Source organism: Salmo salar, chromosome ssa20 (genome assembly GCF_905237065.1).
Source record: "Salmo salar chromosome ssa20, Ssal_v3.1, whole genome shotgun sequence".
Classification (NCBI taxonomy): Eukaryota; Metazoa; Chordata; class Actinopteri; order Salmoniformes; family Salmonidae; genus Salmo; species Salmo salar.
The window spans coordinates 38947142-39091320 of NC_059461.1; the positions used below are offsets into that span (position 1 = coordinate 38947142).

General features: G+C 43.9%; 6 protein-coding genes across 12 annotated transcripts in view; 3 read left to right on the forward strand and 3 right to left on the reverse strand.

The window, feature by feature from the left end:
• Positions 1-2142: 2142 nt before the first annotated feature.
• Positions 2143-11517, forward strand: LOC106580580 (synaptobrevin homolog YKT6). 2 transcript variants are annotated; one of them, XM_014161793.2, is made up of 8 exons: positions 2143-2307; positions 2816-3037; positions 3324-3406; positions 4674-4774; positions 5079-5183; positions 5310-5375; positions 5679-5780; positions 8271-11517. In XM_014161793.2, the coding sequence occupies exons 2-8, from the start codon at positions 2934-2936 to the stop codon at positions 8304-8306; spliced, it is 597 nt and encodes a 198-aa protein (XP_014017268.1). In that variant the 5' UTR covers positions 2143-2307; positions 2816-2933; the 3' UTR covers positions 8307-11517. The 2 variants fall into 2 exon arrangements, with proteins under 2 accessions (XP_014017268.1, XP_014017267.1); XM_014161792.2 differs by having other exon boundaries at positions 2145-2307; positions 2812-3037.
• Positions 11518-11808: 291 nt separating this feature from the next.
• Positions 11809-20867, forward strand: LOC123729155 (uncharacterized). 3 transcript variants are annotated; one of them, XM_045703308.1, is made up of 6 exons: positions 11809-12097; positions 13052-13103; positions 14092-14160; positions 14796-14856; positions 18897-18981; positions 19396-20867. In XM_045703308.1, exons 1-6 carry the CDS (start codon positions 12081-12083, stop codon positions 19442-19444), a joined length of 333 nt encoding a protein of 110 aa, XP_045559264.1. In that variant the 5' UTR covers positions 11809-12080; the 3' UTR covers positions 19445-20867. The 3 variants fall into 3 exon arrangements, 2 of the variants coding, with proteins under 2 accessions (XP_045559264.1, XP_045559265.1); XM_045703309.1 differs by lacking the exon at positions 14796-14856 and having other exon boundaries at positions 11811-12097; XR_006760923.1 differs by lacking the exon at positions 14796-14856 and having other exon boundaries at positions 11834-12145.
• Positions 20868-45594: 24727 nt separating this feature from the next.
• pold2 (polymerase (DNA directed), delta 2, regulatory subunit) lies at positions 45595-59265 on the forward strand. Its single transcript, NM_001142711.1, is given in 11 exon segments — positions 45595-45698; positions 46031-46271; positions 46372-46493; positions 46615-46738; positions 47001-47115; positions 47407-47605; positions 47785-47865; positions 47988-48145; positions 48423-48550; positions 52427-52528; positions 58556-59265. Coding segments are annotated over 10 exon segments (1425 nt in total). The 5' UTR covers positions 45595-45698; positions 46031-46036; the 3' UTR covers positions 58717-59265.
• Positions 59082-86101, reverse strand: LOC106580579 (adipocyte enhancer-binding protein 1). The gene is given in 24 exon segments (XM_014161790.2): positions 59082-60194; positions 60290-60456; positions 60686-60785; positions 60881-61020; positions 61279-61409; positions 61510-61947; positions 62208-62380; positions 62555-62604; positions 62607-62730; positions 63026-63222; positions 63319-63442; positions 63633-63724; positions 63843-63987; positions 64182-64266; positions 64351-64490; positions 65216-65325; positions 65537-65614; positions 67013-67078; positions 67742-67819; positions 69853-69936; positions 70979-71593; positions 71748-71795; positions 72342-72542; positions 85262-86101. Coding segments are annotated over 24 exon segments (3993 nt in total). The 5' UTR covers positions 85497-86101; the 3' UTR covers positions 59082-59822.
• A 20718-nt stretch (positions 86102-106819) lies between these two features.
• On the reverse strand, positions 106820-119436 carry LOC106580578 (ELMO domain-containing protein 3). 3 transcript variants are annotated; one of them, XM_014161788.2, is made up of 14 exons: positions 119333-119436; positions 118090-118583; positions 117451-117511; positions 117232-117306; positions 116553-116627; positions 116367-116436; positions 115883-115945; positions 113501-113589; positions 113252-113375; positions 113026-113148; positions 110518-110648; positions 110306-110382; positions 109951-110078; positions 106820-109872 (listed from the first exon to the last, which is right to left on the reverse strand). In XM_014161788.2, the coding sequence occupies exons 2-14, from the start codon at positions 118128-118130 to the stop codon at positions 109655-109657; spliced, it is 1275 nt and encodes a 424-aa protein (XP_014017263.1). In that variant the 5' UTR covers positions 118131-118583; positions 119333-119436; the 3' UTR covers positions 106820-109654. The 3 variants fall into 3 exon arrangements, with proteins under 3 accessions (XP_014017263.1, XP_045559266.1, XP_014017264.1); XM_045703310.1 differs by having other exon boundaries at positions 117451-117616; XM_014161789.2 differs by lacking the exon at positions 117451-117511.
• An 18751-nt stretch (positions 119437-138187) lies between these two features.
• Positions 138188-144179, reverse strand: part of LOC106580600 (steroidogenic acute regulatory protein, mitochondrial) — a 10520-nt gene continuing 4528 nt past the window's right edge. For both annotated transcript variants that reach the window (XM_045703311.1, XM_014161841.2), the window contains exons 5-7: positions 139764-139948; positions 139513-139606; positions 138188-138823 (exon numbers count right to left, since the gene is read on the reverse strand). In XM_045703311.1, coding sequence (XP_045559267.1) covers positions 138701-138823; positions 139513-139606; positions 139764-139948 — 402 coding nt within the window. In that variant the 3' untranslated portion in view covers positions 138188-138700. The remainder of the gene's footprint in view (positions 138824-139512; positions 139607-139763; positions 139949-144179) is intronic.

Below are 144179 nucleotides of genomic sequence, written 5' to 3' on the forward strand. Positions count from 1 at the left end.
CTTCCAAGAACTCTCTTTCACAGTCTCCATGCTCAATGTTTTTAATCCGTTGCCCTGGAAATCAATTTATCTGGACACTTCTGGTATGGAAAACACTTAGCACTGAGGAAAGTGGCCAAGTGGGAATTGTTAAATGGAGCAAAATTACTTAGGGAAACAAAGAATGGGGGTGCTGAGAAATGACAGTAGCCTAGGCGAGGCTTAGGTCATCATGGCCTGTCCTGTTGTTGACATTTTACCAGTGTTGGGAAAGCTACTCTGAAAATATAGTTTACCAAACTACTACCCCCTGGGCACACCACGTCATATCAACGTGGACAACTGGATAATATTTGATTGAGACATTGACCAATGAGATTACAACCTACACTGAGTGAACAAAACATTAGGAACAGCCTTAATTCACATGGATTCTACAAGGTGTCAAAAGTGTTCCATGGGGATGCTGGCCCATGTTGACTTCAATGCTTCCCACGGTTGTGTCAAGTTGGCTCTAGATGGCCTTTGGGTGGTGGACCATTTTTGTTACACACATTTAACTGTTGAGCATGAAAAACCCAGCAGTGCTGCAGTTCTTGACACACTCAAACTGGTGCGCCTGACACCTACTACCATACCCTGTTCAAAGGCACTTACATTTTTTGTCTTGCCCTATTCACCCTCTGAATTGCACACATGCACAATCCATGTCCCAATTGTCTCAAGGCTTAAAAATCATTCTTTAACCTGCTCCTCATCTTCATCCTTACTGATTGAAGTGGATTTAACAAGTGGGATCATAGCTTTCACCTGAATTCACCTGGTCAGTCTATGTCATGGAAAGAGCACAAGTTCCTAATGTTTTGTGCACTCAGTTTATATTCACCCTTTCAAAAAGACAGCCAAACATATGCTGAATTCCGAATGTGTTGTCAATATGCTGTCAACCAAATTCCAATGAAAAACAATGTCAGATTTTTGGGTTAGTTGTCACCTAAATGTGCTATCATTGCACTTTCAAGCATTTAACCTCTCTTGGGTAGGGGGCAGTATTTTCACGTCCGGATGAAAAGCGTGCCCAAAGTAAACTGCCTGTTACTCAGGCCCAGAAGCTAGGATATGCATATAATCGGTAGATTTGGATAGAAAACACTCTAAAGTTTCTAAAACTGTTAGAATTATGTCTGTGAGTATAACAGAACTGATATGGCAGGTGAAACCCCGAGGACAAACCATCCCCCCCCCCAAAAAAAATCAGCCTACCTAAGGCCAAAAGGTTGATCAGTAGGAAAGAGGGTCAAAGAAGTGAAAGCTTATCAGTGATGCTGAGGTTTGAGAGTCTTGCTGGGAAAAGTACAGAAAGGATTCCTTAGTTTCAACGTTAGAGAATTTGGATCATTTGCAGTGCAGTGTTTTAAATGCCAAAGAATGGGACATGCAGCTGCTCAATGTAAAGGAAAGAAAATATGTGCCAAGTATGGAGGGGCACATGATTACGGTGAATGTGGAAGCAATGTGAAGGTTAAGTGCACTAATTGTGAGGAGAACACAGTGCAGAATTTGGTGGATGCCAGGTACAGAGAGAGGCTCAGAAATATAGGATCAGTCATGATGTATCATATGCAGAGGCCATAAAACATGTTGGTAGATCACAGTGGGGACTGATGGAGTTTACATGGATGTTCCTGAAGTAAGTGGACCTACTGTCAGGGCTGGGGCTTCTGATGGTCGTGGCATGGTTTTGAGGCATGTTCAGAAATCTTGTGCTCATTAATGTGCGGTGTCAAATGACACTTTAATAATGAATAAAGTTGACTTCATAGGTTTTATTGGTAAGGTTATCAATATAACTCTGGTTGTGGAAAGCAGAAATGTCAGGTTGAAGGTTTTTGTGGAGACTCCAAAAGAGATATTGGGGTAACAGATGTTACTGTTGAAATAGTTGTTGACATACTGAACAGTCCTAAGGGTGGAATGTTTCAACATGATATATATCTAGTTCTATGGGGTTGGGGAGGGTGTGGTAGAAGTTTGGGATTTATTTGGTTGTGAATTTTATTTTCATGGTAGTACAGAATTGGCAGATCATTCCAGCACAGTAGGTGGCGGCACGCACTTTAACGAATGTTTCCGGACCGCCATGATATCATAGAAGAAGAAGATGAGGCGGTGTTGCATTCCGGAACAATTATACTGTGGGACATTGCTTATGTCGTGACGTGGTTGGAGTGGCTAGAAATAAACTGCATTAGTGAACGATCTGTAGTTATGGACTAATTCAGTTGGTATTTTATTCTCAACATATGTCAAACAGTGCAGTCTTATCTGGTAAGTACGACAAATTAACTTTAGCTAACTCTGTCGTCGAAAGAACATCAGTTGTTGTAACGTTAACCAGCTCTCCATGAAGTGGGATCGCATTTAGATTCATTCCTCCACTGTCAAATTGCTCCTCATCTCGCCAGGAAACTAAAATAAATAATTTAGCTATCTAACTAGCAATCGGTGTGAGCTAACTAACCAGCTATATTGATGAAGATACAGTATGTGACGAAGCGTTGCATGTCGACTTATTTCAAAGATATGTTTAACTAACCCTTGTTCCGTCTGTGATTCTATCGTGGTAATGTTAACTAGTTTAGCATTCGTTTAGATTGTAGAATATGTGGCACTGTGTGTAGAATATGTGGCACTGTGTGTAGAATATGTGGCACTGTGTGTAGAATATGTGGCACTGTGTGTAGTAGGCTATCTTACAGAACATGTCCTTTGTGGCTATATGCTTGGTTTGCTTTGGCTCATGTGATTTGAATTGTTTCCCCTTCTTGGCAGGCAGGCATTGAGACCTCTTGGCATTGTGGTGGTTGTTGTTTTGAGGCTTCTGCGCGGGGACACGCCTATCATCCCCAGCCCTGTGACTCTCTGTCCCTGTGACTCTCTGTCCCTGCATCATCATGAAGCTGTACAGCCTCAGCGTCCTCCACAAAGGAGCGACTAAATCCAACCTCCTTAAATCTGCCTATGACCTATCCTCCTTTAGCTTCTTCCAACGCTCCAGGTGGGTCTTCCTCTTGGCACCTGGGTACATTTTAATAGTCTAAAGGGGATTCCTTCCCTCAATCTCCACTGATCTGAAGACAGGATATATGAAAGCGATGGACTCCGACTGGGAGTATTCGGTCACCTGTCCAGTTCTTGTACATCAGTGCAGATGAAGGAGAAGATGACAGCCCTCTCATTAATAGTATCCTATCTTAAACCTGTCATGGTTTAACAGAATTCATTAGAATTGACAAGCACACCAACACTATTTTCACCATTGTCTGTGTGTTTGGTTTTGGCAGTGTCCAAGAGTTCATGACCTTCACCAGCGCCTTGATTGTGGAGCGTTCTGCACACGGCAGCCGAGCCTCAGTCAAAGAACAAGGTGAACTCCTGACTCACTGGGCCATAACATTTGGCGGTGTTCTGATTATTATTATTTATTTATTTAACCTTTATTTAACTAGGAAAGTCAGTTAAGAACAAATTCTTATTTACAATGATGGTCTACCAAAAGGCAAAAGGCCTCCTGTGGGGACGGGGGCTGGGATTGAAAATAAAGTAAAAAATATAGGACAAAACACATACCACTACAAGAGAGACAGCACTGCATAAAGAGAGACCTAAGACAACACTGCATAAAGAGACACCTAAGACAACACTGCATAAAGAGAGACCTAAGACAACACTGCATAAAGAGAGACCGAAGACAACACTGCATAAAGAGAGACCGAAGACAACACTGCATAAAGAGAGACCGAAGACAACACTGCATAAAGAGAGACCGAAGACAACACTGCATAAAGAGAGACCTAAGACGACACTGCATAAAGATGACACTGCATAAAGAGAGACCGAAGATGACACTGCATAAAGAGAGACCGAAGACAACACTGCATAAAGAGAGACCGAAGACAACACTGCATAAAGAGAGACCTAAGACGACACTGCATAAAGAGAGACCTAAGACGACACTGCATAAAGAGAGACCTAAGACGACACTGCATAAAGAGAGACCTAAGACGACACTGCATAAAGAGAGACCTAAGACGACACTGCATAAAGAGAGACCGAAGATGACACTGCATAAAGAGAGACCGAAGATGACACTGCATAAAGAGAGACCGAAGACGACACTGCATAAAGAGAGACCGAAGACGACACTGCATAAAGAGAGACCGAAGACAACACTGCATAAAGAGAGACCGAAGATGACAACATAGCAAGGCAGCAACACATGATAACACAGCATGGTAGCAACACAACATGACAACAAAATGGTAGCAACACAACATGGTAGCAGCACAAAACAGGGTACAAACATTGTTGGGCACAGACGGCAGCGCAAAGGGCAAGAAGAGACAACAATACATCACACAAAGCAGCCACAACTGTCAGTAAGAGTGTCCATGACTGAGTCTTTGAATGAAGAGGTTGAGATAAAACTGACCAGTTAGAAGTTTATTCTGCTTGTTGCTGAAGTGATTGTCCTGTTCTGCATTTGTGCTGTGGAAGAACCCCGCGTCCATGTTATAAGTTAAGAAAGATGTAAACGCGGGTAACGGTGGAGTCTGGAGAAAGACGTGCTCACAGTGCTGTCTTCGACCTGCTAACAGGAGGTTATTCCTATGATTCCTACCCTCTCCCTCTAGAGTACCTGTGCCACGTGTATGTGAGGAATGACAGTCTGAGTGCAGTGGTGATAGCAGACAGCGAGTACCCTCAAAGGGTCGCCTTCACACTACTAGACAAGGTGGGTAGAGATGATGTGCGGAGAGATACATTATTCTCTTAGCAACAAGTGGAGAATATTACTCTCTGGTCTGGGTCTTGTTCGTCTCAAGTTTTCTTCCGGAGTTATTGCTCCTCACCAGGCCCTTTCGGTATCTGTTTCAGCATTTAATGCAGGGGTCCTCCAAATTAAGAAGAAATTGTGTATGATTATAGACGTATTCTCATAATTTGCAACCCACCTCTCACATGACCAGGACCCATTTGGGGTCTTGACCCATAGTTTAAGAAATCCTGATTTAATGGTTTAATGTTTGATCATGCAGGTGCTAGAGGAGTTCTCCAGACAAGTGGACAGCATAGACTGGCCATCTGGAAACCCCGAAACCATCAACTACAAAGCTCTGGACATCCACCTGGCCAAGTATCAGGTACACATGGCATCCTGTCTCTAAAATGACACACAGCAAACATTACACATACAATGAAACAACTTTGAAGAACACTTGAATATCCATGGTTGTGATAACACAGACTCCGTCAAACTATCTCCTCAGAACCCCAGAGAGGCAGATGCTATGACCAAAGTGCAGGCTGAACTGGACGAGACAAAGATCATTCTGGCAAGTCTCTTCAGTCGACACTCCCTGACATAACCACATCTCTGAGAATCTCTCACATAATGGGCAAAGTTGAGATAAGCTCATATAATTGCCTCTAGCGTAAGTCAACTGTTTGTCAGTTGGAGGTTTGTGTGAAAAACTGGCTCTACTCTGGATTCTCAACCTTACTTTCTTTTGCTATGGACTCTAAGATGATTTCCCCCATATAGGAAGCTGAAACTTGCACTACTGCATGTCTAACACTGATAGTGCCCGTGGTTGGTGTGATGCTGTATATGAAGTGTGGTGTGATTGTCTCTGCAGCACAACACCATGGAGTCTCTGTTGGAAAGAGGGGAGAAGCTGGATGACCTGGTGCAGAAGTCTGAACACCTGGGGAACCAGTCTAAAGCCTTTTATAAGACTGTAAGTGTTGTAGTGACTGGACTGAGTTCTCCGCTTCAAACTGTCATTGCATGTTAGATGAAACTTGGGCTACTTTTAGTGCAACTTTCATTTGCAAGGCTTTATAAAAACGGAGTGGCTGCTGATCCGACTTTTCTTCTTGACAGTTTAGAAGCTTCTGCATGTGAATGATTCTGTACTTTACTTTCTACTGCTCTATTCGTTCGGTAGCTCAGAGAACAGGCTACTCTGGTGAATGGTGCTCTGTTAGTTATATCAACGCTGAATCAATGTCTGCAAGATCACATAATGATAGTTAATGATAGTATCCTACATAACAGAACCAAATATAATGGCATAGTATAATGTTACTGTAACAACACCTCATTTCTTTAGATTTTAGGATGATTGTGCGAATCGTTGCATTTTTCTCTCGTGGCCAAAAACTCAACAGCGCGTGCCACTAGGCAAAGTATGTGCTTTGATTAAAACTAAACACAGGTATGCTACAGTTGAACACCATTTGCTCTAATATTTGCTCACTGTACATCATTCAAAACAACAATGTAGGCTACTTTGAAACAACACTGTGGAATTCAAGATCTAAATGCATTTCCTTATGAAACTGATTCAGATCAAATAGTTGGCGTACAGATTCTGCATGGATGTTTCACCTGTAAAACGTGAATTATAGTTCCAGATCGACAGTCAGAAATGTGAAGGGAGGGTGACCACAAATGTGTGTGTAAAGAACGTGATTCAGATCTTCAGCTCTGATGGAAAGGGATCCGGGACGGGGCGGTTACTTACAGATCCTCTGCCTTTTTAAAACTCTTTATTACGACTAATTTTCATCACGGAGGTAGCCTCCTCAGTGTGCAATTGATATACACTGCTCAAAAAAATAAAGGGAACACTTAAACAACACAATGTAACTCCAAGTCAATCACACTTCTGTGAAATTAAACTGTCCACTTAGGAAGCAACACTGATTGACAATAAATGTCACATGCTGTTGTGCAAATGGAATAGACAACAGGTGGAAATTATAGGCAATTAGCAAGACACCCCCAATAAAGGAGTGGTTCTGCAGGTGGTGACCACAGACCACTTCTCAGTTCCTATGCTTCCTGGCTGATGTTTTGGTCACTTTTGAATGCTGGCGGTGCTTTCACTCTAGTGGTAGCATGAGACGGAGTCTACAACCCATACAAGTGGCTCAGGTAGTGCAGCTCATCCAGGATGGCACATCAATGCGAGCTGTGGCAAGAAGGTTTGCTGTGTCTGTCAGCGTCGTGTCCAGAGCATGGAGGCGCTACCAGGAGACAGGCCAGTACATCAGGAGACGTGGAGGAGGCTGTAAGAGGGCAACAACCCAGCAGCAGGACCGCTACCTCTGCCTTTGTGCAAGGAGGAGCAGGAGGAGCACTGCCAGAGCCCTGCAAAGTGACCTCCAGCAGGCCACAAATGTGCATGTGTCTGCTCAAACGGTCAGAAACAGACTCCATGAGGGTGGTATGAGGGCCCGACGTCCACAGGTGGGGGTTGTGCTTACAGCCCAACACCGTGCAGGACGTTTGACATTTGCCAGAGAACACCAAGATTGGCAAATTCGCCACTGGCGCCCTGTGCTCTTCACAGATGAAAGCAGGTTCACACTGAGCACATGTGATAGACATGACAGAGTCTGGAGACGCCGTGGAGAACGTTCTGCTGCCTGCAACATCCTCCAGCATGACCGGTTTGGCGGTGGGTCAGTCATGGTGTGAGGTGGCATTTCTTTGGGGGGCCGCACAGTCCTCCATGTGCTCGCCAGAGGTAGCCTGACTGCCATTAGGTACCGAGATGAGATCCTCAGACCCCTTGTGAGACCATATGCTGGTGCGGTTGGCCCTGGGTTCCTCCTAATGCAAGACAATGCTAGACCTCATGTGGCTGGAGTGTGTCAGCAGTTCCTGCAAGAGGAAGGCATTGATGCGATGGACTGGCCCGCCCGTTCCCCAGACCTGAATCCAATTGAGCACATCTGGGACATCATGTCTCGCTCCATCCACCAACGCCACGTTGCACCACAGACTGTCCAGGAGTTGGCGGATGCTTTAGTCCAGGTCTGGGAGGAGATCCCTCAGGAGACCATCCACCACCTCATCAGGAGCATGCCCAGGCGTTGTAGGGAGGTCATACAAGCATGTGGAGGCCAAACACACTACTGAGCCTCATTTTGACTAGTTTTAAGGACATTACATCAAAGTTGGATCAGCCTGTAGTGTGGTTTTCCACTTTCATTTTGAGTGACTCCAAATCCAGACCTCCATGGGTTGATAAATTGGATTTCCATTGATTATTTTTGTGTGATTTTGTTGTCAGCACATTCAACTATGTAAAGAAAAAAGTATTTAATAAGATTATTTCATTCATTCAGATCTAGGATGTGTTATTTTAGTGTTCCCTTTATTTTCTTGAGCAGTGTAGTAATTGCTAATCAATCACTCTCTGTTTTCTATCCCACAGGCACGGAAGCAGAACTCATGCTGCGAGGTCATGTAATGACTGTGAACCGTCCTCTTAGACACATCTCTTGGCCTTTCTGCTCATCCTACAACTCCCATCATGCCCCAGCCTCCAGGAGATAGAATGGCCTCCGCTCAGTCACTGGGAGGGCACAGAGGCAGTTGGGTGGGGGGGGGGGTGATTGGCAGGGGAAAATTATTATATTTATTTGCTTCATTGTAACCTCTCAAAAGGCATTTTGAGGTGGTTCATAGCCAGCCAGGACGTGGTCAATAATCAATAACGTGTTGTTTGTATCTTTCGTGGTTTGTTCTTTGAAAAAAGTCTTAAAGCGTTTCCTGAATTTCAGACTGTATCAGAATCTTGCGTTTTGAAGGAGGAGAGATTAAGTTCTCATGCTTGGCTTTAAAGCAACCCTGACAATCTCGCTCTGTTCTATGTAGTAACTTGCAGCTAACGTTAAACGAGACTTCTGGAACACATGATCTGCTGCTGTTCTCGTAAAGGTCTTGTAGTGTCGTCGTATTTTCTTTTCCCACTAGATGGTGCTGTTTCCTCACATTCGTAGTTCAGGTATATTCAGTTACATATTTAAAGGGCCTCTGTATCCTGGAGGAATTATATTCTGTGTAATGTGATTTGGGTGAGCAGTGGCTGTTTGTAACTGGCTCTGAGACATCAGAACTCCATGATGAAATTGCTAATTTCCACAGAATGGTTTAGGGTAGTGATTTAATCTTATTAAATCATGTTGTTTTTTTGTGGAGGCATGTGAAAACTTTGAAACATTTCCAGGTTTTTGATTGGTATTGCTTGTGCAGATGGGCTTGTTAAACTAAATTGGGTAGCCTGTACTTAGAAAGCAGTGTGTAGTGATGTCTTGAGATACTAAGCCTTATTGAATTATGGGTTACTTTGAAGTCCTGCTGTGTATGAGTATGTCGTATGAAAGGCAGGTCTTGCAGTGTCCTACTGCAGTTGCGCTGTAATCCCTCCAAAGCTTTTTTACATTTTGTGTTTCACAAAGTTAGCTAAACAAACCAGTGTTTCTTGTCTGGACCAATGATGTATACAAAAACTGGATTGTTGACGCTATGTATTGGCTATTGAGAGGCTTTGAAGCCACTGGTTGGCCATATTGGTTCTCCCCAGTAGGAGCAGTCCTCCATAGGAATTATTGAAATTATACAGTATTTCAATTACATTTTTCAAGGACAAAGTTACATATATTTAAATATTGTTTTGTTGTAACATTAGTAATCTCAATTATACTTTAAGGAAAAACATTTTTTTCATTTTGTATTTTTATGTTTAGCTCACATAATTTAAAAGTATGCATTTAAGGTGTCTGTAGTAGAATACATGTGTAAAAAAAAACAAATGTAGACATTAATAAATGCATTTCTATAGATTCCAAAATATTTTTTACAATGCTGGGGGAGTGCCAAGATGGCGAGACGGTGGCTTCAACACAGTGCCCCCTATCAGTCATGTAGTGTTTATCTAAATCATTGGTCTGTCTGGATGCAGTCTTAAGACATGGCTCTCACAATGAATCAGCCATCAGCCATCCACCAATGGGTTCTGATCATAGAGATAGATATAAGACTCCTCTTTATAGCTGTGCCATTATAGCGTCTGTCACAGCATGGGCAGCGCCATTGAGGCTGCAACCCGTAGGAATCCCCACCCAGTCGACTACTTTAAAATGGTGGAAGTATGGTGGAAGCCCTCAATGGCACTGCCAATGCTAAAATGGCATTTTGGCCACTAGAGGCCTTTATCATTCTCAATGGTTATGATCCTCCATAAGAGCCAATTTATGCTTGATCAGAAAGTGTGGTCTGAAACTCCGTATGGAGGGTGTGACATCATTGCAGAGCATCCGGAGGCACACTGAGGCCAAATTAAGTTCTGTACCGCATTGCTGTGGGCCTCCCAAATGTTTTAACAATGCAAAGGGCATTGAGGCGGCAGGTAGCTTAGTGGTTAGAGCGTTGGACCAGTAACCAAAAGGTTGCTAGATTGAATCCCCGAGCTGACAAGGTAAAAATCTGTCGTTCTGCCCCTGAACAATGCAGTTCCTAGGCCGTCATTGTAATTAAGAATTTGTTCTTAACTGACTTGCCTAGTTAAATAAAAATAGCTCTGCATTGACATGATTGGTTGATGCTAGGTAGTGGCGGGAGGTCCTGTAAAAAAACAAACTCACTTCCGCAAGTATGAATTGCCTGATTTCTGCAGAGGCCGTAAATGCTGCATGGCCATTGCAGATGATGGATTGATCACGCAGCGCCTTTTAAGCTCTGACCCGTCATGGACGTGCTTGCTCAGCTGTTACATTGTTGCAACTTGATTGACGAGGGACTATTTGTAAAGAACGGTATAGAACAGACAAGATTCCCCTTTCAGCATAACACTGAATCAGGTGTGTTCGACAAACATTTCTATCAAAGCTTTCTGTTTCATTTAACTGGCTCAGCATTGTGTGAAAAACACACTCCTCACAGGCCAACATCCCAGATAGCACTCCTTACAATCACTACCGTAACACTCATTTGGCTTTGGATGGTTTTTCATTGTGTTCCCAGACTCCAGAGGACAAGTTGTGAACAATGTGAGATGGAGAGAGGCCTTTGATATTTTAGATTTAGTTTATCTTGCTGCTTTATTTTGTCTTATGACCTGATTTTGTGTGTGTGTGTACGTGTGTTTGTGAACGTCTGTGTGCAAATACATAATTAGTCTGTGACCTGAACTGCTCTTATTGCTTTATGGCACAACTTCTGTGTAATAGTAGGCTGACTACACTCCCCATAATGTTGGATCTTAACCTGCTTCTCAGTTGAGTGGGGCAAACAGATAGTTAACTTGACACCAGTGTTTCCAATAAAGGACACTTTGATGACTCTTGTACACTTATGATCAACTCCCCAAAAGAAGGAAGCCAAGGGTGAACAAAAAAACATCTGCTCTGAGGAATTTTGTTCTGTCAACGTCTAAGTTGTGCTGAAAACTTAAATACTGTTACAAATGCTGTTAAAATTTAAGCGATTTGTTTCTCCACTTTAAATTTCATGTCTAATTGGGAGAGAGATGTTCTGTAATTTATTTAGTTAAATAGCACATCATGGAATTGGAAGCAAACATTGAAGATGTTGTATTAAATATTTTTGACATTTATTTTGCTAAAACACTGTTTACAGAAGTTGTAATATTGCCTAGATAAAATACAAAAGGCCTTGAACAGACGTGTCCTGTAAATTCATTGTTTTAAAATGTAGTGTTATAACCAACCTGTGGGAATCATTTTGTAATAAACCAATCAAGCAAACCAAATAGGCAAGATATAACAACTAATAGTAATGGTAATCATGATAGTATATTTAAAACCAAATACTTTTAGACTTTACTCAAGTTGTATTTTACTGGGTGACTTTCACTTTCACTCAAGTATGAAAATTGGGTAGTTTTTCCACCAGTGTGGATAGGGTAAGCCTATTAATACAACAACTCGAGAAACATCAATCTGATTAAATTATATGTATACATCACAATAGGTATTTTTATCAGACGAATCAAGGCTGTACGTCCCATGAACACAACTCTCTCCGCCCTCCTGAAGATCGCAGTCAGCTGATGAAAAGTGTTTTGACGGAGCGAAGCCACGGAGCGACAGAGGGTTTCCTGGTGAGCTCGCAACCGACCAGCGGCAAACGAGAGGAGCGTCATCACTCCCTTTAACTTCACTACACACGCGTGCAAAAATGTGGACGGGGCTGAAAAACCAGACCAAAATTGTATTTAGCGATGGAAACACCTCGGAGGTAAGAGTATAACAAACTCATCGTAGGCGAATAAACAAATAAAAACAGGTAGGTCGTCCAGTATATTTACATTCGATATTTTTAAAGAGACATTTGTAGCCTGCATGTTTTCATGGACGTGCTTTCTCAGCTGTTACATTGTTGCAACTTGATTGACGAGGGAATATTTGTAAGGAATAAAAGTAATTTACTGAACCTATTTTTTTTTTTCCTACGACGAGTATCCCTGCATATATTAAAGTGTTTTATATTGGTCTGCAAACTGCCTATGCGATTATTCGTATTTCTTGATGGGAGACTTTCATGCAGGCTGTGAAAAACCCTACAGATGTTTTGGAAACTCTGTCGCTGGCTCAGTTCTTATCTTGGACAAACAATCATGGCGCGCCATAGGCCTAGTTTAATTTTCCATTCTGCAAGACTTCCTCCAATGTTTTTGCTGAAACCAGATTTTATGTGTTTACTGTGTCTTTTTAAAAAGTGGCCAAGGGCAGTTTTTGTCATTTTTCTCCAGGGAAGGGTGACTGCAAGCTGACTTAAAATCACACATTTTTGAGTGTTGCCTGAGTTGAAGTAGGCCTCTGAGTTGGATCAGAGTGCAACTGTCAACAGGAGATGAGTCTGAGGACATGCACAGACAAGCAGATGCTACTGAATGCCTCTGTTGGGATTTTCTTCCAGGAACTTGTGTCTCCACTCTCCAGCACAGGAGGCTGCTGAGGGGAGGACGGCTCATAATAATGGCTGGAACAGTGCAAATGGAATGGCATCAAACATCTGGAAACCATGTGTTTGATGTATTTGATACCATTCCACTGATTCCTCTCCAGTCATTGTCTGGAGACTGTTCTCCCCAATTAAGGTGCCACCAACCTCCTGTGCTCACCAGTACTGTGTTTTTCGTTGGGATTATGTGTGTGTCCTGTACGTTTTCAGTCTGTCTCTGTCTTTCAGAGAGCTGTTCCAATGCACACATGGGTCTTCGCTACATATGAACAGCGCAATGGTGAGTGTGTATCAGTCAGGTTTGGGGTCAATTTCATTAAAATTCCAGTCAATTCAGAAAGTAAACCACATTTAAATTCCAATTTTTCCTATTTTAAAAGCTTTGAAGAGAATGGGAATTTCAGTGTACTTCCTGAAATGGCTGAAATGGGCTCAATGGAAAACATTGGCTTTCCATTGCATCTATAAAAACGCCAAGCTTCGTCTGAGATTTAACACATCTCCTCGACACTTACATCACAAGAAAGATAACTTTATTTTGTTGGGTGTTCATGGTTTTTGTGGAATTTAAAAAAGTAATTTCATACATTTTGAAATGTTTACAAATTAGGTGCGCTGAAATGAAAGCAACTACCGAAAAGAAACACTTGGATTATATTGATATGTCTGATCACACAAATAATGTAAAGTATGTATAGATGGGTATAATCTAGAGCCAAGCGTGTTGATTTTAAATCTGAGGGTATCCTGCTATTGAAACACTTGTTGAATTATGCAAGAGGACTGGACAACAGTAATTTGAGGCAGTCAAGACGGCACAGGTGAGAGCAGGTGGGCCTAGAAGACAGCAGGTGAGTGTAGGTGGGCCTAGAAGACAGCAGGTGAGTGTAGGTGGGCCTAGAAGACAGAGCAAGTTTTTGGTGGTTACAGCCCTGTTCCACCCATTTATGTTAATGTATTCATATATGCAAACTCATTTAGCCATATGCAAATTAGGCACACAAAAATTAAAAAACATTACATTTAAGTTGAATAACTGAATTCCCACAAATCCCTGAATTCATTCATGATTTGTCCGTGCCAGTAAAATGTTTAATATGCTATAATTCTGTCAATATATAAGGGATTTTATCAATTCTAAAAGTTTGGAGAATCTTCATCCCTTGTCCAACTGTTGCATTTATTAGAAACAGACAATCTTAACATTTTTGATGACTGTTGCTACACACAGCAAATCTCATTCAAGCGTTATTTAATATTTTTCTTAGAGTCAACGGCCATCCCTCGTCCCTCATACACAGAAGACCCCCAGCCCAGAGGCAGTGGCATCATCCCAGGTGAGACTCATCACTTGTTTGCATTGACAAAGGCTAGTCTGTTACCTTGGTGCATTGATGTGTCAGGCAGATTAAACAAGCTGTAGCTCAGTGCCTCTCCCTTCATCTCTTCTTTGGACAGTCAGTAAGTCTATCTGGATCCCTCTAGACATAGACGATCCAGATACATGCTGACCAAATGTCAAATAATGACCAGGCTGAGGTGACCTCATTGTGTCACCATGGCTCCTGGCTTTTTAAGTGTGTTTTTAGTCTAAATTGGGGAAAGTTTAGCATTCCTCTCTCTCTTTGGCTTTTTTGTTGAGGAAAACAGTGTTTGGGGTGGGTCATGAGTTCACTCTCTTGCTATCCTCTTATCTGATTTTAGGGTTTCAGTTGGAACATGCTCAATGTTTCCCTGGTGGAAAATAAAACACTTAATCAGACATGTGTCAGGTGGTCAGACCCAGGCAGGCCAGAGGTTTGGAAGACAGCATGACATTCCGCTAGCCACAGTAATGGTCAGTAATTGTTAATGGTCAGCCAAGGGGCAGTGCAGTGCTAAGTGTCGTCTCTGTACTGCTGCAAACAGTTACATGTCCTGTCGATGAGTTTGAGCTGCTCTGTTAAGATGCCTTTTCCATTTGATGTTGCAGGACGTGTGGTGGCTAATTTCTGCATTACCAAATGAGGAGAGTTACAAAAACACCAGTCCGAGTTAACTACATCTTTAATACTTAAGATACTTTTGCAAAAGCACTTGACCTTCAATGATGCCATTGAAAAAGGAAGGTCCCAACACAATGACTACTGAGATATTTTATAGCAAATATCCGCCCCCCTTTGACATGACAAACCACAGACATTTAGGAACGGTTCACAAAGAAAGACTGTTTACTTTAGAGAGGAGTATCTACAGCCACATAGCATTCGCTATAAATTAACGTTCAGTTTGATCCCTAATGACGAGGTTCTAATCTCGTCCCAGGTACTTCATAGAACAAAAACACCATTTCATCCAATGGCATATATCAATTGTCAACTCTAGATACTCCCATCTCAAGCAAACCCCCTCCTGACCCCACTCCTGGACAAGCTCACTGAGGGGAGTGACCTGCGCACAGACATTGTGGAGACAAATAATTGGTTCCCCATTAATCACGCCATCCCTTCATTTACATTTAAGTCATTTAGCAGACGCTCTTATCCAGAGCGACTTACAAATTGGTGCATTCACCTTATGATATCCAGTGGAACAACCATTTTACAATAGTGCATCTAAATATTTTTTTTTTTTGGGGGGGGGGGGGTTAGAAGGATTACTTTATCCTATCCTAGGTATTCATTAAAGAGGTGGGGTTTCAGGTGTCTCCGGAAGGTGGTGATTGACTCCGCTGTCCTGGCGTCGTGAGGGAGCTTGTTCCACCATTGGGGTGCCAGAGCAGCGAACAGTTTTGACTGGGCTGAGCGGGAACTGTGCTTCCTCAGAGGTAGGGGGGCCAGCAGGCCAGAGGTGGATGAGCGCAGTGCCCTCGTTTGGGTGTAGGGACTGATCAGAGCCTGAAGGTACGGAGGTACCGTTCCCCTCACGGCTCCGTAGGCAAGCACCATGGTCTTGTAGCGGATGCGAGCTTCAACTGGAAGCCAGTGGAGAGAGTGGAGGAGCGGGGTGACGTGAGAGAACTTGGGAAGGTTGAACACCAGACGGGGTGTGGCGTTCTGGATGAGTTGTAGGGGTTTAATGGCACAGGCAGGGAGCCCAGCCAACAGCGAGTTGCAGTAATCCAGACGGGAGATGACAAGTGCCTGGATTAGGACCTGCGCCGCTTCCTGTGTGAGGCAGGGTCGTACTCTGCGAATGTTGTAGAGCATGAACCTACAGGATCGGGTCACCGCCTTGATGTTAGTGGAGAACGACAGGGTGTTGTCCAGGGTCACGCCAAGGTTCTTAGCACTCTGGGAGGAGGACACAATGGAGTTGTCAACCGTGATGGCGAGATCATGGAACGGGCAGTCCTTCCCCGGGAGGAAAAGCAGCTCCGTCTTGCCGAGGTTCAGCTTGAGGTGGTGATCCGTTATCCACACTGATATGTCTGCCAGACATGCAGAGATGCGATTTGCCACCTGGTTATCAGAAGGGGGAAAGGAGAAGATTAATTGTGTGTCGTCTGCATAGCAATGATAGGAGAGACCATGTGAGGATATGACAGAGCCAAGTGACTTGGTGTATAGCGAGAATAGGAGAGGGCCTAGAACAGAGCCCTGGGGGACACCAGTGGTGACAGCACGTGGTGTGGAGACAGATTCTCGCCACGCCACCTGGTAGGAGCGACCTGTCAGGTAGGACGCAATCCAAGCGTGGGCCGCGCCGGAGATGCCCAACTCGGAGAGGGTGGAGAGGAGGATCTGGTGGTTCACAGTATCAAAGGCAGCAGATAGGTCTAGAAGGATGAGAGCAGAGGAGAGAGAGTTAGCTTTAGCAGTGCGGAGAGCCTCCGTGACACAGAGAAGAGCAGTCTCAGTTGAATGGCCAGTCTTGAAACCTGACTGATTTGGATCAAGAAGGTCATTCTGAGAGAGATAGCAAGAGAGCTGGCCAAGGATGGCACGTTCAAGAGTTTTGGAGAGAAAAGAAAGGGATACTGGTCTGTAGTTGTTGACATCGGAGGGATCGAGTGTAGGTTTTTTCAGAAGGGGTGCAACTCTAGCTCTCTTGAAGACGGAAGGGACATAGCCAGTGGTCAAGGATGAGTTGATGAGCGAGGTGAGGTAAGGGAGAAGGTCTCCGGAAATGGTCTGGAGAAGAGAGGAGGGGATAGGATCAAGCGGGCAGGTTGTTGGGCGGCCGGCCGTCACAAGACGCGAGATTTCATCTGGAGAGAGAGGGGAGAAAGAGGTCAAAGCACAGGGTAGGGCAGTGTGAGCAGGACCAGCGGTGTCGTTTGACTTAACAAACGAGGATTGGATGTCGTCGACCTTCTTTTTCAAAATGGTTGACGAAGTCATCCGCAGAGAGAGAGGAGGGGGGGGGCAAAGAGCTTCCTAGGGTTAGAGGCAGATGCTTGGAATTTAGAGTGGTAGAAAGTGGCTTTAGCAGCAGAAACAGAAGAGGAAAATGTAGAGAGGAGGGAGTGAAAGGATGCCAGGTCCGCAGGGAGGCGAGTTTTCCTCCATTGCCGCTCGGCTGCCCGGAGCCCTGTTCTGTGAGCTCGCAATGAGTCATCAAGCCACGGAGCAGGAGGGGAGGACCGAGCCGGCCCGGAGGATGGGGGACATAGAGAGTCAAAGGATGCAGAAAGGGAGGAGAGGAGGGTTGAGGAGGCAGAATCAGGAGATAGGTTGGAGAAGGTTTGAGCAGAGGGAAGAGATGATAGGATGGAAGAGGAGAGCGTAGCGGGAGAGAGAGAGCGAAGGTTGCGACGGCGCAATACCATCCGAGTAGGGGCAGAGTGAGAAGTGTTGGAGGAGAGCGAGAGGGAAAAGGATACTAGGTAGTGGTCGGAGACTTGGAGGGGAGTTGCAATGAGATTAGTGGAAGAGCAGCATCTAGTAAAGATGAGGTCAAGCGTATTGCCTGCCTTGTGAGTAGGGGGGGGAAGGTGAGAGGGTGAGGTCCAAAGAGGAGAGGAGTGGAAAGGAGGCAGAGAGGAATGAGTCAAAGGTAGACGTGGGGAGGTTAAAGTCACCCAGAACTGTGAGAGGTGAGCCATCCTCAGGAAAGGAACTTATCAAGGCGTCAAGCTCATTGATGAACTCTCCAAGGGAACCTGGAGGGCGATAAATGATAAGGATGTTAAGCTTGAAAGGGCTGGTAACTGTGACAGCATGGAATTCAAAGGAGGCGATAGACAGATGGGTCAGGGGAGAAAGAGAGAATATCCACTTGGGAGAGAGGAGGATTCCAGTGCCACCACCCCGCTGGCCAGATACTCTCGGGGTATGCGAGAACACGTGGGCAGACGAGGAGAGAGCAGTAGGAGTAGCAGTGTTATCTGTGGTAATCCATGTTTCCGTCAGTGCCAAGAAGTCGAGGGACTGGAGGGTAGCATAGGCTGAGATGAACTCTGCCTTGTTGGCCGCAGACCGGCAGTTCCAGAGGCTGCCGGAGACCTGGAACTCCACGTGGGTCGTGCGCGCTGGGACCACCAGGTTAGAGTGGCAGCGGCCACGGGTGTGAAGCGTTTGTGTGGGCTGTGCAGAGGGGAGAGAACGGGGATAGACAGACACATAGTTGACAGGCTACAGAAGAGGCTATGCTAATGCAAAGGAGATTGGAATGACAAGTGGACTACACGTCTCGAATGTTCAGAAAGTTAAGCTTTACATGGTTTAAGAATGGGTAAAGACTTTCACATATGAAGACAATATTTCATTCTGTCCTCCTCTCTTGCTGATATTCTGCATAGCAACAGAGACATGTAAAAAACAAGTCTGACCTCTCCCCTCTCTGGGCCCCAAGTGACTGAGAGCTAAGGGAAACGGACACTTTCTAATGAGTCCAAAGGACACTTTCTAATGACAAGTATCTCACATAAGCATATTATACTAATAAACCATCTTAATTATCTATGTTACCCAACTAATTCTGATTCATCCACCACAGACGTGACAGGGTAGTGTGAGGGTAGCATATTGTATGTGATGGAATTTCACCGAATTTCTTTTTTTTCTTTTTGACACTCAAAGCCATCTGTGACAGTGTATACTTCCTAAATGTGTGAACATAGATTTCTCTCCCTAAATCTGTCTGTGTGTAGGAGCCATTGCAGCAGCAGTGTTCATTGGTTTCGTACTGGGTCTCTATGCAGTTCTGTGGAAGTGTATGGTCTCACCACCCCAAAGGTAAGGAACAAGAAACCAATCTGAGCATTCTCATGTGACATTGGTTTGAAAAGGAATACTTGTCCAGGCTTGATAGGATAACAGTGGCATCACGATCTTATCTCGTGGGTCAGGTTTTGGATCTAGTCAGACATTGCCACCATAATAATCTTTATTTCTCAAATAGTAACCAGTAATGTCAGTTTATTTAAAGTTAATTCTAATTACTGTCTGATGTAATCATCTCTGTTTAAACACAGAATTGTTTATTTACTTATTTGGACACCATAGTTTAAGATTAAAGTGGATCATTTTACCCAAAATGACATTGTATAATAATTTTTTCAATCTCAAGGGATTCAGAAATGATTAACATTTTATATTTATAGCGTTTTCTGAGTTAGTCACTAAGTAACAGCTGAACACTCAACATAGGAAGAAGAGGAGGGTGAGAGTTAGAGACAAGAGGAGCCAAGTATGCTGACTGACCATCAGGATCTCATCTAGGCCATCTGGCCAGAGGATCCAATGGATTCAACTCATGCATCAAACCCCGGCCAGTCAAACGGACCCAGAAAGATCCACTCATACTGACTTGAGTCTCTCATCAGGATGTTCCTGAACATCTGAGAGGAAATGGAGATTCAGAAACATTTGCATAAAGCTAGGGGATGGCATATTATGGATCTAGCATATCGTGGTCAGAGGATGGACCGGAATCTAAGGATCCGGTCAAATGGATCTAAAAGGATCTTCTAAATTGCCTTAAGAGGATCCACTCAAATGGCTAAAGGATCCAACTGAAGTGCATCATAGAGCATGAACAAACAATCTGAATCAGTTAAGCTGGGGTCTGCAGACCCATCAAATGTAAACATTTTTGTATGTACATTTTTTTAATAATAATAATAATAATAATCTGTATTACTAACAGGTTAAACACATTTTTTGCAAGGGATCTGTTGAATTAGTTTAGAGTGTAATACAATAAAATGTCATATTATTAATATACAATTTATGTTCTTAAACCCTGGACATTGTGGGCCTGGGAGGCTCACAGGGATATTGGCATCTACAGTACTCCACCAATTATACATTTTTCAGCTCAATAACCCAAAGTGTGTGTGTGTGTATATATTTTAAATTGAAGTTTTCTTTCTGCCTCATGGGAAAATGTGTAGAATTGCAGAATATTTGCCCCATGACAAAATATGTAGAAATATAGGAAATGTCAAGAGGCTGGCCTTTTAAAAGGTTCCTTCCCAGGACCGAGCCTTGGTTCATCCGACCATGCTCTGCCGAAGTCATGGTAAAACACCTTGCATGCTATTTTTCTCACTCAAGTTGTTCTGATTGAGGGCGTTCCTTATATATTTGCTATCACAAAAGGGGTCCCCGGACCCCAATAGTTTGAGAAATCTAGGATCTAGGATCCACTGTATGCCACAGTGCAATGCCTCCGTGAGATGCTGACTAACTGAAGCGTAGCTACACTGTTGTGTCTGCGGGTCACTGACAGTTGACAGTGAACTCTGTACTACTGAGGAAGGAGGCAGCACAGGTCACTGTTCTTCCTATCGGTCAACAAGCCTACTGGCCTGGCAAACATGTGGGTATGTTTTTTTTTCTTTGTGTGTGTGTGTGTGTGTGTGTAGCTTTTGATTAGGGTTGACTACATGTGTTGTAAAGTGTCTATGAATGGGAAATTTGCTAATACTTTTTATATTTGGTTGTGCATGTAATATGACGGCTTTAGGTGAATGATTGAGCTGGAGTTTTTGTGTATTTGAAATTCTTTGATTTGAGTGAATGGTCTTATGATATCCATGTTTTGCCATGTTACATTTCCTCAGGATGTGACTTACTGTTCCTTTCATTAAACTGTGATTTGTGTTCTTGCACCTTTACTGAGTTTTCCTTTTACTTTTATCAGAGTTAAATCTGAATTTACACCCGAATTACTACTTAGTGTTGGGATGAATGTACATTCACTGATTAACAAACAATGCAACGGAATACTAGGAAAGGAGAGGTTTTAAAATGAATCGGCTCAAAATTAGCTCTATCAAATACTAATAAATTGTGTTACTGGGAGGTCCTGAAGTCATACAAAACTAGATGAATCTAAGAAATTCAAGTCTTAAGTCCTTTGGGTTTTATGTAAATAATAAACTTGTAAAATGTTCACTGTCCTGTTGTAGTTTTAATGGAGCGTGGCCCTCAACCACAAAAAGGTCTATATTTGGTCTCTGCTGTGTTTAGCACAGTGGGTGCACGGTATGAGAGGTTCCTGCAGGGCAGTGGGGGATTCATCGTGGTGTGGGGTGTTCTTGTTGCTCCCTCCTGTCCATCCAGACGCCGCTCCGCTGCATCCAGCGTGGAGAAACTAAACTTCTGGAACAGACTGATGAAGAACAGGAAAAGCTCTATCCTGGCCAGACATTCCCTTAGGCAGGGATGCCACACACCCTCTCTAGGTGAGGTTAAGATTACCTGCAGAGAAGATCATGCTTACTTAGGGATGCCACAAACCCTCTTTAGGTGAGGTTAAGATTACCTGCAGAGAAGATCAAGAATGCATCCCGCTTACTAAAGTGTCCGTCAGCATCCAGAACGTGTTGTGGGTTGAAGATGTCTGGTGTCTCCCATTCAGCCTGATCAAACAGCACTGAGTTCAGGTTAAGCATCAATGTTGTGCTCTAGAAGCAACAAATATATGAACACTAACACACAACTGCCCTACACACAACACTGAGAACACACACACACACACCTTTGGTATGAGGTACCATCCAGCATAGTGTCTCTGTAGGCCATCCAGGGTGCGTTGAGAGATATAATGTTGCTCATCCTCTGGATTGCTGGATAACATCTTCCGTGTATGGAATACTGGCTCTGGTAGACATGTTAGGCCCGTCCTGCCAGCCCAATACTTTCTATCTAAGCCTGGACCTTGTGTCTGTGTGTCACAACAGAGGGCTTAACACCAATCGTCAACAGGTCCAATAAATGTTAATATTAACTCATCTTTCATGACGGAGGCACATACTAGTTTTAAAATGCCAATCCATGTTGTCACAGGCTCACCCTGTATGTGTGTGTGTGATTATACAGAGCAGGTCTCAGAGCAGGGTGGAGGTGGTCTCAGAGTAGGTCTCAGAACAGGGTGGTGGTGGTGGAGGTCTCAGAGCAGGGAGGTGGTCTCAGAGCAGAGTGATGGCGGTCTCAGGTCTCAGAGCAGGGAGGTGGAGGTGGTCTCAGAGCAGGTCTCAGAGCAAGGTGGTGGTGGTCTCAGAGCAGGGAGGTGGAGGTGGTCTCAGAGCAGGGAGGTGGTCTCAGAGCAGAGTGATGGTGGTCTCAGCAGGTCTCAGAGCAGGGAGGTGGAGGTGGTCTCAGAGCAGGGAGGTGGAGGTGGTCTCAGAGCAGGGTGGTGGTGGTGGTCTCAGAGCAGGGAGGTAGTCTCAGAGCAGAGTGATGGTGGTCTCAGAGCAGGTCTCAGAGCAGGGAGGTGGTCTCAGAGCAGGGAGGTGGAGGTGGTCTCAGAGCAGGGTGGTGGAGGTGGTCTCAGAGCAGGGAGGTGGAGGTGGTCTCAGAGCAGGTCTCAGAGCAGGGAGGTGGAGGTGGTCTCAGAGCAGGGAGGTGGAGGTGGTCTCAGAGCAGGGAGGTGGAGGTGGTCTCAGAGCAGGGAGGTGGTCTCAGAGCAGGTCTCAGAGCAGGGAAGTGGTCTCAGAGCAGGGTGGTGGAGGTGGTCTCAGAGCAGGTCTCAGAGCAGGGTGGTGGAGGTGGTCTCAGAGCAGGGTGGTGGAGGGGGTCTCAGAGCAGGGTGGTGGAGGGGGTCTCAGAGCAGGGAGGTGGAGGGGGTCTCAGAGCAGGGAGGTGGAGGTGGTCTCAGAGCAGGGAGGTGGAGGTGGTCTCAGAGCAGGTCTCAGAGCAGGGTGGTGGAGGTGGTCTCAGAGCAGGGCGGTGGAGGTGGTCTCAGAGCAGGGTGGTGGAGGTGGTCTCAGAGCAGGGTGGTGGAGGTGGTCTCAGAGCAGGAAGGTGGAGGTGGTCTCAGAGAACACAGCACCAGGTTGGCCAGGTCAAACCCTGTGCTGTCAGCAGGAAGACCAATCCCAGCATCAATCCCAAATGAACATTTTCAAAACTCATCATTGGGGGTAAATAACGTCCGAGTAATAGAAAGAGCCGCTTAAATTCTCTGTCTATGAGGAAGGTGTCTATGTAGTCTTGTGGTGCCTGGGGTCCAGGTCCCGCCTGTGTCCCTCCACCTCCTCCCTGATGAAGGCTTCCATGGCCTGGTAGTGGCTGAAGATGGCATTGTGAGGTCCTTGGAGGTGCTTCATTACGCCAGGGATTGTCTCATACAGCTACAGGGATTAAACATGGAGCTTCAGTGGGTTTGTACTACAGGTGTCATACTGCTGGTGTTCTACTGCTGGTGTCCTCCTGCTGGTGTCTTCCTGCTGGTGTCTTCCCTGGGTCTATAGGGATTCCTCTATCCGCATGGCCTCAGACAGGTAGCTCAACAGGGTCTGGAAGCTGGGGTCGCTATAGTCAAAGCGGCTCCCAAACATCAGCTGGCAGATGATATTAAACAGAGCGTTGTTCAGGAGATGCAGATGCACAATCGAGAGCATCCTGTCGGGCTGTATCACAGCCTGGTACGGCAACTGCACCGCCCTCAAACGCAAGGCTCTCCAGAGGGTGGTGCGGTCTGAAAAATGCATCACCGGGGGCACAGTATCTGCTCTCCATGACACCTACAGCCCCCGATGTCACAGGAAGGCCAAAAAGATCATCAAGGACATCAACCACCCAAGCCGCCGCCTGTTCACGCCGCTACCATCCAGAAGGCGAGGTCTGTACAGGTGCATCAAAGCTGGGACCGAGAGACTGAAAAACAGCTTCTATCTCAAGGCCATCAGACTGCTAAACAGCAATCACTAACTCAGAGAGGCTGCTGCCTACATTGAGATGCAATCACTAGCCACTTGAATAAATGGATCACTAGTCACATTATACAATTTCACTCTAAATAACGTCACTTTAATAATGTTTACATATCTTACATTATTGTATCTTATACCATCTATTACAACAGGTGTGGACCTTACAGTGAAATTCTTACTTACAAGCCCTTAAATTCTTACCTGCATTGTTTTGTTAAGTATTTACTAAGTAAAAAATATGTAAAAAATTGAAAAATAACTCATAATTAAGGAGCAACAATAAAATAACAGTAGCGAGGCAGGGGGTACCGGTACAGAGTCAATGTGCGGGGACACCGGTTAGTCGAGGTAATTGAGGTAATATGTACACGTAAGGTAGAGGTAAAGTGACTATGCATGGATAACAAACAGAGTAGCAGCGGAAAAATTGGCGGTGGGGACAATGCAAATAGTCCGGGTAGCCATTTGATTAACTGTTCAGGAGACTTATGGCTTGGGGGCAGCCCGTCAGGAAGTCTAGGATCCAGTTGCAGAGGGAGGTGTTTAGTCTCAGGGTCCTTAGCTTAGTGATGAGCTTTGAGGGCACTATGGTGTTGAACGCTGAGGTGTAGTCAATGAACAGCATTCTCACGCAGGTGTTCCTTTTGTCCAGGTGGGAAAGGGCAGTGTTGAGTGCAATAGAAATTGCATCATCTGTGGAACTGTTGGGGCGGTATGCAAATTGGAGTGGGTCTAGGGTTTCTGGGATAATGGTGTTGATGTGAGCCATGACCAACCTTTCAAAGGACTTCATGGCTACAGACGTGAGTAGGGTTGCACATTTTGTGGAATATTCAGAGGTGAAAACTTTCCGTGGGAATATATGGGAATTAACGGAAATATATGCAAATTAATATTAATACCATTTAAATGTAGATGTTTTTTGCATTGGATATATTTACCGTATGGAGACAGAAACAGAAACATTTTACCTTATCATAAGTAGACATAATTTCAAATGATTAAATCCAATTTAGTTACGAATTGAACTTTAATTAAATGAGTTGACTCTTCACATGGGATAATTTCACTGAACAACAAAAGAAATGGAATATTGAATGTTCCCAATGATCCATCGCATCTCCCAAAAATGTTTTCAACATACATCTGTAAAATGATAGTCTAGAAACAAAAGCTTTGGTTGTCTTCCGCTTCAGGCTTCCATGTCTTCTCCCTGGACCTCATCAATGTCCACCTCTTGAACATCAGACTCTGAGGCCTCATCTTCACTGTCACTTTCCAACCTTGTTGAAGATGGCTCGTTGTTAGGCTCAAAAAGCCTCAGATCTGCTCGGATGGCCACCAATGTTTCAACCCTTCTATTGGTCAGCCTGTTGCGTGCTTTGGTGTATGTGTTCCCGAACAAGGACTAGTTGCGCTCTGAGGCGGCTGATGTTGGTGGGATTTGGAGGATGATGGAGGCAACAGAGGAAAGACTGTCATATTGCATCTCCATCCCAAAGCCCTTGCTTGGAAGTGTACTTTGCCAGACTGCCAAGAACCTTGCCCTCATCCAGATCAAGGTGGCGAGACACAGTAGTGATGACACCATAGGCCTTGTTGATCTCTGCACCAGATGGGATGCTCTTGCCAGTATACTTGGGGTCCAACATGTACGCTGCGGCGTGTATGGGCTTCAGGCAGAAGTCTTCAAGCTTTTTGATGCATTTCAGAACTGCAGTTTCCTCTGCTTGGAGCAACGGATTTCTTCTCTTACATCTGCAAGCAGAGTCTGAACATCAGACAGAATGGCATTGTCTCCCTCAATCCGTGCAATGGCTACTGCTATAGGTTTCAGGAGTTTCAGACTGCTTACCATTCTCTCCCAAAATACATCATCCAGGAGGATCCTCTTGATGGGGCTGTCCATATCAGCAGACTGTGATACGGCCATTTCTTGGAGAGACTCCTTCCCCTCCAGGAGACTGTCAAACATGATGACAACACCACCCCAACAGCTGTTGCTGGGCAGCTTCAATGTGGTGCTCTTATTCTTCTCACTTTGCTTGGTGAGGTAGATTACTGCTATAACTTTATGACCCTTCACATACCTAACCATTTCCTTGGCTCTCTTGTAGAGTGTATCCATTGTTTTCAGTGCCATGATGTCCTTGAGGAGCAGATTCAATGCATGAGCAGCACAGCCAATGGGTGTGATGTGAGGGTAGGGCTCCTCCACTTAAGACCAAGCAGCCTTCATGTTCGCAGCATTGTCTGTCACCAGTTCAAATACCTTCTGTGGTCCAACGTCATTGATGATTGCCTTCAGCTCATCTGCAATGTAGAGATCGGTGTGTCCGTTGTCCCTTGTGTCTGTGCTCTTGTAGAATACTGGTTGAGGGGTGGAGTTGATGTAGTTAATTATTCCTTGCCCACAAACATTCGACCACCCATCAGAGATGATTGCAATACAGTCTGCTTTCTCTATGATTTGCTTGACCTTCACTTGAACTCTTTTGAACTCTGCATCCAGCAAATTAGTAGATAAAGCATGTCTGGTTGGATGGGTATATGCTGGGCAAAGAACATTCAGAAATCTCTTCCAATACACATTGCCTGTGAGTATCAGAGGTGAACCAGTTGCATACACAGCTCGAGCAAGACATTCATCAGTATTTCTTTGACAACGTTCCTCCATTGAGTTAAAAAAAACATCTGATTCCAGGAGTACTATGAGCTGTTGCTATCGATAAGGTGTCTGATTCATAATTTTCACCTCGAATAGAAGTAGAGGGACTTTTGTCAGAGGTTGCCAATTTGTAAGTCGCTCTGGATAAGAGCGTCTGCTAAATGACTTAAATGTAAATGTTGCTTGTTGTGAGCGCTGAGGGAACGTTATGCACTTGGTCAGATGATTCTGCATCTTTGTTGCATTCTTCACATATGATTTGACACAGTATTTGCAAACGTACACAGCTTTTCCTTCTACATTAGCTGCAGTGAAATGTCTCCACACATCAGATAGTGCCCGTGGCATTTTCCTGTAAGGATTAGAAAAAAATGAGTAAAAAAAATTAAAACTACAATTCCATGTACAGATAAATAGTTAAGCAGTAAGATTAAACAACTCCTTTTTAAGATAAATGTTTTAAAATTAAACATGTATGGAAACAGGTGAATTAATACTCCTCAGTTAGCAGGTTCAAGCAAGCTAAAACTCCCATGGTAGCAAAAACTAACTAGCAGAAATTGTTAACAAGTTAGAAATTATTTAAACACACTTTGCTGTAGGCTACTATTTACTAGTTAACAAAACATTATGTCATATAAAATATATTCACCCCACCCAGTATTGTAATCAAAACTTACCAGAAAGCATGTAGTCCTTGGCTCAGATAGTGTAGTAGTGTGGGCTCAATAGCATCTCATTAGTGTGCAAGATCTTGAGAATCAGCTGTACATGTGATGGAAGAGTACACTGTACATGCAGATGGTTGCAATTCCATTGAATTGGGGATAGTTTAACCAACATATGCCACAAGACCTAGAATTGCCTCATGTGTATTCTACAAAAAAGGTTCACTGCTATAAGCTAACTTTTTTAATGAATTTAAGCAAAATTTCCAGGCTTAACTTCCCATGGAAAATTTCAGAAATTTCCTGGAAAGTTTCTGACCCTTTGTAACCCTAGATGTGAGTGCTACAGGCCGGTAGCCATTTAGGCAGGTTACCTTAGTGTTCTTGGGCACAGCGACTATTGGTGGTCTGCTTGAAAGTTGTTGGTATTACAGACTCGTTCAGGGACAGGTTGAAAATGTCAGTGAAGACACTTGCCAGTTGGTCAGCACATGCTCAGAGTGCACGTCCTGGTAATCTGTCTGGCCCTGCTGCCTTGTGAATGTTGACCTGTTTAAAAGGTCATACTCACTTCGGCTACGGAGAGCGTGATCACACAGTCATCCAGAACAGCCATTAAGCTCGTCTGGTAAGCTTGTATCAGTGGGCAGCTTGTGGCTGTGCTTTCCTTTGTATTCCATAATAGTTTGCAAGCCCTGCCACATCCAACGAGCGTCGGAGCTGGTGTAGTATGATTCAATCTTAGTCCTGTATTGACGCTGGCCTGTTTGATGGTTCATCGGAGGGCATAGCAGGATTTCTTATAAGCTGCTTGAAAGCGGCAGCTCTATCCTTCAGCTCAGTGTGGATGTTGCCTGTAATCCATGGCTTTTGGTGGTGGTATGCATGTCCGGTCACTGTGAGGATGACGTCATTGATGCACTTATTGATGAAGCTAGTGACCGATTTGGTGTACTCCTCACTGCCATCGGAAAAATCCCGAAACAAATTCCAGTCTGTGCTAGCAAAACAGTCCTGAGGCTTAGCATCTGCGTCATCTGACAACATTTATTGAGCGAGTCACTGGTACTTCCTGCTTTAGTTTTTGCTTGTAAGCAGGAATCAGGAGGATAGAGTTATAGTCAGATTTGCCAAATGGAGGGCGAGGGAGAGCTTTGTACGCGTCTCAGTATGTGAAGTCAAGGTGGTCTAGAGTTTCTTTCCTCTGATTGCACATTTAATATGCTGGTAGAAATTTGGGAAAACGGATTTAAGTTTCCCTTCATTAAAGTCCCCGGCCACTAGGAGCGTCACCTCTGGATGAGCATTTTCTTGTTTGATTATGGCCTTATACAGCTCGTTGAGTGCCGTCTTAGTGCCAGCATCGGTTTGTGGTGGTAAATAGACACTTACGAAAATAGTGTGGTCTACAGCTTATCATGAAATACTCTACCTCAGGCGAGCAAACCCTCGAGACTTCCTTAATATTAGATTTCATTGACCAGCTGTTATTGACAAATAGACACAGACCGACACCCCTTATCTTACTGGAGGCAGCTGTTCTATGTTGCCGATGGACAGAAAACCCAGCCAGCTGTATGTTATCCACGTCATTGTTCAGCACGACTCTGTGAAACATAAGGTATTACAGTTTTTAATGTACGGTTGGTAGGATAGTCTTGATCGGAGCTCATCCATTTTGTTATCCAATGATTGCTTGTTGGCTAATGGGACTGATGGTAGAGAGGGATTACTCACTCGCCGTCGGATATTTAAAAGGGGTCCCAACCTACGCCCCCCGATATCTCCATCTCTTCTTCCTGCAAATGACGGGGATTTGGGCCTTGTCGGGTGTCTGAAGTAAATCCTTCATATCCAACTCGTTAAATAAAAAATCTTGGTTCAGTGCGAGGTAAGTAATCACTGTCCTGATATCCAGAAGCTCTTTTCGGTCAAAAGAGACGGTGGCAGAAACATTATGTACAAAATAAGTTAAAAATAATGTGGATGGGGACGTGCTCTCTCTGCTGTCTCCTGTAGTCCACAATCAGCTCCTTAGTTTTGTTGCCGTTGAAGGAGAGGTTATTTTTAAGGCACCACTCTGCCAGGGCTCTGACCCCTCCATGTAGGTTGTCTCATCATTGTTGGTAAACAGACCTGCTACTCTTGTGTCGTCAGCAAATTGATGATTGAGTTGGAGTCGTGTGTGGCCACACACTCATGGGTGAACAGGGAGTACAGGAGGGGGCTGAGCACACACCCATGTGGGGCCCATGTGTTGAGGATCAGCATGGCGGAGGTGTTGTTGCCTACCTTCACCACTTGGGGTCAGCCCGTCAGGAAGTCCAGGACCCAGTAGAACAGGGAGGGGTTCAGACTCAGGGCCCTGAGCTTAGTGATGAGCTTGGAGTGCACTGTGGTGTTGAAGGTTGTGCTGTAGTCGATGAACAGCATTCTTACGTAGGTATTTCTCTTGTCCAGGTGGGAAAGGGCAGCGTCCAGTGCAATGGCGATTGTGTCGTCCGTGGATCTCTTGGGGCGATATAAGAATTATAGTGGGTCTAGGGTGTCGGGTAAGGTGGAGGTGATATGGTCCTTAACTAGCATGATGACAGAAGTGAGTGCTACGGGGCCATTTATTTCAGTTACATTTGCTTTCTTGAGTACAGAAAAAATGATGGACATATTGAAGCAATTGGGGACAACAGACTCGGACATGGAGAGATTGAATATGTCCGTAAATACTCCAACCAGGTGGTCTGAACATGCTCTGAAGACACGGCTTGGGATGCCGTCCAGGCCAGCAGCCTTGCGAGTACTGACACACTTAAATGATTTACTCACGTTGGCCACGGAGAATCAGAGCACACAGTCCACGTCATCGGTTCAATGTTGTTTTCCTCGAAGTGGGTGAAAAGGTGTTTAGCTCGTCCAGGAGTGAGACATCGGTGTCCACGACATGGCTGGCTTTCCCTTTATAATTTGTACACATCCATGTTCCCAGTCATCTTGCAAGGGTTAAATGCGATGGTTTGCACTTTCTATTTTGCGTGAATGTTGCCATCTATCCACAGATTTTATTTTGGATCTAAAGTTCTAATCACAGTGGGAACAACATCCTATATGCACTTCCTGATGAACCTAGTCACAGAGTCAGTGACCACGTTTAGGTGCACACCAATATCCACACCAATATAATTCGGTATACTCAAGTATTCTGTTTTTGTGTTGCTGTATATAAAACCAATTAAACACTATTCTGATAAGACTTCAGTTTGTCTTGGGTCCGTATTTTATGTGGTTAAAAATACTGTTTGCTTGCATAAGTGTCAAACACCACATTACACACGCATTCACATTTTATCAAGAGATGCTGGAAGAAATCATATTTCTCCACTCCTGTTCCTGAGAATAAATGACCATTTGTGAAATTTTCCTGCAAGAAATGCATAATTCTGCAGGAGTTTATATTATATTACTCTACATGTGAGAGGTTATAGGCCTACAGTCAGTGTCCAGATTTCAGTTACTATTCCATTTAACCCATATGAACCAATTAGGAATATTATGTTTATTCATGGATACAGGGATACTTGTGAAAGGGATATCAAAGGTGCATGTAAACAGCATATCCCAAATAAGACTAAGTGGGATACAAGCTATCTGGAATACTGTGTGTATGTAAATGTGGTCACCGTATCCACAGTTTCTAAACCCAGAGGTGCAACATTGCAAGACTTCCCGGAATGCTTGCGAAACAGACCAGGCCATGGTTTGGGGGTTGAGAAGTCAATGATAGAAGTGAAAAATTCTTCCTTGACTGTACATTTTTGTGAAACCTAAAGGCACAACTTAGATTCGAGCCAATGTCTTAGGTAGTTGAACTTGTTATTACTCAAAACTCGTAAAAGTGACAAACTGACACGTTTTCATTTTAGTCAAAAACAACTTTATATCGAAGGAGTGCCTTTGATTTAATAGTTAGCGCAAGATGACCATTAGATCTGATGTGTTCCTATGCATGAGCTTAGCTAGCCAACACTGCCATGATGTCGCCGACACGTGTGATCTGGGATTTCTATTGAAGAAGCAGATTTAGCCCATCGTCATACTGTACTGTCTTTGGTGTATATGGAGCTGGAAAGGGCCTTGTAGCCATCCCATAAGGGAGAGTAGCAATGATCCAGGGTCCGTGTTCTACGTGTAGCATAGGAGATGTGTTGATATAATTTTGGTAGCGTCATACATAAGTTATTCTGAATTATGTAAATTATTATACCGTTATATTCCCTGAGATAACCACAGCCAACAAAGTTAAGTCACTCACAGTATTTTTTATTTTATTTATATTTTACTTCAGTTTATTTTAGTAAATACTTTAACACTTATTTTTCTTAACTGCATTGTTGGTTAAGGGCTTGTAACTAAGCATTTCACTGTGAAATGTATTCGGCACGTGACAAATAAAATTTGATTTTGATATTTGTACATGTTTTATAATAATTTCATTATATTTTTTTACAATATGATACAATACATAGAAATGACATTGAAACAAAAATCCTGAAAATAATTTAAGACTCAAAAACCAGTGTTTTTAGTTCCTATTCTGGAATTTTCCAAGCTGTTTAAAGGCACAGTCAACTCTGTGTATGTAAACTTCTGACCCACTGGAATTGTGATACAGTGAATTATTAGTTTTGGCAAGTCAGTTAGGACATCTACTTTGTGCATGACACAAGTAATTTTTCCAACAATTGTTTACAGACAGATTATTTCACTTATATATATTTCACTGTATCACTGTCACGCCCTGACCTGAGAGAGCCGTTTTTCTCTGTTTAGTTAGGTCAGGGTGTGATATGGGGTGGGCAATCTATGTATTTTATTTCTATGTTTTGGCCAGGTATGGTTTGCAATCAGAGGCAGCCGTCTATCGTTGTCTCGGTTTGGGAACCATACTTAGGCAGCCCTTTTTCCCTCCTTGAGTTGTGGGATCTTGTTTTTGTGTAGCTGCCTTTGAGCAGCCCCAGAACGTCACGTTTCTTTCTGTTTATCCTGTTTATTGTTTTGTTCGGCTTCACTTCTAAATAAAGGATGTGGAATTACCGGCACGCTGCGCCTTGGCTTATTTATAACAGGGAGTTCGAGGACAGTGATCGTGACAATGACAATTCCAGTGGGTCAGAAGTTTACATACACTGAGTTGACTGTGCCTTTAAACAGCTTGGAAAATTCCAGACAATGATGTCATGGCTTTAGAAGCTTCTGTTAGGCTAATTGACATCATTTGAGTCAATTGGAGGTGTACCTGTGGATGTATTTCAAGGCCTACCTTCATACTCAGTGCCCCTTTGCTTGACATCATGGGAAAATCAAAAGAAATCAGCCAACAGCTCCGCACCTCCCGCAGCTACTTGCACAAGCCTCCCCAGCTTCTTCTTCACCCAAATCCAGATAGCAGATGTTCTGAAAGAGATGCAAAACCTGGACCCATACAAATCAGCTGGGCTAGACAATCTTGACCCTCTCTTTCTAAAATTATCCGCCACCATTGTTGCAACCCCTTTTACCAGTCTGTTCAACCTCTTTTCCTATCGTCCAAGATCCTTAAAGATTGGAAAGCTGCCGAGGTCATCCCCCTCATCAAAGGGGGTGACACTAGACCCAATCTGTTATAGACCTATATCCATCCTGCCCTGCCTTTCTAAAATCTTCGAAAGCCAAGTTAATAAACAGATCACTGACCATTTCGAATCCCACCGTACCTTCTCCGCTGTGCAATCCGGTTTCAGAGATGGTCACGGGTGCACCTCAGCCACGCTCAAGGTACTAAACAATATCATAACCGCCATCGATAAAAGACAGTACTGTGGAGCCGTATTCATCGACCTGGCCAAGGCTTTCGACACTGTCAAACATCGTATCCTTATCAACAGACTCAACAGCCTTGGTTTCTCAAATGACTGCCTCACCTGGTTCACCAACATCTTCTCAGACAGAGTTCAGTGTGTCAAATCCGAGGTCCTGTTGTCCGGACCTCTGGCAGTGTCTATGGGGGTACCACAGGTTTCAATTCCCGGGCCGACTCTTTTCTCTGTATATATCAACGATGTCGCTCTTGCTGCTGGTGATTCCCTGATCCACCCCTACGTAGACGACACCATTGTGTATACATCTGGCCCTTCTTTGGACACTGTGTTAACTTCTTATGGGCAGGTGGGACTCTACCAACATCCGGTGAAATTGCAGAGCGCGAAATTCAAACTACAGAATTATAAATATTTAACTTTCATAAAATCACAAGTGTAATACATCAAAATAAAGCTTAACTTCTTATTAATCCAGCCGCTGTGTCAGATTTCAAAAAGGCTTTAAGGCGAAAGCACACCATGCGATTATCTGAGGACAGCGCCCCGCATACAAAACCATGAAAAACATATTTCAACCAGGCAGGTGCGACACGAAAGTCAGAAATAGCGACATAAATGCCTTACCTTTGATGATCTTCTTCTGTTGGTACTCCAAAAGGTCCCAGTTACATCACAAATGGTCCTTTTGTTCGATAATGTCCTTCTTTATATGCATAAAAACTCAGTTTAGCTGGCGCGCTTCAGTCAATAATCCACCCAGTTTCCCTCCATGAAAATGCATACAAAATGAATCCCAAACGTTACTAATACATTTTTCCAAACAAGTCAAACAACGTTTATAATCAAACCTTAGGTACCCTAATATGTAAATAAACGTTAAAATTTAAGACGGAGTATTGTTATTTAAATACCAAAGAACGCGTTCTCATTCACACGCTTGGAAACACTACAGCCAAAATGGGAGCCACCTAGAAAAACTACAATTTCTGTCTCATTTTTCCAAAAACCAGCCTGAAACTCTTTCTAAAGACTGTTGACATCTAGTGGAAGCCCTAGGAACTGCAATCTGTAAGGACATCGCCTTATAATAAAAGTGACAGCCATTGAAAATAGTGGTAGGCTGGGATGGTTTGTCCTCGGGGTTTCGCCTGCCATATCAGTTCTGTTATACCCACATACATTCTTTTTAACAGTTTTTGAAACTTTAGAGAGTTTTCCATCCAAATCTACCAATTATATGCATATCCTAGCTTCTGGGCCTGAGTACCAGGCAGTTTACCAAGAGAGGTTAACCTGTTGAGGACAGACGTTCCGCTAGCGGAACCCCGTTCCGCCTACGGAACCCCTAGCCAACAGCCAATGGCATCGCACGGCGCAAAATACAAAACCAACAAAAATACCACAATTCAATTTTCTCAATCAACTATTTTACACCATTTTAAAGATAAGACTCTCGTTAATCTAACCACATTGTCCGATTTCAAAAAGGCTTTACAGCGAAAGCAAAACATTAGATTATGTCAGGAGAGTACCCTGCCAAAAATAATCACACAGCCATTTTCAAAGCAAGCATATATGTCACAAAAACCAAAACTAAATGCAGCACTAACCTTTGATGATCTTCATCAGATGACACTCCTAGGACATTATGTTAAACAATACATGCATGTTTTGTTCAATCAAGTTCATATTTATATCCAAAACCAGCTTTTTACATTAGCATGTGATGTTCAGAACTAGCATACCCACCGAATTTACTAAATTACTCATGATAAACGTTCACAAAATACATAACAATTATTTTAGGAATTATAGATACAGAACTTCTTTATGCAATCGCGGTGTCAGATTTTAAAATATCTTTTTGGCGAAAGCACATTTTGCAATATTCTGAGTACATAGCTCGGCCTTCATAGCTAGCTATTTTGACACCCACCAAGTTTGGGACAGACAACCTAAACTCAGAATTACTATTAGAAAAATTGGATTACCTTTGCTGTTCTTCGTCAGAATGCACTCCCAGTACTTCTACTTCAACAACAAATGTTGTTTTGGTTCCAAATAATCCATAGTTATATTCAAATAGCTCCGTTTTGTTCATGCGTTCAGGTCACTATCCGAAGGGTGACGCGCGAGCGCATTTCGTGAAAAACAAATTCCAAATATTCCATTACCGTACTTAGAAGCATGTCAAACGCTGTTTAAAATCATTTTTTATGCTATTTTTCTCGTAAAATAGCAATAATATTCCAACCAGGCAACGTTGTATTCATTCAAAGGCTGAAAGAAAAAAATGGAGTAGTCTCGTGAACGCGCATCTCCAGTGTCACTGTCCCCAGGCTGACCACTTACAAATTCTCCTGCTGTTCTTCGCCCAGAGACAGCAGACACCCCATTCCACTTTCTGTCGGCTTTAGAGAGCAAATGGAAGCCTTAGAAAATGTCATGTTACAGCACAGATGCTGTATTTTCGATAGAGATGCAACAGAAGGACAACAAATTGTCAGACAGGGCACTTCCTGTATGGAATCTTCTCAGGTTTTGGCCTGCCATATGAGTTCTGTTATACTCACAGACACCATTCAAACAGTTTTAGAAACTTTAGAGTGTTTTCTATCCAAATCTACTAATTATATGCATATTCTAGTTTCTGGGCAGGAGTAATAACCAGATTAAATCGGGTACGTTTTGTATCCGGCCGTGAAAATGCTGCCCCCTATCCCAAAGAAGTTAACTAACCTCCAAACGAGCTTCAATGCCATACAACACTCCTTCCGTGGCCTCCAACTGTTCTTAAACGCTAGTAAAACTAAATGCATGCTTTTCAACCATTCGCTGCCCACGCCCGCCCGCCCGCACGCCCGACTAGCATCACTACTCTGGATGGTTCTGACTTAGAATATGTGGACAACTACAAATACCTAGGTGTCTGGCTAGACTGTAAACTCTCCTTCCAGCCTCATATTAAACATCTCCAATCCAAAATTAAATCTATAATCGGCTTCCTATTTCACAACAAAGCCTCCTTCACTCACGGCGCCAAACATACCCTCGTAAAACTGAATATCCTACCGATCCTCGACTTCGGCGATGTCATTTACAAAATAGCTTCCAATACTCTACTCAGCAAACTGGATGCAGTCTATCACAGTGCCATCCGTTTTGTCACCAAAGCCCCATATACCACCCACCACTGCGACCTGTATGCTCTAGTCGGCTGGCCCTCGCTACATATTTGTCGCCAGACCCACTGGCTCCAGGTAATCTATAATCAAATCAAATATTATTTGTCACATACACATGGTTAGCAGATGTTAATGCGAGTGTAGCGAAATGCTTCTGCTTCTAGTTCTGACCATGCAGTAATATCTAACAAGTAATCTAACAATTTCACAACAACTACCTTATACACACAAGTGTAAAGGAATGAACAAGAATATGTACATAAAAATATATGGATGAGCAATGGCCTAGTCTATGCTAGGTAAAGCTCCACATTATCTCAGCTCACTGGTCACAATAACAACACCCACTCGTAGCACGCGCTCCAGCAGGTATATCTCACTGGTCGTCCCAAAAGCCAACACCTCCTTTGGTCATCTTTCCTTCCAGTTCTCTGCTGCCAATGACTGGAACGAATTGCAAAAATCGCTGAAGCTGGAGACTTATATCTCCCTCACTAACTTTAAACATCAGCTATCTGAGCAGCTAACCGATCGCTGCAGCTGTACATAGCCCATCTGTAAATAGACCACCCAATCTACCTACCTCATCCCCATATTGTTTTTATTTACTTTTCTGCTCTTTTGCACACCAGTATTTCTACTGCATATCATCATCTGCTCATCTATCACTCCAGTGTTAATTTGCTAAACTGTAATTACTTCGCTAATATGGCCTTTTTATTGCCTTACCTCCTCACGCCATTTGCACACACTGTATATAGACTTTCTTTTTTTCTATTGTGTTATTGACTGTACGCTTGTTTATTCCACGTGTAACTCTGTGTTGTTGTTTGTGTTGCACTGCTTTGCTTTTTCTTGGCCAGGTCGCAGTTGTAAATGAGAACTTGTTCTCAACTAGCTTACCTGGTTAAATAAAGGTGAAGTAAAATAAAAAATCCTAACTGACCTAAGACAGGGAATTTTTACTAGGATTAAATGTCAGGAATTGTGAAAAACAGAGTTTAAATGTATTTGGCTAAGGTGTATGTAAACTTTCGACTTCAACTGTATTACTGCACTGTTGGAGCTAGGAACACAAGTATTTTGCTACAACCGCAATAACATCTGCTAAACATGTGTATGGACCAATAACATCTACTAAACATGTGTATGGACCAATAACATCTACTAAACATGTGTATGGACCAATAACATCTACTAAACATGTGTATGGACCAATAACATCTGCTAAACATGTGTATGGACCAATAACATCTACTAAACATGTAGATGAGCTACAGCAGCAAAGTGATAATGGCTGGAATAAATGTTGTTTGTTTTTGCTGTTCTCCAAATAGCATTAGAGTTTTTAAATTGAGTAGAAATGCATTAAATGAGCATCAATTTTATAAAGATTCCTCCCCCCTGGTCACTTTGTAATATTAAAGGTTTAGCTGAGATGATGCCCCTGAATATGTTTCTCAGCTCCCCATAGCTTATCTGGTGCTAGATATTGCAGTTGTGTCTGTTGCGGTGTTCAGTACCACCTTTCTTGAATAAGGGGACATTGCCACTAGAGCAATAAATAAAGATCACCACATATAACTCAACTTATAGAATCATACAGTGCATAAGTAAAGTATTCAGACCCCTTCGCGTTTTTCACCTTTTGTTACATTACAGTCTTATTCTAAAATTGATTAAATTACTTTTTCCCCCCATCAATCTACAAACAAAACCCCCTAATGACAAAGCAAAAACTGTTTTAAAAAAACTGTTAATTAAAAATAATAAACAGAAATACCTTATTTACATACGTTTTCAGACCCTTTGCTAGACTCGAAATTGAGCTCAGGTACATCCTTTTTCCATTGATCATCCTTGAGATGTTTCTACAACTTGGAGTCCACCTATGGTAAATTCTATTGATTAGACATGATTTGGAAAGGCACACACTTGTCTATATAAGGTCCCACTGTTGACAGTGCATGTCAGAGCAAAAACCAAGCCATGAGGTCGAAGAAATTGTCCATCAAGCTCCGAGACAGGATTGTGTCGATGCACAAATCTGGGGAAGGGTACCAAAAAATGCCTGCAGCATTGAAGGTCCCCAAGAACACAGTAAACTCCATCATTCTTAGATTGAAGAAGTTTAGAACCATCAAGACTCTTCCTAGGGCTGGCCGCCCGGACAAACTGAGCAATCGGGGGAGAAGGGCCTTAGTCAGGGAGGTGACCAAGTACCCTACGGTCGCTCTGACAAAGCTCCAGGGTTCCTCTGTGGAGATAGGAGAACCTTTCAGAAAGACAACCATCTCTGCAGCACTCCGCAATTCAGGCCTTTATGGTAGAGTAGCCAGATGGAAGCCACTTCTCAGTAAAAGGCACATGACAGCCCACTTGGAGTTGCCAAAAGGCACCTAAAGACTCTCAGACCATGAGAATCAAGATTCTCTGGTCTGACAAAATCAAGATTGAACTCTTTGGCCTTAATGCCAAGCGTCACGTCTGGAGGAAACCTAGCACCATCCCTACGGTGGTGGTGCCAGGAGCTCCCAAGTGGCACAGCGGTCTAAGGCACTGCATCTCAGTGTTAGAGGAGTCACTACCGACCCTGGTTCGATTCCAGGCTGTATCACAACCGGCTGCGATTGTGAGTCTCATAGGGCGGCGCACAATTGTCCCAGCGTCGTCTAGGTTAGGGTTTGGCCGGGGTAGGCCGTCAAGAATTTGTTCTTAACTGATTTGCCTAGTTAAATAATGGTTAAATAATAAAACAAATAAACAAAATGGTGGTGGCAGCAACTTGCTGTGGGGATGTTTTTCAGTGGCAGGGACTGGGAGACTAGTCAGTTTTGAGGGAAAGATGAATGGAGCAAAATACAAGATCCTTTATGAAAACCTGCTCCAGAGCACCAAGGACCTCAGACAGGGGCAAAGGTTCACCTTCCAACAGGACAACAACCCTAAGAACACAGTCAAGTCAACGCAGGAGTGGCTTCGGGACAAGTCTCTGAATATCATTAAGTGGCCCAGCAAGAGCCCAGACTTGAACCCGATCGAACATCTCTGGAGAGACCAGAAAATAGCTGTGCAGTGATGCTCTACATCCAACCTGACAGAGCTTGAGAGGATCTGCAGAGAAGAATGGGAGGATCTCCCCAAATATACAGTAGGTGTGCCAAGCTTGTAGCATCATATCCAAGACTCAAGGATGTAATCGCTGCCAAAGGTGCTTCAACAAATACTGAGTAAAGGGTCTGAATATTTATGTAAATGTAATATTTCAGTTTTTATTTTTGCTAAAAAAATCTAAAAACCTGTTTTTGCTTTGTCAAAATTGGGTATTGTGTGTCGATTGATGAGAAGAAGAAAACAAAATCTGCATTTTTGAAAAAGGCTATAAAGTAACAAAATTTGGAAGAAGTCAAGTGTGTGTGTGTGTGTGTGTGTGTGTGTGTGTGTGTGTGTGTGTGTGTGTGTGTGTGTGTGTGTGTGTGTGTGTGTGTGTGAGAGAGAGAGAGAGAGTGAGGGCACCTCCCTGGCACATGTCCTTCAGAGAACAAATATAAAGGCCACTCCTTTCTTCCTAATTCTAAACAGCATTATATAACTCCCATCACCACAGAAACATGATGGCACACACACACACACACCATTACTCATGCACTTAGCTATCATATGTACGAAACAGTGATGGAATACATACGTCTCCAAAGAAAATGTGTATGTTTTTTTATTTCCCATGATAGTAGCGTTTGAGCAGCCTACAAACCAAACTATATGTAAATCATGTACAAAATAAAACATCATAATTGCCAGAATTGTATTATGGTTAGGGCAGGCTATTCTATGGTCAAAGAAAGACACCAACTGATACTGTAGACTTTGCTGACTTAAATTATGAGTTTCAGTGTTCAACAGAGGAACTGAAACTCAAACTGGGCCCTATTCAATCAAATCCAATATAATTTATCTGGGTAACAAATCAACATTCCTCTTGCACTATGAAATGTTTGTTCCAGTTGCATCTACAAAGCAATAAAATCATATTTTTTTCTATTCAAACTGTAACCTGACTTATCCCAATTCAAAAATGCAATCTTTCAGCTGTCATGCCTATCGTGGATATCCAATCATGATCAAATCGCACAATGTGTGAACTCAAACCCACTGATATAAGCCAGACGTCATGGACCCGTGGTATGTGCAGAGAGATAGAGCAGAGGAAATCTGTATAGTGTAAAGGTATCATGACTGTAGATAGCTAAATTCACAGTCACCCTTCACCTCTATGGGAGTACAGTACAGTAGAGATAGGCAGCACGTTATACCACCTTTACCACAGATAGAGGCTCCATAAACCCTGATGTGGCATTGAGCAGAACCAGGGGTCCAGGTGAGTGAGTGAGTGAGTCAGAGAGAAAGAGAGACCAGTGGTATCTGGAACTGAGATCTGAAGGACATGCTGGTATGGCATTGCCATGACCCCACACTTAGTGACTAGATAGCAGCTCTAATCAAATCAAATTGTATAGGTCACATACATGTGTTTAGCAGATGTTAATGCGAGTGTAGTGAAATGCTTGTGCTTCTAGTTCCGACAGTGCAGCAAAATCTAACAAGTAATATCTAACAATTTCACAACATATACCCAATACACACAAATCTAAAGTAAAGGAATTAAATTAAGAATATATAAATATTCAATATTTATATATTTTTAATTACATTCCTTTACTTTAGATTTGTGTGTATATGTTGTGAAATTGTTAGATATTACTTGTTACTTTTAGACTTTTATTAGACTTTTTATTTTACTGGGTGACTTTTACTTTTACTTCAGTCCTTTTCTATGAAGGTATCTTTACTTTTACTCAAGTATGACAATTTAGTACTTTTTCCACCACTGGATGTGGCTGGGGGTTAAAGCATTTCTTTCACATGACCCATCAATTTGGACAAGTGTGTCTGGGTAAGCGTCATCTAATATTTATAAAATATTTTTTATCTGGACACTTTCTGTTTACCTGGGATTTTTCCTTATTGTAGGCTACTACCACTTTTAGTCTTAATCTTTACTACACTACTCACTGTTCAGCACATGACCTGGTTTAAGAGGGTGCGAACAATGCTGAATGGATGTAGACAAAGGAGAACTTTCCAGTAGGTACCAAAACATTCTAAAGCCTTTTTCTCAAAAGTAAGTTTACAAGTTTATCAACTTTCAAAGCAGAATTACTTTCTAATTGTTCCTCAAAAATGCAGTGTATGATATACAATTTTGTAGCTCTGAGTCTCTACTTTTTACCAATGTAAAAAACCCAATTTCAAATTTTGCTAAGTAAGACCGAATCCAGGTGGTGAGTCACATTTGGACAAGCAATGTCAGAGCGGCATAGACTAAGATACAGTAGAATAGTATAGAATACAATATATACATATCTTGCATTACTCATCTCATATGTAAACATTATTAAAGTGACTAGTGTTCCATTTATTAAAGTGGCCAATTCATTCAAGTCTGTGTAGTCTAGTGATGGCTATTTAACAGTCTGATGGCCTTCAGATAGAAGCTGTTTTTCAGTCTCTCAGTCCCAGCTATGATGCACCTGTACTGACATCGCCTTCTGGATGATAGCGGGGTGAACAGGCGGTGGCTCAGATGGTTGTTGTCCTTGATAAACTTTTTGGCCTTCCTGTGACATCGGGTGCTGTAGGTGTCCTGGAGGGCAGGTAGTGTGCCCTCAGTGATGCGTTGTGCAGACCGCACCACCTTCTGGAGAGCCCTGCGGTTGTGGGAGGTGCAGTTGCCATACCCGGCGGTGATACAGCCTGACAGGATGCTCTCAATTGTGCATCTGTAAGGGTTTGTGAGGGTTTTAGGTGACAAGCCAAATTTCTTCAGTCTCCTGAGGTTGAAGAGGCATTATTGCACCTTCTTCACCACACTGTCTGTGTGGGTGGACCATTTCAGTTTGTCAGTGATGCGTACGCCGAGGAACTTAAAACTTTACATCTTCTCCAATGCTGTCCTGTCAATGTGGATAGGGGGTTCTCCCTCTGCTGTTTCCTGAAGTCCACGATCATCTCCTTTGTTTTGTTGACGTTGAGTGAGAGGTTATTTTCCTGGCACCACACTCCCAGAGCCCTCACCTCCTCCCTGTAGGCTGTCTCGTCGTTGATGGTAATCAAGTCTACTACTGTTGTGTCGTCAGCAAACGTAATGATTGAGTTGGAGGCTTGCTTGGCCATACAGTCATGGGTGAACAGGGAGTACTCCAAGCAGTTAGAGCATTGGGCCAGTAACCGAAACGTTGCTGGATCGAATCCCTGAGTGGACAAGGTAAAAATATGTCGTTCTGCCCTTGAACAAGGCAGTTAACCCACTGTTCCCCAGTAGGCCATCATTGTAAATAAGAATTTGTTCTTAACTAACTTGCCTAGTTAAATATAGGTTAAATTTAAAAAAGTATAGCAGGGGGCTGACCGCACACCCTTGCGGGGCCTCAGTGTTGAGGATCAGCGAAGAGGAAGGGTGGTTTCCCACCTTCCCCACCTGGGGTCGGCCCGTCAGGAAGTCCAGGCCCCAATTGCACAGGGCGGGGTTCAGCCCAGGGCCTTGAACTTAAAGATGAGCTTGGAGGGTACTATGGTGTTGAATGCTGAGCTGTAGTCAATGAACATCATTCTTACATAGGTATTCCTCTCGTCTAGATGGGATAGGGCAGTATCCAGTGGATTGTCTGTGGACCTATTGTAAGCAAATTGAAGTGAGTCTAGGGTGACAGGTAAGGTGGAGGTGGTATGATCCTTGACTAGTCTCTCAAAGCACTTGGTCATGTAATGAGTACTGTATTGTAAGGTCAGGGGAGGCATGATGGTAGAGATATCTCTGCTATGCACATAGTATCTCTGTGGTGCACTGTGCACACATCCTCACATTCAAACATACACGCACATCCAAACATTCTGATTATGAAAATAACCTTTTTCTAAACAGTTCTGTTGGCTCTACACGACAGGATTAGAGTGAGCCTAATGAGTCAAAACCGAATCAAATCTTTCAGGTCACTACAATGAGACCTTCAAATTATTATTTTTTCATTCAACTCAAACATCCGAGTGGTGTGTATAGACATAATAAACGAGCAGTATCAGTGACACTAGTAGAATCACCAATAAAACCAACATAGCTTACCGCAATGTGTGGTGGTTTCATTGATCAGGAAGTTATACCCTGATGAAGACATCTTGTCTGTCGAAACGTTGGTTATTAACTTACTGAATCTGAGCTTCTAGAGTGTGCGGCTCTCCTTTTCTTTTCAAGTGTTCTACTCCGCTAGAAAGCACCTCACCTAAACAGGTGTGGGTTTCTTTCGCCTCCAGATTGATTTCTTGCTTTCCAGTGTTAATTTGCTAAATTGTAATTACTTTGCTACTATGGCCTATTTATTGTTTTACCTCCTTACTCCATTTGCACACACTGTATATAGATATTTCTATTGTTATTGACTGTACTTTTGTTTATCCCATGTGTAACTCTGTGTTGTTGTTTTTTGTCGCACTGCTTTGCTTTATCTTGGCCAGGTCGCAGATGTAAATGAGAACTTGTTCTCAACTGGCCTTCCTGGTTAAATAAAATATATATATTTTTTAAATGACTGCCTAACCTGGTTCACCAACTACTTCTCAGAGTTCAGTGTGTCAAATCGGAGTGCCTGTTGTCTGGACCTCTGGCAGTCTCTTTGGGGGTGCCACAGGGTTCAATTCTCGGGCCGACTCTTTTCTCTGTATACATCAATGATGTTGCTCTTGCTGCTGGTGATTCTCTGATTCACCTCTATGCAGACGACACCATTCTGTATACTTCTGGCCCTTCTTTGGACACTGTGTTAACAAACCTCCAGACGAGCTTCAATGCCATACAACACGCCTTCCGTGGCCTCCAACTGCTCTTAAATGCAAGTAAAACTAAATGCATGCTATTCAACCGATCGCTGCCCGCACCCGCCCGCTCGTCTAGCATCACTACTCTGGACGGTTCTGACTTAGAATATGTGGACAACTACAAATACCTAGGTGTCTGGTTAGACTGTAAACTCTCCTTCCAGACTCACATTAAGCATCTTCAATCCAAAATTAAATCTAGAATCGGCTTCCTATTTCGCAACAAAGCATCCTTCACTCATGCTGCCAAACATACCCACGTAAAACTGACTATCCTACCGATACTTGACTTCTGCGATGTAATTTACAAAATAGCCTCCAACACTCTACTCAGCAAATTGGATGTAGTCTATCACAGTGCCATCCGTTTTGTCACCAAAGCCCCATATACTACCCACCACTGCGACCTGTATGCCCTCGTTGGCTGACCCTCACTTCATACTCATTGCCAAACCCACTGGCTCCAGGTGATCTATAAGTCTTTGCTAGGTAAAACCCCGCCTTATCTCAGCTCACTAGTCACCATAGCAGAACCCACCCGCAGCATGCGCTCCAGGAAGTATATTTCACTGGTCATCCCCAAAGCCAACTCCTCCTTTGGCCGCCTTTCCTTCCAGTTCTCTGCTGCCAATGACTGGAACAAATATCAAAAATCACTGAAGTTGGAGTCTTATATCTCCCTCACTAACTTTAAGCATCAGCTGTCAGAGCAGCTTACCAATCATTGCATCTGTACACAGCACATCTGTAAATAGCCCAGCCAACAACCTCATCCCCATATTGTTATTTATTTTTTGCTCCTTTGCACCCCAGTATCTCTACTTGCACATTCATCTTCTGCACATCTATCACGCCAGTGTTTAATTGCTAAATTGTAATTATTTTGCCACCATGGCCTATTTATTGCCTTACCTCCCTAATCTTACTACATTTGCACACACTGTACATAGACTTTTCTATTGTGTTGGCCTACCTGTTTAAATAAAGGTGAAATAAAATAAAAACAAAAAAATTGGATCAGGAAGTAACATTTTTGGTTATTATGGCATGATCATGAATAATACTTCATTTATTACTGTATACAGTAATGTATGGGATTAGCAAATTAGAAAAATAACCATTATTGAGAAGAAAAAGAACAGACAATGAGGGCATGACGCTCACACAGGTGTGATAGATTAGGATTGGAGTGAAAACGTACAGGACGGTAGCTCTCTAGGAACAGGGTTGGCGAGCCCTGGTTTAGAGGACGTATTATAAGACATTCAAGAACTACTCACAACTCAGTTTTGACCTTACAAACATGTCTGACTGTTTTGTCTGTTACGTAAGACGTTGTGCAACACGTACATGTTGTGTACGCGCCGGGTAACAGTCCAATTTCGCGGGACATACTTATGCTCTTTTGAAAGCACAAACTCCTCTCCACAAGTAAACGTGCATTTCAACAAAATCGCATTTTTGTCACGAATAAAAGGCCAGTAAAGGTAATGTAAATACTTTATTTAGCGCAATGACGTTTTTCGGTTTTCGCAGGACACTGCTTTTGTTGGCAACAACAAGACGTTAGCAGCTAGCTCAGGTAGCTAACTAACTGAAGCTAAAGTATTTGCGAGCTAACGTTATTAACCACACTCACATTTGCAGATCACGTTACAATCATTGTAACTATTAATGAGCTGAGTTGAGGTTTAGCTAGCAGTTGTGGAGATGGCATATGGACTGTTCAAACTACCTAAACTAGCAAGGATACCGTGCTCATTACAGCTGCAATGCATGATCCCATATCATGTGTTTAATTTGTTAACCGTCTCCCCAGGCAGCCATGTTCTCTGAGGTAAGCGCCCCTCAGGAGGGTTCCTGTTCTCTTCTGTTGTGTCGTCCTGGCTCCGAGGACCAGGAGCCCTCTGTGTTTGACAGGGTCAAGCCGGCCTACTCACCCTGCTCTGAGCGTTTCAAGCTGGGGGAGCGCAGCTTCAACCGCCAGTATGCGCACATTTACGCCACACGACTCATGCAGATGAGCCCCCTGCTCACGGAGAGGGCCCAGCAGAAATGGGGTAAGTGTAGGGTTGACACCTAGCTCTCCAATTTGCTGCAACAGTTCATACACCAATACCTTGCTGAGAGTAAACTCTGTCCTGACTCCCTCCCTGTCAGGTGCAGATGTAAGGATCAGGAAGTTGTGTGATCTGCAGATGGGTGAGCAGTGTTGCATTGTGGGAACCCTGTTCAAGCACATGGAACTGCAGCCATCCATTCTGAAGGAAATCAGTGAGGAAGTAAGAAGTTGCTAACATAAAATCAATCAGACTTTGATTGTCATGAAACAAACAGGATTGTTTGCCAAAGTCTGTATACTGGTTCTGGTAGTAACTCATCAACTACATCTCTCTCTCTTAGCACAATCTGCTGCCCCAGCCTCCGCGCACCAGGTACATCAGCGACTCAGATGAGTTGATACTGGAGGACGAGCTGCAGAGGATCAAACTAGAGGGCAATATTGACGTGGACAAGTTTGTCACAGGTTTCTGTCTCCTCTGTACCTTCTACCTATTGTATCAGGATAGACACATTTGTCTCAGGTTTCTGTCTCCTCTGTACCTTCTACCTATTGTATCAGGATAGACACGTTTGTCTCAGGTTTCTGTCTCCTCTGTACCTTCTACCTATTGTATCAGGATAGACACGTTTGTCTCAGTTCTCATGATCATGTAGTAATTATGACCGCCTCCTTTGTTTTGTTGTTTTCATTATTTATGTTTCTCGCTCTCCTTTCTCACTCTTAGGTAGTGTTATTGCTATTTACGGTGCAGAGAAGAATGATGGGAAATTCACAGTGGATGATTTCTGTACTGCTGACCTCCCCCCGCAGACCCCCAGAACCACCCTCAGCTCAGACAGGTACACACAATACCTAACCTTGTGAAATGTCAAACTTTAGTAGTGTACCAGTATCACAACACTACAAAGGAAACTAAACAGGAAGCAGGCCTAAATTCTAGAGGAAAACAGTCGTAATGTTGGATTAAACAGCCTTGTGTTGTCACATTTGTTTATTTTACAAGCTATAGCACACAATATTTAACAAAAGTATGTTTTAAAGGACCAAAGCATAGTCTGCTTTTTCTTTTTTGCCAAGGAAAATGTGGTATTGTGATAACACTAAACTGTAATATATTATGTTGTGTGTAGGTTTGTGCTGCTGTTGTCAGGTTTGGGTCTGGGCGGTAGTCATGCAGACAGTATGCTGGCTTTACAGCTGCTTGTTGACATGGTAACGGGTCACCTAGGTGACCAGGGGGAGCAGAGTGGTGCGTCGACAATCTCCAGGGTCCTCCTGGCCGGGAACCTTCTGAGCCAAAGCACACAGGACAAGGACGCATCCACCAAGGTGAGGGGACTTATTTAGCTGTGACATCTATTCATTTCAGTTGATGAGAAAGTGAGCTATTACCGTAGCTAACACTTATCAAATCCTTATAGTAAAAATGTCTTGACTTAGAGGCTACTGGTTCATTTTGAACTGTCCAGTGTGTGTGATGTTTTCCTAACTGTGTATTGTCCCTCCAGGCTAAATACTTGACTAAGAAAACCCAGGCAGGCACTGTGGATGCCATGCGTCTGCTGGATGAGATGCTGATGCAGCTGGTGGTGAGTTCCAGAGATTCCTACCACCTACACCAGGGATGTCACAACCTGGGTAATATTTATCTAGTTTGCCATAGAATGTGCCATTCATTCAGTTATCTAACGTGTGTCCTCCTCTCTTCTAGTCGTCAGTTCCAGTGGATGTGATGCCGGGCCAGTATGATCCTACTAACTATACCCTGCCCCAGCAGCCCCTACACCACTGTATGTTCCCCCTCTCCTCCACCTACCCCACCCTGCTGCTGGCCTCCAACCCACACCAGGCCACCCTGGACGGGGTGAGGTGAGTCAACAACCCTGGGGCTTCTGGACCTAGGGCTGGGAAACATTTTGTTTGTTTTGACCAACTTCACAAAGCTTTCTCTGTGGAAGAGTAATGTGGTCACTGTTTTCAAATGGGATTTTGTTATTGCCATAACCTTTTGCATTAAGCTAGCAAATGTATTTCCTGATGCCCTTTGTACTACAGATATGTGCTAGCTAGGTTTAAGTTGGGTTGTGTATGTCATGTGAAGTTGTCTGTAAGGAGCCAATGCAAAGGTCTTTCCTGTATGCCGTAGGATCCTGGGGACGTCAGGGCAGAATGTGAAAGACATCCAGAAGTACAGCAGCATGGACAGTCACCTGGAGATACTGGAGAACACACTGAGGCTTAGACACCTCGCCCCTACTGCACCTGACACACTGGGTATGAACACACACCTCACCCCTACTGTACCTGACACACTGGGTATGAACACACACCTCCCCCCTACTGTACCTGACACACTGGGTATGAACACACACCTCCCCCCTACTGTACCTGACACACTGGGTATGAACACACACCTCCCCCCTACTGCACCTGACACACTGGGTATGAACACACACCTCTCTCCTACTGCACCTGACACACTGGGTATGAACACACACCTCCCCCCTACTGCACCTGACACACTGGGTAAGAACACACACCTCCCCCCTACTGCACCTGACACACTGGGTATGAACACACACCTCCCCCCTACTGCACCTGACACACTGGGTATGAACACACACCTCCCCCCTACTGCACCTGACACACTGGGTATGAACACACACCTCACCCCTACTGTACCTGACACACTGGGTATGAACACACACCTCACCCCTACTGCACCTGACACACTGGGTATGAACACACACCTCACCCCTACTGCACCTGACACACTGGGTATGAACACACACCTCCCCCCTACTGCACCTGACACACTGGGTATGAACACACACCTCACCCCTACTGTACCTGACACACTGGGTATGAACACACACCTCCCCACTACTGCACCTGACACACTGGGTATGAACACACACCTCCCCCTACTGCACCTGACACACTGGGTATGAACACACACCTCACCCCTACTGTACCTGACACACTGGGTATGAACACACACCTCCCCCCTACTGCACCTGACACACTGGGTATGAACACACACCTCACCCCTACTGCACCTGACACACTGGGTATGAACACACACCTCCCCCCTACTGCACCTGACACACTGGGTATGAACACACACCTCACCCCTACTGCACCTGACACACTGGGTATGAACACACACCTCCCCCCTACTGTACCTGACACACTACATGCACAATACCCATCAATGCAGTTGCTCATTACCATAATAACACTTCCCCATGCCAATGCAATGCATTTCCAATCTGATTATATTACAAACCAAACATTTCCAATCACATCACCGAAATCAAGCAGTAGACTTGGCAGCAACGCCAATAAAGAAAATCACGCCTCTTTCTGACATTTGCCACGCATTTCCAAAAGCTCGCAAATAACTAAATAATGCAAGCCCAGCCAGGCTGCCTGTTCTTACCCAGGCTCAAAAGAGTTGCAGCCGCCTTAAGGCTGTGTTGAACCTCCTCAGCAGTCTCGTTCCACTCCCCCCGGAATTTGCTTGTAAGATCCTTCTCAAATGCTGGTTGAATCAGCTGCGCTTTCCTCCTGTACAACATGCTCCATCTGTGCTCACTGAATACGTTTTTCAATGTTGAAAAAGAGTTCTCGCAAGTTGCCATGGATGCTCCAAATGTTAAACCCAGCTTCAATGCCATCATCACAGTAGGCATTGCTTTTAGAGTCCCGGAGTATCTATCCAAAGTGCTCTGCGTAGGCCATTTTTCTAATCCAAATTGGGCGATTTCAGTCTGTAGAAATTGCCGTGCGACAGTAAACTCAGTTTCCACAAAGTCTCCTGAGATTAAGTCCAGCAGTGGTTTCACCATTTCCACATCATAAAGGTTTCATTCTCTAGTTGCAAGGCAACTTAAATCTTGCTGACATTTCTCCCAGTACAGCATCCAGAGTGCTGAAAAATGGTATTTTGCACTGACCTCTCATTATCCCCTTGTTGTTTTGACCACGTATTCTTTCAGATTATTACTCACTACTCTTTGCCAGTTGCTTGGAGCGAGGTGTCCATGTGCTTGTAATTCCTTGCAGGAATATTCCAGCCACTCTCTGCCTTTGAACCACGCGCTACAAAATGCCCGTTTTCTCCCACAGTACAGGCGGTTGGTTATTTCCCCAGACAAACCTGCGCTGGCTCCTCATCACCAAGGTCGTCAGGCACTAATGGAGGCGTCGGTGCTTGTAATAACCTGGTGGTGCTGCTGCTAGGATCTGTCTTGGTGGCTGCAGGCCCCTCGGGTTGGTTACCTCCTATGTCACCAGGCTGCAAGACAGTTGCGCAGGTGCCTCTGCTGCTGGGCTCGGCGGCCTTGGCCTCGGTGATTTAGCGTCGGCTCGGCGGCCTTGGCCTCGGTGATTTAGCGTCGGCTCGGCGGCCTTGGCCTCGGTGATTTAGCGTCGGCTCGGCGGCCTTGGCCTCGGTGATTTAGCGTCGGCTCGGCGGCCTTGGCCTCGGTGACAGGCTTCTCCCCCTCGCCGCTGCTTTGATCCGATCCTGCCGTTATACCCTGGCAAAGCATGGTGGATATTATAAAGCGGCTATCAGCTACCTACCTAACTTAACATTAGCTATATTCCATCCAGGTGCTAAGTGAAAAAAAGGTTTCTTCGCAGTACGTAACTTTGAAAGTAAACCCAAACGGTCAAATTGACCCCGCCCTTCTACGTTTTTTTTAACTGGTAAAATGTGTTTGACGTACGTATGATGCGTGCAAGGGAATTGCATGTATGAAGCATACACAACAAATCGGTTGGGCATGACGGAGGGGGCAGATTGTGGGACAGAATTAGGGATACAAACTGAGGGGGAACAATATTCTACCTAAGGGGGCATTGCCACCTCATACCTGACCCACTAGGTAACAACACACACACACCTCATACCTGACCCACTGGGTAACAACACACACACACCTCATACCTGACCCACTGGGTAACAACACACACACACCTCATACCTGACCCACTGGGTAACAACACACACACACCTCATACCTGACCCACTGGGTAACAACACACACACACCTCATACCTGACCCACTGGGTAACAACACACACACACCTCATACCTGACCCACTGGGTAACAACACACACACACCTCATACCTGACCCACTGGGTAACAACACACACACACCTCATACCTGACCCACTGGGTAACAACACACACACACCTCATACCTGACCCACTGGGTAACAACACACACACACCTCATACCTGACCCACTGGGTAACAACACACACACACCTCATACCTGACCCACTGGGTAACAACACACACACACCTCATACCTGACCCACTGGGTAACAACACACACACACCTCATACCTGACCCACTGGGTAACAACACACACACACCGCATACCTGACCCACTGGGTAACAACACACACACACCGCATACCTGACCCACTGGGTAACAACACACACACACCGCATACCTGACCCACTGGGTAACAACACACACACACCTCATACCTGACCCACTGGGTAACAACACACACACACCTCATACCTGACCCACTGGGTAACAACACACACACACCTCATACCTGACCCACTGGGTAACAACACACACACACCTCATACCTGACCCACTGGGTAACAACACACACACACCTCATACCTGACCCACTGGGTAACAACACACCTCATACCTGACCCACTGGGTAACAACACACACACCTCATACCTGACCCACTGGGTAACAACACACACCTCATACCTGACCCACTGGGTAACAACACACACCTCATACCTGACCCACTGGGTAACAACACACACCTCATACCTGACCCACTGGGTAACAACACACACCTCATACCTGACCCACTGGGTAACAACACACACCTCATACCTGACCCACTGGGTAACAACACACACCTCATACCTGACCCACTGGGTAACAACACACACCTCATACCTGACCCACTGGGTAACAACACACACCTCATACCTGACCCACTGGGTAACAACACACACCTCATACCTGACCCACTGGGTAACAACACACACCTCATACCTGACCCACTGGGTAACAACACACACACTTTCTCCCTCACTCTCTCCGGTTATACAGACTGAGGTACATGGCTTATCTTGTGTTGTTCTCTCAGGGTGTTATCCGTTCTACCTGAAGGACCCTTTCATCCTGGAGGAATGTCCTCATGTCTACTTCAGTGGCAACGCCCCCTCCTACCAGGCCAAACGCATCACAGGTGAGTCCCCACCGTTACTGGAAACCTGGCGTGACTGTTTATTCACATTGGAGCATTGCACTGTGCTGGTCCAGTATTACACACTGATAGTTGACAGTTGCCTGTCCTTTCTACACTGAACAAAAATATAAATGTAACATGCAACAATTTCAAAGATTTTACTGAGTTACAATTCATATAAGGAAGTCAGTCAATTTAAATAAATTCATTAGGCCCTAATCTATGGATTTCACATGACTGGGAATACAGCTATGCATCTGTTGGTCACAGATACCTTAAAAAAAGGTTAGGGTCGTGGATCAGAAAACCAGTCAGTATCTGGTGTGACCACCATTTGCCTCATGCAGCACGACACATCGCCTTCGCATAGAGTTGATCAGCCTGTGGAATGTTGTCCCACATTAGGGCTGTGGCAGTCATCAAATTTTGTCAGCTGGTTATTGTCATGCAAAAGACTGCCTGTCTCAGTAATTTACCGTGAATTAAGATTAGCATGTTTAGTCTCCAGGCTTCCACACATACACGCCAGCTGATGCATGCCTTAATAAAGTGGAATAAACTAGTTGAATGTACACCATCACAATAAATCCTTGATTTATTTTGGTCAGGTCTAAAACATTATGATATAATAAAACATTTTACACTTTGCCATCCGCCAAACCCAGGTTAGTCCATCGGACTACCAGATGGTGAAGTGTGATTTATCACTCAGAACGCATTTCCACTGCTCCAGAGTCTAATGGTGGCGAGCTTTACCCCACTCTAGCCGATGCTTGGCATTGCGTATGGATGATCTTAGGCTTGTGTGCGGCTGCTCGAAGGAAACCCATTTCATGAAGCTCCAGACGAACAGTTCTTGTGCTGACGTTGCTTCCAGAGGCAGTTTGGATCTCGGTAGTGAGTGTTGCAACCGAGGACAGACTATTTTTACGCACTTCTGCACTCAGCAGTCCTGCTCTGTCAGCTTGTGTGGCCTACCACTTCGCGGCTGAACCGTTGTTGCTCCTAGACGTTTCCACTTAACGATAACAGCACTTACAGTTGACCGGGGCAGAAATTTTACAAACACTTGTTAGAACGATGGCATCCTATGACGGTGCCACGTTGAAAGTCACTGAGCTCTTCAGTAAGGCCATTCTACTGCCAATATTTGTCTATGGAGATTGCATGGCAGTGTGCTCAATTTTATACACCTGTCAGCAACGGGTGTGGCTGAAATAGCCGAATCCACTAATTTAAAGGGGTGTCCAAATACACAAAAGTATTTCAGGTACATAGAATAGGAATTGTCCTACTGTAGGACTATGTTATCAGCCTATGCATCATACTGTAGGCCTATGTTATCAGGCTATGCATCATACTGTAGGCCTGTGTTATCAGGCTATGCATTATACTGTAGGCCTATGTTATCAGGATATGCATCATACTGTAGGCCTATGTTATCAGGCTATGCATCATACTGTAGTACTATGTTATCAGGCTATGCATCATACTGTAGGCCTATGTTATCAGGATATGCATCATACTGTAGGCCTATGTTATCAGGATATGCATCATACTGTAGGCCTATGTTAGCAGGATATGCATCATACTGTAGGCCAGTGTTATCAGGCTATGCATCATACTGTAGGCCTATGTTATCAGGATATGCATCATACTGTAGGCCTATGTTAGCAGGATATGCATCATACTGTAGACCTATGTTAGCAGGATATGCATCATACTGTAGGCCTATGTTATCAGGCTATGCATCATACTGTAGGCCTATGTTAGCAGGATATGCATCATACTGTAGGCCAGTGTTATCAGGATATGCATCATACTGTAGGCCTGTGTTATCAGGCTATGCATCATACTGTAGGCCTATGTTATCAGGCTATGCATCATACTGTAGGCCTGTGTTATCAGGCTATGCATCATACTGTAGGACTATGTTATCAGGCTATGCATCATACTGTAGGCCTATGTTATCAGGATATGCATCATACTGTAGGCCTATGTTATCAGGATATGCATCATACTGTAGGCCTATGTTATCAGGCTATGCATCATACTGTAGGCCTATGTTATCAGGATATGCATCATACTGTAGGCCTATGTTATCAGGATATGCATCATACTGTAGGCCTATGTTATCAGGATATGCATCATACTGTAGGCCTATGTTATCAGGATATGCATCATACTGTAGGCCTATGTTATTAGGATATGCATCATACTGTAGGCCTATGTTATCAGGATATGCATCATACTGTAGGCCTATGTTATCAGGCTATGCATCATACTGTAGGCCTATGTTATCAGGCTATGCATCATACTGTAGGCCTATGTTATCAGGCTATGCATCATACTGTAGGCCTATGTTATCAGGCTATGCATCATACTGTAGGCCTATGTTATCAGGCTATGCATCATACTGTAGGCCAATGTTATCAGGCTATGCATCATACTGTAGGCCAATGTTATCAAGCTATGCATCATACTGTAGGCCAATGTTATCAGGCTATGCATCATACTGTAGGCCTATGTTATCAGGCTATGCATCATACTGTAGGCCTATGTTATCAGGCTATGCATCATACTGTAGGCCTATGTTATCAGGATATGCATCATACTGTAGGCGTGTTCATTTATCTGACAATATATGTTTAAGTCCCGTGCCATTTTTTTATATGATTTTATAGTAAGAAGAATATAATTTGAATTTAGCTGAATAAAATAGAAAGGATATTTTTTTCCATTGCAGAGTGAGTTTGCGTATGAAGTGAATATATTGAGCATAAAAGTGATCATTTGAAACAGGTCCTATATGCTAGATTTAGTTATTTGGCAACTTTAGATGTGAATGATACAAACCTTAGAAATCAACATATACGGACTGCATGGTGCGACTTTATAGGCTATTAATGTAGCAAAAAAAGTTTGCGCTCTGTTCCTGGCGTCAGGCTGTTCTCTCAAGTATTCATATTTTCACCCATCAGACTATTCTCCAATTGAATCTTTACCAATATTCAAAATTAGTTTTAGATTAGAATGGCCCATTATCAAAATGGCAGGGGGAAAAGACATGTAATCTGTATGCACTAGAATAGTGAATGGAGGCCGCGTGCTTTCCCGCCGGTCGGTTTTGTAGCGGAGCATGTGCTTAATATGAGCAGCTGAAAAATGTATATAAGAACACTTATTTCACTCCATGCATCAGCCACTGTTTGAGGAGCATGCTCTCGCTGCCTGACTGGTGATATTCCTGTTTGAGGAGCATGCTCTCGCTGCCTGACTGGTGATATTCCTGTTTGAGGAGCATGCTCTCGCTGCCTGACTGGTGATATTCCTGTTTGAGGAGCATGCTCTCGCTGCCTGACTGGTGATATTCCTGTTTGAGGAGCATGCTCTCGCTGCCTGACTGGTGATATTCCTGTTTGAGGAGCATGCTCTCGCTGCCTGACTGGTGATATTCCTGTTTGAGGAGCATGCTCTCGCTGCCTGACTGGTGATATACCGCCCAAACTGTATGTCATGGGCTCTCCAACCTTGTTCCTGCAGCTACCCAGTGCTTAATATGGGAAACCATGTGAAATTTGTTTGGGAACATCGATAGTAACATGTTTCAGCAAATGAAATATATTTCAGTAAACTGTTGACAGGCCGTCTGCGTGCTGGAGAATGGATTAAAGGAGAGCGAGGAGGATTTGGAAAGGCATGGTGGTGAGATTCTGTATAGCTAAAGGTAATGTCACCCAATTAATTATGAAAATATAAAAAAAATGCCTTATTACTAGACTATTCAAATACAAATTCACTATAATTGTAGGCTAACTCTAAGCCGCCCTTCAGTCAATGAACCAACCGCTTTGCCTAGGGCTGTACGTTCCCTCCCAGACTTATGGATAGACATTTTGGTTTAGCATAAGGTAACCAGTCCATCCAGTATGCATAAAAGTACAGTCCACACTCAAAGGCAATTACTGAAATTCTGTTTGATTTTTGGAGTATAGGTTAGACTAATTATGTACCAAAGACATCTTAAATCTGTTGAGTTTTTCTGCCATGGTTATATGGGGTAGGCTATGTATTGTACGGCACAATCATCATTTTAATTCCGTTTTTTTTCCCGGGCCTGGGCTCATTAAGCCTATGCATAAGCTCTAATGAAGCCCCCTAATACAGCCAGGTCATCTGATTAGCTGGCTGCCTCAGACAGATTTGCATATTTCGAGTTGTAACCGAACACGTGGATGTCAATTTTAAGGCAGCCTCCCGCACCTCTGATTCAGAGGGGTTGGGTTAAATGCGGAAGACACATTTCACTAAACTGAAAACATTGACTAGGTATCCCCTTCCTTTAATATGCTTGAAGGTGTTTTGAATTAATCATCACCTTATAAAGCGCTGTCTGTTGAGTTTAGGCTTTGAAACAACATCCACAGCAACCATGTTTTACAGTTTCAACCCCGTTGAACTTTTCTTCAAATTGATCATTATAGTGAGGTGAGTTTTAAAAGTATGATAGGCCTAAGTGTTGGATGTGATTTTTGATTACGTTTGCTTTGATGTCAGTGGTTTGAGGGACAATAGAGCCCTGAGTACCAGGCCATTAAGACCTGATGGTAATTAGCAGGTTGGGTACTACCAAAGCATGTCCAGGGTGCATAAAGGAGATTACCATGACTCAACGGTCACATGGAATTTTACTGCGGTCATGACTGCTGTTGTGGCGGTAATACAGTTACTGCAGTAGCCCTAGTCCCACTGCTCTTCAATGGCTGTGTGAAGTTTCTGGATATTGGTGGGAACTGGAACATGCTGTTGTACGTGTCAATCCAGAGCATCCCAAACAAGCTCAGTGGGTGACATGTCTAGTGAGTATGCAGGACATGGAAGAAACTGGGACATGTTCAGCTTCCAGGAATTGTGTACAGATCCTTGCGACATCGGGCCGTACATTATCATGCTGAAACATGAGGTGATGGCGGCGGATGAATGGCACGACAATGGGCCTCAGGATCTCATCACGGTATCTCTGTGCATTCAAATTGCCATCGATAAAAAGCTATTATGTTTGTTGTCTGTAGCTTATGCCTGCCCATACCATATCCCCACTGCCACCATTGGGCACTCTGTTCACAATGTTGACATCAGCAAACCGTTCGCCCACGCGACGCCATACTCTGTCTGCCATCTGCCCGGTACAGTTGAAACCGGGATTCCTCCATAAAGAGCACACTTCTCCAGCGTGCCAGTGACCATCAAAGGTCAGCATTTGCCCAATGACGTCGGTTACGATGCCAAACTGCCGTCAGGTAAAGACCCTGGTGAGGACGATTAGCACGCAGAAGAGCTTCCCTGAGACGGTTTCTGACAGTTTGTGCAAAAATCCTTCAGTTGTTCAAACCCACAGTTTCATCAGCTGTCTGGGTGGCTGGTCTCAGACGATCCCACAGGGAAAGAAGCCAGATGTGGAGGTCCTGGACTGGCGTGGTTACACGTGGTCTGCGGTTGTGAGGGTAGTTGGACGTACTGCCAAATTCTCTAAAACATTGGAGGTGGTTTATGGTAGAGAAAAACATTCAATTAGCAACAGCTCTGGGGGACATTCCTGCAATCGGAATGCGAATTGCGCGCTCCCTCAACTTGAGACATCTGTGGTATTGTGTTGTGTGACAAAACTGCACATTTTAGAGTGGCATTTTATTGACCCCAGCACAAGGTGCACCTGTGTAATGATCATGCCATTTAATCAGCTTCTTGATATGCAACACCTGTCAGATGGATGGATTATCTTGGTAAAGGAGAAAAGCTCACTAACAGGGATGTAAACACTTTGTATGCAACATTTTCTGGGAGCTTTTATTTCAGATCATGAAACATGGGACCAACACTTTACATGTTATGTTTAATTTTTTTGTTCAGTGTACATTGTATGGGATCTTTTGCCATATATATATGTTTTAGCAACTGGTGTACTGTAATTGCATGGGTGACATGGGGTGTAATCTAATGACCAGTTACACGCCCCACCCTCCCTAGGTGCTGAAGGTCAGGAAGTCCTCCTGGTGGCTATCCCAGAGTTCAGCAGCACTCAGACAGCCTGCCTGATCAACCTCCGGACTCTGGAGTGTGAGCCAATCCGCTTCTCTTCCTTCTCTGCTGGTGATGACGAGGAGAGTGAGATGAACATCAGCCACTGAAGGAGCAACACTCACTCATTCCTCAGCCCCTTCCCCTGGTCCTCAAATGGAATCAGGTTGTACACTATCAAAATGTTTGTAAAGTGTCTGCTGAAGTCTCTCATTGGTTTCTCTTGATCAGCAAAGATATCAGTCATTTCATATATATATATTAGTAAATATGGAGGTTCAATGATGCTGTTTGAGTAGAAGGAAACGTGTTGCTAATGAAAGGTGTGTGTGTGTGTGAAAATAATTGTGATGGAACGGACTGTCTACTGAAGCGCTTTGTTTGTGTGCCGGTGCCCAGACTCCTGTATTTGTCAACGCGTATCGTTTCCATTTTAGTATGGTAGATGATGTCATGAAGAAAAACAAAACACAAATTCTGTACGTAAATGAGCCTTTATTCATTGAAAAAATAACTTTCCTCAGCTAAGTTATGAGGAACATTTCAGAAAATCTCGTTCTCTCAACCTTCAACTAACATTTTAATGTCTGTCGGTATTATGGTTTTGCTGTCATGGGTGAAAATAATGTAAATAAATCCACACTTTTATAAGAAATAAACTTTGCGTCTTTGTTTTTACTCTTCAGGGGTGGAGGTGGTAAAAATAAGTTTCATTTACAACCAGCAGCAGATCTACATGATCTCTGAAGCACCTTCTCTAGGAAGGCATTGGATTGGTGTAAAAGGACTTTCCCAGATATCAGTACTGACATTTTCATTTGTGTTGAACTTCGTATCAAAAGACCTATTCGAGCAGTTATACAGAACACGGACATTAGCTTGTGTGCCTGACTGTATTCAACATCATTGTTCCTTTTGAGTTTCTGTAAATATACCTAAATGCTTCTTGTGGCCCTTTTGTAGATCTGAAAGAATGGATGGGTTCAGTAATATAGGAGGGGGAGAGTCAGTCTATCCTATTGGAGTTTAAGCCATATTGCTTAAACATATCCAGTCCATTCAGATGTTCAAGGGGTTACTTAATTGTCCAGGAATTGAGTTAACAGTCTGGGCTTGACTGACAAATTGGTCCTGTTCAACTTCTTCCTTCCGTACCTTGATTATTTTAAGGAAGTGGGGAGGAAGGATGTATTGGAACAAGGTCTTGGTGTTACCCTTAGTAATCGTCGATCTCGTAGTTGTAATCCAAGATGGAGTCTGTGAAACCTTCTGGCGCCGATGTTTGCCCCTCTCCTATGAGCCACGAGTCGTACCAGGCAGTGGTGGGCTCCGCCTCTGTTGTCGTGGGAACCGGCGTGGTTGTCGGGGGCAAAGTCGTTGTCAATCTCATCAGTTTCTGTTGTCGTAGACGACGGAGGCGGCCGAGCCTCCGCTTTTGCTGGCGCATGCGAATCGTCTCGGGTTCATTGGCGGCAGCGCCGTTGTTATGCACCACACGGCTGTTACCGTTGGAGGCGGTGTTCCGTCGTGTTCCACCGTTGCCGTGGCTGAGCAGGCGGATGGGCTTGTTGCCGTGCAGGGCCATGATCTGTTGATGAATAGATAGCATTTATATAGCGCTTCATTGGCTCTCAAAGGGCTAATAGGTAACCTAATTATAATTGTAGGTGTAGCAGTACCCACCTGTTTGATGCGGTCCCAGTTGGACTTGGCCAGGTTAAAGCTACAGGTAGTTGGCCCTGGCTCGTAGCCCACCACACACAGCTTGGTCAGGGGGGTGAAGCCTTCTGCCCGCACCGTCACACGGTACTCACCTGGGTTCAACAAGCGCCAGTAGTCCCCTGTTACAGCTGTGGAGGGAGCAGAGGGGTTAGACTGCACACTCAGTGAGGATAGCAGGCTCTTGGAGTGCTTTTGGTTTGTTCAGGGGCAAAGGGACAGCAGGCTGTTACCAATAGTGCTCACCTGAAGTTTCATGAATCTGCCAATATGGCGGTGCATGGCAACACTGATTTGTTAAGCAGTAATGCAGGAGGCAGTATGGGGTATGGCTGACATGCAGCCAGACACTGTACCCACCTGTAGTGACATCATGGTTGACCCCCTCTACAGACACTGTGGCATTAGTGATGGGGTTCCCCTCTTTGTCTTTCACCACGCCCCTGATCCCACGATGTACCTGGGTGAAGTGAAAACCAGGGGTCAAAAGGTCACGGTCACTATACAGCCACTCCATGACTAGGTGTGTTTGGTAAAGTGTGTGTGTGATATTACCTGCTCCATGAAGGTGAGCATGGCCTCTCTGTTCTTCTCCCACTCAATGACCAGCTCAGTCTGATGAGGGAACTTATCACAGCCCAGGAACACTGACAGCTCCAGACAGTTAGTGTGCAGGTAGCTGAAGTCATTCATACCTGAGGACGGAGGAGGATAGGGGGGAGGGAGAGATGGGAAGGAGAAAGGGACGAGGGAGAGACAAAGGAACCAATTATTGGCCACCAGAGAGTGGCATTATCCTCAAAAGTGGGTACTTTACTCAGATTACTGATTAATGTTTCATTACACAGTTTAAACTTGTTGAACGTAATGTTGACTATCGTAACAAATTCCTTATTGAACAGCAGACAACAATGTAATGAAAAGGGATGTTGTCGGTTTGACTGTGTACTCACTTCCTGTGATGGGCTTCCACTTGGCACGGTTGATGATTCCGACGCCGCCAGTGATGTCATCGCTGTGACAGGAGCCGTGGGAAGTGTATGTCATCGACAGGTGAGTGGAGGCATAGGAGATAGCCAACCACCTGATGGCCCCACACACACACACACACACACACACACACAAATAGTCAGATATGTGGGATAATCTGATTGTTGACCTGTGGTTACCTTCAGGCTACACACCTGAAAAAGGAGGCGTCTGCTGTGGTCCTGGGTTCATCCTCAGGCTCTGCTTCCTGATGTCCCCCTCTGTCATCCTCCTCTTCCTCTTCCCTGTGGCCATAGCCATGCCCCCTCCACTCCTCCTCCGGCTGCTGGTATCCCCTGTTCCACCGGTCCTCTTCCGGCTCCTGGTATCCCCTGTTCCACCGGTCCTCTTCCGGCTGCTGGTATCCCCTGTTCCAACGGTCCTCTTCCGGCTGCTGGTATCCCCTGTTCTGCCTGTCCTCTTCTGGTTCCTGGTATCCCCTGTTCCAACGGTCCTCTTCCGGCTGCTGGTATCCCCTGTTCCAACGGTCCTCTTCTGGTTCCTGGTATCCCCTGTTTCTATCATCATCCTCTGGCTCCTCACGGTCGTAGCCCCTATCCCAATCTGTCCCTCTGTCATACTCGTCCTCGTACCTAGAAGAATGATTTAGTTGATAGTTTATTTGGTTTCATGTCATTATTGCTCTGCCAAAAAGAGAGTGCAGGAAGAGGGAGAGTGAATGGGAGAGAGAGAGAGAGTGGGAGTGGGCGAGAGAGTGGGAGTGGGTGAGAGTGGGGGAGAGAGAGAGAGAGAGGGTGGGAGTGGGCGAGAGAGTGGGAGTGGGCGAGAGAGTGGGAGTGGGCGAGAGAGGTGAGAGTGGGAGAGAGAGAGAGAGAGGGTAAGCGCCTCGTACTGTCTCTTCTTGCGGCTGTGTGCCCTGTCTCTCTCGCTGGTGCTGGCGGCCTTGGTTAGGCGGTGGTTGTCGTAGGGGTAGGCCACTACCCTCTCCCCTCCCTGGAAGTTGGCCCCCAGTACAAACGGGTGGTTCTCCATCCACGAGATGATGGCTTGAGTCTCCACAGCTATCTGCAGGACAAGAACAACAAACAGCAGCTGTCATGTTGAGGCGATAGACAGAGAAAGAGGACTTCCTCGTACTGTCTCTGCTCTTCACACATCTACATTTATTTTCTTCCTCTTCCCCATCCTCTCCCTCCTTCCCTCCCACCCTCCCCCAATCCCCTCCCTCCCTTCACACACCTTGTCGTCCCCCACGGAGTCAGCAGGGATCTTGACATGGTGATTGGGGTCAGTTTGGGCACCATACCCTTGTCCTCTGCCTCCCACAGAACACTGTTCAGGTCAGGGAAGTTGTGGAAGATGTCATGGCCGTCCTCCGTCCAGTGGCCTGTGGTCCAACCACTCAGCTCTGAACCCTGTGGTGGCAATGGGACATAATGTTATGGAGAGAACCCGACAGAACGTCCTTACAGAACGTCTTAGGATTTGCTTGAATGTGTCTAGTCTTGTTTAAAATATCTTCTCTTAAGAAAAATCCATTTGGGTGCCAGACTGTTCCTGCATGCAAGAATACTTGCCTACAGCAAGTTGGCTAAATCACAAACTGTCTGGCACCTAACTTTTCTTTTTCTTTTTAGAAAAAAACATTTGCACCCGGGAAGAGTAAAGGAGGTACAGGTGGTAATACCATGTATAGTGCCCAGTACTAACCGCTATGAGGGCCTTCTCCTGTCCGTCAGGATTCAGAGAGGGCACCAGGTGGGTACGTATTCCCTCCACCAGGCGGCGCACTCTGGGGTTGCCGTCTCTGTACTCCTTACAAAGGTACTGCATCAGAAGAAGAACCATCTCCCGCCCTGTCGCCTCATTTCCATGGAGACCAGCCGTGTATCGGAACTCTGGCTCACCTAAGGGGGGAAAACACAGATCGTCATAGTCTTTCCATGCTAAAGAGGACACAAGTACAGAGCTTTCTGTGAAAGACAGTATTTGTTTATTCCCACCTATCTCGTGTTCTGTGGGGTTGCCTGATATCACCATGGCCACGATGTCTAGTCCATTGGAGCTGCGGCCCAGGCTGTACATACTGGTGATGTTGGGACACTCCTCAGACACAGACTTCATCAGCTACAGTAGAGACACAGTGGAAAGCAGAGGTCACCAACTCTGGTTCTGGAGACCTACAGTCTGTGCAGGACCTTGTTACAGCCAAACACATCTGATTTTAACCAATCATCAGTGTCAAGACAGTGTTGAAGTCATTTGTAACATTAGACCTGAATCCAGTTCATGAAGGTGGTACTCATCACCATCTCACCGTGACCATATCTGAGTAGTTGTGATGTCTGAAGTCCAGGTACTGGACTGGAGTCACCTCATTCTGCAACCTCTGGTAGGCACTGGTGGGGTCTGAGGACACAAACACACAGCATGACTGTTTGTGTGTGTGTGTGTGTGTGTGAGTGTGTTTGTGTGTTGGTGTGTGTGTGTGTGTGTGTGTGTGTGTGTGTGTTTGTGTGTGACTCACCAGGCAGTGGGCATCCCAGCACCTCCAGCCTCATACAGCAACTGCCGTTCCAGCTCTGAGGGATGACTCTGATGTAGCGAGCTAGTATGGGCTCAGCTAACTGATTCAGCACTGGGGTGTCCTTATCAGAGTTACCAAAGAACAACTGGAGAGAGAGAAAGGAAGAGAGAGAGAGAGAGAGAGGAGGTAAAGAGATGGAGAGATAGAGAAATATAGGACTCAATGGCCAGACAGTAAACATTTGCGCCCCATGAAGAGAGGATCAGAGTGAACCCTTCTTGGGAGCTAAGCTGACAAAAGCCTGATTTGAAAGTGTAGCTGTGAGGCTAACAGACTCACCCAGTCAGAGTAACCGTCATTCATGGTCGTCCATTCTCTGCTGTCATTACTGAATTGCACATAGTACGATGTCACAAAGTCACTCCTGAAACACAAAGTTTAGCCACCATTTGATTTAAATCTCTGTAGTTAAAACATGCCCTTACGTGTGTGTGTGTGTGTGTCTTACTCATTGCGTGAGTCTCGTCCTTGTGTTATGATCCCAGTAAACTCTGTTGCTCTGCGAGCGTCAATCTCAAACCAGTGAATGTTGTCCTCTTGGTTAGGACACCACGCCCCACCACGCATGTCCTCCTCATCCTCTGAAGCCTGGAAACCATACCGTTTTAGGGAGGAGGGTTTACCCTCAGGGTTAATGTGTGAGAGGTTACCCTCAGGGTTAATGTGTGAGAGGTTACCCTCAGGGTTAGGGTTCATGTGTGAGGGGTTACCCTCAGGGTTAGGGTTCATGTGTGAGGGGTTACCCTCAGGGTTAGGGTTAATGTGTGAGGGGTTACCCTCAGGGTTAGGGTTCATGTGTGAGGGGTTACCCTCAGGGTTAATGTGTGAGAGGTTACCCTCAGGGTTAGGGTTCATGTGTGAGGGGTTACCCTCAGGGTTAGGGTTCATGTGTGAGGGGTTACCCTCAGGGTTAGGGTTCATGTGTGAGGGGTTACCCTCAGGGTTAGGGTTAATGTGTGAGGGGTTACCCTCAGGGTTAGGGTTCATGTGTGAGGGGTTACCCTCAGGGTTAGGGTTCATGTGTGAGAGGTTACCCTCAGGGTTAGGGTTCATGTGTGAGGGGTTACCCTCAGGGTTAGGGTTAATGTGTGAGGGGTTACCCTCAGGGTTAGGGTTCATGTGTGAGGGGTTACCCTCAGGGTTAATGTGTGAGGGGTTACCCTCAGGGTTAGGGTTCATGTGTGAGGGGTTACCCTCAGGGTTCATGTGTGAGGGGTTACCCTCAGGGTTCATGTGTGAGGGGTTACCCTCAGGGTTCATGTGTGAGGGGTTACCCTCAGGGTTAAGGTGTGAGGGTTAAGGTTGAGGGTTACCTGCATGTTGAGCCGTGCCCTGCCCTGGCTGTAACGGTGGTGAGACATGGAGGAGGCCAGCAGCTGGTCTGATTCTATCCTGTGAGACTCCATACCCAGTGGAGGACACTCTGCCACCAGGGGAAAACATCTCAGTCACACACACTTCACAAACATTCATAACCACACTGGAAAACATCATACGGTATGCTAATGGTTTCTGGAAACCGATTATGTCAAATAAATTGAATTATTATACTAGTCAGATTACAAAAATGGTGAATATGAAGATGACATGGAGATAAAGGTATTTTTGTATTTGGATGGTAGTAGTTGACTTACTTTTGGGCTCTTTGAATACGGGTGGTTTCTTCTTGGCTTTTTCCCTATCTTCCTCCTCCCTCCTCTGCTGAGCTCTCTCTGTTAAAGAACACCCATAGTCAATCACTAATTACCATTCCAGTAATCGATTGTGTGTGTGTGTGCGTGAGCTCGTTAAGAGTGTTGGGCCAGTAACTTAAAGGTTGGTTCTTTGAATCCCCGAGCTGAAGAAGCAACCTTTCAGTTAGGTGAAAAATCTGCCCATGTGCCCTTGAGCAAGGCACATATCCCTAATTGCTCCTGTAAGTCTCTCTGGGTAAGAGCGTCTGCTAAATAACTCCAATGAAAAGGTGCCTGTGCCGTGCCTGCGTGTGTGTGGCCAAATGCAGTAATGCCTCTGGGTTCCTTTCTATCTCTCCAAATCCAGGAATGTGCTGATTTAAATTCACATGAATTTTATTGTATTCAGTAAATCTAGAGACAGGCTGCAGCATACTCCATAAAGTGGCAGACAGACAGACACACTGTACACACCTGTTTTATGACTGTTTCAGTTGAGTGATTTTGATCACAGACACATTTAACCTCAAGGATCCTTAAAGATTATCTGTCATCCCTTTACTGGTTAATCCCACACCCTGGATATCCCACATAGACAAATGTTCCATATTATGATTATACAGTTCCTGTGGTTCTAACCTGGTCACAGTGCACGAGGTACAGAAAGAGCTGCTGGTTAGATCTCCATCTCTGCCTTCCTTCTCTAACCGGGACTCTATGCTCCTCTGTTTCTATCCCTTATCTTGTTTTTTTCTCTCTTTTCATTCATCTTTCCTGTTAGTACTGTAACATCTCTTGGCTGGCCCATCCCTCCCTCTTTCTCTGCTCCACTCCAGCTCATAAATAATTCAAACGGTACAGGTTACCACTCTACCCCAGGCCTTTCTACCCTACCATCCTTCCTTCACAACACATTTCTACGGTTGAGATTTGTCCTGTTCTGGAGAGAATTCACTTTTGTCCCTCGTCTGCAAGTCTTAGCAAGTGAAGCCCAGGCAGAGACAAACATCTGTGTTTTGGCTTTTATTGGAACCATGAACCACATGGGACTGATAAACCTCCTGTACATGAATCTATGACTAACATGACATGTTCTATCTGTGGGTCATATGTTCATCTGATTGTCTGGGAGCTTTGACAGTACAACGTTTGGCATTGCAGTGTTACTAAGTTTTACTTGTTGCAATGTGTGGTTGTTTTATCTCCCTTAATTGAATGCACTGATTGTTAGCCGCTCTGCATAAGAATTACCAAAAATATTTTGTCTTACGGCTAAATTACCAAAATGTAAACGTAATGTCAAATATTACTGTATGATGGGAAGTATCCACAACCTAGGACAGATGGACGGACAGAAGGACAGATAGATCAGTCATTCAGATCATAATGGAACAGACAGATCACAGATCATAATGGAAAATATGCTGTGCATCATACCTCTATCCTCTCTCTCCTTTTCTTTCCTTTGTCTCTCCCTCTCCTCCTCTTCCTCCTGTTTTTTCGCTGTAGTAAACAAAGGAGTGAAATACTTCAATGGGTGAATCCATTTTCCCCACCTCCCCATTACAGTTTAGAGTAAATACTGTGGGGTATATTCAGATGTGAAACATTCAAAATGTTGCAGATAGAATACCAACAGCTGTCATGATTCCCTATTCTATCTGACAGATAATCCATCACAACAGGTGTGAACAAAGCATTCTTCAACTTTTTACCCTCTTCCCTTTCTTAATGTTTGCCACACAACCATAAACATAAGTGTTTGAAGATAGGATCAATTCCATTACTCTGCTTATTTTGCAGTTTGTAACTTCAGCTGGCAAAGTCTCGCTAAACCCAAATGTATGAAGAAGATGGCAGACCATGTAACTGAAACAGTCTGACAATTATACACGTCTCTTGTTCATTCTTGTGGGGAATGAGAGAGTGTAGGCCCATTACTTTGACTCTGTGGTAGCGGTCCAATTCTTTATTGTGTCTATCTAATCTTTCATTTACTGCAGGGTCCCAATGAAATGAAAAACAGATTTCTATTGGAGATTTGGCCATGGGTTAATGTTACAGTTCATTTTGTGTGCGTACATGTGTGTGTGTGTGTGTGTGTGTGTGTGTGTGTGTGTGTGTGTGTGTGTGTGTGTGTGTGTGCGTGTGTGTGTGTGTACATACTCTCTCCACCACTATATCCATAGTCATACTCCTCGTACCATGGGCTTTCATAGGTAGGTGGTGGTGTAATAGAATCCTCTGTATCAGAGGGAGAAAACACAACGTTAGAACAGTCTTAGTATACTGTATCAGAGGGAGAAAACAACACAACGTTAGAACAGTCTTAGTATACTGTATCAGAGGGAGAAAACAACACAACGTTAGAACAGTCTTAGTATACTGTATCAGAGGGAGAAAACAACACAACGTTAGAACAGTCTTAGTATACTGTATCAGAGGGAGAAAACACAACGTTAGAACAGTCTTAGTATACTGTATCAGAGGGAGAAAACACAACGTTAGAACAGTCTTAGTATACTGTATCAGAGGGAGAAAACACAACGTTAGAACAGTCTTAGTATACTGTATCAGAGGGAGAAAACAACACAACGTTAGAACAGTCTTAGTATACTGTATCAGAGGGAGAAAACACAACGTTAGAACAGTCTTAGGATACTGTATCAGAGGGAGAAAACAACACAACGTTAGAACAGTCTTAGTATACTGTATCAGAGGGAGAAAACACAACGTTAGAACAGTCTTAGTATACTGTATCAGAGGGAGAAAACAACACAATGTTAGAACAGTCTTAGTATACTGTATCAGAGGGAGAAAACAACACAACGTTAGAACAGTCTTAGTATACTGTATCAGAGGGAGAAAACAACACAACGTTAGAACAGTCTTAGTATACTGTATCAGAGGGAGAAAACACAACGTTAGAACAGTCTTAGTATACTGTATCAGAGGGAGAAAACAACACAACGTTAGAACAGTCTTAGTATACTGTATCAGAGGGAGAAAACAACACAACGTTAGAACAGTCTTAGTATACTGTATCAGAGGGAGAAAACAACACAACGTTAGAACAGTCTTAGTATACTGTATCAGAGGGAGAAAACACAACGTTAGAACAGTCTTAGTATACTGTATCAGAGGGAGAAAAAACACAACGTTAGAACAGTCTTAGTATACTGTATCAGAGGGAGAAAACAACACAACGTTAGAACAGTCTTAGTATACTGTATCAGAGGGAGAAAACAACACAACGTTAGAACAGTCTTAGTATACTGTATCAGAGGGAGAAAACAACACAACGTTAGAACAGTCTTAGTATACTGTAGCCTGGGTAACACATTGTTTCTGCATTGATTCAACAGTACTACCCCACTGGGCACAAACTGGTTGAATAAATGCTGTTTCCACGTCATTTCAACAAAACGATTATATGTGATGACGTTGAATCAACGTGGAAAACTGATTGAATTTGCAAAAAGTCATCAACTTAAGGAATTTTGAGAATGTTTGTCTTTTTTTCACCCAACTTTTAACCTACTATAAATCCAATGACATGGTTTCATTGATTTCACGTTGAATTAACGTTAGTTGACAACTCATTCAAATGTAAATCAAAACTCGACGTTGAACTGACGCCTGTGCCCAGTGGGACATAACTGCCCTGGCAAAACCACAAGTTTGCTCAAGCAGAAACCTGTCTGGTAGTACTGTTCTCTTTTTACTAAACAACATGACGGAGACTCTCTTTGGTTTTATGTGTGCTTTCCAAAGCTCTCTGAAGCTACGGCTATTTAACTAAAGGCCTTGATAATACAGTAATACAGTAATCTTCCAATACAGTGATGGTCAAATTTCTGCAGCAACAACAGACCAATGTTTGGACCAACGTAAAGCTAGTGAAACTCACTGCCTGTTATTTGCCTAGTTAAATGTTTAATTTACATTTACAAGGAATATAACAGAGCAGCCATCTTGTGAAAGGCTTCTCGATCAAAAACAAAACCATGAAAAGCCTTTGATTGTGTGGAACTAAACTCTCACCCACTCACTCTCATTTAAAAGCAGAGCTATGATCTAGCTAGCCTGATGTGATTCCCTGAAGTTAGAGGACGGTTCAGCGTATCCCACACTAAAACAGGGGTTGTCTTTCATTCTTAGAAAGGAGGAACACCTGCATACACTGTGGCTCTCTAAGCACTGACTGACTGACTGACTGAGATACATTTACAGTACGTATTGATTGATTCATTGATTGATTTAATTATGTAAGTTACCTGTGACAGCGTAGCTCAAGTCGTCTTTCTCTGTGGGGACGACCTCTTTACCGTCAGGGAAAGGAAGATTCTCGGGCACCTCATCTGTTATTGAACAGAGAGAGTGAGAGAGTGAGAGAGTGAGAGAGTTAGAGAATGAGATAATGAGAGAGTGCGATAGTGAATGAGAGAGTAAGAGATTGAGAGGGCGAGAGAATGAGAGCGAGAGAGAGTGAAAGTGTGAGAGAAAGAGAGAATGAAAAAGCGAAGAGAGAAAGAAAGGAGAGAGCAAGATTGAAGACAGTGAGATAGAAGAGGAAGATGAGAGTGAGGAAGAAAGGAATGAGACGGATGAAGAAGTACGAGTAGAGCGCAAGAAGAGAAATGAGAGGATGAGAACGGAGAGAGATGGAGTGATATGGTGAGAGAAATAGAGGATGAGAACGGAGAGAGATGATGGAGTGATATGGTGAGAGAAATAGAGGGGTACTGGAGAGTAAGATACTGTAGGAGTGGAAATATGGAGCAATGGTAGAGTAAAACAGTAGTGGAAATATGGACACAGTAACGTAATGAAAACCTGTTGTAACTATCACACAAAGTACAGATGAGCTGAGCTATGAATGTCACTGACAGACCTTCATATGAGATGATCTTTCCATCATCTGATTAAAACTCATTGGTTAAAGCAGCATTTATCAAACTCGATACTCTGGACTCCAAGGGGCGGAAGTTTTGGTTTTTGCCCTAATACTACACAGCTGATTCAAATGATCAAAGCTGGATGATTAGTTTATTATTTTAATTAGCTGCGTAGTGCTGGGGCAAAACCAAAACGTGCTCACCTTGGGGTCCCGGGGACCGAGTTTGGGAAACCCTGGGTTAAAGACTCCAGGTGGTTTGATATAGAGAGGAGCTGGAGAAGAAATGTACAAGTCCAAATTGTTCAGTATGTGCTGTTATAAACTTATAAACTAATAGCTAGTATGTAAAATACTTTACTAACTACTTGGAAATTACTATTCAAGTTATTTCAAAATTACATTTTATAGTTGTTGGTTCCTTTATCCCATTCATCCATCCATTCATCCATCCATTCAGTCAGTCATTCAGTCAGTCATTTTAGGAAACTGAGGTTTAAACATACATTTGGCTTCCCAGTAGTCTTCATCTCCCGTGTCCACCTCTCCATCCACCACAAGAGGGGTGTGTGTGGCCGTCGGGTCCTCTCCCTTCCAATAGTCATTTTCTGGGTCGACCACTGGGCCTGCAGGCTCCTCCTCCTCTCCCTTCCAGTAGTCATCCTCTGAGTCAGTCTCTGGGGTGGCTGGCTTATCATCATCAGGGTTCCAGTACTCATCCTCTGAGTCAATCTCTGGGGTGGCTGGCTTATCATCATCTGGGTTCCAGTACTCATCCTCTGAGTCAGTCTCTGGGGTGGCTGGCTTATCATCATCAGGGTTCCAGTACTCATCCTCTGAGTCAGTCTCTGGGGTGGCTGGCTTATCATCATCAGGGTTCCAGTACTCATCCTCTGAGTCAGTCTCTGGGGTGGCTGGCTTATCATCATCAGGGTTCCAGTACTCATCCTCTGAGTCAGTCTTTGGGGTGGCTGGCTTATCATCATCAGGGTTCCAGTACTCATCCTCTGAGTCAGTCTTTGGGGTGGCTGGCTTATCATCATCAGGGTTCCAGTACTCATCCTCTGAGTCAGTCTTTGGGGTGGCTGGCTTATCATCATCAGGGTTCCAGTAGTCATCCTCTGTCAGAGGGACACAGGACAGTAGATGTAACATTATTATTGTGGAGAAAATCCATATACTTTTCAATGGTACAAATAAGATCAACATTTTGATTGGTATTAGAACACTGAGGCACCAGCTTCAGAGAAATGATGTGATAACATCTGCACTCACCGCTGTCTAAATAGGGGAAGTCCGGGTAGGGGTCAGGTTCTGTGGGAGCTTCAGAGGGAACAGAGAGCACAGTCTTACAAACAACTTAGCACTCACACAATACAAATAATTGTATATCTAATTTACCAATTCTAGTCTGTTTTAAAAAACCAGTGAGGTCAAAAACGTGATTTCCTGTGTTTCATATATACAGTATTTACACACAATGAAGTTGGAATAATACTGTGAAATTGTGAAAATTACAATAATACTTTTTTAGCGTTAGAGCTGTTTAAAAAGATTGCCTGAAATTTTAGCCTGTTTAGGTGGGATGGAGTTTTGGCCTGCCTGGTGACATCACCATCCAAACCTCTCTGCCAATAACAGCTAATTGCCAGTTTTCCCCTCTCCACTCAGAACACTCCCAGGCAGTCCTAGCAAAATTCTTGCTTGAGAAATTGCTCTTAACTAAGAAGCTGTTTTTCGTTTCTTTTTTACAATTTTAATTGAAAATAATCACAGTAAGGTACTTAATTGTTACCCAGAAATGATTTGATACTGAGATGAAAACGGCTGCATTGAACCTTTAACTAGAGTGGTGTGTAACTAAATTACCTGGTTCTGTGTACACCTCTGTGGTAGTGGTCGGTGGTAGTGTGGTAGTGGTCGGTGGTGGAGTTGTTGGTGCTTTGCCGCGGCGGCCTCCCTTGTCCTTCAGCTTTTTGTCTGCTTTAGACTCCTTGTTCTTCTTGTCCTTCTTGCCCTTTTTTTTCTTCCCTTTGCCTTCCTCCTCCTCTGGGGCTCTCCTGACCCGGGCTTGGAGATGGACGAAGAAGCAAAGGAAAGTGAATAAACTCGATCATGTTGACCCCTGAGGGCCCAATATGAGGCCTTACAGCTCCTACCACTCCTATTGCAGACAGATATGTAAGTTGCTCTGGATGAGAGTGTCTGCTAAATTACTCAATTGTAAATGTAATATAATGAAAATGTTGAAATTGATAGGACAATATGGCATTCAAACAACAGCTATAAATCAACACCAACGTTCTGCAATTGAAACAGAATGATGAGAGACAGAGAGACAGAGAGAGACAGAGACAGACAGAGAGAGACAGACAGAGATCCCAGTCCAGACATGTGTACCAGGAAGTGGGTCTGCCAGACAGCATCACTAGCAGGGGGCACAGCTGAGCTAACGTCTGGCAGACAGGATGTGTATGTGTGTGTGGTGGAGGGGAGATGACGGTGTCCTGTGCAGAAGAAAGCCTCCTCTGTTCTCTCTACAAAAAAGGTTTGGGGTAGTTTTCCCCCTTTTTCCCCCCAATTTCGTGATATCCAATTGGTAGTTAGTCTTGTCCCATCGCTGAAACTCCCCTACGGACTCGGGCGAGGCAAAGGTCGAGAGCCATGCGTCCTCTGAAACACAACCCTGCCTAGCCGCACTGCTTCTTGACACGTTGCTCGCTTAACCCGGAAGCCAGCCGTACCAATGTGTCGGAGGATTCACAATCCAGTTGGCAACCAAAGTCAGATTGCAGGCGCCCAGCCCGCCACAAGGAGTCGCTAGAGCATGATAAGACAAGAAAATCCCAACCAGCCAAACCCTCCCCTATCCCAGACGACACTGGACCAATTGTGCTCTGCCTTATGGGTCTCCCGGTCACGACACAGCCTGGGATCGAACCCGGGTCTGTAGTGACACCTCAAGCACTGCGATGCAGTTCCTTAGACCGCTGCGCCACTCGGGAGGCCCGGGACACACAAACCTCAAGGAGAGGAACTGTAGCGACATCATCACACTCATGGTCAAGGAGATCTGGGTTTATCTCAGTGTTACCACATTATGTCCCATTCGAATATTCCAAAATCACATACTAGGACTGTAGGTTTCTATTTGATGTGGAATGGATAACGAAGCTGTTCTTCTTTCTGGCCCTTTCTCTGAATAAACATATTTACAGAATTTTGCATGCTATGAATAATATGCGGATGTAATTATCCTCTTGTGCTGCTTATGGTGCTGCCTCAATCGCCACTGGAGGGCATTGTACTGTATGGTATTTTAATGTAACATATTGGGAAGCAAAAAGTTGTGTAAATCCAGAAGTCAGTGGAGCCTCATTGGCATTTCACTATCTCTCTTCATGGCTGTCTGAATATCAGTGCCAGTGACATAACTGTGGAACGGAGGCTGTCTTCATGGAAAATATTCCTCTCCATTAGTAAACCCAGTCAAACTGTAATGACATGCTGTCAGGGAATTATCAACATTGTCCCGTCTGACTCTGTGTGGTTGGTAATTCTCATATCTTCTCAATTGTGGACAAATAGGTATAACAGTAGTAGCAACTATTTCATAGCACACTACAAACTATGTAACAATGTCTACCTACTCTACAACATACACTGAACCAAAACAATGTACGCGACATGTTAAGTGTTGGTCCCATGTTTCATGAGCTGAAATAAAATGTTCCATATGCACAAAAAGCTTATTTCTCAAAAATGTTGTGCACAAATTTGTTTACATCCCTGCTAGTAAGCAATCCTCCTTTACCAAGATAATCCATCCACCTGACAGGTGTGGCATATTAAGAAGCTGATTAAACAGCATGATCATTACACAGGTGCAACTTCTGCTGGGGACAATAAAAGGCCACTCTAAAATGTATTTTTTTAAATGTTTACCTTTATTTAACAATGAACATTTTAACCCATTTTGAATGGGTTAACTGCCTTGTTCAGGGGCAGAACAACAGATTTTTACCTTGTCAGCTCGGGGATTTGATCTTCCAACCTTAACACTCTAACCACTAGGCTACTTGCTGCCCCAGCTTTGTCACATAACACAATGTTACAGATGTCTCAAGTTTTGCGAGAGCGTGCAATTGGCATGCTGACTGCAGGAATGTCCACCAGAGCTGTTACCAGAGACTTGAATGTTAATGTCTCTACCATAAGCCACCTCCAATGTCATTTTAGAGAATTTGGCAGTGTGTCCAACTGCAGACCATGTATTCCCAGGGCCGGTCCTGGCCATTCTGCCACCCTAGGCAAGCCCAAAAAAATGGCCTTCTCATGCAAAATTAGAACAGTCCCAGTAAGCAAAATGACATCTAAAACATGTACACTGCTCAAAAAAATAAAGGGAACACTTAAACAACACAATGTAACTCCAAGTCAATCACACTTCTGTGAAATCAAACTGTCCACTTAGGAAGCAACACTGATTGACAATAAATGTCACATGCTGTTGTGCAAATGGAATAGACAACAGGTGGAAATTATAGGCAATTAGCAAGACACCCCCAATAAAGGAGTGGCTCTGCAGGTGGTGACCACAGACCACTTCTCAGTTCCTATGCTTCCTGGCTGATGTTTTGGTCACTTTTGAATGCTGGTGGTTCTTTCACTCTAGTGGTAGCATGAGACGGAGTCTACAACCCACACAAGTGGCTCAGGTAGTGCAGCTCATCCAGGATGGCACATCAATGCGAGCTGTGGCAAGAAGGTTTGCTGTGTCTGTCAGCTTAGTATCCAGAGCATGGAGGCGCTACCAGGAGACAGGCCAATACATCAGGAGACGTGGAGGAGGCCGTAGGAGGGCAACAACCCAGCAGCAGGACCGCTACCTCCGCCTTTCTGCAAGGAGGAGCAGGAGAAGCACTGCCAGAGCCCTGCAAAATGACCTCCAGCAGGCCACAAATGTGCATGTGTCTGCTCAAACGGTCAGAAACAGACTCCATGAGGGTGGTATGAGGGCCCGACGTCCACAGGTGGGGGTTGTGCTTACAGCCCAACACCGTGCAGGACGTTTGACATTTGCCAGAGAACACCAAGATTGGCAAATTCGCCACTGGCGCCCTGTGCCCTTCACAGATGAAAGCAGGTTCACACTGAGCACATGTGATAGACGTGACAGAGTCTGGAGATGCCGTGGAGAACGTTCTGCTGCCTGCAACATCCTCCAGCATGACTGGTTTGGCGGTGGGTCAGTCATGGTGTGGGGTGGCATTTCTTTGGGGGGCCGCACAGCCCTCCATGTGCTCGCCAGAGGTAGCCTGACTGCCATTAGGTACCGAGATGAGATCCTCAGACCCCTTGTGAGACCATATGCTGGTGCGGTTGGCCCTGGGTTCCTCCTAATGCAAGACAATGCTAGACCTCATGTGGCTGGAGTGTGTCAGCAGTTCCTGCAAGAGGAAGGCATTGATGCTATGGACTGGCCCGCCCGTTCCCCAGACCTGAATCCAATTGAGCACATCTGGGACATCATGTCTCGCTCCATCCACCAACGCCACGTTGCACCACAGACTGTCCAGGAGTTGGCGGATGCTTTAGTCCAGGTCTGGGAGGAGATCCCTCAGGAGACCATCTGCCACCTCATCAGGAGCATGCCAAGGTGTTGTAGGGAGGTCATACAGGCACGTGGGGGCCACACACACTACTGAGCCTCATTTTGATTTGTTTTAAGGACATTACATCAAAGTTGGATCAGCCTGTAGTGTGGTTTTCCACTTTAATTTTGAGTGTGACTCCAAATCCAGACCTCCATGGGTTGATACATTGGATTTCCATTGATTATTTTTGTGTGATTTTGTTGTCAGCACATTCAACGATGTAAAGAAAAAAGTATTTAATAAGATTATTTATTTCATTCAGATCTAGGATGTGTTGTTTAAGTGTTCCCTTTATTTTTTTGAGCAGTATATTTTCCAGACATTGAAGTTAGGTTCAATTTACATTCTGAATGAAAGGTGAAAATACATATTTTCCCGACATTGAAAATATGTATTTTCCCGATGTTGAAATCAGAATAATTTTTGGTTCTGAATAAAAGTTGAAAAGACGTAATTTAGAGACGTCTATGTTTGGACCAAATCAAGGCCGGTCCAGACCGGACCAAATCTGAACAAAACATAGACATCTATGTTTGGACCAAATCAAGGCCGGTCCAGACCGGACCAAATCTGGACAAAACATAGACATCTATGTTTGGACCAAATCAAGGCCGGTCCAAAATAGACCAAATCTGAACAAAACATAGACGTCTATGTTTGGGCCAAATGAATGCTGGTCTAGACCAGACAAAATCTGAACCAAACATAGACCTCTAATCTGGACCAGACTAAAAACCAACGTCCATGGACATGGAATGCAAGGCCAGACCGGATTGCACCAAAAAAAGACATCCAGTCCGGACAGAGCAAAAAAAAAAGACTTCCAGTCCGGACAGAGCAAAAAAAAAAACATCCAGTCCGGACAGAGCAAAAAAAAAAGACATCCAGTCCGGACAGAGCAAAAAAAAAAGACATCCAGTCCGGACAGAGCAAAAAAAAAAACATCCAGTCCGGACAGAGCAAAAAAAAAGACATCCAGTCCGGACAGAGCAAAAAAAAAAGACATCCAGTCCGGACAGAGCAAAAAAAAAGACATCCAGTCCGGACAGAGCAAAAAAAAAAAACATCCAGTAGACGTCGGTGTCGGTCTGTGTTTACTGGGGTGTAGCTTATCGTGTCCATTCTCTTATTTGCCGCTGACATGCGGTAATAATAAAAAGTGGTGTAATAGCTTACAGTTTTCTTGACATTTAGTTTTAATTATTGTGAATGGGTTATGTTTTACCCTGGCTATATCTGCTACATGATTTATGTTACATTCATTTGGGGACGGAATGTTGGTAGAGCGCCGCAGCGATGCTTCTCTCCAACAGAGAGGCGCGCTGGGAATAAACAATCAAAATATTTTGCAACCTTGCCTTTGACAAAGTGGGAGCTGCTTATCACAGGGCGGTATCAGCGCTCACCTAAAAAGCCCAAATGCCACTGTTTAAGAGAAATTGACATTGTTTTTGGGCAGAACTATGAGGCATGTTGTGTTTATATATTTTTTCAGTGTGGTTACACAGTACCTACTAACTAATATAATTACCATATAAATACATGGTTTTAGTGCAACCAAATTGGGAAATTGTACTGATTCAACCAACAGATGTGTGTGCTGAAGTTTACTCGATTTTAAGCTGTGAAACCTCGGAAACAAATGTACTTTATGATTAAAACTTCATCATCTCTGTCTCAGAGGGTGATTCCTTCCACTGTAGAGTGGGGTTCTGTGGTCACTGTTCACCCATGATTACAGCACAATCAGTGGAAAAGAAAAGTTGACTGTACAAATCTGTTTGCAAGATGCTCAGCTCAGAGCCCAGCCAGGTCTGTTACTGCAGCAGCAGACTAAATCTTCCCCAGTCCCAGTCTCAGTCCCAGTCCCAGTCCCAGTCTCAGGCCCAGTCCCAGTCTCAGGCCCAGTCTCAGGCCCAGGTATACTTTGCTCTGCTCTGGTGCGTGCCAAGAGACACGGTCCAGATGGGTATGACAAAAGACAAAAGAAACATCTACGTGAGAATGCTGTTCATTGACTACAGCACAACGTTCAACACCATAGTACCCTCCAAGATCATCACTAAGCTAAGGAACCTGGGATTTTATTTTATTTTATTAGGATCTCTTTTAGTCCTCATTTGGACTGATCTTCCAAGAGTCCTTAAACATTAAAATACAATTTATAACACAATCATATTTTCACATATATCACACTGTTACAAACAGACATAATACACTGACATATTGACCAGATAAATACTCTAACAGTCTGAAAAGATTGATTCTTCATCTACCATAGTCCAGCACAGCTTTCCTATGTATTATATTTAAATGGTTTTAAAGTATTGTTTGAATTTATATATTGAAAAGTTTCTGGTTTGCTCAGATAAATTATTCAATTTCTTTATTGTTCTAAATCGAAATGTTATTTTGCCTATTTCCCTTTTCTGTCTAGATAACACATAGATGGTGGACAATCTATTCCTAGTATTTACTGAATGTCTGTCTCTGACTGAATACTGTTGTGAATAGAGTTTGGCCGTTTTAAATGGTGTATATTATGAAATAAAATAAGCATGTTTTTTTCAATTATCTTGTTGACTGATGACCAACCAAGAGCATTGAGCATGACTACAACCGAATAACCATATCTCCACCTTAAAACAATCCTTGCTGCTTTGTTCTGTTCAATCTGCAGCCTACAAATTTAACTTGTGGAAGCATTTCCCCAGAACACAGAACAGTAGATCACCCGACTCCCAATTAATGCTTGGATTGTTTACTTAACAATCTTTCCCAGTAAATATTTAGCTATCCTTCTGATCATGCATGCATTTTTTTATTTATTTTTCTCCATAGATGAGTTATTTGAGACGACCATGGTAAGCAGTTGTCTAGCTGCACTCCTAGTAGTTTGGTTTCTGCCACTGCCTAAATTTGTACTCCCCCCATACTGAATTGTATCCCATACTGTGTTGGCCAGTTACTAGTGGAACAGACCAACATAACTTTGGTTTTCTTAGTGTTTAAAACAAGTTTGTTCCGGCAAACCCACTCCCTGATATTTTCCAAATCTACTTGTTGAGCTTGCTGTACCTGTTGAACCGATTGGAAAAAGAGGACCAAGCACGCCCCCATTCTCATCGACGGGGCTGCGGTGGAGCAGGTTGAGAGCTTCAAGTTTTTTGATGTTCACATCACAGAGGGCACGACAAAACCTATTCCACCTCGGGAGACTGAAAAGATTTGACATGGGTCTTCAGATCCTCAAAAGGTTCTACAGCTGCACCATCGAGAGCATCCTGACTGGTTGCATCACTGCCTGGTACGGCAACTACTCGGCCTCAGACCGCAAGGCACTACAGAGGGTAGTGCAACCGGCCCAGTACATCACTGGGGCCAAGGTTCCTGCCATCCAGGACCTCTATACCAGGCGGTGTCAGAGGAAGGCCCTAAAAATTGTCAAAGACTCCAGCCACCCTAGTCATAGACTGTTCTCGTTGCTACCGCACGGCAAGCGGTACCGGAGCGCCAAGTCTAGGTCCAAGAAGCTTCTAAACAGCTTCTAACCCCAAGCCATAAAACTCCTGAACACCTTTTCAAATGGCTACCCAAACTATTTGCATTGCCACCCCCCCTCCCTAATTCACCGCTGCTACTCTCTGTTGTTATCTCCTATGCATAGTCACTTTAATAACTCTACCTACATGTATATATTACCTCAACTAACTGGTGCCCCCGCACATTGACCTTGTACCGGTACCGCCCTGTATATAGTCTTACAAGTGTTATTTTAATTCTGCTCTTTAATTACTTGTTACTTTTATTTCTTATTCTTATCCGTATTTTTTAAACTGCATTGTTGGTTAGGGGCTCATAAGTAAGCGTTTCAATGTAAGGTCTACACCTGTTGTATTCGGCACATGTGACTAATACAATTTGATTTGATTTGATTATCTTGCTGTATAAATTGTAGTATCATCTGAAAATGTAGTGGTTTGAGTTTCAGATAAGGCATAAGGAAGGTTGTTGGTATATATTAAGTAAAGAAGTGGACCAAGGCAGCTGCCCTGTGGTATGCCACGGTTTAAAGCATGAGGGGAAGAAAATGAACCATTGATATAGGTGGTCTGTTTCCTGTCAGTTAGATATGACTGTACCCAATTCAATGCTACCTCCTTAAAACTAAAATGCAATAAATTAGTCAAAAATATTTAATGATCCACTAAATCAAATGCTGCACTAAAATCTAAAAATAGTACACCCACAAACCTGCCATTATCCATAGCATTGAGCCACTGGTCAGTCATGTCAACCAATGCAGTGGTAGTGGAATGGTTTTTGTTATTGGCTGTAATCAGATAATTATTTTCCATGTACTCCCATATTTGTCTACTCACAATACCCTCCAATATCTTACTGAGTGAAGAGAGTAGACTAATTTGTTGACTATTGGCAGGAGTAATGGATTCTTTGCTGTCTTTTGGGATAGGACATATTTTAGCATGCTTCCATACATTTGTAAACGTCCCTTTTCAGTGACCAATTAAATATGTGTTTCAGTGGAGCTGCAATCTGGGGAGCAGCATAACGAAGTAAAATGTTTTCCATAAGATCATAACCTGTAGATTCACCATCTGGTAATGACTTCAAGAGGTTTAACACCTCCTCCACTGACACCAATTGTAGTCAAAATAGCCAGTTTTTTTGCTCATAATATGATCATCAATCCATTGGACAATAGCTTGTTTGGAAGAATGGGTGTTTACATTATCTCTCAGTAAATACATTTTCTTTGTAAAAAAATCTGCAAAATGTTAGGCAATATCAGCTGGTTTTGTTATTGTTCTCCCGTCGACCTCCACACTAGATGGGCATGATGAAATAGATGTACCAAGTAAGCCCGTAACTGTATTTCATACCTTTTTAGGATCATTAAAAAAAGAAGTAAAATAACATTTTTTTCTTACCATTTAATTTAACTGCATAATTACGTAGTGTTCTATAATTCTGTTCATCAATTTGTAGTTTAGATTTGGCTGCTAAGACTTTTGCCATATTTCCCAGTTCATCATCAATCTATGGTGATGGACGAGCCCCAACTGTACTCTTTCTTACTGGGGCATGATGGTCCATTACCTCAGTGAACAAATCAATAATTTGCTCATTGATTAAACACCTCCCTCTGCAATTGGATACTGGACTTTCTGATGGACCGTGGTGAAGGTAGGCAAAAACACAACTGCCACGCTGACCCTCAATACGGGGGTCCCTCAGAGGTGCATGCTTAGCCCCCTCCTGTACTCCCTGTTCACCCACGACTGCATGGCCACAAACGTCTCCAACACCATCATTAAGTTTGCTGACGACACGACGATGGTAGATCTGATCACCGACGCTGATGAGAGCCTACAGGGAGGAGGTCAGAGACTTGCCAGTATGTTGCCAGGATAACAACCTCTCACTCAACGCCAGCAAGACAAAGGAGCTGATCGTGGACTACAGGAAACGGAGGGCCGAGCACGCCCCCATTCACATCGACAGGGCTGTAGTGGAGAAGGTCGAGAGATTCAAGTTCTTCGGTGTCCACATCACTAAGGACTTATGGTCCAAACACACCAACACAGTCGTGAATAGGGCACTGTAATGCCTCTTCCCACTCAGGAGTCTTAAAAGATTTGTCATGGGCCCTCAGATCCTCAAAAAGATATACAGCTGCACCATTGAGAGCAGCTTGACTGGCTGCATCACACCTTGGTTTGGCAACTGCTCGGCATCCGATTGCAAGGCGTTACAAAGGGTAGCCCGTACGGCCCAGTACATCACTGGGGCCAAGCTCCCTGTCATCCAGCACCTCTTTATCAGGCGGTGTCAGAGGAAGGCCCTACAAATAGTCAAAGACTCCAATCACCCAAATACCGTCTGTTCTCTCTGTTACTGCACGGCAAGTGGTACCGGAGCACCAGGTCTGGGACCAAAAGGCTCCTGAAAAGCTTCTACACCAAAGCCATAAGACTGCTGAACAGTTAATCAAATGGCTACCCGGACTTTCTGCAAATTCACCCCTACCTACCTACATTACATGTACAGTACCTGTCAAAATTCTGAACACACCTACTCATAGAGCGCGAGATGTAATGGAAATGTTGCACATGGGGAGAGAGGGTGGAGGAGGAAGCTTGGCTCCACCTTCTCTCTATCTCTCCCCACCTGCAACATTTCCATTGCATCTCGCGCTCTACACTTGTCTGTCCAATTTATGTAAATAGCTTGCCCGCTCCATAGCAAGCTTCTCTATCTGAAGTAATTTAATGTTGAGCTAAATGTAAAAAATACACACCTACTCATTCCAGGGTTCTTCTTTACTTTTACGATTTTCTACATTGTAAAATAACAGTGAAGACATCAAAACTATGAAATAACACATATGGAATCACGTAGTAACCAAAAAAGTGTAAAACAAATCCAAATATATTTTAGATTTTAGATTCTTCAAAGTAGCCACCCTTTGCCTTGATGACAGCTTTGCACGCTCTTGGCATTGAGTAGGTGTGTCCAAACTTTTGACTAGTGATATACAGAAGATAGCCCTATTGGTAAAAGACCAAGTCCATATTATGGCAAGAACAGCTCAAATAAGCAAAGAGAAACGACAGTCCATCATTACTTTAAGACATGAAGGTCAGTCAATCCAGAAAATTTTAAGAACTTTGAAAGTTTCTTCAAGTGCAGTCGCAAAAACCATCAAGCGCTATGATGAAATTGGCTCTCTTGAGGACTGCCACAGGGCAGGAAGACCCAGAGTTACCTCTGCTGCAGAGGATAAGTTCCTTAGAGTTACCAGCCTCAGAATTTGCAGCCCAAATAAATTCTTCACAGAGTTCAAGTAACAAACACATCTCAACATCAACTGTTCAGAGGAGACCACATGAATCAGGCCTTCATGGTCGAATTGCTGCAAAGAAACCACTACTAAAGGACACTAATAAGAAGAAGAGACTTGCTTGGGCCAAGAAACACGAGCAATGGACTTTAGACTGTTGGAAATCTGTCCTTTGGTCTGATGAGTCCAAATTTGAGATTTTTGGTTCCAATTGCCGTGTCTTTGTGAGATGCAGAGTATGTGAAAGGATGATCTCTGCATGTGTGGTTCCCACCATGAAGCATGGAGGAGGAGGTGTAATGGTGTGGGGGTGCTTTGCTGTTGACACTGTCTGTGATTTATTTAGAATTCAAGGCATACTTAACCAGTATGGCTACAACAGCATTCTGCAGCGATATGCAATCCCATCTGGTTTGCGCTTAAAGGGATCATCTCCAGGCTCGAGGGCGCCAGGCTGCCTTTCATTACGCACACCTGTCACCATCATTACAGGCAGCTGCACAATATTGGACTCACCTGGACTCCATTACTTTATTGATTACCCCCTCTATATTTGTCTGCTCTTCAGTTTGTTCCCTTTGTCAGCATTGATGTCGTTATTTTTCCCCTGTCCAGACGCTGTTCCTGATCTGTTTCATGTCTGTGTTTCATTAAATGTTCACTCCCTGTACCTGCTTCTCGTCTCCAGCGATGATCCTCACAGTAAGGGGCAGCAGGTAGCCTAGTGGTTAGAGCATTGGGCTAGTAACCGAAAGGTTGCTAGATTGAATCCCCGAGCTGACAAGGTAAAAATCTGTCATTCTGCCCCTGAACAAGGCCATCATTATAAATAAGAATTTGTTCTTAACTGACTTGCCTAGTTAATATATATATATATATATATATAAAGTACATTCCAAAAAAGTAAGGGCTATTTGACCAAGAAGGAGAGTGATGGAGTGCTGCATCCGATGACCTGGCCTCCACAATCACCCGACCTCAACCCAATTGAGATGGTTTAAGATGATTTGGACCACAGAGTCAAGGAAAAGCAGCCAACAACTGCTAAGCATATGTGGGAACTCCTTCAAGACTGTTGAGAGAATGCCAAGAGAGTGCAAAGCTGTTATCAAGGCAAAGGGTGGCTACCTTTATAGAATCTAAAATATATTTTGATTTGTTTAACACTTTTTTGGTTACTACATGATTCCATATGTGTTATTTCATAGTTTTGATGTCTTCAGAAAATTGTAATAATAAAGAAAAACCCTTGATTGAGTAGATGTGTCCAAACGTTTGTCTGGTACTGTACATAGTAATTCAATCAACCACCTAATCAAACCTACATGTACATACAGTGCATTCGGAAAGTATTCAGTGTTATTGCGTGTAGATTTAATCCATTTTAGAATAAGACTGTAACAACAAAATGTAGAAAAAGTCAACAGGTCTGAATACTTTCCGAATGTACTGTATTACCTCAATCAATCACCCCAACTACCTCGTACCCCAGTACACTGATTCGGTACCGGTACTCCATGAATATAGCCTGTATATAGCCTTGATATTGTTATTTTATTGTGTTACTATTTTCTTTTTATCTATTTGCTAATTTTCTTACTTTTTAACCGCATTGTTGGGAAAAAGCTTGTAAGTAAGCATTTCACGGTAAAGTGTACACTTGTATTCGGTGCAGGTGTCAAATAAAATGTGATTTGATTTTGTGAGCTGGAGACAAACAGGTGAGAGTGGTGTGTGCAGTATATGTGTGTGTATACTGTTGGACAGGTCATAGTGACTGAACAGTGCCTGGGTAATTCAGGAAACCGCCGGCTTCTTTTGAAACCCATGCTCTCCATTCATCTTCCTCCTCCACCTGCCATGTTCTCTGTGCCTTATCCCTGTCCTCTGTGCCCTGTCCCCTGTCTGACGATGTAACATAATGTTCTCCAGTCCTGCTCCTGGAAGGAGGCATCTGTTCCAGCCCAAAAACCAGACGATGTAGATGATTTTTTTTATTAATGGTTTCATCATTAGTTGGTAAGGTGTGTTATTGCTGGGCTGGAACAAAGTCCTGCACTTCTTGTGAGTCTGCAAGACTAGGATCCAAGAACACTAGTGTAACACAAGCCAGGGGTTCCAAAACAGTTTTCAGATTCTTCTTGAGACCCACCAAGTAGATAAAACCATCCATGTTTCTAGCCACAACTCAATTTGGACCTGCCAGTGGGTCCCAACTCTCCACTTAGTAACATGTATTATAATAGGTAGGTTGGCTTTGTTCTTACCTGGTACGGCTTCTTCCTCTGTGGCTCTCTTTGCGTTGCCAGTCTGTCTTTGTGTCTCTGTGAGCTCCTGTTCTTTAGCTGGCTCATCCTGGGACTCCATTCCTCCGTCCATCCCTCTGTCCTCCACAGCCTGGCCTATAGAGACTATGCCTCCTGCGTTCTCACCTCCTCTGAGCAGTAGCACACAGCATAGGCCCAGCAGAACCAAACACACTACTGCAGTATGACCCCCCATCCTCCCTACTCTACAGTACCTACCTCAATGTTCCACAAAATACTTGATCAGTATTCCGATCAAGTATTCCACCACAGTATTCTACTTCAGAATTAAAGTTATTGCTAACGTTCCAGCTCAGAACCCTACTCAGAAATTCTACCTCAGTGTTCTAAATCAGCATTCTGCAAAATAATTATACCTCACCAAAACACCTCACTGTTCTGTCTCAGGATTCTACTCCTGTGTTCCACACCTTCACTCTAGTGAGGAATATTCTGGAGCTCCACGCGTACTGCAAGCCACAGCCAAACCCACTTACTCAAAGCATGAGGCAGGGCTGAACACAGAGAGGAGGGAGGGAGGGAGGAAAAGCAGACCAAAAACAATGGCTGAGGGAGACAGAGAAAAAATCACCTTCACCTGGCTGACGAGTTGGAACAGGTGCCAAGATCAAAAGGAGATCTCAGCACAGATTGAGCAGAGCAGCTCACTGGAGAAGCCAGGAGAGGGAAGGCAGAATCCAGGTTGGCTCTAGAGATTTGAAAATAGAGCTTAGTCCTGTAGCAGAGTGCTTCTACCAGCTCTTCCCTCCGCAGACTGCCACAGACAGGCACGAATGGAAAGGCTCCCAGGACACTGGATTCCAGAAGAGGAGAGGGGGAGGGGAAAAGAGTGGAAAGAGGGTGGGGGAGGACAGAATGTGTGTGTGCTAACAATACTGAACCCCACAACATCTGTGGACTCATGGAGTGGACTTAGTTCAAAGCAAATGAAAACAATAAAGAACATATTCCACCTCAAACTGGATTTTTTTTTAGGAATGTCCTGCTCTCCTTACTATCCTGATTTCAGGGGAACTGTAGCATTCTTTCCTTAGGATGTAGCTCAGCAAAGTCTCTCATTAGTTTGAAGGAAAACTCATTCCCAGCCAAGGAGAAACACACACACACACACACACACACACACACACACACACACACACACACACACACACACACACACACACACACACACACACACACACACACACACACACACACACACACACACACACACACACACACACACACACACACACACACACACACACACACACACACACACACACACACACACACACACACACACACACACACACACACACACACACACACACACACACACACACACACACACACACACACACACACACACACAACAGAAGTTTGCCCTTTTCGGGGCTTTGTGTTTTCTTTGCTCTGCCCTGTGGCCTCCCCCAGAGAAGTAGTCTCCACTCCAGTACCAGTCTTTGCTCTGCCCTGTGGCCTCCCCAGAGAAGTAGTCTCCACTCCAGTACCTCGGGTTAACTGAGACGAATGAATTGGAAAACAAACTGAATTGGAAATGTGTTTTTCAGCACTAAATTATGGTGCTGCAAACAGAAACAGACAGCCTAATAATTCAGAAGAAAAAAACAGTTACAAAAATAAATCTGATTCTAAGCAGGATTGTTTAGATGGTGAGTAGTAGTAGTATCTCTTGAGATTTGGCCAAAAGGGCTTAATTATAAATGTGTTTAGAGTTATAACTCACAAATCAAATTATAAGCATCTGGTTGGAAATGACTCAAAGTGAGTAAGAGGGCTTTGGTTTTGTCCAAAGTACTCTGATTCAAGTCTACCTTCCCGTACACATCACAGATTGACCTTTTTTTTATAGAGAGACAGTAGTTTTTCCATGACACACAGTTTATTACCAACAAGCTGTGATGTTGGGGGATAAGGGTAGGACAAAGATTGCAAGTACATGAGGACCATGCCACGCGGTAGAGGAACAATTTATATTGCTCAGATGTCATATTGACCTTTATTCCAGACAAGCATGCGTTTAATGTGTGTGTGTGTGTGTGTGTGTGTGTGTGTGTGTGTGTGTGTGTGTGTGCGTGCGTGCGTGCGTGCGTGGATGGAGATAACTGTGCTGTTACACCTGATAGATGACTAGGTGATGAGTCCTACTACTGTAGCATGTCTGAATAAAACATCTCATCTCTGCCATTTTTACACACACACAAAGACCTCCCTGCGTGATGAGGTAATTCACTTTGCTATGGAATTATAATGGTGACAGAACTACATGAGTTTGTATTTAGAATTTTGTTGTCACACATTGAGATTCGTGGTTGCAAGTACGCTACGCAAATGTGTAATTTAATTTTGCAAGCTGCCCACTCAAGAAAATGTGTGAAAGATTTAACAAGGGTCGCAAACCTGTAACTTGACATTTGAATACATTCAATAAGATTTGCGAGTATCATTTATTTTCAGAATTATTACAAGTCCATTTACGAGTATGAATATTCTGCTGTGAACCAAAAATACACGCTGGGAGTTCTGTCACTGTTGTCATGCTAACAAGATATTAGTAAACTTGTAAAACATTTTGTAAATTTGTAGAAAGACATTTGCAGGTGGAAATGTGATTTGCGCTCTGCGAGCATGACCTTTTACTCCTGACCAATCAGTCCCTCTGCCAAAACCACAATTGACGAACCATTGGCTTGATTGTTCCATCAATCAAATCTCAGAAATTAGCTCCCCACATGAGAAAGAGGATGAGGTAAATTAACGAAAATGATCTACTTGAAAGTAATCGTCTCTTTTATCTGTGTTCATCAAAAATGTTTTGTGAAAGGGCATGGCAGTAGTTTGCTCATCATGTGAATCATAATGGTACATTTCAGACGAACTCCAGACCAGCCATTGCATTGACAGCCGCTATTGTGTTAGCTAGCTGGCCTCTGACATTCTTCCAAGTTTTACTATCAACAGGCTAGCTTTATCAGGCAGCTTTAGATGCGAGGGGAAAACTAATATATTTTCTAGTTAGTTAACCATCTGATTGATGAAGTTGATTGGAAATGCCATTAGATAGTTAAATTGAAACAGCTGGGGGAAATCTAGCTAGCTAATTCCCATCATCATCACTGTAGCGTAGCTAATGTTAGCTAGGTTTCTAGAAAATATTAAATATATATTTGAAGCTATATTTTAAAGACTTGTTACTGACTTTTGAACACTTGTCGAAGTACTTCATTCCACTGCTTGTTTATTGATTAATTGGTGACTGAAAAAGTTGGCAATAAAAATGCCCCTCCCAATTTCACTGCAACTAGATTAGCTAGCTAAAAGTTAACTCATGCTTATGAATATGTAAAACTGTCTACAAAACTATGGTACATTAAAGGTAGTTGGGGTTCTCAGCGACTTGAACCAGAACTGAAATTTGAGCAGTGAGGTTAATTTCTTCCCCCCTCCTCTTTTCCTCAGGTTGAAGCACATCCCTAACACCCAGACTGATCTAAAGAACTTGGGAACCTCCCAGCCACCAGGAAAATCATATTTTCCTTGGAGTTTATTCATAAGTTTAGATAGAAATAGATCCACATGTTATTTTCCTTCATGCAGAATTGTCGTTAAACTTTTAACTTGGAAAGCTCATTCAATAATACAGACGTGGGTGATTTCTGTCCCAGGGGACTGAACTGCGTGCACATTTTTGTTCAATTTAGACCACAATTAGTTGAATGAGGTGTTAGTGAAGTCCTGGAACAAAACCATGTCCACTCCTGTGTAAAGAACCTATGGCTGTCATGACTTCAATTGAATAAATACAAGTAACCATTTTCTTTTGTTAATCTATACAGATTTGTCACATGTGATTTCCAGGAGACTGGTGGAGATGGATGCAACCATAACCCAATGCAGTACATTTCCCTGCATCCAGGTTGAGGCCTGCTACCAGCAGGAACATGGAGCACTCCATGTCAGTAAATCATGTGTGTGTATATATATATATATATATATATATAGCTAATGCTCCACTCATATGAATGGTGAATACATTTTTATTCATGTATAAAGGACATCACACAGGTGTGCCAACTAAAATATATATCCCAGACGAGACTGAAGAATAGGACAAATAGGCTGTGTTTAGATAGGTAGCCCATGCCTGATCTTTTTTTCACATCTCTGAAAAAGAGCTGATGTGAAAAGATCTGATGTAATTGGTCAAAATACCAATTAGTGGAAAAAAGATCAGAATTGGTTTGCCTGTCTAAACACAGCCAGGGACAAGAGAATATAAATTAATTATTGTGTTTGTAGCTGTTTCTATGAATTTTAATGGTCTCATACAGTATGTGTTAGGGAAGCGGGTAGCCTAGTGGTTAGAGCGTTGGACTAGTAACTGAAAGGTTGCAAGATCGAATCCCTGAGATGACAAGGTAGAAATTGGTCATTCTGCCCCTGAACAAGGCATTGAAAATAAGAATTTGTTCTTAGCTGACTTGCCTAGTTAAATAATAAATACATATTAAATGGCTATGAGATAAGGAGACTCTTGCTCTAAGCTAAGGTACCACTGAAGGCCCCAGACTTCAGGCAGATAGCTTGACGCACGTGTCACAATCCAGGCCCTTGTCACAGCATGAAGTGGCCTGTTAGGGAGATGATAATGAATACATTATGTACGTTTCACCATCAAATCCGTGTTAGCATTTACTGCACGTTGCTGAACAATCCAACCATTTTGTTAGTGTCATTGATATAAATGGGCAATTCAAATACAATATCCAGTTCATAAGCATTGACTGTAATACCTCTAGGGTCCTTTGGTGGTCTGGCAGCATGCTGTTTTCTAGTGATATTTATTAGGATCCCCATTACTCTTCCTGGGCTCCACATGAAACATGACATAATACAATATCAGGTTAAGAGGTAAGACCCAGATGCAGACTGTGTCAAAGTAACAATGTTTATTACAGCAACAGGGGCAGGCAAACGACAGGTCAAGGCAGGCAGGGGTCGATAATCCAGAGTAGTAGGGCAAAGGTACAGGACGGCAGGCAGGCAGGCTCAGGTCAGGCAGAGGTTGGTAATCCAGAGGTGGGGCAAACAGAGACAAACAGAGAACACAGGTATAAGTACCCAGGGGATAATGGGGAAGATAGGCGACACCTGGAGGGGGGTGGAGACAAGCACAAGGACAGGCGAAACAGATCAGGACGTGACATACTGTTACGTTCCCCAGTTTCTGTACTGTTGTGGGTTTGTATGTGTGTGTGTGTATATTTCAGGAGATGGCTTCCTGGATTCCTGAAGCAGTTGATTGGTCGGCCCTATCGCTGATTGGAGCTCTGACCCCTCCCTCTCGTCAGGGGATACAGCTGTCTCTTCATTACCAACTCCTTCTCCAGCTTGATTAAAAGCCAGTGTTCCTTCATTAGGGAAAATACCTTATTTTTTATGTCCTGTGTTGGTTGTTGTGGCGGTCAGTGAAAGTTTTGATGATATTATTTTGTAGCCGCTCCTTCAGAGATATGTGTATGCCAATAGGACTTAGTGTTTTTGGTTAATTGAAAGTGTTCACGTAAATTATTCTGTTTAATTTGTTCCCAGGGGGAAGGGGAACGCACCTTTAGGCAAGAGGCCTGCGGGCATACATAACCTGTAGTATATAATCTGTCTATGCACACTAGGTAAGACCTGGGCAGACCACCCCCTGTATTTTGGTTAGCGCGCCAGTTGGTGCGGCTAGGTAAGAAGTGGGAAGGCAGGTGAGGTAGGAGAGGGGACACTAACTTTTACTTTCTTTGCTTTGGTTCCATCCTGCCCCTTTTCCCCACATTACAGGGAATTTATTATTCCTAAACACGGTAAACAGTGTTTTTCTCTGCTTCTGTTGTCCTTCCCCGCACCTGCTATCACATACTTTTTTTCACTCCACGGGGAGTTGATGTGGAGGGGTGTTGCGTTCCCTCCTCCAAGAGGCGTACGTAACGCATACATAGTACAGAACATTATTAGTCAAGGACTGAAATAAAAACATTTTAAATGTCACACACAGCCTACATACCAGTACATACAATATCTAGGTCTAATAAATAGTGCAGTGCAAATTACAATGCAATATAAAATGGCTGTCTCTTACTCCCTCTCCACCTGAAATGCAATAACAAAAACATGAATAACATTAATCCAACTTTTTCATTCACCAATTAATCAATAAACAGGCAGTGAAATTAAATAGTTTGACAAGTGTTCAAAAGTCAGTAACAAGTCTTTAAAACAGCTTCAAATATACAATGTGAGCAAATGAGGTGAGATAAGGGAGGTAAAGGCAAAAAAGGCCATGGTGGCAAAGTAAATACAATATAGCAAGTAAAACACTGGAATGATAGATTTGTAGTAGAAGAAAGTGCAAAGTAGAAAATAAATAATGGGGTGCAAAGGAGCAAAATAAATAAATACAGTAGGGGAAGAGGTAGTTTGGGCTAAATTATAGATGGGCTATGTACAGGTGTAGTGATCTGTGAGCTGCTCTGACATCTGGTGCGTAAAGCTAGTGAGGGAGATAAGTGTTTCCAGTTTCAGAGATTTTTGTCGTTCGTTCCAGTCATTGGCAGCAGAGCACTGGAAGGAGAGACGGCCAAAGGAGGAATTGGCTTTGGGGGTGACCAGAGAGAGATACCTGCTGGAGCGCGTGCTACATGTGGGTGTTGCTATGTTGACCAGTGAGCGGAGATAAGGGGGGACTTTACCTATTAGGGTCTTGTAGATGACCTGGAGCCAGTGGGTTTGGCGACGATTATGAAGTGAAGGCCAGCCAACGAGAGCGTACAGGTCGCAGTGGTGGGTAGTATATGGGGCTTTGGTGACAAAACGGATGGCACTGTGATAGACTGCATCCAGTTTGTTGAGTAGGGTATTGGAGGCTATTTTGTAAATGACATCGCCGAAGTCGAGGATCGGTAGGATGGTCAGTTTTACGAGGGTATGTTTGGCAGCATGAGTGAAGGATGCTTTGTTGCGAAATAGGAAGCCAATTCTAGATTTAACTTTGGATTGGAGATGTTTGATGTGAGTCTGGAAGGACAGTTTACAGTCTAACCAGACACCTAGGTATTTGTAGTTGTCCACATATTCTAAGTCAGAACCGTCCAGAGTAGTGATGCTGGACAGGCGGGCAGGTGCAGGCAGCGATCGGTTGAAGAGCATGCATTTAGTTTTACTTGTATTTAGGTGCAGTTGGAGGCCACGGAAGGAGAGTTGTATGGCATTGAAGATGGCGTAGCAGTCAGACGTCTTTGACCTTCGTCATGTCCCATGTATATATCTTTTTCTTCGCATATCTTTTTTATATTTTTCTAAACCTCAACTTCAAAATACTCTCCTGCAACCCACCTCACCCAATGTGGTGTGGATCTGTTTTTTCTAAAGTATTTTTATTTACCTCGGAACTGGAATCCCCCAACAGAAGCTAGACAGCTCTCTAGCTACTAGCTAGTAGTCAGCTAACCACTGCTAGTGGTCATCAGCTAACCTTTAGCTCGGAAAGCTCTCGCCAGTTTGTACAACGCGACTCAAACCAGAGAATACCGGACCTATTTTCTCTCCAAATCCCCGGATTCCTACCGCAAGCTCGGAACCTTTTCACCGGATCATCGCAGCTAGCTAGCTGCAACTTGAGTGACTACTCCTGGCTAACGTCTGTCCTGAAGCAAGCACCAATTAGCCTGGAGCTAGCCCATGCTAGGCCAATTCTCCCGGCTAGCTGAAGAGGCCCATCAGCCACTCCTGGCCTACAATACCCGGACCCCTTCTACTGCCGGAACGGGGCACGGAACCCCGCCGATCCATCACAACTGGACTACCGACGTAACCTGCTCGAGGGGGTACTCAACTGGCCCCTACGCCGCAACGTCCCCTGAATGCCCATCTGCTAGCCTGCTAGCTGCAGCCCGCTAGCTGTCTAGAGCATATTGGACTGTTAGCTGAATAGATCCATTGGTCAATTTCTTGGGCCACTATACCCATTTTGCCAATTGGACTTGGACCAATTGGACTTGGACCCAGAAACCTGCTCCTTTTACTCTCTGTTCCGAACGTACTAGACAACCAGTTCTGTTAGCCTTTAGCCGTACCCTTATCCTACTCCTCCTCTGTTCATCTGGTGATGTAGAGGTTAATCCAGGCTCTGCAGTGCCTAGCTCCACTCCTACTCCCCAGGTGCTCTCATTTGGTGACTTCTGTAACCGTATAAGCCTTGGTTTCATGCATGTTAACATTAGAAGCCTCCTCCCTAAGTTAGTTTTATTCACTGCCTTAGCACACTCTGCCGACCACCAAAAACCCTGAAATTTCCATCCCTAACTATAACGTTTTCCGACAAGATAGAACTGCCAAAGGGGGCGGTGTTGCAATCTACTGCAGAGATAGCCTGCAGAGTTCTGTCTTACTATCCAGGTCTGTACCCAAACAATTCAAGATTCTAAAAATCCACCTTTCCAGAAACAAGTCTCTCACCGTTGCCGCTTGCTATAGACCACCCTCTGCCCCCAGCTGTGCCCTGGACACCATATGTGAATTGATTGCCCCCCATCTATCTTCAGAGCTTGTGCTGCTAGGTGACCTAAACTGGGACATGCTTAACACCCCGACCATCCTACAATCTAAGCTTGATGCCCTCAATTGCACACAAATTATCAATGAACCAACCCCAAATCCGTAAACACGGGCACCCTCATAGATATCATCATAACCAACTTACCCTCCAAATACACCTCTGCTGTTTTCAACCATCTTAGCGATCACTGCCTCATTGCCTGCATCCATAATGGGTCTGCAGTCAAACGACCACCCCTCATCATGGTCAAACGCTCCCTAAAACACTTCAGCGAGCAAGCCTTTCTAATCGACCTGGCCCGGGTATCCAGGAAGGATATTGACCTCATTCTGTTAGTAGAGGATGCCTGGTTATTCTTTAAAAGTGCCTTCCTCACCATCTTAAATAAGCATGCCACATTCAAAATAAATTGAACCAGGAACAGATATAGCCTTTGGTTCTCTCCAGACCTAACTGCCCTTGACCAGCACAAAAACATCCTGTGGCGTTCTGCATTAGCATCGAATAGCCCCCGTGATATGCAACTTTTCAGGGAAGTTAGGAACCAGTATACACAGGCAGTTAGGAAAGCTAAGGCTAGCTTTTTCAAGCAGAAATTTTCATCCTGTGCACAAACTCCCAAAAGTTCTGGGACACTGTAAAGTCCATGGAGAATAAGAGCACCTCCTCCCAGCTGCCCAATGCACTGAGGCTAGGAAACACTGTCACCACCGATAAATCCACTATAATTGAGAATTTCAACAAGCATTTTTCTACGGCTGGCCATGCTTTCCACCTGGCTACCCCTACCCCGATCAACAGCCCTGCACCCCCCACAGCAACTTTCCCAAGCCTCCCCCATTTCTCCTTCACCCAAATCTAGATAGTTGATGTTCTGAAAGAGCTGCAAAATCTGGACCCCTACAAATCAGCCAGGCTAGACAATCTGGACCCTCTCTTTCTAAAATTATCTGCAGAAATTGTTGCAACCCCTATTACTAACCTGTTCAACCTCTCTTTCGTATCGTCTGAGATTCCCAAAGATTGGAAAGCTGCCGCAGTCATCTCCCTCTTTAAAGGGGGAGACACTCTAGACCCAAACTGCTATAGACCTATATCTAACCTACCCTGCCTTTCTTAAGGTCTTCGAAAGCCAAGTTAACAAACAGATTACCGACCATTTCGAATCCCACCGTACCTTCTCCGCTATGTAATCTGGTTTCAGAGCTGGTCATGGGTGCACCTCAGCCACGCTCAAGGTTCTAAACGATATCATAACCGCCATTGATAAGAGACATTACTGTGCAGCTGTATTCATCGACCTGGCCAAGGCTTTCGACTCTGTCAATCACCACATTCTTATCGGCAGACTCAACAGCCTTGGTTTCTCAAATGATTGCTTCGCCTGGTTCACCAACTACTTCTCTGATAGAGTTCAGTGTGTGAAATCGGAGGGCCTGTTGTCTGGACCTCTGACAGTCTCTATAGGGGTGCCACAGGGTTCAATTCTTGGGCCGACTCTGTTCTCTTTATACATCAATGATGTCGCTCTTGCTGCTGGTGATTCTCTGATCCACCTCTACGCAGACGACACCATTCTGTATACTTCTGGCCCTTCTTTGGACACTGTGTTAACTAACCTCCAGACGAGCTGCAATGCCATACAACTCTCCTTCCGTGGCCTCCAACTTCTCTTAAATGCAAGTAAAACTAAATGCATGCTATTCAACCGATCGCTGCCCGCACCTGCCTGCCCATCCAGCATCACTACTCTGGACGGTTCTGACTTAGAATATGTGGACATCTACTAATACCTAGGTGTTTGGTTAGACTGTAAACTCTCCTTCCAGACTCACATTAAGCATCTCCAATCCAAAATAAAATCTAGAATCGGCTTCCTATTTTGCAACAAAGCATCCTTCACTCATGCTGCCAAACATACCCTCATAAAACTGACTATCCTACCGATCCTCGACCTTGGCGATGTCATTTACACTGTCTATGCACACTAGGTAAGACCTGGGTGGACCACCCCCTGTATTTTGGTTAGCGCACCAGGTGGTGCTAAGTAAGTAGTGGGTAGGTAGGAGAGGGGGCTTTGATATTTACTTTCTTTGCTTTGGGTCCGTCCAGCCTCTTTTCCCCAAAATTACCGTGTGATGGAATAAATTCCCTGTAAACGGTAAATTCTCTGCCTTTTGTTTTCCTTACTCGCACCTACAAACCCATACCTTTTTCACTCCACGGGGAGTTGAGTTGTAGCATGTGTTGCACGCCTCTAGGAAGAGGGAACGTGTAACAACTCTACTCAACAAATGGGATGCAGTCTATCACAGTGCCATCCGTTTTGACAACAAAGCCCCATACACTACCCACCACTGTGACCTGTACACTCTTGTTGGCTGGCCCTCGCTTCATACTCGCCGCCAAACACACTGGCTCCAGGTCATCTACAAGTGTCTGCTAGGTAAAGCCCCGCCTTATCTCAGCTCACTGGTCACCATAACAGCACCCACCCATAGCACACGCTCCAGCAGGTATATCTCACTGGTCACCCCCAAAGCCAATTTTTCCTTTGGCCGCCTTTCCTTCCAGTTCTCTGCTGCCAATGACTGGAACGAACTGCAAAAATCACTGAAGCTGGAGACTCATATCTCCCTCACTAGCTTTAAGCACCAGCTGTCAGAGCAGCTCCCAGATCACTGCACCTGTACATAGCCCATCTGTATACAGCCCATCCAACTACCTCAAACCACATACTGTATTTATTTATCTTGCTCCTTTGCACCCCAGTATCTCTACTTGTTACTATCATTCATCTTCTGCACATCTACCGTTCTAGTGTTTAATAGCTATATTGTAATTACTTCGCCACTATGGCCTATTTATTACCTCCCTTATCCTACCTCATTTGCACACACTGTATATAGACTTTCTACTGTATTATGGACTGTATGTTTGTATATTCCATGTGTAACTCTGAGTTTGTGTCGAACTGCTTTGCTTTATCTTGGCCAGGTCGCAGTTGTAAACGAGAACTTGTTCTCAATTAGCCTACCTGGTTAAATAAAGGTGAAGTAAAACATTTAATAAATAAAATTGATGATGGTGGGAGTTGGCTAGCTAACTATCTTTCCCCCAGCAGTTTCAATTTATCTAGCTAGCTAATGGCATTTATAATCAACTCCGTCAATCAGGTGGTTAACTAACCATCAAATGTATTTGTTTTCCCCTCACATTTAAATCTGCCTGATAAAGCTAGGATGAACGTCAGAGGCCAGCTACTGTAGCTAACGCAATAGCGGTTATCAATGCAATGGCTGGCAAACTACTGCAATTCCTTTTCACAAAAAATATTGAACACAGACAAAAGAGATTATTACTTTCAAGTAGAACGTTTTCGTTTAATTTACTTCATCCTCATGTGGGGTGCTAATTCCTGAGATTTGATTGATGGAACAATCCAGCCAATGATTAGGCTGTTGTGGTTTTGGCGGAGGGAACTGATTGGTCAGGAGTAAAAGGTGCTGCCCCCACAGTGCAAATCACATTTTCACTAGCAAATATCTTTCTACAAATTTACAACAAAATGTGCTAATTCACAGTGACAGAACTGCAAGTGTATTTGCAAGTGTATTTTTGATTCACAGCAGAATATTCATACTCCTAAATGGATTTGTAATAATTCTGAAAATAAATTCTACTTGCAAATCTTATTGAATGTATTCAAATGACAAATTACACATTTGCGAATCGGATTTACAACCACAAATCTCAATGTGCAACCACGAAATTCAAAATACAAACTCACGTAGTTCTGTCATCATTATAATCCCATACTTTGCACGCCACTGGAGAGAAGAGCAGAGAAATATGCCAATATGTAAATACTGAAAACCTGGCAGACAATAGATAAACATGTAATGGAAAGTTAGATTTCAGAGGGCTCTGCTAACTGCGGTTGTCTCTATGCTCTTGATGGGGATTCAGTCTGTGTCCAGGGATGACGTTCCAGCCAAAGAATGCTGCAGATTTCGGTTCAGACTACATTAAACTCAAACTGAGAAGCCAGCCTATTAGTAAAACTCCAGTGACTGGAGTTTTCCTAATTTCACAAGAGAGCAGAAACAAAACGTCAAACCCCAGGAAAGGTGGGCCCTAGTATGTGGTTTTCCCATGCTCTCATGTCCTACCCATCACTGAAGGATTTCACTGGGGGCCCAATGCAGAGATTATAAATACGAATAAAAATGTAAATCAATCTATCTGAGATTGCTGAAAAAGAATGTCAACACATAAAAACTAGCTGTTCTTATTCTACCAAGGTACACACAGCATCCCATTTTCTCTCAAAACATTCCTTCCAACTTTGCAAATGGGATCATTACTGTATCTGACTCAGTGTAGTTTCCATCTCTCTCCCCTCACTCCCTCCCATTCTCTCTCCTCCTACTGTCTGTAAAAGCATCATGTCATGATTTTCTTGAATTTCTCTCCAAGTGGGATTATTGACTGCATGGCATGATACTGATTAGACCAAAATGGACGTCAGCCAAAAACAACTTCCACCATTATCAAACTCATCATAATGTGCTTAACCTGTGAAAACAGTGAATGAAGTAAACGTCCCATCGTTTGTGATGAAATATAAATTAGATAGTGGGCACTGGGCATTCAAATATCTATTTTGCACAAAAAATAATTTGTGAACTGGAAATAGAGTTTGTGGACTGGATTGCAGTTGATAAGGACAAAGGGACAACATTGGACAAAACAGCCTGACCCTGATGTGTGATGATGACTGATTAGTGTGTTTTCAAGCTATTGAAAGATGCGTGGACTTGCGAGTCCTCATGACTCATTGAAACAACACACGACACTCCTGCAAACAGGCACACGCACGCACGCACGCACGCACGCACGCACGCACGCACGCACGCACGCACGCACGCACGCACACACACACACACACACTCACCACGAATGAAATACACTTCTTTGTTCAACTTCCAAGTTTTTCTAAACCTAATCAATGAATGGGACACAGCTAGCCATTGTAGAGTAGCGATACCTTCCAAGCCAAGTTGGAAAAGCATATTCACCTATTCATCCTCATGTCACTACCATGTTGATCATTGCTGATTACTGACTGACTCAGCATGTTGTCCGTCACAGGATAATATGAGTTGAAATGGCTTCCTTCCGTTAGGTCTGTTCCTTGAACATATCACTTCATCTGCACGTATCTAACACTTCTAATTCTAAATGTATGTACAGTTGAAGTCAGAAGTTTACATACACTTAGGTTGGAGTCATTAAAACTTGTTTTTCAACCACTCCACAAATTTCTTGTTAACAAACTATAGTTTTGGCAAGTCAGTTAGGACATCTACTTTGCATGACAAGTCATTTTTCCAACAATTGTTTACAGACAAATTATTTCACTTATAATTCACTGTATCACAATTCCAGTGGGTCAGAAGTTTACATACACTAAGTTGACTGTGCCTTTAAACAGCTTGGAAAATTCCAGAAAATTATGTCATGGCTTTAGAAGCTTCTGATAGGCTAATTGACATCATTTGAGTCAATTGGAGGTGTACCTGTGGATGTATTTTCAAACGCCTGAAGGTACCACGTTCATCTGTACAAACAATAGTACGCAAGTATAAACACCACGGGACCACGGAGCCGTCATACCGCTCAGGAAGGAGACGCGTTCTGTCTCCTAGAGATGAACGTACCTTGGTGCGAAAAGTGCAAATCAATCCCAAACAACAGCAAAAGACCTTGTGAAGATGCTGGAGGTAACAGGTACAAAGGTATCTATATCCACAGTAAAACGAGTCCTATATCGACATAACCTGAAAGGCCGCTCAGCAAGGAAGAAGCCACTGCTCCAAAACCGCCATAAAAAAGCAAGACTACGGTTTGCAACTGCACATGGGGACAAAGATCGTACTTTTTTGAGAAATGTCCTCTGGTCTGATGAAACAAAAACAGAACTGTTTGGCCATAATGACCATCGTTATGTTTGGAGGAAAAAGGGGAGGCTTGCAAGCCGAAGAATACCATCCCAACCGTGAAGCACGGGGGTGGCAGCATCATGTTGTGGAGGTGCATTGCTGCAGGAGGGACTGGTGCACTTCACAACATAGATGGCATCATGAGGCAGGACAATTAAGTGGATATATTGCAGCAACATCTCAAGACATCAGTCAGGAAGTTAAAGCTTGGTCGCAAATGTGTCTTCCAAATGGACAATGACCCCAAGCAAACTTCCAAAGTTGTAGCAAAATGGCTTAAGGTCAACAAAGTCAAGGTATTGGAGTGGCCATCACAAAGCCCTGACCTCAGTCCCATAGAAAATTTGTGGGCAGAACTGAAAAAGCATGTGCGAGCAAGGAGGCCTACAAACCTGACTCTGTTACACCAGCTCTGTCTGGAGGAATGGGCCAAAATTCACCCAACTTATTGTGGGAAGGTTGTGGAAGGCTACCTGAAACGTTTGACCCAAGATAAACCATTTAAAGGCAATGCTACCAAATACTAATTGAGCATATGTAAACTTCTGACCCACTGGGAATGTGATGAAAGAAATAAAATCTGAAATAAATCATTCTCTTGACTATTATTCTGACATTTCACATTCTTAAAATAAAGCGGTGATCCTAACTGACCTAAGACAGGGAATTTTTACTAGGATTAAATGTCAGGAATTGTGAAAAACTGACTAAATGTATTTGGCTAAGGTGTATGTAAACTTCCGACTTCAACTGTATATCTGTGGTTCTGTTGATGTCTATTCCATGACATCAACTTCTATGTCATGCTTTTGTCTGCAACAGTACCTCAGCAAACAGTCCTGAGCTCAGCGTCTACAGGGGCAGGAAACAATGACATCAGAGAGAGAGAGGGAGAGGGCGTGAGAGAGGAGAGGAGGTAGAGAGAGAAGGAAAAAGGGGTGAGTAAGAGAGAGAATGTCAGTGTGTGTGAGAGAGAGAGAGAGAGAGATATGCTGTGTTCCAGAAGGCTCTCTAGGTACACATGGAAACCGATCTTTAAACTACCCCCAGCTTCATGCCTTCATTCTCCCGCTCTTCCTTTAGACTTGTAACATTCTGAACCCCTCCTAAACCTTCTTAGAAGTCTAACATACACAGCTACAGTCTGGCAGCTAGAAAATAAATCACTTTTGCATGCTTTAAAATACTTTTATCATCTCAAATTTACAGTAGGTGGAGACCGCATTGCCATTTATTTAAAAAATGGGTATGGGTAGGCGAGAGGGGGAGGGAAAGAGGTGGAGAGACAGTGAGAGTAGCCGACCCAGCCTTTATTGCCCCAGGACCTCTGAAGAGTAATGCATTCCAAACAAGCTATCACAGTATGTTTTATAAGATGCATTTCCTGTGGTCTGAGCATGTTGGTGTTGGCCAACGGTTCTATTATAATAACAGTGGATGTTGCCTGTGTAAAGTGATTTCCCATAAGCACAATGATGACTGTGTATAGTGCAGAGTTTTAGGGGTGTTGGGAACTGAAAATATGAAATATCCTTATTCATGGCACCGAAGGAGAGGGGAATGTATGATGTTTACATTCTTCCAGGATATGTTATCGTCAGACATCAGGGATCCTATGGAAGGAGAAGAGACACAGTCTGGTACGAGTCAACATGATAGCCGTGAGTTGGGGAGGAGTGAGCACTCTGGGGCCAAGTTAGATGAAGTGAGGAAGAACATATACCACTAATCTTCTGGTTAGCAACAGGGGTGTATTGGCTGTTCAGATGTATAGGAGGAGCTCAGCATGGGAGAAAGGGTTAAATACCAGAGCTTGTGTGAATATGTTCCTTGTCTTATGCAACTGTATGACCCAATTGGTGAATAGAGTTGGTTTAAACTATACTAATTGTCCGTGAGTTTTAATAGGTTCATTTAGAACCTAACATGTCCCATTGAAGTGGGACTTGAACCAGTGACCCTGTGGTTATAGCAAGTGCAAACGCCTGTGCCATAGAAGTCCAGCAGAGCTCATTTTGCAGGTTCCTACAGTACCTTCACTCTGTCAGGGCTAGGTGGCACATGGTTGGGGAATCATATCACTATCACTAGCTGCAAATAGGCTGTGATAGACATCAGGCTTTAAAGAAAGTGTTCTCCTGTTCGGTCTAAAGGTAGCAAACCTGTGAAATGTAGAAGAAATACTACTATAGAATTTGGGAACTATGGAGTTACCCATCTGGCTTTGGTTGGCCAATGACTGCTGGAACAACCCTCTGACCTGATCTGAAAAACTGCACTGTTAGGGTGTATGCTCTGCTGTATGCTCTGCTGTATGCACAGTTTACAAGGAGTGTCGGAGACGTTTAAAACATTATTATGGTGCAAAAGCACCTCCAATTGCTTGTTAAGTGTAATTTGTCTACCCTTTTGAAAAGGTAAACTAATGTGCTCCGAGGCCTCAGGGTTAAACATGTTTAGATTTTTTATTATTATTCATTTTTTTAACCTTTATTTAACTAGGAGAGTCAGTTAAGAGCAAATTCTTATTTACAATGACAGCCTACCCCGGCCAAACCCAGACGATGCTGGGCCAATTGTGCGCCGCCCTTTGGGACTGAGATGCAGTGCCTTAGACCGCTGCGCCAGCCAGGAGCCCACAGTTTTAATAGCGCCTGCCTGTGTCTCGGTTTACTCCACCCTAATAGCCCACTGCATGAGACGAGGTCTCCTTTCAGGACTACAGACAGAACTGGTGGAGGCCCAATTCTTTCCCCATAAATGAATTGACATTTGTTACAGTACCAGTGGAATGCATATCAAGCCAAATACAGTAACAAAACAAAAAAGAAACCTCTCATTGCTTGAATATGAAGACAACACTATACAAAATATTGATGAGAAACCATTGTGTCTGGCTCTACTGTCGATAGAAGCAACAGGTGCTGTCTGGTTGGGTCTCAGATCGGTCTTTCCTCTCTTGTCCTCCACTCTGGCTTGGCTAGAGGACGCCAAAGCCTCTTTATTAGAAAAAACAAGTGAGCGTGACGAATGGGTTGGCGCTCTCTGCATCTGTCTTCATTTTCTTTGAAAACACATCCAGACAGATCTGTTTGTACCGAAAGAGCGAGACAAAAAAAAAAAACAACAGCAGTCAACATTTACGTCATTTAGCAGACACTCTTATCCAGAGCAGCTTACAGTCGTGAGTGTATACATTTTCAGACTTTTTTCAAACCCACAACCCTGGTGTTACAAACGCAGTACCTGTGGCACAGATGGTCTTCAGCCTAACGGATGTGAACGCGCCTGATGTCAAAGAGTTGTTAAGGTGCTCCAAAACAGACTCTCTCTCTCTCTCTCTCTCTAACCTGCCTGGCTTCTCTCTCTACTACCTCTCCTTCTCTGGCAGAGGAGAGGTTTGAGCCACATTACAGCTCCGTCTGTCTGTCTGGTCTACCCATGTGCATGACTGAGTCACATATTCCTGAACAGAAGGAAAGACACTCTCACAACAGGTCAATAAACTAGAGCGGCAGTGACATATCTGGCAAACAAGCCAATACACGGGAGCTGTGCTTAGGGATGTAATAGCGGAGGACTGGCAACACTTAGGTGTTCATACACTGTGTCCATATTTAGTCACACAGAAGCTGGTTTGGAGCTGTGAATCTGAAGTGAACCAGAGAACCCGGCCTCCCTTCAGGGCCACAGCGTGAAACACAAACGCTCCAAAGACACTTTTGTTGATCTGGCTGAAATATGCAGAACTAGAGGAGATGTCTTCTTATTTCATCACACGTTGTATAACCCACAGGCCATCACATGAAGGGACAATGGGGAGGGTAAAGTAGTATGATATGTGTAGTAATCAGGGTTGGGTTCAAATCCATTTCACCTCTGTCAGTTCAGGAGATCATTTTAGCCTCTGTAGTAAGTGTGATTCACTGATGTGGGGTTGAAATACACACGCGATGGCTAAATGTCTCAGCTTTCCACTGTACAAAATGTGCAGGGTTGGGGTTAATTTAGGAACTACACTGTTCTAGTGTGAAGAATAAATTCCAATTTAACAGACTGGAATTGAACCTGGTACCCTGAACCCTTGTACAAGCCTTCATTTCACTGTCAAAGGCTGCCCTCAAGTGGTAAAGCTATCAAACTACGAGAGAAACCCCATCACCACTAAAGCTTTAGGGCAGGGTTCCCCAACTGCCAGCCCGTGGGTGGTTTTATTTGGCCCCCAAAGTTTTCTGAGCAAAAATAAATACAAAAGAAGAAAAAATATATATGATTTATTGTTGGATATGACTGTAAAAACACAAGGAAATCAGCTCAGAGTGATTTTAATTAAAGACAATTGTTCACAAGTATTTCCACGCATAATACAGAGACACGTGGTCATATACATATGTAAACAAGGTTTGAAATGATTATGTTTTAGTCAAATATATCTGTTTGGGATTCTTGCGGTCAATTTGCAGTCTACAAATGATTAGTATTTATGCTCCGGGCCCCTGACCATGCACTCAAGAAAACAGAAGAAGAAAAAAAATATCAGGCAGTGGCTGAATCTGTTTTAGGGGGTGTGTCCATGCGAGCACAGCGGTTGGCTTCTCCTGGCCGAGTCCTGCTAGGAGCAAACTGAACCCATTTATGCGGACGCCTTAACAATCCATTTTTTTTGTTGAAGCGTGAATAGGCCTAGAATCAGTAGTATCTCGACAAAACTGGGGAACAGTCTAGACCAGAGGTTCTTAAACCGTTTCAGCTCGAGACCCAAATGAGAAATGTACTGTCCTAGAATGACTCAAATTAAGAAGAAATACTGTGCGATTATAAATGTTCACTCATAACTCACTATCCACCTATCACATGCTCAGGCCCACTTTGGGTCCCAACCCATAGCTTAAGAAACCCTGGTCTAGGCAGTTCACTTACGTGTTTCTAAAAATATCACTGAAAAAGGCAAACCAAGAATAATAAATCACAGCACAGAGAAAAAATAACGAGCAAATAGCTATGTTTTAAATGCCATTTATTTAGGTTTCTCCATACAATACATTACTGTACATCAGCACATATTTCTGAAATAACTCATTATAAAATAGGGCTTCTACAATCAAGGTACAGTCATAGAATGCTTTCAGGGACAAATGACGACAACAGCAACAGTAGAATACCTTCATATAAAGCGCAAGAGATTAAGGAAGTGATTTGTTATATTCAGTACCATGCATGCTGCCTACAGACCCGTTTTCTATTGGTTCTGAACTGAGATCTAACCAGTGAAATTAAAATGAGGACCTAACGGGTGGAAACATATGCAAGGAATTCAAGCCAAAACCTTGATTTGGGAATGTAAATCAAATTTGGAGGAGCAGCACAATGTTCCTGTATGATCCTGACATGGTCAAAGGTGGGAACAATCACCAATACACAGCGAAGGCTGCTGTCGCAGCCACAAGAACATTTGCTTGTCATTAACATAGTCAACATTGAGTGGATCTGCAGTCAAGCTGATATAAAGCTATGTGGATGAAGCATGTGTCATTTCAAATATCATACATAGGCCAACCAGCTTCAGCATTAGTTCACTAGTGTTTCAGGTGTGGAATACACGAGGGACTATGTGTCTAAGAACGGAAAGAGAAAAGATAAGGCCCGCAGTTATATGAAGTGAGAAGCCATTGTCCTTGTCAACAGACATCCAAAGAAGAGAAAGAGAAGATTTGTCTCAAGTCTTGAGGTAAGCAATGTTTTTCCTATCCACTCTACCTAGCACAGCCCGGAGAGGACTGGTCACCACTCAGAGCCTGGTTCCTCTCTACCCAGCACAGCCAGAATAGGACTGGTCACCACTCAGAGCCTGGATCGTCTCTACCCAGCACAGCCAGGAGAGGACTGGTCACCACTCAGAGCCTGGATCCTCTCTACCCAGCACAGCCAGAATAGGACTGGTCACCACTCAGAGCCTGGATCCTCTCTACCCAGCACAGCCAGGAGAGGACTGGTCACCACTCAGAGCCTGGATCCTCTCTACCCATTACAGCCAGAAGAGGACTGGTCACCACTCGGAGCCTGGATCCTCTCTACCCAGCACAGCCAGGAGAGGACTGGTCACCACTCAGAGCCTGGTTCCTCTCTACCCAGCACAGCCAGGAGAGGACTGGTCACCACTCAGAGCCTGGATCCTCTCTACCCAGCACAGCCAGGAGAGGACTGGTCACTACTCAGAGCCTGGATCCTCTCTACCCAGCACAGCCCGGAGAGGACTGGTCACCACTCAGAGCCTGGTTCCTCTCTACCCAGCGCAGCCAGGAGAGGACTGGTCACCACTCGGAGCCTGGTTCCTCTCTACCCAACACAGCCAGGAGAGGACTGGTCACCACTCGGAGCCTGGTTCCTCTCTACCCAACACAGCCAGGAGAGGACTGGTCACCACTCGGAGCCTGGTTCCTCTCTACCCAACACAGCCAGGAGAGGACTGGTCACCACTCGGAGCCTGGTTCCTCTCTACCCAACACAGCCAGGAGAGGACTGGTCACCACTCGGAGCCTGGTTCCTCTCTACCCAACACAGCCAGGAGAGGACTGGTCACCACTCGGAGCCTGGTTCCTCTCTACCCAACACAGCCAGGAGAGGACTGGTCACCACTCGGAGCCTGGTTCCTCTCTACCCAACACAGCCAGGAGAGGACTGGTCACCACTCGGAGCCTGGTTCCTCTCTACCCAACACAGCCAGGAGAGGACTGGTCACCACTCAGAGCCTGGTTCCTCTTTAGGTTTCTTCCTAGGTTCCTACCTTTCTAGAGAGTTTTTTCTAGCCACCGTGCTTCTACATCCGTGCTTCTACATCTGCATTGCTTGCTGTTTGGGGTTTTAGGCTGGGTTTCTGTATAGCACTTTGTGACATCTGCTGATGTAAAAATGGCTTTATATATAAATAAATCTGATTAATTTCAATAGAATACCCTACTGACAATCACACAGTAACAATCACCTTTTGTACTTCCTGATTCACACACTAAACTGGAACAAGCACTTCTGCTAAAATAAAATGACTTTGTGTATCTTCACAATCTGAAATACAGGTTCAGTTAAATTACATTACTTTAGTAAATATTTCAGATTAACGAGGGCTATGATGAGATTATAGCTGCAGAGATAGAGGCCCTGTTCTTTCGAGGTCGGTTAAAAATACAACACAGACAAAGCCTAATAGTCACCTAGCAACACTCACACTGTACACACCTCCAGCATTCTAGAAGAGTGCACATTTTGCTGACTAACAAAAACACTTACGCTTGGCAAAAAAACAGCACGTATTCCTTTTTTGAAAATGGAGGGGTATATGTGGATAGTGATGTGCTTGTAAATAACCCAATAAGACAAGATAGGCTACATATTGTAGCTGATCATATCATGTTTCTAGATGTGTACACTTTAACCCCTGACGATCTGCTCTTAGAGAGAGGACACTCCTGCTTGTTCTGCTTTCATCCCAAAAGACAAAGATCCTATTTAAGAACCGGCTACTGAAGATCTACAAGTACCTCACAAACCATGAATCCACTGAGTAGCTCTAACTACATGTCTGTTGTAGAGGGGATGTTGTGAATGTACTGTAGTAACAGCACCAACGCTAAAGACTGTAAATCAGACCACATGACCAAGAAAAACAAGCTTTACAAGGAAGGTAAAAACAACAAGGAGGCTACAGTACCGGTGCTACCTGAACATGCTACTGATTGTGACTGCAGGACGACGCTCCCCTGTCATACTGTACCATCACACACACCATTATTAGTATGATCTCTGACAGAGTTGGGATTGCTTACTTTACACCTTCATAGAGACACACCCTGTTATCATCACTGTCAATTCATCATTTAGTAAAAGATCCTCTCTGGACACTAACCTTCAGTTAGGCACGGGTGTAATTGGTGTGCACTATCCATTTAGTCATATCACACACACACACACACACACACACACACACACACACACACACACACACACACACACACACACACACACACACACACACACACGATTGACATTTATCTGGCGCTGGTCAATCAACTCCAGTTGGATGCTCTGAAACGGAATGTATGTAGAAAACCTCCCAGCCGACTTCCATCACTGGTCAGACTAAACCAGCTCACTGCCACGCCCGCCAGCCAATAGCTGTTGGCTTGACGGACCAGTCTAAATGCTCATGTCAAATGAAACCCCATTCACTACGTCAAACCCCATTCACTACGTCAAACCCCATTCACTACGTCAAACCCCATTCACTACGTCAAACCCCATTCACTACGTAAAACCCCATTCACTACGTAAAACCCCATTCACTACGTAAAACCCCACGTACTACATAAAACCCTATTCACTACGTGAAACCCTATTCACTACATGAAACCCTATTCACTACGTAAAACCCTATTCACTACATGAAACCCTATTCACTACATGAAACCCTATTCACTACATGAAACCCTATTCACTACATGAAACCCTATTCACTACATGAAACCCTATTCACTACAGGGAAGATGGTCAACAGTAGAACTCTATACAGGGAACAGGGAATCATTTGAACAGTCTTCCTGAGTTTCTTAGCAGAAGAAGTCCCTCTCATTCTGCCACTATCATCAATCGCAATATCCATAATATAATATATCATTTTCATATACAGTATTATTTCATGTATTGTTATGGCATCTATCCCTTAGGAAAGGACTAAAATAGTTTTTCAATTATTAAAAAATATATCCCCCAAACAACCAGGGGCTCTGGGCCTATTTAACCTGCACTGGGACTAAGACAAGAACCATCCGAACCCAGACACACACACATCAGCCTATTTAACCTGCACTGGGACTGAGACAAGAACCATCCGAGCACACACACACACACACACACACACACACACACACACCAGCCTATTTAACCTGCGCTGGGACAAGAACCATCCGAACCCAGACACACACACATCAGCCTATTTAACCTGCACTGGGACAAGAACCATCCGAGCCCAGACACACACACATCAGCCTATTTAACCTGCACTGGGACTGAGACAAGAACCATCCGAGCACACACACACACACACACACACACCAGCCTATTTAACCTGCACTGGGACAAGAACAATCCGAACCCAGACACACGCACATTAACCTGACTACATACAGAAACACAGGCCTCACTGTTTCAACTCCCTATAGCCAACACACACCTTAATCTCCATACCAAGAACATGCACACACAGTTCTGCTGACAGTAGAAGACAGTCAGAGACACTACACCCTTCCAGAACTCTACTAGGGCTGCAGACAGATAGAAGCCCTGGGGTTTGGCAGCTTCTGATTTGGCCTCAATAAACCAACTATGATTGGATGATTAGTAGAATCAGGTGCGCTACTGCTTGCTTGTCTGGAGCAAAGCCTGCACCCAGACCAGTCCTTGAAACGCTAACCTTTCATTCTCTCTCTCTATTTAATGACATCTTCTATTCATCCATGAGTCCCATGCCACACCGACAAGTACTTCTGTTGGGAGAGGAGTCAGTGACTCCATACAAACTGATCTGACAGCAGTTTTACAGCATCAATGGGAAAGGACCGCAGGGAGTGGGTCAAAGCTTGGTGGGGTCCCTACACACACAACTGACACAAACACACTCTCTTTCTCTTTCTAGCTCAGACTAGTCTAGCCGTACTCACAGACTCTCTCTGTGTGTCAGATGAGCCTGGCCTCTCCCTCCATGTTTAGTGGTAGCTCACACACTCCAGTGAAGTGCATCTCCTTGCCCCTGGTTCCCTCAGACCTGGCCCCTCTCCCCCCCAGGCAGGGTGAGGGTCGCTGGGCCGTGGGGTCCGGGTACCTCCTCTCCCTCAAGAAGACGTCCAGTCGACGCAGCATCTGCTTGGGGTTCTTTTTGGCAAACAGCTCCACTTCTGGAGGGGAGCAGAGGCACAGTGGGGATGTGATTGTGTTCCAGAGGGATGTTAACTGGACTCGGTTAAGTGAGTTACCTTTCAGGACGAAGCCGGAGTCAGAGACGGTCTTCTGCTGGCTCTTCCACAGCTGGTAGAGGTGCAGGAACGTGGCAACGTAGAACTCATTCAACACCCCCACTACCTGCTGACGACGGTTACACTCCCTGAAGCACCACACACACACACACACAACCACACAAAGAAGAACACACAAATGCACACACACAAACAAATGTGAGGATTTCCTGTAACTAAGTGACTAAGCTCTTGTGAGTGACTGTCAAGCCAATGTGTCTGTCTGTCTGTCTGTCTGTCTGTCTGTCTGTCTGTCTGTCTGTCTGTCTGTCTGTCTGTCTGTCTGTGTCGTAGAGGAGTAGGGCAGGACACTTACTTGGAGAGGGCCTCTTCTCTGAGTGCATGCAGGGCAATACAGGTCATATTGATGGACATCACACAGAACGGAAAGTTCTAGAGAAAGATTGGGCAGAAAGAGTCGAGGTTTGTAAATAGACTATTAAATGTGTGCTTGCGTACTTGAATAATGTCCCCACTTCTTTGAAACTGCCCTCACCTGAACAGTTTGTGGCCAGTGTGTGTATGTACCTGTGTGGGGTGCTGGGACAGCTTGAAGATGTCTCTGGCTAAAGGCAGCGTCTCAGGGTCCATTACCAGGTACAAGGCATGCATCAGCCCCAGAAAACCTGTACCACGCAGGTCTGTGGCTGGGTCCGTACCTACACAGAAAACACACACACACACACACACACACACACACACACACACACGCACACGTTATCATTTCAGTGTTTTGTTAATTTCTTTATAAAATATAAATCTTATCAACTGTAATCGATAATGATTTAGTGTAAAATGTTGGGGTAGGAGGTGGGGTGCTAAGCTGACATATGGAATTGTGTTAAGATGGTCATAGTAGATCATTTAGCTATTTGATTTGGAATTTTAGGACCCCTTTTGGTATAAAAAAGATTTATTTAAAAAATGATTTTTATAAAATATTGATTTTGGCCTTTACTATTAAAGCCCATAGAAACATTGAATAACATATTCATTAATGGCAAAAAGGACAGTCCAAAAATGTATCATAAGAAACAAGGTTTTGAAGTGTCTGTCCTAAATCTAGGAGATAAAAAATTAATATTTAACCCCTTTTTTGGGTAGGCACAAAACCTTCATACATCCAAATGTTTTTTAAAACCTCTACCGGTTACCTTCATGACAAGTCACCGGTGACACTTGTGGGGGTTGTAGAGCAAAACGGAGAACACCATCGTGTTCGTGAAAGTCTCCTCTTTCCATTGGCTGGGCATAATAGTTTTCTAAGTCAAACAGTTCAGACGCTACAGACTTTATGTGAGAAGACAGATTTTCAGGACGTCTCACGGTCTGACAAACACCGCTCTAGCTCTGCCACCTTTCACCACAGATGCAGAAGTGTGACACTGGCAGGTGTGGTGGATTGAAACGCATCCAATACAAAACAGATATCTCTTAAACTGAAAGATTTTTGATGGAGATGTTTTTTTACATTTCATTTAAATTGATGCACCGGTGCGTCAATCGACTCTAGAGGGTTTTCATCTCTGTGTGAGCGTGGCATCTAGTAAAGCAGTGGTCACCCACTGGTCGATTGACAAGGCATTCCTATTCGATTACCAAACATTTCTGTAAAGAACCTAACGATAAAGCCTCGCGTTGCTGTTTGTTTATTAGCTTTGCGCTGTTGGCAGTAGGTGCACTTGATTCAACAGCCCTCTGCAGTTTCCTCGCAGCATGCTGTAAAAAGAAGCCTTGAGCGCACAGCAAAGTTCATACTATGAGATATCAAAACCATGACTAGAGACAGACTCAACGAAAACAGCCAAGAGCTGCTGTTTTTATAATGACTTCATGTTTAAGATGTTATTACTCAGCACTGCCAACACTAGGTTCAACACTTTTGTAAGTCATAAAATGTGCTTTCTCCATACTTCCACTCACACTACAACCAGCACTGCAGCTGCAATGATTGACTACAGCAAACTGTTTCCATCAGCTTGCGTTGTTATTATTAGCGGCTTGAGTCTTGGAATAGCCTTCATTTCTCAGAATAAGAATAGACTGACGAGTTTCAGAAGAAAGTTCTTTGTTTCTGGCCATTTTGAGCCTGTAATCGAACCCACAAATGCTGATGTTCCAGATACTCAACTAGTCTAAAGAAGGCCAGTTTTATTGCTTCTTTAAATCAGCACAACAGTTTTCAGCTGTGTTAACATAATTGCAAAAGGGTTTTCTAATGATCAATGAGCCTTTTAAAATGATAAACTTGGATTAGCTAACACAACGTGCCACTGGAACACAGGAGTGATGGTTGCTGATAATGGGCCTCTGTACGTCTATGTAGATATTCCATTAATAATCAGCCGTTTCCAGCTACAATAGTCATTTACAACATTAACAATGTCTACATTATATTTCTGATCAATTTTATGTTATTTTAATGGACAAAAAATGTGCTTTTCTTTCAAAAACAAGGACATTTCTTAGTGATCCCAAACTTTTGAACGGTAGTATATATATATATATACTTTAATTTTGAGTGTGACTCCAAATCCAGACCTCCATGGGTTGATAAATTGGATTTCCATTGATTATTTTTGTGTGATTTTGTTGTCAGCACATTCAACTATGTAAAGAAAAAAGTATTTAATAAGATTATTTCATTCATTCAGATCTTGGATGTGTTATTTTAGTGTTCCCTTTATTTTTTTGAGCAGTATATATATATATCTCACTCAGCTGTGCCTCACAAGTAATACAACAAATTATCTATTACCAGTGTGATCATACCAAAAACATTGAAATATAATTTCTAAATGGTCTGAGAAGTACAACATTGGCAAGCCAATATGCAGTGATAATGTATTGGGCCTATAGCTTACTGCACAATCCTCATTGCTACAGTTTTTAATAGGTTAATGTTGCATAGGCTTACGTTTTTTAAGAAAATCTGGACGGTAGATCTCGGCTTGCATTTTGACTCAGAAAGTGATCTCGACTCAGAAAAGGTTGGTGACCTCTGAAATAAAGTATGATGCGGGAGACGTCTCTCACCCTGAAAGCCCACATTCTCCCAGTGTGTGCCGAACCGAGGACAGTCCAGCTTGCTGCCTGTCAGCCTCTTATAGATGGTCTGTAGAACACGCAGGTGTACAGCCTGACTGTTATCCAGAGAAGCTACAGAGGAACACACACACACAATCGATCTCTTATTGTCTGCAAATCTCATCTCTCGCCCTCGCTCTTAAACACACACACTCTCTCTCTCTCTCTCTCTTACACTGTGCGATGGCAAAGACCAGGTCCCTCTCCTCCAGTAGTTCTCGGTGAAGTCGCGGCGGGCCGAACAGAAAGTGTGTGAAAGTGGCCAGACCCGTCCTGCGAATGGTGGGCTGGATCTTCTTCTACGGAGAGAGATAGGGGACAAAATACAAACTGAAACTGAAAAATGTTCTCAATAGTTGGTGAGAGTGAGAATCTACAATGTAGTCCTCAAACCCCCATACACAGACAGACAGACGGACCTTACCAGCAGCTCTCCAAGGTCTGTAGTCTGGAAGTGCTGCAGCGCCTCGTTAAAGGAGATGAGAGGGGTGGGACTGGACTCCTCACTGACCACTGGATACACACAGGTCAATAACAGACATCAACAGACTCATATACAACATAGAATGGAGGATTTATGATCATGGGGTTGGAACCAAAATTATTTTCCAATCATTCCGTTATGAACAGGAGTCCAGTCCTACACCTACACATTCCAGGGTTTTTCTTTATTTTTACTATTTTCTACATTGCAGAATAATAGTGAAGACATCAAAACTATGAAATAACACATATGGAATCATGTAGTAACCAAAAAAGTGTAAAACAAATCAAAATATATTTTAGATTCTTCAAAGTAGCCACCATTTGCCTTGATGACAGCTTTGCACACTCTTAGCATTCTCTCAAGAAGCTTCACCTGAAATGCTTTTCTAACAGTCTTGAAGGAGTTCCCACATATGCCGAGCACTTGTTGGCTGCTTTTCCTTTACGTTGCGGTACAACTCATCCCAAACCATCTCAATTGATTTGAGGTCAGGTGATTGTGGAGGCCAGGTCATCTGATGTAGCACTCCATCACTCTCCTTCTTCGTCAAATAGCCCTTACACAGCCTGGAGGTATGTTGGGTCATTGTCCTGTGGAAAAACAAATGATAGTGCAAACCAGATGGGATGGCATATCGCTGCAGAATGCTGTGGTAGCCATGCTGGTTAAGTGTGCCTTGAATTCTAAGTAAATCACTGACAGTGTCAACAACAAAGCACCCCCACACCTCCTCCTCCAAGTTTCACGGTGGGAACCACATGCAGAGATCATCCGTTCACCTACTCTGCATCTCACAAAGACACAGTGGTTGGAACCAAAAATCTCAAATTTGGACTGATCAAACCAAAAGACAGATTTCCACAGTCTAATGTCCATTGCTCATGTTTCTTGGCCCAAGCAAGTCTCTTCTTCTTGGTGTCCTTTAGGAGTGTGTTCTTTGCAGCAATTCGACCATGAAGGCCTTATTCACGCACTCTCCTCTGAACAGTTGATGTTGAGATGTGTATGTTACTTGAACTCTGAAGCATTTATTTGGGCTGCAATTTCTGAGGCTGGTAACTTTAATGAATTTATCCTCTGCAACAGAGGTAACTCTGGGTCTTCCTTTCCTGTGGCGGTCCTCATGAGAGACAATTCCATCATAGCGCTTGATGGTTTTTGCGACTGCACTTGAAGAAACTTTCAAAGTTCTTAAAATTTTCTGGATTGACTGACCTTCATGTCTTAAAGTAATGATGGACTGTCGTTTCTCTTTGCTTATTTGTGATGTTCTTGCTTTAATATGGACTTGGTTTTTTACCAAATAGGGCCATCTTCTGTTTTCCACCCCTACCTTGTCACAACACAACTGATTGGCTCAAACACATTAAGGAGGAAAGAAATTACACAAATGTACTTTTAAGAAGACACACTTGTTAATTGAAATGTATTCCAGGTGACTACCTCACGAAGCTGGTTGAGAGAATGTCAAGAGTGTACAAAGTTCTCACCAAGGCAAAGGGTGGCTACTTTGAAGAATCTCAAACATAAAATATATTTTGATTTGTTTAACACTTTTTTGGTTACTACATGATTCCATATGTGTTATTTCATAGTTTTGATGTCTTCACTGTTATTCTACAATGTAGAAAACAGTACAAATAAAGAAAAACCCTGGAATGAGTAAGTGTGTATTTTTTTACATTTAGCTCAACATTAAATTACTTGCTATGGAGCGGGCAAGCTATTTACATAAATTGGACAGACGAGTGTAGAGCGCGAGATGCAATGGAAATGTTGCAGGTGGGGAGAGATAGAAAGAAGGTGGAGCCAAGCTTCCTCCTCCACCCTCTCTCCCCATGTGCAACATTTCCATTGCATCTCGCGCTCTACACTCGTCTGTCCTTCACGCATGGAAACAACTAACTGGAACGCAGCACAGCAAGCTGCTCTATCCACACTGATTGGTGAAGTCATTTAATGAGCTAAATGTAAAATAAATATGGATTTCACAGGTTAAAATAGGAACAGAAAGGAAAGACAAACTTTTTTGGGGTTCGAACCGGTTCAGAACTTTATTTCGCTGGTCAGAATAGTGGAACAGAACGAAAAAAAATGGTTCTGTTTAGAACGAATGATTCAAAAATGATTTGGGTTCCAACCCGTTAAGAGACAAAAATACTTTACAATTTACATTTAAAACATTAACAAAGACATTACAGACTTATGTATAAAAATAAAACACGAATACAGACACACAAATGACAGGGGAAGAGAAATACAGGCACAGCTTTCAGGCAGCCAGGGAGTAGGGAGATGTTGCCCCTAACAACAACTCACCTGGTTGGATACTCTCTAGAGCCTCCCACTCCTCTCTAGCCTGCTCCACATCCGCACTCTCCCCTGAAAACACCCACAGGTGAGGAGAACACACACACACAGCTAACCTGCAACAACATACACAGGTGAGGAGGAATTGTTCAGCCATGTTGATATGGTGACCCCCTCTAGCACTACACAGCTGATTCAAATAATCAGCTGGATGATGAGTTTGTTATTTGAATCAGCTGTGCAGCCCTGGGGGGGGGATAGAACTGAGTTTTGGGGGAAACCCTGTTGTAGACCATGACATAACCATATCATATACTGCCCCTCCCCTCATCTCTCCAACCTCGCTCCTGAGGGGACGGGCTAGGGAGGCCTGGTAGCTAGGATATATGGTTGTTCCTTTGGGAAGAGGGGCCACTGTGTGTGTGTGTGTGTGTGTGTGTGTGTGTGTGTGTGTGTGTGTGTGTGTGTGTGTGTGTGTGTGTGTGTGTCTTACTTTCTGTCTTGGGTTGCTTTCCTCCTGCTGCCAGGGACTGCAGAAGGCCATTCTGCTTCAGAGCTGAAATCTAGACGAATCCCAATAAAATATATAATATATGTAAACACAGAAACTCTAATAGAAAGAGAACAGCGACAGTGGTGCTGTGATGGACGGTTTCTGGGCCAGTATAGAGCAACTCACTGGCAGAGATTTGAGCACTGAACTACTGTTGGCGTGCTCTTTGACGCTATGACCTGGCATCAGTCCATTCATCACCTGGGAATACAGAAACACAACAGGTTACATAACACAAAACAACAGGTTACACAATGCAATAGCGATGGGGGGGTTCATAGTTACATATCACAATATTATTTTGGGACGATATTATATCGATATGTGACTCCAAGTATCATTTTGTTAAAAACAAACTGTAGGTAGCGTTAGCTAGCGCAAGTTGGCTGTACTGGCGCCAAAACTCCCTTATTTTTCATCCTATAGCTTATTCTCCATCTTCTTTTTAAATAGTGAGTCAACATGTTTTCAGCACTTTTATTTCCCTGACTGATCAAAACTAGTTTTCTCATGGCTCTTGTCTCTCTGCAGCAGACATATAGTGAGCAATATGTTTGGAACATCAGATCGCAATACATATAGAATTTCAATACATATCGTATCGGCACCTAAGTATTGTGATAATATCGTATCATGAGGTCTCCGGTCATTCCCAGCCCTATAATGCAGCATACAACAGCAGGACCAAAAAGCTACCAGTCCATAACGCTGACAACACAAGAGGTATATTCAACAATTCCATCTCAATAAACATTGTAAAAAACATATCTCTAAACGGGATCCTCTGGTCGGTTGTTGTACTCACAGGTTTGTGGTTGGAGTGGCCATTGGTTAGCTCCTCTGTCTCTTTACATTCATGATGGAACGCTCCATTCAGACCCTAGGGGGGGGGGGGGCACAGAACAAGAGGCATCATCAGAAACACAGATTCAGACACACACACACACACAGCTCCAGAGAAAAGAGTGCAGGAACGTCTCTGTGGAATTAGATGCAGCAGAAGATCAGCCGGTAGCCTTCTCACCTGGGCAGGGTGGCACAGTGCCAGGGCAGACAGTGAGGTAGACACTGCAGGGAGATTATTGCTAAGCAGAGAGCAAACTGTTAGGTTACTTGGTAGTGGACACCTTTTATTTCCCCATGTCAACACTCTACAGGGGAAGCTGCTTCATTACTTCCTCCTTCACTCACTAAAACAAAGGGGATTAAAAACAGAAGGGAGAAGAAAAGTCCCCTAAACACCACACATTTTAAGGATATGTCAATAGATACACAGAGATACCTGCAGTTAATTAGGTCCACCAAAAGTGAACTCAGCCATGCTCACCTGAGAAATAGCTGCGAAATGGATGTGTATACAGTACTAGGAGGTTTTACTGTGAAGCAGATGGAAACTTGCTGCAGTAACAGGTCTATGTGCAATCTGATCAAATACCACCACACCACACCCAAACCGTCTACACCTGTGATGGTATCACACAGCCAGTATCCAGGTAACGTGAACAGATCAAACAGACTGCAACGAAGCCCAAAATGTTGATTTGGAACTTGACTGACACTGTTCCATTTCATTATATACTGCGGGTGAGACTGCCAATCACATTGTTTACACACAGTTTAAACTCCTTTAAAAGGTTAGGCTATGCAAGGTTAAACCACCTACCTCTGTGTGTGCTGTGACACCACTGTCCCCTTCCATGGCATGAGTGTGTGTGTGTGTGTGAGTGTGTAATCCCTGCTCTACCCTTTAAAGCCTTTTCCCCCAGAATGAGGCAGTCAGAAGAGGTATTGGGAAGACCCCCATGTCTGCTGTGTCCCTTTCCACAAATACTGCTTGTCAAACGTCCCCTTCCTTCCTCTCGCTCTCTCGGTCCAGAGTAGTCAACAGGTAGATGTCTTTGAATACATTTTGTTTTGCATCCTGCCCCATTAGAGGGGCTGCAGAGCTGGGTATGGACACTGCTGATCTAGGGTGGCCTCTCTCTTTCCCAGCTGCTTCATTGCTTTGACACTCAATGTTGGCACCTCACATCCACAATATAGCAATGCTCAAACCAAGGTGGGGTGAGTCTTGGTGAAGTGGGCCTTCTCTTTGACAAGATCCAACCAATAGGGGGCACTCATGACATGTTATGTCAAACTGGTTGTCACGGATATCTGCAATTTGGGGCAGAAAAAAAACAAGGTGGGTAGCTCATAAAAATAATGCCAAAAGCGAAATTATAATTGTTCATAAACACTGATCAATGACGTTCTATTTTCTTTGGGGAAAGTATCGAAACTCATTGAATGATTATCTAGCTACAGTACATAGAATCGTTATCCACCTGTCAAACTAACATTACCAAATGGCCAACGTGAGTTACTGTAGCTAGTGCCAAAGATCAACTCACACCCTACACAAAAAAGTGGTTAGCTTAAGAAAAACGTCAAGGTACAATCTGAAACTTGGTTAACGTTCCCTGTAACTGACATAGCTAAGCTAACTACCGGTATGCTGTAGGAAGCTACGTGGGCTGACCACTGAGCTGGCAGGCTATCTGCTAGTTAGTCTACAGTACATTAACTGTTAACAGATCCCAGCATTGTTTTTAATGGCAGGTCAATCTTGTTATTTATCTACATGCATCATTAATGCATGTTTTTTTTTGTTGCATATAATTTGTGCGAAGACAGGCAACTGGCTATTATCTAACTCAACATCAGTGGCTCACAACTGTCCTCCAGCTAGCCTTTTTCCACAATCATGCAATCTGTTTCCACAAGCATATCACTAACTACAGTAACTACTGGCCTTCTGGAGACTAAAAAAACGTTTTTTGATATTTTACATTTCCATCAGTTTCTTAAACATTCATCTAACAACAGCGATTGTCTATATCATAGTTTAATACTATTGATTTTACCTCAGTTTCTCTCCCTCCAATCTCAGTTTCCCTTCCCCCTTTCCACAGTTAACGTCAAGTGCATTCTGGGAATTGTGGTTTCCTGCTCTGCCTGTGCTGGTTCCTTTTCGATTACGTCATGGTTAAAGCTAACCCAGGGACACGTTTCCCAGAATGGACCTTGATTGTACTGGACAATGCAAATAGGTGGTATAGGTAGCAATTTATGGTAATATAAAAACGTATATAACCATAATGCACCTGTCCTGTAAAGTGGCCAGAAATAAAGTGTGTGTGATAATATATATGGGTGCTTATATTTGTCTTGTTTCACACATGTACAAATGTGTATAATACACATCAGAAATGGAAATGTATTATATATTTTTTGCATATCCCAATTCGCCCCTGAGACACACACAGAGAGTGGGGTCATAGCCAGGGTCTTCCATTTTCAATGGCAACCCTGGAGCAATTAAGGTTAAGTGCCTTCCTCAAGGACACATAAACAGATTTGTTCCACCTTACTAGCCCAACGCTCTAACCGCTAGGCTACCTGCCACGTGTTTGTGCGTACTGAGGCCCTTTTTGTGATATAGCAGGATGCTGTATGGTAGACCTACTGAAGGTCTACAGGTCAAAATGAAGTGACCGTCATTTCATATCGTCCATCCTTCAAACCCCTCAAAAACATCTGGCATTTAAAATGAATTAACCTTACAAATAGCACTGTTGGGCGATCTGGAAAGCCATAGTCAATCAATAAACAACATAATAATACACTTAGCAAAGCAATTAAACTTACAATCTGTTGATGATATGCGATTAGAAAGATTCAGAATCTATGTATGACATCACAGCACAGTTAAACAATATATGGGTCAAGGAAATCAAGAGAGGGTGGTCTATGGAGATAGGTGGGATGGGATGAGAGCAATTGAGGAGTGGATTTAATCTGTATTGGATTTAATCTGAAAATAATATATATTCTGTGTACTGGACATGTCTGAGCACTATGTATCCAAATGTTTTTTTTTAAATCCTATGAATCCAAATGTGTATATAAAATACAAATATGTTATGGAATATTATGTATAAAAGTACCATGTATGTAAAAATGTATTTGTAACAAAAATGTATTTTTAACAAATAAACTTTGTGTCCTCCGAAGAGGGGTGGTGGTGGATTGGCCAGTAATAAAAAATTACAATAAAAATGGACCGTTTCACATTGTCACAGATCTAGGTTGCGTTCCGCTGCTCAGATGTTGCATGCATCAACCAATGATTGTGTGCCACGTCATTGACTGACAGATTGCTTTGACAAATTATGTGGTTAGCTGATAAGTAAAATACCTATCCAGGCGTTGTAAGATCTGGTAGACGTCAGCAATGCCTAGGCAGAGGAACACGCCCCTAGAGTCAGGTTAACCCCACCCAATCATAACTTTAAGGGAAAATCACAAAACTGTCCAACACTTAGACCAGGTCACATTGTATTAGTTGACTAACTTAGCACATGCACATGCTGTTCTGCTTTTAAATACATATTAAGGGGTAGAAATACCTCAAATTGAATATTTTTCAACATTTTGCCAAAACTTTTACGATAAGCTATACATGCGGTTAGTTCACCAATGTGTTAACAGTTATCCAATGGCGAAGGGCAAACGCTGGTAGGAAAGCAGCTATTCCTGGTGACTGACTGTCCCTGGCTGTGTGGTCAGCTCACAGGGCTCAGCATGGACATGTACTCTGAGAAATAACATCTCTGACCAGATCCCACCTGGCATGCCAGCTATGTAAACCTTTGACATCATTGTGGTAGAACATGGGTGGGCTGGAGTGACGTACACTAGGTAGTTAGACTGGTGCTCTCCATCCCATCCAGCATCAGGGTTAGCCGGCCAGGCGGCCACAGAGAAACAGACTGAGGCATGGGAACTACGTTACAATTGAGGACATAGAAAATGCTTTTTCGGAAGAGGGAATTGAACCATGGTTGTCATCTTTGTCATGGAGTAGTCAGATTGTTGTTTTTTGTCTATTTTGTTTAGTTACTTCACTTATCATCACTTGGCTATGTTGTGAGGTCATACATTCCCTTCCCTCTTTACTCATGAAATAGGTTTTGTCTCTTATTCTCTTCCCATGTATCATGTGAACAGTACCAGGGCTGTCCAACCCTGTTCCTGGAGAGCTACCCTCCTGTAGGTTTTCACTACAATCCCAGTTGTATTGTTAGGTGTTACTGCACTGCTGGAGCTAGAAACATAAGCATTTCGCTGCAACTGCGATAACAGCAACAAAATATGTGTCCACAACCAATAACATTTGATTTGATTTCCTTTGAACTAACCTGATTCATCTTATCAACCAGCTAATTATTAGAAGCGGGTGCGCTAGATTAGAGTTGGAGCGAAAACCTACAAACGACAGTACAGGAACAAAGTGGAGTCGCAATTCAACGGCTCAGACATGAGACATATGTGGCAGGGACTCCAGACAATCACGGATTATAAAGGGAAAGCCAGCCACGCTGCGGACACCGACGCCTCGCTCCTGGAATAGCCAAACACCTTATTCGCTTGCTTTGAAGGAAAACACAGAGCCATCAACACCGGCCACCACCGCTCACAAGGACTGTGAGCTCTCATTCTCTGTTGCCAACATGAGTAAAACATTTAAGCGTCTTAACCCTCGCAAGGCTGCCGGCCCAGACGGCATCCCAAGCCGAGTTCTCAGAGCATGTGCAGACCAGCTGGCTGGAGTGTTTACAGACATGTTCAACCTCTCCCTATCCCAGTCTGTTGTCCCCACTTGCTTCAAGATGCCGACCATTGTTCCTGTACCCAAGAAAGCGAAGGTAACTGAACTAAATGACTGTCGCCCCGTAGCACTCACTTCTGTCATCGTGAAGTGCTTTAAGAGTCTAATTAAGGATCATATCACCTCCACCTTACCCGACACCCTAGACCCACTACAATTTGCATACCGCCCCAACAGATCCAAGGATGACGCAAATGCCATTGCACTGCCCTCTCTCATCTGGACAAAAGGAATACCTATGTAAGAATGCTGTTCATCCACTACAGCACAGACTTCAATACCATAGTGCCCTCCAAGCTCATCACTAAACTCAGGGCCCTGGGTCTGAACCCCGCCCTGGACTTCTTGAAGGGCCGACCCCAGGTGGTGAAGGTAGGCAACAACACCTCCGCCACGCTGATCCTCAACACGGGGGCCCACAAGGGTGTGTGCTCAGACCCTCCTGTACTTTCTGTTCACCCATGACTCTGTGGCCACTTACGTCTCCAACACCATCATTAAGTTTGCTGACGACACAACAGTGGTAGACCTGATTACCAACAATGACAAGAGCCTACAGGGAGGTGGTCAATGTCAACAAAATTAAGGATCTGATCAGGAGACAGCAGAGAGCACCCATCCACATCGACGGGGCCGCAGTGGAGAGGGTGAAAAGCTTCAAGTTCCTCGGCGTGCACATCACTGACAACCTGAAATGGTCCATTCACACAGACAGCGTGGTGAAGAAGACCCTCACAAACTTCTACAGATGCACCATTGACAGCTTCCTGTCGGGAAGTATGATAAGGGAATTATATGCTTAAAGGTAATGATTAAAATATTCCACCCTGAAACGTAACTATTAGTGATTATTAGTTTATGTAGCATGTATAATGAATGATTAAAGTACTAAACATAAGTCCAATAAGGTTTGGTAGAGACAGGTGAGGGATAGAAATGTGTGTGTGTGTGTGTCTAAGAAAATATCGAGAACAATTCAACTGTGTACGGACCTTTTGCATAAGCTGAGTCTTTGCCTAATTATTATTAAACCCAGGGTCTTACAAACCTTGAGGATTGGTCAAAGCTTAAAATAATTGTTAGTTATCATCATTGGGATTGAAAATTCTCGTGACACAGTATCATCACCTGGTATGGCAATTGCACCATCCGCAACCGCAGGGCTCTCCAGAGGGTGATGCGCTCAGCCCAACGCATCGCCAGGGGCACACTGCCTGCCTTCCAGGACATCTACAGCACCCGGTGTCACAGGAAGGCCAAGAAGATCATCAACAACTTCAGCCAACTGAGTCACAGCCTGTTCACCCCGTTACCATCTGGAAGGCGGAGACAGTACAGCTGCATCAAACCTGGGAACGAAAGACTGAATAACAGCTTCTACTATCTCCAGGCCATCAGACTATTAAATAGTCACTAGCTGGCCTCCACTCAGTACCCTGCCCTGAACCTTAGTCACTGTTACTAGCCGGCTTCCACCCAGTACTCAACCCTGCACCATAGAGACTGCTGCCCTATGTACATAGTCATTGAAAACTGGTCACTTTAATAATGTTTACATACTGTTTTACCCACTTCATATGTATATACTGTATTCTAGTCAAGGCTCATCCTACATAACTACTGCTGAACACACCTTTTCCATTCATATACTGTCTATTTCACACCATTATATACACATATACACGAAGTGCACAGAACATTGACACCTTCCAGTATTGAGTTGTGCCACCCTATTTTGCCCTCAGAACAGGCTCAATTCGTTGTTTATTCTACAAAGTATCAAAAGCGTTCCACAGAGATGCTGGCGCATGTTGAATCCTTTGGGTGGTGGACCATTCTTGATACACACGGGAAACTGTTCAGCGTTAAAAACCAAGCAGTGATGCAGTTCTTGACACACTCAAACCAGTGCGCCTGGCATCTACTACCATAACCTGTTTAAAGGCACTTAAATATTTTGTCTTACTCATTCACCCTCTGAATGGCACACATACACAATCCATGTCTCAATGCTTAAAGATCCTTCTTTAAACTGTCTCGTCGCCTTCATCTACACTGATTGAAGTGGATTCAACAAGTATCATCAATAAGGGATCATAGCTTTCACCTGGTCAGTCTATATCATGGAAAGAGCAGGTGTGCTTAATGTTTTGTGCGCTCAGTGTATATACAGTGCATTCGGAAAGTATTCAGCCCCCTTGATTATTTCCACATTATGTTACGTTATAATCAAATTGTATTGGTCACATACACATGGTTAGCAGATGTTATTGTGAGTGTAGCGAAATGCTTCTAGTTCCGACAGTGCAGCAATATCAATAAATAATCTAACAATTCCACAACAACTACAGTTGAAGTCAGAAGTTTACATACGCCTTAGCCAAATACATTTAATCTCAGTTTTTCACCATTCCTGACATTTAATCCTTGTAAAAATTATTTGTCTTAGGTCAGTTACCACTTTATTTTAAGAATGTGAAATGTCAGAATAATAGTAGAGAGAATGATTTATTTCAGCTTTTATTTCTTTCATCACATTCCCAGTGGGTCAGAAGTTTACATACACTCAATTAGTATTTGGTAGCATTGCCTTTAAATTGCTTAACTTGGGTCAAATGTTTCGGGTGGCCTTCCACAAGCTTCCCACAATAAGTTGGGTGAATTTTGGCCCATTCCTCCTGACAGAGCTGGCGTAACTGAGTCAGGTTTGTAGGCCTCCTCGCTCGCACACGCTTTTTCAGTTCTTCCCACAAATGTTCTATAGGATTGAGGTCAGGGCTTTGTGATGGCCACTCCAATATCTTGACGTTGTTGTCCTTAAGCCATTTTGCCACAACTTTGGAAGTATGCTTGGGGTCATTGTTCATTTGGAAGACACATTTGCGACCAAGCTTTAACTTCCTGACTGATGTCTTGAGAAGTTGCTTTAAAATATCCACATAATTTTCCATCCTCATGATGCCATCTATTTTGTGAAGTGCACCAGTCCCTCTTACAGCAAAGCACCCCCACAACATGATGCTGCCACCCCTGTGCTTCACAGTTGGGATGGTGTTCTTCGGCTTGCTTGCCTCCCCATTTTCCTCCAAACATAACTGTGACGTAGAAGTCCGTCACTGGCCGCGGGCAGCATTTGGTACTTTAACGCACGCACACATTCATCACTCCTCCCTGCTCCATTATCAGATAAGTTAACAATGTGGGTCGACACACAAGTTAGAGAAGCTATCTTAGTACATACATTTCACACTTACTTCAGTAACCGGTTATGGTATAAAGAAATAAAGACAGGTGTTCATATTTAATATAAGCAATATTTAGTATACTTATCGATGTTATGGATGAGCGCGTGGTTTGTTCTGTTCCTCTCTCTCCATCTCTGTAGCTTCCAGGTATGCTGGATAAGGACCCGAGCTAAGGGAATTGGGCTTACTTTGTAGTGCCTGTCCGGAATAGCTCATTAATGTAAATGGGCATATTGGAAGACAGTCAGTAGTGATGTAATTTTGTAAATGTTATATTGTGATGTTGTTTCATAAACGTGTTGCAATGTATATATTTTGGTATGTTTAGATAAATGGAAACTGTATGTTGAATAGGTAATTGCTTAATTAATTAGTGTTAATTGTTCTGAGGGGAGGGGCTACCCCTACAAAAGGAGCCTCTCTTTCAGTTCATGGAGAGGCATTTTGGATTGAGCTGTGGGTGGGGCAGCATTGTTTTTAGCTGTCCCATAAGGTATACGTTTGATGGCAGTACTGTTGTTTTGTTCCGGAATCACTATGTAAATAAACACGTTTGCACAGAAGAACTTTTGCGGCTCCGCCATCTTTTTATTTTTTATAGAGGTTATGTTTTCCAGTTTAGCCTTCTGGCCTACTCTACGTGACAATAACAATGGTCATTATGGCCAAACAGTTCTTTTGTTGTTTCATCAGACCAGAGGACAATTCTCCAAAAAGTACAATCTTTGTCCCCATGTGCAGTTGCAAACCGTAGTCTGGGTTTTTATGGCGGTTTTGGAGCAGTGGCATATTCCTTGCTGAGCGGCCTTTCAGGTTATGTCGATATAGGACTCGTTTTATTGTGGACATAGATACTTTTGTACCTGTTTCCTCCAGCATCTTCACAAGGTCCTATGCCGTTGTTCTGGGATTGATTTGCACTTTTCGCACCAAAGTACATTCATCTCTAAGAGACAGAACGCGTCTCCTTCCTGAGCGGTATGACGGCTGTGTGGTCCCACGATGTTTATTCTTGCGTACTATTGTTTGTACAGATTAATGTGGTACCTTCAGGCATTTGGAAATTACTCCCAAGGATGAACCAGACTTATGGAGGTCTCCAATTCTTTTTCTGAGGACTTGGCTGATTTCGTTTGATTTTCCCATGATGTCAAGCAAAGAGGCACTGAGTTTGAAGGTAGGCCATGAAATACATCCACAGGTACACCTCCAATTGACTCAAATGATGTCAATTAGCCTATCTAAAGCATTACATAATTGTCTGGAATTTTCCAAGCTGTCTAAAGGCACAGTCAACTCAGTGTATGTAAACTTCTGACCCACTGGAATTGTGATACAGTGAATTATAAGTGAAATACTCTGTCTGGAAACAAATGTTGGAAACATTACTTGTGTCAAACACAGAGTAGATGTCATAACCGACTTGCCAAAACTATAGTTTGTTAACAAGAATTTTGTGGAGTGGTTGAAAAACGAGTTTTAATGACAACCAAACTAAGTGTATGTAAACTTCCGACTTCAACTGTACCTAATACACACAAATCTAAGTAAAGAGATGGAATAAGAATATGTACGTACATATAAATATATGGATGAGCAATGACCGAGCGGCATAGGCAAGATGCAATAGCTGTTATAAAATACAGTGTATATACAGTGGCAAGAAAAAGTATGTGACCCCTTTGGAAATACCTGGATTTCTGCATAAATTGGTCATACAATTTGATCTGAACTTCATCTAGGTCACAACAACAGACAAACACAGTCTGCTTAACCTAATAACACAAATCAAAGTTTATTTGTTACGTGCGCCGAATACAACAGGTGTAGACCTTTCAGTGAAATGCTTACTTACAGGCTCTAACCAATAGTGCAAAAAAGGTATTAGGTGAACAATAGGTAAGTCAAGAAATAAAACAACAGTAAAAAGACAGGCTATATACAGTAGCGAGGCTATAAAAGTAGCGAGGCTACATACAGACACCGGTTAGTCAGGCTGATTGAGGTAGTATGTACATGGTTAAAGTGACTGCATATATGATGAACAGAGAGTAGCAGTAGCGTAAAAGAGGGGTTGGCGGGTGGTGGGTGGCGGGACACAATGCAGATAGTCCGGTTAGACAATGTGCGGAGCACTGGTTGGTCGGCCCAATTGAGGTAGTATGTACATGAATGTATAGTTAAAGTGACTATGCATATATGATAAACAGAGAGTAGCAGCAGCGTAAAAAGAGGGGTTGGGGGGGGCACACAATGCAAATAGTCGTGGTAGCCATTTGATTACCTGTTCAGGAGTCTTATGGATTGGGAGTAAAAACTGTTTAGAAGCCTTTTTGTCCTAGACTTGGCACTCCGGTACCGCTTGCCATGCGGTAGTAGAGAGAGCAGTCTATGACTGGGGTGGCTGGGGTCTTTGACAATTTTTAGGGCCTTCCTCTGACACCGCCTGGTGTAGAGGTCCTGGATGGCAGGCATCTTAGCCCCAGTGATGTACGCACTACCCTCTGTAGTGCCTTTCGGTCAGAGGCCGAGCAATTGCCGTACCAGGCAGTGATGCAACCAGTCAGGATGCTCTCGATGGTGCAACTGTAGAACCTTTTGAGGATCTCAGGACCCATGCCAAATCTTTTTTGTTTCCTGAGGGGGAATAGGCTTCGTCGTGCCCTCTTCACGACTATCTTGGTGTGTTTGGACCATTCTAGTTTGTTGTTGATGTGGACCCCAAGGAACTTGAGGCTCTCAACCTGTTCCACTACAGCCCCGTCGATGAGAATGGGGGCGTGCTCGGTCCTCCTTTTCCTGTAGTCCACGATCATCTCCTTACTCTTGGTTGCATTGAGGGATAGGTTGTTATTCTGGCACCCCCCGGCCAGGGCTCTGACCTCCTTCCTATAGGCTGTCTCGTCGTTGATCAGGCCTACCACTGTTGTGTCGTCAGCAAACTTAACCTGTTTAGGATAGGGGGCAGTATTGACACGGCTGGATAAAAAACGTACCCGATTTAATCTGGTTACCACTCCTACCCAGTAACTAGAATATGCATATACTTATTACACATGGATAGAAAACACCATAAAGTTTCTAAAACTGTTTGAATGGTGTCTGTGAGTATAACAGAACTCATTTGGCAGGCAAAAACCTGACAAGGTTTCAGGCAGGAAGTGGCCTGTCTGACAAGGTGTCGTTCTTCTTGTCTCTGTTTATTGAAGAGTGAGGATCTTAGCTGTCCCGTGACACTTCCTACGGCTGCCATAGGGTCTCAGAAGGCGGCAAAAAGCTGAATCGTGGCTTTGCAGGCTCTGGCTGAAACAAAGTAGCGCGTTTGGGTAGTGGCTGGTTACAGTACTGTGAGACTCAGGCGCGTGCCCGCGTCAACCGAAAGCTTTGTTTACTTTCCTCTGCTTAGCTAAATGGACATTCCCGGTCGGAATATTATCGCTTTTCTACGAGAAAAATGGCATAAAAATGGATTTTAAACAGCGGTTGACATGCTTTGAAGTACGGTAATGGAATATTTAGATTTTTTTTGTCACGAATTGCGCCATGCGCGCGACCCTGATTTTTACCATTTCAGATAGTGTCTGGGACGCACGAACAAAACGCCACTATTCAGATATAACGATGGATTATTTTGGACCAAACCAACATTTGTTATTGAAGTAGAAGTCCTGGGAGTGCATTCTGACGAAGACAACAAAAGGTAATCAAACTTTTATAATAGTAAAGCTGATATTGGTGAGTGCTAAACTTGCCGGGTGTCTAAATAGCTAGCCCGTGATGCCTGGGCTATGTACTTAGAATATTGCAAAATGTGCTTTCACCAAAAAGCTATTTTAAAATCGGACATATCGAGTGCATAGAGGAGTTCTGTATCTATAATTCTTAAAAGAATTGTTATGCTTTTTGTGAACGTTTATCGTGAGTAATTTAGTAAAATGTTAGCGAATTCCCCGGAAGTTTGCGGGGGGTATGCTAGTTCTGAACGTCACATGCTAATGTAAAAAGCTGGTTTTTGATATAAATATGAACTTGATTGAACAAAACATGCATGTATTGTATAACATAATGTCCTAGGGTTGTCATCTGATGAAGATCATCAAAGGTGAGTGCTGCATTTAGCTGTCTTCTGGGTTTTGGTGACATTATATGCTAGCTTGAAAAATGGGTGTCTGATTATTTCTGGCTTGGTACTCTGCTGACATAATCTAATGTTTTGCTTTCGTTGTAAAGCCTTTTTGAAATCGGACAGTGTGGTTAGATTAACGAGAGTCTTGTCTTTAAATAGCTGTAAAATAGTCATATGTTTGAGAAATTTAAGTAATAGGATTTTTAAGGTTTTGAAAATCGCGCCACAGGCTGCAAGTGGCTGTTACGTAGGTGGGACGAATTCGTCCCGCCTAGCCCATAGAGGTTAATGATGGTGTTGGAGTCGTGCCTGGCCATGCAGTCGTGGGTGAACAGGGAGTACAGGAGGGGACTGAGCACGCACACCTGGGGAGCTCCAGTGTTACATTTTACATTTTAGTCATTTAGCAGACGCTCTTATCCAGAGCGACTTACAAATTGGTGCATTCACCTATAATATCCAGTGGAACAGCCACTTTACAATAGTGCATCTAAATCTTTTAAGGGGGGGGTTAGAAGGATTACTTTATCCTATCGCAGGTATTCCTTGAAGAGGTGGGGTTTCAGGTGTCTCCGGAAGGTGGTGATTGACTCCGCTGTCCTGGCGTCGTGAGGGAGCTTGTTCCACCATTGGGGTGCCAGAGCAGCGAACAGTTTTGACTGGGCTGAGCGGGAACTGTGCTTCCTCAGAGGTAGGGAGGCGAGCAGGCCAGAGGTGGATGAACGGAGTGCCCTTGTTTGGGTGTAGGGCCTGATCAGAGCCTGAAGGTACGGAGGTGCCGTTCCCCTCACAGCTCCGTAGGCAAGCACCATGGTCTTGTAGCGGATGCGAGCTTCGACTGGAAGCCAGTGGAGAGAGCGGAGGAGCGGGGTGACGTGAGAGAACTTGGGAAGGTTGAACACCAGACGGGCTGCGGCGTTCTGGATGAGTTGTAGGGGTTTAATGGCACAGGCAGGGAGCCCAGCCAACAGCGAGTTGCAGTAATCCAGACGGGAGATGACAAGTGCCTGGATTAGGACCTGCGCCGCTTCCTGTGTGAGGCAGGGTCGTACTCTGCGAATGTTGTAGAGCATGAACCTACAGGATCGGGTCACCGCCTTGATGTTGGTGGAGAACGACAGGGTGTTGTCCAGGGTCACGCCAAGGCTCTTAGCACTCTGGGAGGAGGACACAAGGGAGTTGTCAACCGTGATGGCGAGATCATGGAACGGGCAGTCCTTCCCCGGGAGGAAGAGCAGCTCCGTCTTGCCGAGGTTCAGCTTGAGGTGGTGATCCGTCATCCACACTGATATGTCTGCCAGACATGCAGAGATGCGATTCGCCACCTGGTTGTCAGAAGTGGGAAAGGAGAAGATTAATTGTGTGTCATCTGCATAGCAATGATATGAGAGACCATGTGAGGATATGACAGAGCCAAGTGACTTGGTGTATAGCGAGAATAGGAGTGGGCCAAGAACAGAGCCCTGGGGGACACCAGTGGTGAGAGCACGTGGTGCGGAGACAGATTCTCGCCACGCCACCTGGTAGGAGCGACCTGTCAGGTAGGACGCAATCCAAGCGTGCGCGGTGCCGGAGATGCCCAGCTCGGAGAGGGTGGAGAGGAGGATCTGATGGTTCACGGTATCAAAGGCAGCAGATAGGTCTAGAAGGATGAGAGCAGAGGAGAGAGAGTTAGCTTTAGCAGTGCGGAGAGCCTCCGTGACACAGAGAAGAGCAGTCTCAGTTGAGGATCAGTGTGGCAGATGTGTTGCTACCTACCCTCACCACCTGGGGGCAGCCCATCAGGAAGTCCAGGATCCAGTTGCAGAGGGAGGTGTTTAGTCCCAGGATCCTTAGCTTAGTGATAAGCTTCGTGGGCACTATGGTGTTGATCGCTGAGCTGTAGTCGATGAACAGCATTCTCACATAGGTGTTCCTTTTGTCCAGGTGGGAAAGGGCGGTGTGGAGTGCGATTGAGATTGTGTCATCTGTGGATCTGTTTGGGCGGTATGCGAATTGGAGTGGGTCTAGGGTGTTCGGGAGGATGCTGTTGATATGAGCCATGACCAGCCTTTCAAAGCACTTCATGGCTACCACTTCATGGCTAAGCACTGGTACTTCCTGCTTTAGTTTTTGCTTGTAAGCAGGAATCAGGAGGACATAATTGTGGTCAGATTTGCCAAACGGAGGGCCGGGGAGAGCTTTGTATGCATCTCTGTGTGTGGAGTAAAGGTGGTCTAGGATTTTTTTTCCCTGGTTGCACATGTGACATGCTGGTACAAATTTGGTTAAACTGATTTAAGTTTGCCTGCATTAAAGTCCCCAGCCACTAGGAGCGTCGCTTCTGAGTGAGCATTTTCTTCTTTGCTTATGACCTTATAGAGTTGGTTGAGAGCGGCCTTACTGCCAGTTACGCTTTGTGGTGGTAAATAGACGGCTACGAATAATACAGAGGAGAACTCTCTTGGTAGATAGTGTGGTCGACAACTTATCATAAGGTACTCTACCCCAGGAGAGCAATACCTCGAGACTTCTTTAATATTAGACATCGTGCACCAGCTGTTATTGACAAAAAGACGCACAACCCCACCCCTCATTTTACCAGAGGTAGTGTCTCTGTTCTGCCGGTACATGGAAAATCCCACCAGCTCTATATTATCAGTTTCTTCGTTCAGCCACGTCTCGGTGAAACATAAGATGTTACAGTTTTTAATGTCCCGTTGATAGGATAATCTTAATATAAGGTCATCAATTTTATTTTCTAACCATTGCACGTTAGTAAGGAGAATTGGGAGGAAGGCATTGGGAGTTTCCTTGCTCGCCTCCTGCTTCTCAGGATCCCCGATCTGTGTCCCCTTTTCCGGCGTCTTTTCTTCACGCAAAAGGCGTGGATCTGGGCCTGTTCCAGTGAAAGCAGGATATCCTTCTCGTCGGACTCGTTAAAGGAAAAAGTTTCTTCCAGTGCATGGTGTGTAATTGATTTTCTGATGTCCAGAAGTTATTTTCGGTCATAAGAGACGGTAGCAGCAACATTAAGTACACAATAAGTTAAGAAATAAGTTACACAAAACGCAAAAAAGCCCAAAAAACAATTGCACAATTGGTTGGGAGAATGTAAAACATCAGCAATGTTCTTCGGCACCATCTTGTAATGTATGCTTCACCGTAGGAAGTTGCTATTAAACACCAAGACCTGGCTGTTAGTCTTCACGTGATGTGAATTGCGCGGATAGGGGGCTACAGAAACCAAATGGACACTTGGAAAGCATTGCAATTTAATATCTTGTTGTATCTTTTTATTTCCTAATAATTTAAGCTCTTCAGATTTCTTAAGAGAATACTGTACCAAAACTGTTACAGGTAGGTGATAGCGAGGGGGTGAGCTAATCTAACGAGCTTAGCGAGAGGGTTGCACTGGCATCCTCAGATTGACTTTTATCAAAAACTGAAACATTTAAAACAGAAGATTGGCGTTGGAGCTATATGCGCTCTGACGCACAGAACAATTGTACATTGGCAGGTCTGACCTTTGAGCAGTTCGCGGCAGTTTTCCTGATGAGAGTCGGTATGGAGAAATCAAATAATTTTCGAATCGATCATCAAACCATTTGTCATTGTTGTTCATTTTCTTCGGTTTTCTATTTGGGATTTTTAGATTTGATAGGAAAGCTGAGAGGTCAAATATACTATAATACCAAGTTTACACTTTCACTATTACATTGGAACATTTTGTCCAGGAAGTTGTCTAAAAGGGATTGAATTTGTTGTTGCCTAATTGTTTTTTGGTAGGTTTCCAAACTACATTCCTTCCATCTATAGCATTTCTTAATATTACTCAGTTTCTATGGCTTTGATTCCTCATGATTGAGTATTGCTCTGTTCAAGTAGACTGTGATTTTGCTATGGTCTGATAGGGGTCAGTGGGCTGACTGTGAACGCTCTGAGAGACTCTGGGTTAAGGTCAGGGATAAAGTAGTCTACAGTACTACCGCCAAGAGATAAGCTATAGGTGTACCTACCATAGGTGTCCCCTCGAAGCCTACCATTGACTATGTACATACCCAGCATGCGACAGAGCTGCATGAGTTGTGACCTGTTTTTGTTGGTTATGTTGTCATAGTTGTGCCTTGGGGGGTATATGGGGGAGGGAATGCTGTCACCTACAGGCAGGTGTTTGTCCCCCTGTGTGCTGAGAGTGTCAGGTTCTTGTCCGGTTCTGACATTTAGGTCGCCACAGACTAGTACATGTCCCTGGGCCTGGAAATTATTGATTTCCCCCTCCAGGATGGAGAAGCTGTCTTCATTAAAGTATGGGGATTCTAGTGGGGGATATAGGTAGCACACAGGAGGACATTTCCTTTTGAATTTCTTGCCAAATGTAAAATGTTCCTGTTTTGATTAATTTAATGGAGTGAGTTAGGTCTGCTCTATACCAAATTAGTATATCCCCTGAGTCCCTTCCCTGTTTCACACCTGGTAGTTTGGTGGATGGGACTACCAGCTCTCTGTAACCTAGAGGGCAACCAGTGGGTCCATCTCCTCTATACCAGGTTTCTTGTAGGATGAAAATGTCTGTACTTCCGATTTCTTTGATGAAGTCCAGGTTCCTGCTCTTTAGGCCAAAGGCAGATGATCTCAGGCCTTGGATATTCCAGGATGAGTTAGTGAAGGCTTTGTGTTCCATAAAGTGTCCAATGTTGTCGTGTGGTTTGGCCTCAGGCCAGTAAGTGTGAGCAGAGCCTGCTGAGCTTCTGGTACATGCCATTGGCTTGGGCTAGTGTAAGAGTGGGGGTTGGGCCTGTTTGCTCGCTCGCGGTCTGGGCGTATGTGTGACTTCCATGTTGAAGCCCTCTTTGTGGGGGTGGGGTGCATGGGGGGAGGGGCATACGTCTGATCTGAGAGGTCCTACATTGGGTCTGGGCATGGTTGACTTGGGGGGATGTTGATTGGTTGGGGTGGGGCTGTGGATGTGGCTGGTGGTGTTGTGGTCTGGATGTAGGTTCTCTGGGCGTGGGTCCTCTGTGTAGGTCCAGGGGGGGTCCCGCAGGTTTGGGAGAGTGTCTCGCTGGTCTGGGCGGAGTGTCTATTGATCTGTTTCTTCCGTTGTGAAGTTTTGGGGCTGTGTTTGAGAGCAATATTCTTTAGAGTCCGGGCAAAGGTGGGCACTGCTGCCTTGTATAGGTGGACCTGGTCATAGAGGCTGTTCAAGTCCAGGGTGGAGTGGTGGGCCAGGAAAACATTTGGTTTTGAGGCACAGTCATGGGAAATACTTGTGTTTACCTGCTGTATGGTAGCAGGGTGGAAGTCTTTTCGTGGTAGCAGGGTGGAGATAACCACTAGTGCATTGGGGAAAGTAGAATAAGCTTTTTCAATCACTCCCTTCAGTGCTGTGGCCACCCTTTCCTGCTGTGTTCTCAGGTCGTTTGTGCCTGTGTGTATTATTATGTGGCTGGGTGACCCTAGTTGGTCCTCAGACAGAAGGTCTAGGGCGCGTTGGGTGTTTGGACACCAGAGTTTAGACACACTGTGTTTGGGGGGAAAAAAACATTTTTATTGTATATATTTCCCATTTGAGTCCATAAGGAGTACAATCTGTGTCTTGAGTATGTCCTCAGTGGGTGTGGGGGGATTGTCAGGAGGGCTATCACAGCTTCCCTGTGGCTCAGTTGGTAGAGCATGGTATGTGCAACGCCAGGGTTGTGGGTTTGATTCCCACGGGGGACCAGTACAAAAAAAAATGCATGGTATGAAATGTATGCATTCACTACTGTAAGTCGCTCTGGATAAGAGCGTCTGCTAAATGACTAAAATGTCTATCAGGGTGGCTGACGGGGGGGTGCTCAGAGGAGGTGAGATCCCCTGGGCTTGGGGTTCTTCATCTGTCTGTTCTGCTGTAATGTTGAGGCTATGGTCAGGGTCTGGTGTGGAGTCGGGAGCTGAGGTGGGCTGTTCTGCTGGCTTCTCTGTGGGGGTGGCCACCTCTCTAGTGGGTTGTTCTCTGTGACACACCCTCCAGCAGTCTGATCCTCTCCTCTAGTGCTCTGTTCTTCTCCTGCTCTTGCTTTTTATATTGTTGAAGTTGTCTCACCACAGTCCAGAGCGCAGATATGTCTCTCTCTACCTCCAGCTCTCCGGGTCTGGTTAAGGGGGTGTTGCTTTGCTGGACTGTTGTCTGGGTCTGTGCTGACTGGAGCGTAATCACCTGCTGTTCCAGCTTTACCTGCCTTACCTCCAGCTGGGTAAATGTATCCTTCATTTCAATGAGGGGGTAGTATTCTGTGCTGGGAGAATATGCTTCACCATAGGGATGGTGCTAGGTTTCCTCCAGGCGCGACTCTTGGCATTCAGGCCAAAGAGTTCAATCTTGGTTTCATCAGACCAGAGAATCTCGTTTCTCATGGCCTGAGAGTCCTTTAGGTGCCTTTTGGCAAACTCCAAGCGACTGTATTGTGCCTTTTACTGAGGAGTGGCTTCCATCTGGCCACTCTACCATAAAGGTCAGATTGGTGGAGTGCTGCAGAGATGGTTGTCCTTCTGGAAGGTTCTCCCACCTCCACAGAGGAACTCTGGTGCTCTGTCAGATTGACAGGCCCTTCGCTGACCAAGGCCCTTCTTCCCCGATTGCTCAGTTTGGCCGGGTGGCCAGCTCTAGGAAGTCTTGGTGGTTCCAAACTTCTTCCATTTCAGAATGATGGAGGCCACTGTGTTCTTGGGGACCTTCAATGCAGCAGAAATCTTTTGGTAGCCTTCCCCAGATCTGTGCCTCAACACAATCCTGTCTCAGAGCTCTACAGACAATTCCTTCGACCTCATGGCTTGGATTTTGCTCTGACATGCACCGACAACTGTGGGACCTCATATTAACAGGTGTGTGCCTTTCCAAATCATGTCCAATCAATTGAATTTACCACAGGTGGACAATCAAGTTGTGGAAACAGGATGCACCTGAGCTCAATTCTGAGTCTCATAGCACAGGGTCTGAATACTTATGTAAATAAGGGATTTCAGTTTTTTTTTTTTTTTTTATACATTTGTAAAAAAAAATGTAACCTGTTTTTGCTTGGTCATTATGGGTTATTGCGTGAGGAAAATGTTTGATCTAATCAATTTTATAATAAGGCTGTGACGTAACAAAATGTGGAAAATGGGAAGGGGTCTGAATACTTTCCGAATGCACTGTATATATTCTGGACTCTGACATTACTTATTCTGAAATATATATATTTTTAAATTTTTTATATTTGTGTGTATTGTTTTGTATTGTTAGGTATTACTGCAATGTTGGAGCTAGAAACATAACCATTTCGCTGCACCTGCGATAACATCTGCAAAATATGTGTACGCGACCAATAAAATGTGATTTGACTTAAACTGATTCATCTTATCAACCAGCTATTTATTAGAATCATGGGCACTAGATTAGGGTTGGACTGAAAACCTAGGAAGTAGCTGTACAGGAACGGGGTTGGAGAGCACTGGAATAGACCAAGGCCTTGGAGTGGCTTGAAGACTATTGTTCACATCTGCTTGTACTCAACTGTGAAGGATTTCATGCAAACGTCAGTTATTGTGCCTCTAAACATGGTTCCAATACATTCATTTTACAAAACAGAAACCAGACCTCTTAACTATTCACAATCCTCAAATAATCTGTGTATGCAACAGCCAACATTTCTGCTATGAGCTTAATTGCCTGAGAAGTGTTTACAGTTTAGAGGTTAAACAACTGCTAAGAATAGCCCAATGTTAGCTATGACAATCATGCACTGCTCTGTAATTTTCATGTAAGATTTGGCTCATTACTTCGATGTTAGCTGTTACTCTAGTTCAGAAAACATCCTTTACTGATAAAAAACAAATTTCTCCATCCGAATGAAATTATTTTGTCTGCCTTTCATAGATTTGCGAGTGAGGCATGCTGTGCTGTACTACGCTTTGAAGTGTGCAATTAAAAAGACTGCATCTGTAGGCTAATCTTAGAAGACGCTGGGCACGTTTGACATTGCAGCCAACAGTGCAGGCGACTGCCGACTGGCTGATCTACAAAGAACCTTGCAACATAAATAACTACTCATTATTATTTGTAGATCAGTCAGTCACTCACAATTTACCCATGATACATTTCAGGTTTGATCCTCTCGAACACGGCCACTAACTTGTATTCAAGGAAAACCTGTCTCTGACGGGGGGGCTGTGGATGTGGCCCTTTTCCCTCAGAGTGCAGTCACCATATCATAGAAAGTTACAGAACTTTGTGGAACAACTAAAACTATACATCAGTGGTTCTCAATCCTGGTCCTGGGGACCCAAAGGTGTGCACATTTTAGTTTTTGCCCTAGCACTACACACCTGATTCAAATAATCAACTCATCATCAATGCTTTAAGCTTTGAGGATTTGAATCAGGTGTGGAGAGTTAAGGAAGAAACTAAAATATGCACCCCTTTGGGTCCCCAGGACCAGGATTGAGAGCCACTTCTGTACATCATGGGAAGATTTTACAAGGTTGACATTAACAGAGGGCAGACTTCCCCTTTGGCGTTAGTTGTGCTGTTGTCTTGATCCCAGGGAATGTACTGAAGGCCCAGGCTCACAGTACTGCAGTGTTTTGATTGGTAAGTGCTTTTCCACATTTTGTCAAGTGATACATGTTACAATCGTCAAGATGTCTTTAAATAATTTTACAAGAAAAATCCTTGTACATTTTAATGATGTTGGAATAATTTATTCACTTGGTAGTCATCCTAACCCAGTGTAATGCAAAGACATTGTTTTACAATTAATATAATATTTAAATAACACTTCACATTGAAGGTATAATAACAATGTGTGCTATGGCCGGATAAAAAGTTATTTGGATCACAGACTCAGTGGTAAAGTGGAATGTGTGTATGTTTTGAGAAGAGGGTGTGTGCTGTGTAAAAGAGGCACATCTACTCTTAAGTGTCCTTCCCTAGTCTCTCCTCTTCATCTGAATTTGTGTGTGAACAGGTTAGGTGAGGATATAGACCAGTTCTTTGAGATTGGTATGAAGAGAAAGACATGGGGAGAGAGCCACTTTAGACTGTTAATGGAGTCAGGGTTCAGAAGAACAAGACGTCACTCAATTGTACTCCAATTCTGTCCTAAGGACTGGGCGGAGCTGTCCATCTGGTGGCCTGCCATTGGTGTGCACGCCAATTGAAAGGTCAGAGGGCACGGCAGATTGTGTGTCAGCAGGCTGGCACAATCTCCATGGAATCACTGTTGCTGGCCATCCTCTGCCTCAGGTGGTTGGCAAAATCCACCTGTGTCTGAGAGAGCACTTTGTTTATGATGGTCTTTGGGATCCAACCCTGTGAGGGAAAGAGACAGGGTGAAACAGGGAGAGAGACAGGGTGAAACAGGGAGAGAGACAGGGTGAAACAGGGAGAGAGACAATGAAAAACAGTATCTAAGGGCTACATTCAATCAGATTCGCACTACCAGACTCCCACATAGCTGTTGTTATGACGGTGTCAGAGGTGGAATTCACAAGCGGCTTCCAGCGTTATACCTATTGCGGACATTGGCATAGACAGGGTTGAGGAGTAACTGATTACATGTCATTTGAGTTTCATTATTTCTATATAGCCTACACTTATTCATTTTCAACTTCTAGCGCAAGTGGAATGGGTGTGTCTTCGGGCCAATGACCACACAAGCATCCGCTCACCGATTTGACAACTCCAACGCAGTTACACCTCCGACATATCACCTAAATAAAAACAATGATCTGCTATGCAGGTACAGGTTATCGCGGGCTAACGCTGAACTGACTGAATCTAGGCCTCAGGGTTGTCAATTCAACCATCATCAACCATAACCTTCAACCATCAAAGTTAGTCAGTGACCGTGATAAAAGGACAAACGGTATCTATGAGGCAATAAGTTCCAGAAAGGATTTGATGAAAATGCTTCTAGCAGAGGGTGAAAGTCAAACAATATAGTTACAGTTGTATCTGTCTAGCCCTAGTGATGAGATGCAGGGTAATGGCCTTCTTACCTTTAAATCTATGCTTAATAACCAGGTGAACTTGGTCTTGTTTGGATCATCGGCACTAGGCCGCATCACTATACATGTTGGTCCGTTCTCCGCCCTGACAAAGTCAACAATACGGTGTAGAATATCAGTGTTAGTGTATGTTGAAGTCCAACACAATATTACAAATATTATTTTTCTATGATGTATTGTTAGTGATTTATAGCCATCCATCCATCTTTCTGTCCATCCCTTGAGTATATGAACTAGCCTACCTGACAACGCCCCTCTGTTCGGACATGGTGGGGTGTTGAGTAGACATGCCAGCCAGGAAGCACGTGGACCCCCGGCGCTTGGCACAGCGAACACTAACGAAGTCCCGCGGCCCCACCACGTTACCAGGCGTGGGTCCAGACACCTCGTGGGTTACCATGGTCTCCTGACCTATCTTCTGGAGAATCTAGGGGCGGAGGAAGATAGTCAAAAACCTACACTGTACAAAAATATAGAAACACAACATGTAAAGTGTTGGTCCCATGTTTCATGAGCTGAAATAAAAGATCCCAGAAATGTTCCATACACACAAAAAGCTTATTTCTCTCAAATGTTGTGCAAAAATGTGTTTACTTGCCTACTTAAATAAAGGTTAAATAAATAAAAAGTAAACATCTCTGTTAGTGACATCCCTGTTATGATCTTGTTGCCATCTGATGCACATTCAGATGTCATAAATCAGCACTGCAGAGCTCTCCCTGTCCTATGCTGTGCCTTGATTGTATTACTGTTGATGATATCTGGAAATGTGCATGTACACCCTGGCCCATCTACTGTTGCTAGCCCCAATTCTGACTTGTTCTCTGAAATCTGCTTCACTGATATCTGCTCTCGTAAAAGCCTGGGTTTTCTGCACGTTAACACTAGAAGCTTATTAACTAAAATGGATCAATTGAAAGTGTGGGGTCACAGCTCCACAGTGTTGGTCATTACTGAGACGTGGTTAAGCAAGAGTGTTTTGTACTGACGTTAACCTTTCTGGTTATAACCTTTTTTGGCAAGACAGATCTTCCAAAGGTGGGGGAGTGGCATCTTTACCAAGGACCACCTTCAGTGCTCGGCTGTCTCCACCAAGTCTGTCCACAAACAATTTGATTTGCTCGTTTTAAGTATTAAACTTTCAAATTGCTCTTTATTGACTGTTGCTGGGTGCTATCGTCCTCCATCAGCACTCGCCTGTACCCTACATGCCCTAAGCTCTCTCCTGGCCCCTTACACAAAGTCTGAATTTGTCCTGCTAGGTGACCTAAACTGGGACATGCTTAAACTATCTGACAAGTCCTAAAGCAATGGGACTCCCTAAATCGTTCTCAGATTATTACCAATTCCACAAGGTATGATTCCAAACACCCAGAAAAGGCTCCTCTTCTTGATGTTATCCTCACAAATAATCCTGATATGTATCAGTGTGGTGTTTTCTGTTATGACCATAGTGCTCACTGTTTTAGCCTGTGTTCGTAATGGCTGCTCAGTGAAACAACCTGTCCTGATTTGTCATAGACGCTTGCAAAAAACTTGAATGAGCAAGCCTTCCTTCATGAGCTGTCCTCTGTAAAATGGTCTACAATCAGCTTGATCCCCTCTGTCGAAGACACTTGGACCTTCTTTTTTAAATATTTTCGGTGGTATTGTTAACAAACACGCTCCCATAAAGAAAATTAGGATTAAAAACAGGTTCAGCCCCTGGTTCGACTGTGATCTTGCAGAGTTACTCCACCTCAAGAATTGCATTTGGCGAAAGGCTCGTCACACGCACACTCAGGCTGACTGGATCTCGTTCAGGCAAATGAGAAATAAGTGCACTCAGGCTATCTGGAAGGCCAAAGTTAGTTACTTTAAGGAGCAGTTCCCTCTCTCTGGGTCTAACCCCAAGACGTTCTAGAAAACGGTTAAAGACCTGGAGAATAAACCCTCCTCCTCACAGCTGCCCATGTCCCTTAAAGTTGATGAAGTGGTTGTTACTGACAAGAAGCACATACTTCATTAAGACAGGATTCCTATTTGACTCAGTCATACCTTCTTGCCATTCCAACATTTCCTCATCTCCCACCCCTTCTAATGCGACTATCCCCAATGCTTCTCCCTCTTTTTCCGCTGCCCCGCTACAAAGTTTCTCCCTGCAGACGGTCACTAAGTCTGAGGTGCTAAAGGAACTCCTGAAACTTGACCCCAAAAAAACCATCTGGGTCACATGGTTTAGACCCTTTCTTCTTTAAGGTTGCTGCCCCTATCATCGCCAAAGCGTATCTCTGATCTTTTTAACCTGTCTCTCCTTTCTGGGGAGGTTCCCATTGATTGGAAGGCAGCCACAATTTGTCCTTTATTTAAATGGGGAAATCAAGTTGATCATAACTGTTATAGGCCTATTTCTATTTTGCCCTGTTTATCAAAAGTGTTGGAAAAATTTGTCAATAATCAACTGACTGGCTTTCTTGATGTCTATAGTATTCTCTCTGGTTTCCGCTCAGGTTATGGATGTGTCACTGCAACCTTAAAGGTCCTCAATGATGTCATCATTGCCCTTGATTATAAGCAATGTTGTGCTGATATTGTTATTGACTTGGACAAAGCTTTTGGTATGGTAGACCATTCCATTCTTGTGGGCCGGCTAAGTTGTATTGGTGTCTCTGAGGGGTCTTTGGCCTGGTTTGCTAACTACCTCTCTCAGAGTGCAGTGTATAAAGTCAGAAAACCTGATGTCTCAGCCACTGCCTGTCACCAAGGGAGTACCCCAAGGCTCAATCCTAGGCCCCACACTCTTCTCAATCTACATCAACAACATAGCTCAGGCAGTAGGAAGCTGTCTCATCAATTTATATGCAGATGAGACAGTCTTATACTCAGCTGGCCGCTCCCCGGATTTTGTGTTAAATGCTCTACAACAAAGCTTTCTTAATCCAACAACAAAGGTCATGTGGTTTGGTAAGAAGAATGTCCCTCTCCCCACAGGTGTGATACCTACCTCTGAGGGTTTAGAGCTTGGTAGTCACCTCATACAAGTACTTGGGAGTATGGCTAGACAGTACACTGTCCTTCTCTCAGCACATATCAAAGCTGCAGGCTAATGTTAAATCTAGACTTGGTTTCCTCTATTGTAATCACTCCTCTTTCACCCCAGCTGCCAAACTAACCCTGATTCAGATGACCATACTACCCATGCTAGATTACAGAGACATAATTTATAGATCGGCAGGTAAGGGTGCTCTCGAACGGCTAGATGTTCTTTACCATTCGGCCATCAGATTTGCCACCAATCCTCCTTATAGGACACATCACTGTACTCTATACTCTTCTGTAAACTGGTCATCTCTGTATACCCGTCAAAGACCAACGGGTAGATGCTTATTTATAAAACCCTCTTAGGCCTCACTCCCCCCTATCTGAGATATCTACTGCAGCTATCATCCCCCACATACAACACCTGTTCTGCCAGTCACTTTCTGTTAAAGGTCCCCAAATCACACACATCCCTAGGGCACTCGTCTTTTCAGTTCGCTGCAGCGAACGACTGGTACAAGCTGCAACAAACACTCAAACTGGACAATTTTATCTCAATCTCTTCATTCAAAGACTCAATCTTGGACACTCTTTCTGACAGTTGTGGCTGCTTTGCATGATGTTTTGTGGTCTCTAACTTCTTGCCCTTTGTGCTGTTGTCTGTGCCCAATAATGTTTGTACCATGTTTTGTGTTGCTACCATGTTGTGTTGCTACCATGTTGTTGTCATGTTGTGTTGCTACAATGCTGTGTTGTCATGTGTTGCTGCCTTGCTATGTTGTTGTCTTAAGTCTCTCTTGTGATGTGTGTTTGGTCCTATATTTATATATTTTTATTTTTAATCCCCCATCCCTGCAGGAGGTCTTTCGCCTTTTGTTAGGCCCTCATTGTAAATAAGAATTTGTTCTTAACTGATTTGCCAAGTTAAATAAAGGTTAAATTAAAAAAGTGAGCATTTCACCTTTGCCAAGATAATCCATCCACCTGAAAGTTGTGGCATAAATAAACTGATTAAACAGCATGATCATTATACAGGTGCACCTTGTGCTAGGTACAATAAAAGGCCACTCTAAAATGTGCAGTTTTGTCACACAACACAGATGTCTCAAGTTTTGAGGGAGCGTGCAATTGGCATGCTGACTGCAGGAATGTCCACCAGAGCTGTTGCCAGAGAATTTAATGTTAATTTTCGCTACCATAAGCCGCCTCCAACATCGTTTTGGAGAATTTGGCAGTACGTTCAACTGGCCTCACAACCGTAGACCACGTGTATGGCGTTGTGTTGGCGAGCGGTGTGCTGATGTCAACGTTGTGAACAGAGTGCCCCATGGTGGCGGTGGGATTATGGTGTGGGCAGGCGTAAGCTATGGACAACAAACACGATTGTATTTTATCGATGGCAATTTGAATGCACAGAGATACCGTGACGAGATCCTGAGGCCCATTGTCGTGTCATTCATCCGCCGCCATCACCTCATGTTTCAGCATGATAATGCACAGCCCCATGTTACAAGGATCTATACACAATTCCTGGAAGCTGAAAATGTCCCACAGACTTGTCACCCATTGAGCATGTATGGGATGCTCTGGATCAACATGTAAGACAGCGTGTTCCAGTTCCTGACAATATCTATTAACTT

What these genes read in the sequence shown, in the direction of transcription:
- LOC106580580 (XM_014161793.2), top strand. Translation starts at nt 2,934, where the DNA reads ATGAAGCTGTACAGCCTCAGCGTCCTCCACAAAGGAGCGACTAAATCC. An exon ending in AGCTTCTTCCAACGCTCCAG is followed by an intron (nt 3,038 to 3,323) that starts GTGGGTCTTCCT and finishes TGGTTTTGGCAG; the next exon opens with TGTCCAAGAGTTCATGACCT. An exon ending in TCCACCTGGCCAAGTATCAG is followed by an intron (nt 5,184 to 5,309) that starts GTACACATGGCA and finishes CTATCTCCTCAG; the next exon opens with AACCCCAGAGAGGCAGATGC.
- LOC123729155 (XM_045703308.1), top strand. An exon ending in AGGCAGTGGCATCATCCCAG is followed by an intron (nt 14,161 to 14,795) that starts GTGAGACTCATC and finishes TTGATGTTGCAG; the next exon opens with GACGTGTGGTGGCTAATTTC. An exon ending in ATGGTCTCACCACCCCAAAG is followed by an intron (nt 18,982 to 19,395) that starts GTAAGGAACAAG and finishes CACTCAACATAG; the next exon opens with GAAGAAGAGGAGGGTGAGAG.
- LOC106580578 (XM_014161788.2), bottom strand. Translation starts at nt 118,130, where the DNA reads ATGCCATGGAAGGGGACAGTGGTGTCACAGCACACACAGAG. An exon ending in GTGTCACAGCACACACAGAG is followed by an intron (nt 117,512 to 118,089) that starts GTAGGTGGTTTA and finishes CTCTCTGCTTAG; the next exon opens with CAATAATCTCCCTGCAGTGT. An exon ending in AGAGAAGAGGCCCTCTCCAA is followed by an intron (nt 110,079 to 110,305) that starts GTAAGTGTCCTG and finishes GTGGTGCTTCAG; the next exon opens with GGAGTGTAACCGTCGTCAGC.